At 53.7% G+C, this 123,223-nt stretch overlaps 2 protein-coding genes and 1 long non-coding RNA gene across 11 annotated transcripts; 2 read left to right on the top strand and 1 right to left on the bottom strand.

The window, feature by feature from the left end:
• Positions 1–13,087: 13,087 nt before the first annotated feature.
• On the top strand, positions 13,088–45,699 carry PSD4 (pleckstrin and Sec7 domain containing 4). Of its 4 annotated transcripts, none has more exons than XM_036028265.1 (17): positions 13,088–13,263; positions 31,361–32,373; positions 33,413–33,529; positions 33,804–33,882; positions 34,336–34,726; positions 36,749–36,925; positions 37,396–37,476; positions 37,589–37,701; positions 37,912–37,970; positions 38,167–38,256; positions 39,255–39,298; positions 39,625–39,785; positions 40,801–40,871; positions 40,985–41,148; positions 41,622–41,766; positions 42,023–42,166; positions 43,576–43,833. In XM_036028265.1, exons 2-17 carry the CDS (start codon positions 31,468–31,470, stop codon positions 43,831–43,833), a joined length of 3,000 nt encoding a protein of 999 aa, XP_035884158.1. In that variant the 5' UTR covers positions 13,088–13,263; positions 31,361–31,467. The 4 variants fall into 4 exon arrangements, with proteins under 4 accessions (XP_035884158.1, XP_035884160.1, XP_035884157.1 ...); XM_036028267.1 differs by lacking the exon at positions 13,088–13,263 and adding an exon at positions 25,028–25,161 and having other exon boundaries at positions 34,357–34,726; XM_036028264.1 differs by lacking the exon at positions 13,088–13,263 and adding an exon at positions 25,028–25,161.
• Positions 45,700–55,788: 10,089 nt separating this feature from the next.
• Positions 55,789–108,675, bottom strand: PAX8 (paired box 8). Of its 6 annotated transcripts, none has more exons than XM_036028259.1 (12): positions 108,589–108,675; positions 108,172–108,275; positions 81,351–81,516; positions 78,825–79,025; positions 77,443–77,531; positions 77,024–77,149; positions 76,570–76,745; positions 72,375–72,495; positions 71,743–71,949; positions 64,791–64,892; positions 58,263–58,349; positions 55,789–56,871 (listed from the first exon to the last, which is right to left on the bottom strand). In XM_036028259.1, the coding sequence occupies exons 2-12, from the start codon at positions 108,194–108,196 to the stop codon at positions 56,795–56,797; spliced, it is 1,377 nt and encodes a 458-aa protein (XP_035884152.1). In that variant the 5' UTR covers positions 108,197–108,275; positions 108,589–108,675; the 3' UTR covers positions 55,789–56,794. The 6 variants fall into 6 exon arrangements, with proteins under 6 accessions (XP_035884152.1, XP_035884153.1, XP_035884154.1 ...); XM_036028260.1 differs by having other exon boundaries at positions 71,743–71,870; XM_036028261.1 differs by having other exon boundaries at positions 71,743–71,870; positions 78,825–79,022.
• LOC118501153 lies at positions 72,265–86,546 on the top strand. Its single transcript, XR_004903756.1, has 3 exons — positions 72,265–72,387; positions 83,914–84,005; positions 86,398–86,546. It is a non-coding gene; the product is annotated as an uncharacterized LOC118501153 (long non-coding RNA).
• Positions 108,676–123,223: the final 14,548 nt, after the last annotated feature.

Genomic DNA, 123,223 nt, shown 5'->3' with positions numbered 1-123,223 from the left:
ATGAAAAGGGAGATCTCTGGAGGCATCAGATCCCACTGGGGCAAATTCTGCTCTGGAGGTCAGCCCCCACATAGCAGTTCATACACTGTGGTTGAGGTCAGTCCCACCCCCAGACAGGCCAACAGCAATCAAGACTCAACTACAACAGGAAGGTTCACATAATCTGGAGCAGCTAGCTCAGGTGGTCAAGGAGGTTGTGCCACCAAGTCCCACAAGACACATACTACATAAGGCCACCATAAAAAGACCAGGAGACATAGAAGATCTACCTAATCAACAGAAACAAATACAGAGAGGCAGCCAAACATGGAAAATAAAGAAACATGCCGCAAATGAAAGAACAGGAGAAATCCACAGGAAAAGAACAAAATGAAATGGAGGCAAGCAAGTTACGAGACCCAGAGTTCAAAACAATGGGTATAAGGATGCTCAAGGAACTTAGGGGAAAAGTACCTGAACTAAATGAGAACTTAAAAAGACAGTAAGAAATAAAAAGGTGATAGAAGCCATAAAAAATAACCAGTCAGAAATGAAGAATACAATAACAGAAATGAAAAGTACACTAGAACAAATCAACATCAGGTTAGACAAAGCAGAGAATCAAATTAGCAATTTGGAGGCCAAGGTAGCAGAAAACACTCAAGAAGGGCAGCAAAGAGAAAAAGGAATTTTTAAAAATGAAAATACTCTAAGGACCCTCTCAGACAACATCAAGCATAACAACATCTGCATCATAGGTGAAGGAGAAGAGAGGCTGCAAAGGATCAAGAACCTATCTGAAGAAACAATGACAGAAAACTTCCCTAACCTGGTGAAGGGAAAATATACACAGATCTAGGAAATGCAGAGGGTCCCAAACAAGATGAACTCAAGAGGACCACGTCAAGACACATCATAATTAAAATGGCAAAGATTAAAAACAAAGAGAATTTTTAAAACAGCAAGAGAAAGAGAGTTAGTTATCTACAAGGGAGCTCCCATAAGACTGTTAGCTGATTTTTCAACAGAAACTTTTCAGGCCAGAAGGGATTTAATAACAAAATTTGATTATGAAAATCAGATTTGAATGAAATATTCAAACTGATGAACAGCAAGGACCTACCCAGCAAGGCTACCATTTAAAATTGAAGGAGAAATAAAGAGCTTTCAAGACAAGAAAACCTAAAGGAGTTCATCACCAACAAACTAGTATTACAAGAAATGTTAAAGGGACTTATATAAGAGAAAAAACACAATTATAAAGAATAAAATAGCAACAAATACATACCTATTATCAATCACTTGAAAAGTAAATGGTTTAAATGCTCTAATGAAAAGACATAGGGGCAGCTGAATAGATAAGAAAACAAGATCTGTATATATGCTGTCTCCAGGAGACCCACCTCAGAATGAAGGATACACACAGACTGAAAGTGAAGGGCTAGAAAAAGATATTTTATGCAAATAGAAATGAAAAAAGCTGGGGTGGTAATACTTATATCAGTCAAAATAGACAATTAAAAAAGGCTATAATGAGAGACAAAGAAGGTCATTACATAATGATACAGGGATAAGTACAGCAAGAGGATATCACCCTGCTAAACATCTATGCACCCAACATAGGACACCAAAATATTGTATATAAAGCAAATATTGATGTACACGAAGGGAGAGATATGGTAATACAGTCACAGTAAGGGACTCTAACACCCACTGGCATCAATGGATAGACCTTCCAGACAAAAAAAATCAACAAGGAAACAGGGGCCATAAGTGACATAGTAGACCAGATGGATTTAACTAATATTTTCAGAGAACTGACCCCCAAGATTGCAGGAAATACATTTTTTAAGTGTACATGGAACATTCTTCAGGATAGATCACGTTAGGCCATAAAACGAGCATCAATAAATTAAAGAAAATTTAAATCATTTCATGCATCTTCTCCAACCACAATGGTATAAAACTATAAATCAATTACAAAAAAACTCTGAAAAACACACAAACACATGCAAGCTAAATAACATATTACTAAAAAATGAAGGGATTAACAATACAGTCAAGGAAGAAATCAAAACACACCTTGAGACAAATGAAAATGAACACACCACAACTCCAGATATTTGGGACACAGTGAAAGCAGACCTAAGAGAGAGATTCACAGCAATACAGGCCCACCTCAAGGAAATAAAAAAATGTTAAATTAAAAATCTAATCTTACACTTAAAAAAACTAGAAAAAGAAAAACAAAGCCCAAAATGAATAGAAGGGAAATAAGATCAGAGCAGAAACAAATAAAATGTAGTCTAAAAATATTAAAAATTCAGTGAAACTAAGAGCTGGTTCTTTGAAAAGATAAAAAAATTATCAATAAACTTTTAACCAGACTAATCAAGAAAAGGAGAAAGAATACCCAAGTAAATAAAATCAGAAATGAAAGAGAAGTAACAACTGACATCACAGAAATACAAAGCATTATAAGAAAATACTATGAACAATTATATGCCAACAAACTGAGCAACCTGGAAAAAAAAAGATAACATCCTAGAAACTACAAGTTCCCAAGCCTGAATCAAGAGGAAACAGAAAATCTGAACAAATCAATTACAACTAATGAAATTGAAGCAATAATAATAATATAGTAATAATAATAATAACTCCTAACAAACAAAAGTCCTAGAGAGGATTACCTCACAGGTGAATTTTACCAAACTTTCAAAGAACTAACACCTATCATTCTCAAACTATTCCAAAAAATACAAGAGTAGGGAAGACTCCCAAGCCCATTTTATGAGGCCAGCATTACCTTGATTCCAAAACCAGATAAAGACACAACAAAAAAATTATAGGCTAATGTCCTTGATGAACCATAGATGCAAAAATCCTCAACAAAATACTAGCAAAATGAATCCAGCAATACACTGATAATTTCATACACCATGAGCAAGTAAAATTTATTCCTGAGATGAAAGGAGGGTTCAACGTCTGCAAATCAATTAAGTGATATGCCATATAAACAAAATGAAAGACAAAAATCACATGATTATATCAATACATTAAAAAATTTACAAAATCCAGCACCCATTTATGACTAAAAACTCTCCTCAAAGTGGCAATAGAGGGAATATATCTCAATATAATAAAGGCCTATATGACAAAACCACAGCTAACATCATACTTAACAGGGAAAAGTTAACAGCATTTCCCATAAGATCAAGAACAAGACAGGGAAGCCCACAGTCACCGCTCTTATTCAACATAGTACTGGAAGTCCTAGCCACAGCAGTCAGACAAGAAAAAGAAATGAAAGCTGTCCAAATTGGAAAGGAAGAGGTAAAATTGTCATTATTTGCAGAGTACATACACTGTATATAAAGAACCCTACAGATTCCACCAAAAATTCTACTAGAACTGATAAATGAATTCAGTAAAGTATGGCAGGATACAAAATAAATATTCAAAAATCAGTTGCATTTTTAGGTGCTAATAATGAATTATTGGAAAGAGAAACTAAGAAAACAATCCCATTTACAATTTCACTTAAAAATACCTAGGAATAAATTTAACTAAGGATGTAAAAGATCTATACTCAAAAAATTATAACACATTGAAGAAAGAAGTAGCAGAAGATGCAAATAATTGTAAGCATATACCATACTTATGGATAAGAAGAATCAACATTATTAAAATGTCCATACTACCCAAAGCAATCTGTAGATCCAATGCAATTCCTATCAAAATGCCAATGGCATTTTTCACAGAAATTGAACAAATAGTCCAAAAATGTGAATGGAAACACAGAAGACCCTGAATAGCAACATCAGTTTTGAAAAAGAGGAACCAGGTGGTAGGTGCCACACTGCATGATAACAAACTACACTGCAAGGCCACAGTAATAAGAAATGCTGCTGGTATAAAAACAGACACATAGATCAGTGGAACAGAATAGAGAGCCCAGTAGTAAACCAACACCTATATGTTAATTAATCTGTGACAAAGGAGGCAAGAATATATAATGGGGTGAAGACAGTCTCTTCAGTAAATGGTGTTGGGAAAATTGGACAGATACAAGCAAAAAAAAAAAAAAAGAAACTAGATCACCTTCTTACACCACAGACAAGAATAAACTCAAAATGGATTAATTAAAGACTTCAATGTAAAACCTGAAACCATAAAACTTCCAGAAGAAAACATAGGCAGTAAAATCTCAGACATTTCTTATAGCAGTATTTTTTTACATATCTCCTCAGCTAAGGGGAACAAAAGAAAAATAAACAAATGGACTACATCTAACTAAAAAGTTTTTGTACAAGTGGGGAAACCATCAACAAAACAAAAAGACAGCCCATTGAATGGGAGAGTATATTCACTGATGATACATCCAACAAGGGGTTAATCTCTGAAATTAAAGAACTCCAACAACTTGACACCAGAAAAACAAACAACCCAATTAAAAAATGGGCAAAGGACCTGAATAGACACTTCCCCAAAGAGGACATACAAAGGGCCAACAGACATATGAAAAGATGCTCAACATCACTAATCATCAGAGAAATGCAAATTAAACCACAATGAGATGTCACCTCACACCTGTCAGAACAGCTATCATCAATAAATCAACAAACAACAAATGTTGGTGAGAATGTGGAGAAAAGGGAACCCTTATGCACTGTTGGTGAGAATGCAGACTGGTGCAGCCACTGTGGAATGGAATTCAGTGTGGAAGTTACTCAAAAAAATTTAAAATAGAACTACCATAGAAAGTCCCACTTCTGGGTGGATATCTGAAGAAATCTGAAACCAATTCAAAAGAATACACACCCCCATATTCACTGCAGCAGTATTTACAATACCAAGATATGGAAGCAGCCCATGTTCATCAACAGATGAGTGCATACACAAGCTATGGTACATATATACAATGGAATATTACTTGGCCATAAAAAGGGAAAGATTTGCAGCAGGAGGTATGGACCTTTGGGGTATTATGCTAAGTGAAATAAACCAGGCAAAGAAATACAAATACCATATGATTTCACCTGTATGTAGAATCTAAAGAACAAAATAAATGAACAAAAAAAATAGAAATAGACTTATAAATACAGAGAACACACTGATGGAGGTCAGAAAGAAGGGATTTGGGGGAACAAGGTAAAAAAGGTGATGATGTTAAGTACTAACTGCTAGTTACAAATCAGGCAGGGATTGTAAGATAAAGCACAGGGAATGTAGTTAACAGTATTGTAATAACTGTGTATGGTGCCAGGTGGGCCTCTGAATTGTCTGAGGTAACACTTTGTAACAGATATGAGTGTCCATCTGCTGTGTGGAACACCTGAAACTAACACAAGGAAGTGCTGAATGCAAACTGCAGTTGAAAAATAAAATTTAAAAAATGTCCACCAGGGGTCAGCGTTTTCCCAATGACAATCCATATGCAGACCTTTCTTGGCTCCTCTGCGTGGGTGGTTGACAGGGAATTACCCCCTCATCCCCACCCCACACACACACCTCACCTTTCCCCAACTCAGCACAGGAACGTGGGGCCATGCCCGCAGGGGAGACATGTGCTTTGCCCTGTTGGTGGGTGGTGGATGGAGCTCACGAAACAGAAACAGCAAGGCAGAGACAGTGCAGTGAGGACTGGACCCGGAGGGAACAGCCAGGCCCCGCCTCTCCCATGGAGTCAGATGATTGGGATATGACTGGAGTCAGAGCAGAGGGTGACGTGGGTGGCAGTGGCTTCACACTCCAGCCCCTTGTGACGTCACCTTCCCTCTGAGAGTCTTCCTGACAGCGGATGGGCTGTCCATGCCCAGTGCGAAGGCTCCCTTCCCTGGGCCACGATGGGGCACTCTGGCACCTTCTTCTTTCTCCTTGGCAGTGTTCCTGGTCAGTCAAGAAAGTTTCCTTTCTTCACTGGCTTGTGGAGGGTGCACAGGAACAGGGGCAAAGTCAGCAGGGGTAAATCCCACCGGGCCGGGCTGGTGACGGTCAGGGTTACAGCTTGTGCATAAAGCATGGACCGGCCTCAGACAGCCTGGGGCCAAAACCACCACCACCCCTCCCCACTGCGGATGGAGTGCATGCTCTCCTACACGCCACCATTTTCCTACCCAGCCTTCAAACCCGGGCACATGGGAAACTTTCCTGGGAAGACACTGAGAATGTCTGGTGCCAGCCATTAATAACCTAGTCTCGAAACTCCACCGGTACTGTGGCCCAGACCCTGATCTGCTTCATACAGGTGAGGCCTTTCCAGGGGTGCATGTTTGAACCCTTAAGGTATAGACTAAGCATTTTGCATTTTGCATTTTGCAACCTCCAGAACACCTGGATACTTACTGGAAACTGATTCATGCTCATTCTGAAGTATGTTAACTTCCTGTACATGACCCATCCTCTTCCCTCTGCTCAGAATTCTCCACCTCAGGAGACCCACTGGACTCGTTTCCTCTCCTTTGCTGAGGCCACTGCACAAATGGTGCCTCATCAGAGAGGTATTTTTTGGCCACTCCATCTAACAGCATCTACCCCTGAAGCCACCTGCATCTCCTTTACCTAGTCTCTGTATCTTGCTTTATTTTTCCTCCTAGCAATGTTACCTCTGATCTGTTACATATTTGCTTATTTGCCTACTGACATCTAGTTAGTTGCCCACTGCATCATGGCAGGAAGGCCCCCCTACATCAGTGTCCTCTCACTAATTCAGCGAACACCTGCTCTGTGCCAGGTCCAGCCGTGGAGACAGCGTATAGAGAGAGGGCCCCCCGACCAGCCTAACCAGGAGCAGAACTAATTCAAATATGCAGCATACTTTGCAGTATTTTTGCACAGTTAATTTTTGTTTCTGGTTTTGTCTTTTTTCTTGTGTGTTGTCGGTTGAATTGGAGAAACAATGATTCCTTCTATTGAGGTGGATATGGGGGCCCGGGGGCACTAACTGGGTGTCTCTCTGTCCTTGTCGTGAAAGCCACAAAAATCTCAGTTGAGAGTCTTGGGAGGAATAAATGAAAGGAAAAGAAAGGTTGGATAGTGAATGGGGGTCATGGCAAAAACACCATAAGCTACGATCAGAACTGAGTAGGAGACACCACTGCCCTAAACATTGGTGGCCTTGCCTCCCACAGGCCAGGGTCCCAAGGCCTGGCCCAGGGTCTTGTTCCCGGCCCCTCATTCTGCTTTCCTAAAGACTATCGCCACCGCTCTCCAGCTGCCAGCCCCCAAAGCCCATATTTCTGTGGTGTCTCCTGTGAAGAAGCTCCCACCTCCGACTTCCCCCACCCAGGTAGGTTCAGGTTCACCTCTGCACATCCAAAGGAACAAAGGGGCTGCGGACTCCAGGAAGGCAGAGCCCTGAAGTTCCTGGGCTCTGTAACATCACATTCTTGGGAGAACTTCCACAGCTTGCAAACCAGAGCAAACACCCTGGAGGAAGTACACTTTTATCCCGGCTGAGACACTGGGCGGGAAAATGTGTGCCACCCCAGCAGGGTGAGGGGAGCCAGCAGTGGAGACAGCTGGCGTCCCCACAGGCCACTTTCAGGTGGAGGCATAAAAAATAAGTCTCTGATCCAAAGTCAGAAGGCCCAGACATATGGTCCAGCTCCACCATTAACAATTGGACAATTTTAAATGAGCTGCTCAAGCTTCCTGAAGATCATTTAGGAAACCAAGATCATAATACTTCTGGGTTGATTTGACAGTTCACATGTGAAAGTACTTTGTACAAAAGCACTCTATAAAAATCGTTTTAATAACGTTATAATCTACCGTTTCCAGAAGGCGCAGCCTGTGGAAGCAAAGCGGGTCTCATCACCCAGGTCCTGGTCCTGATGTGATGCCACCCCATTCGGTATTTCTGGGTGGCCCAGTGAGAGGCCTCCCTTGTGTCTGTGAGAACCTTCACCCCAAACCTTCCCCACTTCTCTCCTCTCCTTGTAGGTCGGGTTTGCACCAAGGGTGATCTCTCCAGATAATCCCAGAGCCTCCAGTTCTCACTTGTGGCCACGTGGGTTCCAAGAGATGGAGAGAATCTTTCCCCAGCTCTGCACCACCAGGTGGCGCTTGAATCCCCCCCAAATCACTCCGTGCTGCCTTCAGCCCCAGGAAAAAACTTGGCCTGGGATCATTGGTTTCAATAGGACACACATTCCCAAGGAGAAGCAGCGCTGTACAGACACAGTAAAGTCAGACCCCAGTTTGGAGAGGAGGCACAAGGAAGCTGTGTGGGCAGATTCGGCCCCTCGCCGCATATCCTCTCTGTCCACACCATCCAAAGACCCCTTTGGGGATGATGGTTTTGTTTTGCAAATGCATAGTCAAATGCCCCATTCTGTGCCCAGAACAGAGGATCCACTCACCCCAATTGCCTTTCCACACGCTCATCTTTCTGAAGACGATATTGCTTGCTGCTCTGAATTTCCCTCCAGCCCCCCACACCGAGTTTACAGTGAGGTCAGGACCAGGGTCAGTCCCTAGCAGTACAGGCAGGACAGCTGTTGTCCCTGCTGCATCCCCATCACCCTCCTCCACCCTCTTTCCCCAGCTAACTCAGGAGCAAGAGAATAAAATTTTGTTTATGACCTGCCCACTGGCCGGTTTCAGATGGAGCCTGTGGCGTTAACATCAGGTGACACTTCTTTTTCTTTCTTTTAATATAAATTTATTTAGTTATCATCAATAAGCCCACATAAGAGTGTGAATCACTCGTGGCCTCTAAGTATGCCAGGGAGTTAGATTCTGAGCCATCATAAGCCATTCAAGGATTTTTAAGTTAAAAGATGAAAGGATTTGGCTAGCACTTTCGATTGAGGTATAATTTACAAACAATATTGTTGCAAATTATACCTCATGACTTTTAAATATTTGGCCTGTGAGTTTTGGCAAATGCAGATATTTCTGTAACTACTACCAGTCCAAAAAATACAGAATGTTTCCATAACTCCTGAAAATTTTGTCTCTTTCTAACCACTCCTCCCCAGAAGTTAGTAACCACCACTCTCACCTCTACCCCTATAGCTTGGCTGTGCCCACTTTGTGACTTCCTCCTGTAAGCCGGAGGACGTGCTCTTTCTGTGTGGCTTCGTTCTTTCACTTAGCATAATGTTTGTGAAGTTAATCCACATTGTAGTATCACCTCAGTATGGCCAAATAACATTCTATTGTATGGATGCACCACATGCTGTTTATCAATTTATCAGTTAATGAGCTTTTGGGTTGTATCCATATGGGGCTATTATTAATAATGCTGCTACCAAAATTTATGTATAAATTTTTTTATCTGGACATGTACTTTCATTTTTCTTGGGTACATACCAAAAAGTGCAACTGCTGGGTCATATGATATCTTTTTTATCCTCACCTGAAGACACACTTATTGATTCTAGCGAGAGGCGAAGGGAGGAAGAGAGGGAGAAAAGCATCTATGTGAGGGAGAAAATTTGATCAGTTGCCTCTTGCTCTGATTGGGACTGAACCCACAACCCAGGCACGTGCCCTGACCAGGCCTCAAACCTGAGACCCTGTGGTGTACAGGAGGGACAACACACTAAGTGAGCCACACTGACCAGTGATAGGATACTTTCATGTTTACCTTTGGGAAACTGACAAACTGTTTTCCAAAACTGCTGGAAAACCCCACCGACAATGCATAAGGGTTTCCATTTCTCCATACCCTCCCCAAAACTTGCTGTTTTCTCTTTTATTATGGCCAGTCTAAGACATTTCTCTGATAGCTAACGATGTTGAGCATCTTTTCCTGTGTTTATCGCTCATTTGTGTCTCTCATTTGGATAAATACCTATTCAGATCCTTGACCTCCTTTTTTCAGTTAGGTTATCTGTTTTTTGTGATTGAGCTGTAACATTTCTTTATACATCTAGATATAAGTTGCAGGTTCTTTTTTTAACCACACAGGTTTCTAGATGTTCCAGAACCACTCATGTAAAAACTTTCTTTTCTCTGTTGAATTATCTTGACACCTTCATCAAAAGACACCAGATGACCGTAGATGTGTAGATCTGCATTGGGACTCTAATTCCGTTACATTGGCCTGTTTATCTATATTTATGCCATTTTGGATTGAAATATTTCCTAATTTTCCTTGTGATTTCTTCTTTGACTTGTGGGTTCTTTCGAAGTGTATTACTTAGTTTCCAAATATTTGGGCATTTCTATATAAAATACTCTTGTTGATTTTTAATTTTATTTTATGGTGTCAAGAATATACAATCTGTGTGATTTCAACCCACGAACACTTACTTACAGATCATTTTCAGTCAGTCCGCACAGCTGGTCTGGTTTAGTGTTCCGTGTGCACTTGAAAAGAATATGTAGTCTGCTATTGCTGATGTGGTTTTACAATGTAGTTTCTGGTAAAGATGAATGGCAATGTTTAAATCTCCTACATCATTCTTACTCATTTTGTGTGTACTTGTCATTAATTACTGAGAGAATGGTGTTAAAATATTCAGCTAAGCTTGTGGATTTTATATCTCTCCCTTTGGTTCTGTCAATTTCTGCGTGATGTATTTGGAAGTTCTGCTGTTAAATTCATACATATTTAGGATTATTGAGTCTTCTTGAATTACTGATCCTTTTATTTTTTAAAATGAAGCTTTTTATTTTGGGGACCACTCATTGTATTGAAGTCTACTTTGTTCAAAATCAATATAGCCACACCAAACTTTCTCAGGCTTAGTGTTTTACATAGTATATTTTTTCCATCCTTTTAAACCTGTGTTTTTATATTTAAAGTGTGTCTCTTCTAAACATATGGCTGGGTGTTCTTTTCTTAACAATTTTGATAAGCTCTGCCTTTTAATTGGAATGTTTAATATAATTACTGATAAATTTTTCAATTTTGCTATTTGTTTTAAATGTCCTCTCTGATTTTTGTTTATTTTTTCCTCACTTTCCTGGACTTCTTTCCCAGTAATTATTGGTATGTCCCACACCATACACTGCTCTGACCCTCACAACACGGTCCTTGTGTGTTCTTTTCCCTCCTGTGCTTGGTGCTTTCCTGTGCACACACCTGGCTTTCACGTGTGGTCAAACCCCAGGTGGTGGTGTTTTCTAATGGTCAGTTGACTTTTAAATCATTTAACACAAGGAAGAAAATCGTCTTTCATATTCACTCCTGTGTTTATCACTTTTATTCCTCTTTGTTCCTTTCTGAAGACTCTAATTCCCATCTTGTTTCATTCCCTCCACCATGAAGCATTTCTTTACTTTTCTTACAGTCTGGGTGTGTTGGGGTTTTGTTTATTTGAAAATGTCCTTATTTGGCTTTCTATTTAAAATATGTTTATAACTGGATACAGAACTATGAATTGACAGCTTTTTTTTTCCTGTTGGCACTTTAAATAGATGTTCCATTGTCTTCTGGCCGATGTCATGTCTGATGAGAAGTTAGCCATCATCCCTGTCACTGGGTCCCTGTGAGCAGTGTGCATTTCCTCCCGTTTTCTCTTCATCTCTGTGAAGTCAGGAACTGTGAAAGAGCCTGAGATTTGATTTTTCTCTGCTAGCAAGCCAGCAAGTTGGCATGCCAAGGTTTTTATTGTTACTGGTGGAAGATGAGACAGCTGGTGACTCACAGTAACAGCAGAATCATCTCCTCGCATTGGTTCCTGACTGCAGCCCCACAGGGTAACAGGACTGGGGCCAGAGGCTGCTTGCACAGGCAGTAGGCCATGTGACAGCAGAGGAACCCCAGTATTGGGAGGCCCTGGTCTCACGTAAGGAAAGCTGAGAAACTAATCCATCTCCTGTCTGGCAGGAAAAGGTTGAGGTACGTCTTCATTCCAGGGTAATAAAGACAGATATTTTCCTCCCGGAAGCAGATTTATCCATACTCCACTTGGCTGTTTAATTTTAAAATAATGGCATTCATATCTTGGCTAACATGTCCTATCTCTTTGCCCTTTATATTCACCTTTTGTTATAGGTTCTTTAACATCTTTGTGATAATTTCCATTTTTAATTTTTATTCTCTGATTCTGACATCTTGTCTACAGTACTGATACTGTGATATACGAAATGTAGATTTGGTTCCTGATGCAGAGCTCCTAAACAAAAACACTTGTAATTTTCTGAGTGACAGAGTGATGGGAGCATCTTTCGTTTAGTCGGTTTTTGTTATAGAGTGGATGCAATGAATGATACATTGTAGATACTCTGGGTTCTGTTATTTTCCTCTGAAGAGTGTCAAATATGTTCCAGCAGGAAGTGAAATTACTGGAACCTCACCTTGGCTTTGTAGAGGCCAAGTTTTAGATTTTGGATAGATTTCTTTTGGTTTTGTCTCTAATTCTAAAGTATGTCTTTTAATCCTGGGACATAGTCTTTACTCTTTTAATGTGGCAATTCTGGGTTTTCAGTGGACAATCCAAAGTATTTACCAAGCCCCTCTAAAATGGCAGGACTTGAACCCCAAATTCCCTAGCAGCAGGCAACTTACTGCTCAAATGTGTGCTCAGCTACTGTTTTCCTTTGGGTTGTTCAGATTCTCACCCCACATGTGTTCACTCAGGTGTTAGCCAAGGATCTGAGGTCAGTGTGGGAGGGCCTCTTCCCATTGTGGCTCCCTCCCTCCTAGGGTTTTCCCTCAGGGAGCCTGCTCCCCACCCTTTTCATCAAACTACTGTTCACCTCTGCGCCAGGATGCAATCTTTAGGAATATTTGGTTCATCCTAACCCACAGTGCTCGGTCAGTTCCTGACACACATACACTAAGTGCACAATGAATGCTTGTAGCGTGAACAGATGAATTATGAATAGGAATGCTGACCTAGCACCAGGGACCCATCTAACAAAGACAAAGCAACAGTGCCTCGTGGTGAATAAACGCAGCCTCTGGGTCCCGGTCTGTCCGACTGCTCAGCCTTGGGTGAGGGCAAGCACGGTGGGGCACGGGGTTGCAGAAGACGCCAGGGAGCGCCCAGAGCAAGAGCGAGGGCCAAGCCAGCCAGGACTAGTCCTGCCCTACACCGCAGCCGTCAAACCAGTCCGACTGCTACGCACTGGGCTGCCCGCCCCGCCCCACGCCCCGCCCCGTCTCACGCCCAGCCCTCCCCTCGCTTTCCCTCACCGCCCCCACCGCTGAGCAGGGGAACCAGTTTATCCCGCGAGTGCACGGCGGAGCTGGACAGCCCAGCCCACGCAGCTGCCGCTGGCAGCCCTCGCTGCCCCGGTACCTGGGCACCTAGGCGCCCGGGCAACTGGCCATGGGGCGCCTGGGCCGGCGAGAGGCTGGAGCAGGAACCTGACGGGAGATGGGTAAGGGCCTGGGGGAGGCCAGGCTGGCGGTCCTGCTGCCCCCCACAGGGACTGTGTGCGCTGCTCATAGCGCCAGGCGGGGAGCATCTGCTGGGGGGCAGGGCGGGGGCGCTGAGGGAGGGCATGGGGGCCAGAGCCAGGGAGAGTTGGAAGAGGCTGCAGGGGTGTCGAGTGAGTGGGGTCTTTCAGAGTCTAACTTGGTCGGGTGACAGGGATGGGGACAGCAAAGGGATACTCTGCTGTGCCCCATTGGGAAAGTCGACGGGACCTGGGTGCGGTGCCTCCACTGGCTCCTCCAGCTGGGCCGGTGGAGCTGGGCTGAGCAGGAGCAGGCGTTGGGGCCACCCAGTGATCCAGAGTCAGATAAAACTGGGTGACCCTGAGGGCTTTCCTTCATGTCCCATCACCCCTGTTGCCTCCGTTGTCCTGTCTGGTGTCTCTGTGGCCCCTGGGGGGCGTGACCAGGCAGCCCTCCCCTCTGAGGGCCTCTGCCTGGTGGGGGCCTGTGGCTACAGGCAGCCAGTCCCCCAGGAAAGCTCTGGACGGAGAAGAACCTAGCTTTCCTTAACCCTTCTCAGTGTGTCTGGCCAGAGGCATTGGAGAGATTCCTGGAAATGTAAACAGTATCTGCTCAGCTGACAAACTCACATGCCCTTCAGGGTTCCTTTCTGGCCCTAGAACTGAGTCTGGCTTGACCTTTCAGGAGGGCCATGGGGCAGCAGTTTGAGTTCCCTGCAGTTTTTCCAGACTGCAAGATGGATTCCGCTGCTCTGGTCAGTGAACTCACCTAGGCCCCTGTGCCCGTGACCTGCATGTTTAGGTCAGGAGGCCAGCATCAAAGTGAAGGCCTGAGCTGCCCTTGAACCTCATTAGCCTGGCCCTTCTCTGGGCCCAGAGCTGATTGAATATAATTAGCAACTAATTGGGTGTCTGTTAGCCTCTCTACATAAGAAACAGCAAGATCAAGTGTAAACAGTGGATAGTGTAGATGCTCTCTTCCAGACATGGCATTTCTTCTGGGCAGAGGGTATGGAGAAGAGTCATTCCTTCATCCAACAAATATCAACTGCAAATATGCAGGTGACCCATTCTTTCAGAGTGATAAGTGCTGTAAAAACGAAACGGGGTGGTGGTGGGCACAACAGTGGAGCAGGTGGGAACTAGGCCCTCCACTGGAAAAGGCAGCCGGCAGGCCTGCTGAATGAGGGGGGAGCACAGCGCTGTTTCAGGCCGGAAGCGCTGGGCACAAGTGTGGGATATTACTGTGAGCAGGACTTAGGGGCTTCCTGTAAAGCAGGGGTGTCCAACCTGTGCCCCATGGGCCGCATGCATCCCAGGATGGCTGTGAATGCGGCCCAACACAAAACCGTAAATTTACTTAAAACTGTATGATATTTTTTTGTGATTACATGTTGCAGTGTATTTAATGCGTGGCCCAAGACAGTTCTCCCAGTGTGGCCCAGAGACTCCAAAAGGTTGGATAGCCCTGCTGGAAAGGATCAGTGAGCAGGGGAGGGTGGATGAGTGGTAAGCTGTCCCTCTCTGAGTCCTGAGAGCACATTTCCTGCTGGGAAGCTTCGTCTAAGGAAGAAACGTAAGCTTCCCCAGAAAACATACTCTGTGTCTCCTCACTCGTTTGTTCATTCATGCAGGCATTACTGAAGGCCCCTACGTTCTAGGCACTACTCCACGTGTTAAGGACACAGCAGTGAGCTGGACAGTCCTTGCCCTCACAGAGCTTATTTTCTGGTTGGGGAGAAATGACAAATAAGAACAGCAATTTTAATGTCAACTCAGATGAATGCTATGAAGAAAGGCAGAGCAGCTTAAGGGTGATGGGGGCTACTGCGTTTAGCAGAGACGTCAGGACAGGCAGTGTGGAGGGGATGGAATTTGAATGGAGACCTGAATGTACACAAGGCACAGTCATGGGACTCTCTGGGGAAAGAATATTCCAGGCAGAGGGACTAGCACATGCAGAGGCCCCTGAGGTGTGAAGGAGGCCTGAGCCTGCTGGGCATGCTGACCATGCTGCAGGAACTGGACAGAGGCCAGGAGGCCTCTCAGAGCCTTTCCCTAGAGGGCAGGGTATGGGGCGGGGTCAGCCTGGTGGCCAGAGGCACCCCAGAAAGCAGATGTTGTTCCCAGACAAACTCAGGGTCAGGCTCAGTTGTTTAACCCAAGCGGGGGACAGCAGATCTCCAGAGAGGGAGAGTGTGTGTCTGGGCAGGAGACGAGTCACTTGCTTCTCCCACACGCAGCCTTTACCCAAACATCATGGTCCACATGGAGGGAGCTGAACTGGGAGCAGACTGGGTTTTTCAAATCAGTAAAGACTCTGAACACTGGAAATGGGGGGAAGAACTGTTGCCTTCTAGGAAAATTCCAATAACCTTTCATTGTTAAAGTGGTTAGGTGATCTCATTAGTTGGCTTAAAAGCAGAACAGGGGAGTCTGTGCTAATGGGTGTGTACTGAGCACGCAGTGTGTCCCAGGCTCTCCTTCGGTCGCCCTCACAGCTCTCCTTCGGTCGCCCTCACAGCGCGCTCTGTCACTGCCCCGTTTCACAGAGGGGAAAACTGAGGCCAGCCAGTGTGACAGCCGCCCGTCTGCACCCAGCTGGCGAGTGTGCAGGTCGGGGTTGCAGTCAGGCGGTGCAGTTTCCTACTCGAGTGCTCTGAGAGAGGTGTGGCCGACCACATGGCTGTCGCGGGGGAGGTGTCAGTGGTCCCAGCCAGGGGGCTGGAGGGGGCTGGTGGGGGCTGTGAGCCCCCTCTCCTTCTGTTCTTCTTCATAAGGTAATATTTGCATGGGTAAATTTTCTCAAAAATATTTTTAAAGTTAATACTTTATTTTTATAAATGTTAATTCAGACAGCCCTGCAGGGATGCAGTGAAACAGCTCCCTCTCTGCTGCCCTCGGATGCCCAGTTCTCCTCGGCTTCGTGAGGCTGCCCCTAAAGAGACAGCTCTACTTGTAAACACGCGTGTGTCTGTGTGTGCCTCCCCTTTCTCTCTTTCCCTCTTTCTCTTTTTTTATACAAATTGTAATAATGCTCAGATCTATACTTCTTAAACTTGCACATGAATATACTTCCCATTCTGAGTCAGGACATACAGACGGCCTCCGTCCTTGTTGAGTGAATGTGCAATATCTCACAGAGTGAGGAGGTAAATGTGGGAGGTCTCACGTTGACCTGCTGGTTCTCTCTGGCTTTCTGGGTTGTTTTCTCTGTGACTGTCTGTCTGTTTCTTTGTTTGTAGTGACAGACAGGAATGCATGAAGCATGCGGGTACCTACATATTTGCTCACTTCTGCGTCTGTTTTAGAAGAAATTCATAGCACGTGGACTCACTGATTTAAAAAGCATGTGTATTTTAGATATCAGACAATGCCGCCAGCTTGCGAGACTCAGTTCTGAGACTGTTTCCTTGCGGCTCCATCAGTTGGTGTGTTATCAACTTCCTGTTCTTGCCAGCTTGACAGAAAAAATGGCATCACATTGTGGTTTAATAGGTGTTTTTTGTGAGTGTGTTCTGAGTCTCACATATGTTTTAAGCTGTTTGCCTTTCTCTTTCTGTGAACTGTTCATGTCCTTGGCCTATGGTTTAAATTGGATTGTTCCTTATTTTTTGTTATTGAATTATAGTTGGTCCCTCATCTCTAGTCCCGCTGACTGCCCCCACCACCTTCCCCTACACTTGAGAGCAGCGGCCACTGTGACATGTTTATGATACGTTTATCCACAGATCTGGGTGTATTTTAGAGAAATATACAATGTTGATTTGTAGATACATGTATTTTAAACTACGTATATTGCCTTGTGCTACAAATCATGATCTTTTTACTTTGTTTAGATATTTTATTTTATTTAGGTTTAGACAGAAGGGAAGGGAGGGAGAGTAACATCAAAATGTGGTTGCCTCTCATGCGCCCCCAACTGGGGACCTGGCCTGCAACCCAGGCATGTGCCCTGACTAGGAATTGAACCAGTGACCCTTTGGTTCACTGACTGGCTCTCAATCCACTGAGCCACACCAGCCAGGACAATCTTTTTACTTTTTAAACCTGATACTGTTTTGAGAAATGTCTCTGGCTGCTGTGTGAAAGCTGCACAGTGTTCCATGGTTAGAATTTATTACGTTATCATCATAACAGTTGATTCTTATTGACTTGGTCCTGGAAGGTTGTTTGGAGAAATGGCATTTTGGGTGTGTGCCTTGGAGGGTGAACAGGAGTTGACAGATGAAAAGGAGGATGGGGAAGAGGACAGAGCTGAGCAAGAGGCAGCATAAGGACATGCTGACATGTGAAAGTACTGGGAACCTCCAAGCAAGCCCCATAGGCTGCTGGGGTCCCATGTCGGGGGGTGGCCCGAGGAGAGGTTCAGGGTCAAATGCCAGGACTGGGCTTTCCCTAAAGGCTCAGGGTGAGGCAGGGGACTGGGGGTCAGTTGGTAAAGGTTTACAAGGGCAGGAGTGATGTCTAGGAGGAGAACTGGAGTGGACTGTGGATGGGGGTGTGAGGGGCAGGAGGCACGAGTGGTCTAGGCTGGTGTCAAGGCTGCTGACTTGGGAAACTGGGCGGATGTGGTGCCACACACAGGACACAGGACCAGACGCAGGAGGGGCAGGCTGGGCCAGGGATGGGGAGCACACTCACGGACACATGGCCATGCTATCGCCAAATCCCAAGTCCTACTCACCCTGCCAGGAGGATGGTGAAGAGACCCCTGTCGCAGTTAGAGTCCTCCAGGCTTGGGAGGGTTTCGTGAATAGTTCCGTGAGCAGGTAGGAGGTGAAGGCGTGTGAGTGAGGAGGAGGTTGCCCAGGGAGAGAGTGTGGAAAGGCAGGAAAGGCTCTGCAGGATAGAGCCCTGGGCAGGTATGCAGGGTTAAGTGGATGGACAGGCCCAACCAGCCGGGGAGGCTGGGTGCACTTTCGAACTCTGTCCTTTCCTGGCCAGACAGCCAGGAAAACATCCTGGGCAGAGGTCCGGGACAGTTATAAGCAAGGACATCCAAGAAGGGGTCCCTGCCTTCCTGCCACCTCTCAGTGGGGCCTTGGAGGATGCACAGCAGAGCCGAGACAGGTCGGAGAGAAAAGGGCTCCAGAAGCACAGGCAGCTTCGAGGGGCTTTCTTCTTTGGGATTCGCTTCCAGGCCGCTGTGTTAGGCCTCCCCGCGCCCCGCCTCCCCCGCCCCTTGCTGTCATCCTGCTGACTCCTGGTGACTGTTCATAGGGTCTGGAGTATGATGGCTCCTGGTGGCACAGAGAGGGCACTGGGCCCAGGGCTTTGCTGCTACAGGAAGGGGAATCGTGGGCACCCCCTAGGGGAATAGCAACCCTTCAGGCGACCCAGGAGGTGCCCTGCTCTGAGCTCTGTCTTCCTCTGCATCGCTGTGGCAGCCAGCAAACCTGTTCTCTGTTTTATGCGGTGCCGGAGCCTTGCTTCCCTGCTAAGTGGGAGCCTGGCGTCCTGTTCCACACTTAATGGCAGATTACAGCCAATGAGTATTACTATTAGGAAAACTCAGTTTTTCCTCCAAAGGAACAAGTGCTTGTCACAGTTTTTGACATAGTTTTCCACCTGTACTATTATATTTCATATTTTCCCTTGAATATACATAACTTGAGAAAACAATATAAAGTAGGTACGATATAATTACTTTAGCGGAGTCCTAGTGTAACACCTTATGAAGTCATACATTTGCTGTATCAATTATTTTTCATGAAATTCACATAAATCCTTGATTGTTTAAAAATTCTCATTCTGTGTCCCACACACACATGTAGGCAAATCCAGCCTGAGGCCATGGAGCTGGTCATCTCTACTGTGCAGGGGAGGGCAAGTCTTTGCCTTTGCGCTCTTTGATTTAGTGACGGGGGCCTGACAAAAGACAGCTTATCAGTGGAGAGGGGTTTACTGGCATGCACACGGGACCAGTCAAAGAAATAGCTGGCTTGGTATGCTGTGAAAGTTAAAGGCTCATATCCCTAGTAGAGCAATGAAGGGGAGAGAAAAGACTTCTACGGCAAGACAAATCGGTTCTGGTAGGGCACTGTGTTTTTAGAGCAAATGGAGATGAGAAAATCTGTGGTAATGCTTGAGTTCACAGGTCTGGGTGGTGTTTCAGCCTTCGGGGCCATCACTGCCCCAGAGAAGGGATTCAGTGGCTTCGGTGAGTTCTCCTTGGAGGCAGAGCTGCTCGAAGAAGGGGTTCATGGCGGCCTGTTTCTCAGAAGTCGCTGTTTTTATCCCTTGAAGGAAGCTCTGAGAAGGTTGGGTTTTTTTACATCTGTCAAATCTCAAATGTCTTTACCCTAAAATAATATTCAGACCAACCATGGAGTTCCAAGTGGGTCCCCACGCCAGCGTGAAAGAGGCCACACTGGCAGCCATTTGAGAGGTGGTCACGGTGAGGGGTTGCAGCAGTAGCCTCCATGCACACCGGGTCACACACGGTCACACCCACGGGGGCCCTGCCTGCTCAGGCCCAGGACAGAGGCTGCAGAGAGCCTCTGGCCTGTAGAGTGAATGGAAACATTCAATCATTACTTAATTCAACAAATTTAATTTTCTAATGCCTTTATTATTTTTGATGATGATTAACATGATACATACTTATTTTAAAAAGCTAGACGCATACCGAAGAGCATCAAGAACTTAACCATGTGCACTGTTACCACACACACAGACAGCCACCATCAACCTATGTTTCGGGGTTCTATTGTCTAAATACACAAACACGTTTTCAAAAATTGAGATTGTACTGAATATATAAATAGTTTTTAAGTTTTTTAAATTAATTTTAGAGTGAGAGAGGAAGGAAGAGAGAAAACACTGGCTTGTTGTCCCACTTACCTATGCACGTGTTGGTTGATTTCTTGCATGTGTCATGGCCCGGGGGTCAAACACACAGCCTTGGCATAGCAGGACAACGCTCTAACCAACCATGAGCTATCCAGCCATGGCAAACAGTTTTCTTACTTAATGATATACTCTGAGCATCTTTCTCCTTCATAAAATACTCTGCAGCTATGAGGTAGTCGCAGGCTGCGGAGACGCACCACGTGGTCCTATGGTTTGCCACCACCTGCTCATCCAGTCCCTGATGGTGATATTGACAGGTCAGTGTTCTTGCTGTGTTGGTACCTGCATGCACATCTGTTTCAGCAGATGTTTTGCAAGTGTCTTCTGGGTGCCAGGGGGGCTTGGGGACAGAGGTGAACGACTGTCGAGACCTAGTCACGGCTGCATGAGGACAGACCCATGACAAGGGCCTGCAGGCAAGGTGCTGACCTGGGGCACACTGAGTCGGGAGGGAGCTGAGAAGGGAGAGAGGCCGGGATGGGGACCTGTGGCCTGAGTGTCCTCAGCAGAGAAGGGTTAGCTTCAGAAGGCTATTGTGCCCACCAGGGATTGGGCAACTGGGCCCAAGAAATAGAAGTGTGTCATTCACTTCCACAGTCACTTTCTGCCTGCTCCAGAAAACCCAGGACCACACTAGTACCGACCAGGTACTGGGAGGCTGGTGACAGTGTTCCCGCTGGGATGATGCCCTTTCTTGCCCTGCCCCTGGGACATGCTTCCCTCCCATTCTAAGACCATAGGCATTAGGGGCACCTTTGACCAAGGCCATGGGCTCAGTCACTGGACACCTCACTTGGCTCTACCTCCAGCTCTGCTCCATCCCCAGGGATTCCACAGTCAAGCGGGACAGTGGGACTGCAGCCTCTGACCTGGCAGAGGAATGTTGGGAGGCAAGTATCCTCCTATCTGACCTCCCCGAGGCTGGAGAGCTGGAAGGGAGGGGCCTTTTCTGGAGGAAGCAGCATGTGGCTGCCCTGCTCCAAGGTCTCCAGTATATTCAGGGATACAGAAGCCCACTGAGGTGCTCCTGCCCTGGAGCTGGTGCCCCTGGAAGGACTATAGTAAGCTCCATCCACTCTGTTGTTTTGAGCTTTGTGTTGGGACAGAAGAGTTCAGGCTGCGCTGTCAGTAGCTCGTGCAGGAAAGAGGCCCACTTCTCCATCCCTGCAGGCTGCAGAGTCAACGGGTGTAGCAGAACACACGAGTGCACATGCTGTGGTTCGGCAGTGCCAGGTTCAAGTCCAGCCTCAGTAACTGCTCTGGCCCTCACCCGTTCTGTAAATGGTGATAATGACACCCACACCCACCCAGACTCACGGGACTGGAGGTGCCGCCTGTAAAGGGTGTGGTGCACAGCAGTCAGCACATGGGCTGCCCCAGTAAAGGCAGCTGTAAGCCACGTGCCTGTGCCTGTCCTTTGCTGCCTCTTGGAAGGCAGACCTTGTGCTGAAATCCCCAGAACTGTTCTTCTAGGGGTGGGCTCCGCTCTCCTGTGCTTTCAGTTCTGAGATGCCACCTCCCCACCTGTGCTGGGCGGCTTCCTCTGTGGGCAAACAGGAAGTCGCTCATCTTGGGGGAGGCAGGAAGGGCTGCCTGGCAGGGCTGCCTGCCCACAGCTGTGGTCAGGTCCAGAGACTTCACGTCCTCTGGGCCCTGGGGAGGGTGACAGTGGCCAAGTAAGGAGCCCCAGGAATGAGGGGGAGAATGCAGGGGATCAAAGGTCAATGCTGGCAGGGGCTCTGGGGCACCAGCCAGCTTCCCCTCTGTGCCCTCACCATCTGTCCTCGCTGGCACCCTGGGGTCGTCCAGCCAGGGCTCTGCTCCTTGCAGACTTGGGAAGGAGATGAACATTCTAGGAAGAGGAACAGAACTGGTGGTTGCAGGAGTCTGGGAATCTCTTCTTAAAGTTTGCTGTATGTAGGAACCACCCCCCAGCCAGGCCCCATAAGCCCCAAACACACACTCCCTCACATCCCAGACCCAGCACTTGGAGGAGAGGGAGAGGCAGGTTCCCCTTCCCAAGGGCTTGTCTGGGAGTGGTCAGGGAGGAGGTGATGAGAGCCTGTTCTCACTCACCACGTGCTTGTGGAACGCCGTGAGCCAGGCACCACTCAACCTGGGCATGGACAGCGAGCCAGTCAGCCTGGCCTTTGAGGTGTTCTCAGTAAAGGGAAGGAGGTGGATCCCTGGGCCTCTCCTGCCCAGCCCCATTGCAGCCGTGGGGACCTGAGGACCCCTGGGCTAGTGGAGAGGCTGGAGCGGAGGGGGCAAGAGGCTGACCCCATCCTCACTTCATGGCCACCTGGCTCCTGCTCCCCCTGCCCCCTACCCTTCACCCTGCTTGTCTGTAATCTCCCTGTGGCCGCATTTCGTGGTCACTTTTACTGTGTATGTCTCTAACTTTGCAGTAGCATATGCTAGAGCCAACCACTTCCTTTTCTAAAGTTATCTCCTCTCTTGTCCTCTGTGACAACCCGTTTGAGTTTCTTTCACCTCCTTGACAGTGAAGCCCTCTCCTGCCCGCCCCCCACCGCCTCCAGCACGGACCCCCTTTCTGCTGGTCACACACACGCCGGTTTCTCCAGCCCAGCCCCTCCCGTCCACTCCATGTGTGTTTTTCAGTTGTCTGCTTGAGTATCTCACAGATTTCACAAACCTAATACTTAAAAAATCATTGATTTTCTCCCCTAAGCCTCAGCTCCCTGGTTCTGTCTCATTCCAGCAGGTGCCATTACCTCTCACTGAGTTGCTCCAGCCAGAAGTCTAGAAGTTACCTGACTCCCCTGTCCTCTCCACCTCTCATTTGCTTCAGTGGCAGATCCCAGTCATCCAGTAGACACCCCAAGTCCTCTGTGTCCCTTTCTCTCCATATCCTTGCCCTTAAAGCTACCGTCCCACCTGCCCTGGCCATCCTCAGAGCCCCTCCCGGTGTGCCTGCTCTCACTGAGCCTCTGACGGTCTCCTCCATCCAGCCGCCAGAGATCTCAGCCACTGTGCAGAAACACTCTCTGCCCTGTCACTTCCCTGCCGACCTCGTACCCTGCCAGTCTAGCCCCATCTTCCCTCCACCCCCCAGGCGCCCAGCCCCCCAGGCCAGGAGCTCTGGCCAAACTGGCCTGCTTCTGTCCCCTTAACTTAGGGAGACCCTCGGGGCCTCAGGTGAGGAAGCAGCTGTGCAGTTCCCTCGGCCCCATGCTCTTTGCCCGGGCTGCTCCCGGGTGTTTCTGACCTCCCTGCTGTCTCATTTCTCCCTACTCCTTCCCTCCCCAGCATGCTGCAGTTTACAGTCAGGCACTGATGTATCCACCCGCTTGCTTACTTTGTCTCTGCCACAGAACTGGAAGCACGCTGAGAGCAGGGTTTGTGTTTTCTTCCTGGTAATTCAGCAGCGTTTCACATAGGTGACCGTGTGGAGGAGGTGCAGGCTGAGCCGGTGGCCATATTCCAGAGGCCGGCGAGGCTGCAGGCCAGAAGGGAGGGCCTGCATTCTGGCTTAGGTCACTGGGTTTCTGGTGCATACCAGGCAAAGCCCAGATACAGAAGGAGGGGCAGCTGGGGGATGGGGACGCCAATGAACCAGGTTTGTTCCACTGAGTTTGAGGTGCCCTTGGAGTTTCCATCCCAAAAAGAACAGTGGAGGCTCCATCTGACATGGGGCATATGTCTAGGTCATAACCACAGATGCCGAACTGTCACTTACAGTGTTCTCCCACCTCCCACTTTAACCATGAATTAGGATCCTCAGCCTCCTGGGAATGCGGCCGCTGCAAGAGAGCTGACCCCCAGCCTTCGGCCCCTGCCACAGTCTGCTTTTCTTCCTGTTTCCCTCCTTGCCCAGAGGTCTAGGTCCTATCTGCCCCGACCCCAGGGCTGGGGCTGCATGGATCATCGAAGCAATGCCCCCACAGCAGGAAGAGGCCATGGGGGGGCAGAAAAGTCCAGGCTTCTGGTGCCTGGAGCGTGGTGGAGAAAGGTCGAGTAGGCATGTCCCTGTGGATGCTCACCCTGGGGGATTCAGCTGGTGGAGGGCTGCAGCTCCGCCCTGCCCTCTGGACGGCGGGCTGTGCGGCCAGGCCTGAAGGCAATACGAGCAGAGGAGTCTCCTGAGCAATTAGACTTGGGAGGACTGGAGCTGGGCTGGTGCAGGCACCTCGGGATCCTCAGCAGACTGGCTGGCGGTCATTGGAGCTGGAGAGGCAGGCTCTGCGGAGAAACAAGGAGGGTACAATGGCCTGCCCTCCCCACGCCCTGCCTGTCTCACACTTGTGGACACCTGTGGCCTGTGTTCCACAGAAAAACATCTGGAAGTCAGTGTGGGGGATGGACACTATGTGGCTCCTGTGGTCAGAGACGGAGCTCTAACCCCAGCTGCACAGCCCTGGGCGGTCGCTTGTCACCCTGAGCCTGCCTCCCATATAATGAATGGGTACAGTCATGCTTCTTAAATAGGTGCAAGAAGTGACTGAGGCACTACTGGGGAGCACTGTGACTATTGGACAGTTGTACCAGGTGACAGAGATTGAAATGTCTACTATTAAAAACAAAAAATTACAGTTGCCCGTAGGGCCTCCTCTGCCCCACCATGTGCCCTGCAGGGAACTGCGAGCTGCGCAAAGATGAGAACCTGGTGACAGAACCACAGGCAGGAAGGGGAGGGGCCTGTTCATAGTCCAGGGCCTGCACCTTCCCCTTTCTCTCTCCCAGGCCCTGGGGGGAGAAAGGCGTGATTCTCTCTGGACCATTGCTGGGGCAGGGGGGTGGGGGGCGGGGTAAGGGCCCATGAAGCACTGGGCCTGGGAGTGGAGGCTCCTGTCTTGTGGGCAGGAAGTGTGAGGTGCACAGCAGCTGGGGAGCCCTGGGGAGGCCAGGGGAGTGGAGCGGGAGGGGTGAGAGTGTCTGGGGGTGTGGGGAGCGGAAGTCGGAAGCTCCAGCCACTACATTCACCACTCACGGGGCGGACACACTGTGCAGCAGGAACTGCTCCCTGGGGCCCGGCTCACTGGTCCTTTCCTGGGGCCTTTGAAGGTGAGCGAGGTGGGCCTGCTTGGGGTGGGCCTGGGACGGAGCTGGGACGGTAGGGCATGGAAAGTCCTGTGTGCCCTGGGGCAGTGGCTCGGGCGGATGGGCAGAAAGGAAGGCGCTGCGAGCCCTGCCGTGCACCTGCTGGGTTGAGCCTGGCCTGAGTTGTACCCAACCTGCCCCCTTTCCTCTCTTCATCCCCCTCCTCTCTCACTCCTCCCACCTCATGTGGTCCTTTCTCTGCTTTTTGCTGCAGCCCCACCAGGGCCCTTGGGGTCTGCAATAGTGAATGTGGGGGGCCGAGCAAGTTTCTGGGGTGCATGGCGATTGCTGTGGCTGGGTGCTCAATGGGCACTCTTGGGGGTTAGGGTTCAAGCAAGCCTTGACCCTCGGCCTTTGAGGGAAAGAGGCCAGACAGACTGGGGTTAGGGCAGATGGGGTGGGGAGGTGCGGGGGGAGCTTTGGGTGTCGTCACTGCGGGAGCTCAGACTCGGCTCTTAGGGGCTCCCAGAGAGGCTGGTGAGAGGCAGGGACCTGACTGACTTGCCAGTTTGCCAGGTCAGCTCTGTTTGTCCCGGTTGACCTGATGGGCAGCAGAAGCCGTGTCACTCTTGGTGTCCCTGTGAGGTGCTCTGAGGCCTTCCTGTTGCAGCTGTGCCCTGAAGGTGAAGCCAGCCTCCCGGAGGAACACCTCTCACACTGGCCCCAGTTCTTGGGCCTGAGGTGCTGCAGTCAGAGTCTCCTCTGCCAGCAGGCTGGGGTGGGCAACCTGTCATCAGCCAGTATTATCCCCGCAGGGCTGGGGGTCTTTGCGGGGGTGTTTGAAGGATGGGCCTCAAATGGGCTTGTCTCCCCAGCCTCCTGGGACATCTACAAATAATGAACCAGCTCAGGGCTCAGAGCCTGGCTGCTGAGCTGTTTATGGAGTGGGGGGGCGTCCAAGAAGGGGTACGGAAACCAGCCAGGCCTGAGCCCCCCCCATGCCCCTTGCCCCTCCCAGGCAGCAGCTGCTCTGAGACCTGCCTGTGCTCTGCCTCATCCTCTCTGCCCTTTTCATTCTTCCTCCTGCCCCAGTCCTAGCCCACCCACCACTGGGCCCTCAGCACCCCTGAAGCCTCCCCCTCCCTCGACACATTTGCATGAGTGCTCCGTGTGTGGGCAGGAAGTGGGGCAGCCCTACGCTTGTCTCACAGTGCTCAGTCTCCAGGTTCAGGCCGGGCCTCAGTCCTGCAGCTCCAGACAGAGGACTCCCCGCTTGGCTCCTGAGGGACAGCACTTCGGGCCCGCTCCTGCCCGGGCTGCACAGGGACAGCACTGGTCACTTCCTCCATCCCTGGACAGGCCAGCAGCCTTAACTTTTTCCATAGGAAGGAAAAAAATTCCAGAGCAAAAAGAAGGAGCATTTGCTGAGTGGCAGCTTAAAGGGAAAGACACACACACACAGTCCTGAAGGAGATTCTGGGCTGGCTCTGGAGGCCGCTGAGTGAGCGTGCCCACTGAACTGCCTGTGCTCAGGGAGGCTGCTGTTGCTTCTCTGAGTGGACTTTCAAAGTAGCAGAGTTAAACCGGCAGGACATGGTACTTCTGAGCGCTGACCAAGGCCCAGGCCCAGCATGGCACTCAGACCCATTCTCGCTTTATAACACACCAGTGAAGTAGCTTACTTCACCTTATTTCCGTATTTTACAGATAAGGAACCAGATGGAGTTTCTGACCGAGTCAATGGCTGATCAGTTGTAGTTAGGATTTGAGTGCAGTCTGTGAGCCTCGGGTGTGAGGCTTGCAGAATGCCCAGGCTGTTGCCTCTCCCTCAGGGCAGGCTGTGCTCAGCCTCTGGCAGGCAGAGCGCAGGCTGTGTGACCACATTGGGGGGTGGGGAAGAGAGCAAACCCACTCCTCAAAACCATGGTCCCAGAGCCAACTGGGTTCCCTCCCTTCCCAACATCAAAATGAAACTACCTTGAAGCCCAGCGTGGCATGGAGCCAGCAGTGAATGGTGGGCACTGCGTCCTCTCATTCCTCCAGCTCAGTTTGTGTGTCCTTCACGCCAGCAGCTGGGCACAGGCGTAACCCCTGCAGAGTTCTCCTAGAGAGACCCCTCGAGATGGGAATTCGGTGAAATGGATTCAGCCACCTGTGCTCAGAGGGGTGTGGGGGGGCTGGGGCCACAGCAGACAGTGATCTCCACTTTCCACCTCTGTGCCCTCCCCTCACTGTCTCCGGAGCTTAAGCATTTTCTTGTATTCCAAACAACCATTCCACTTCTCCCAGAACTTATCCTCAAACTTGAGAAGGAAAGGACGAGGCAGAGAGAGGATGGTGGGGTGCGGGGGAGGGAGATAAAGATAGATAGATAGATAGATGGATAGATAGATAGATAGATAGACAGACAGACAAACAGATAGATAACAGGTAATAGATAGGTAGGTAGATGATAGATGTTTCTTAAACCCTCAGTTGCAGGGTCCCTTCCACGGCCAGAGGGCACAGACAAGGACACTGTGGGTTCTCCGGTCTCCTCTCTGTCCAGCTGCTCCTGGGAGCCAGGAGCACACGTGAGCGTGTCGCCTGCTGGCCCAGCAGGAGCGCCCAGGGGCAGGGCCCCCTTCCCCGACCCTGAGCACTGGGCTTCCAGGGAGGATGGCTCGTGGGCAGCCTGGCCCTCAGGTCATAAGGTCACATGATGCCAACTCGTCTCCCAGCTCCGGCTCACTGGGCCTCCAGTGAGTTAGTTGAGGATCTGTCCCTCTGCCTGATTCTCACAAACGCCTCTGGAGTGCCCCCTGAGTCCAGCGGGCCTCGCTCTGGACAGCGGGAACGGGTGAATGAGTGACAGGTCCCAGGGGTTTGTGAGTGCCCTGGGAGCTGGTTGGTGGCAGGAAGACAGTGATGTTAAGAGGGCCCCACCCCACTTCCCTGCTGAGTCACCACATGTTTCTCAAACTTGGAGCCTCGGCTTCTCCACTAGTGGGAAGAGAAGATGGTACAGCTTGTCCTGCCCATGGCATGGCTGGTAGGAGTGCACAGTGGAGCTTGGGCGGTGGCAGGGGTGTGCGGGGCCCCACGCCCCCCTGTGCCACGCCCGTGGGGCAGGGCTGCCAGCTGAGACACAGGATGCCCACTTGTGTTTGCGTTTCAGATAAATGATGAACAGATTTTAAGCACAAGTGTGTCCCCAGTATTGGGAATGGGGGGATGGGCATCCTATATATTTATTTGTAGAACGTGGCAGCCCGGCTCTGGCCTCCACTGGAACAGCCATCTGGAGCCAGGACCCCACTACCGAGCTCTGTAAGCCCGTGTCTCACAGGCGGTCCTGAGCTTCTTAGTCAACACCAAACGTTACTTTTCCAATCTGAACTGACACACAACAAAATACCCCACCCTGAACTGTGTGGGTGGCAGTGAGCACAGCATCAGCAGTCGCTGAAGTCATTCGGCCACTGGCCTGTCTCTAGTGAGACGCCCAGAGCAAGAACCTGCCTCCGTGGTGGCCCGTGTGTGTTCTGGGAAGGGGGAAACGAGGCTCGGTGAGGGCTCTGGGAGGGCTGGAGTGTAGCAGGCTGAATTTCACTGGTTCAGAGGCATGACCCCATCAACCTGCGTGCTTGTCCCCCACCAACTGTTGTCAGTCTGTCAGTCTGTCTCTGTCCTCTCATGGCCTTGGACTCCCATCCTCAGACTCCCCGCCCTCTTCCAAGCGCTGCAGACCTTGGGCCCCTGCACTGACCCTTCTCTTTATTCTTGGGACCTTTGCACTTGGAATCCCTTGAGGAACACCTGGTTTCTTCTGGGGTTGCAAATCCAGCATCTAGCGTAGAATTACCATTGACCTGTGTGGCTGCTTTGTGTACATATACACATTTATTTGTAAGTACCTGTTCGCAAAGATGAACGTATGAAAAGACACAGGACACCCTTTCGCTCACCCTGCCCACATCTCTGTTCCGTTACTGGCTTTTGAACTTCTCCTGTCAAGCGAATTCACTAGTAACAGCAGAGGTGTGGTGTCACTCAGGCAAGCCGGTGCCCACAGGAACTCCTAAAGCTGCATGCACTCAGACGCAGGGGTGGTGTGTGGAGGAACGAGGGCGACCTGGACAAGGGTCCCGGAGGGGGTAGCTCACACAAATAGGTCTCAGAAGGGAGGGAGGGGCCCCGGGGTCTGGGAAAGGTACTGGGAGTGCCCGTGTTCAGGTCCCTGTAAACCAGGTGCTTTTCTCTCTTCCCTTCCCCTCTGCCCACCCCCTCCCCAGATTATATGTATCTTCTTAGAGTGAGGGTGTTCCACCTCCTGCTCCGTGTTAGTCACTCCCCGCCAGGTGGGCCCGGGCAGGGAGTCCAGGGGGGCTGCCCAAGTACAGACCGTGGGTCCTGAGGCTCACTCCTCCTGCCCCCTTGGAAACGGGATCACAGCAGGTCTCTCAGCAGGAGAGGGTGAGAGCAGAAAACAGACCACTGTTTGGGGGGCAGGGGAGCCAGGGCCTAAGGAGCACCCCAAGGACTGCCCAGCCAGTAGCTTGGGAGAGGCGTGTGAGGTGGAAAGAAAGGCATGAAATGACCACTGAAGGTTGGGTGAAGAGATTGGGAGACCCCCAGGAGACAAGGGAAAGGCAAAGACAGTTCCAATGAGTTTGAATCAGAGCATCAAATACACAACTGAGAATGCAAAATGGGAGGTCCCAGTTGTTGGGGGTCGGGGGTGACTGAGGACCCAGCAATAAGTGGGCCCTGAGCTGGATGAGGGCCTTGCCTGGGGCCAAAACTTCAGATCCCTGAGGCCGTCACCCTGCAACGACCTGTTCTTGCTAAAAGTGAGGGGGGTGGGGTTGGGACTGAGGGAGAGGCAGAAACCCAGAAATGAACTCTGTTTCTGAGGGTGGTTGGATTTTGAGGGAGGACATTTTCAAGAGGAATAAGAAGCTGCAATTCGTGGTGGTCCTGTTTCATCTCCCGCAGGCGTCCTCCTGCAAGAGGCACTGCCCAGGCTGCGGCTGCCCGGGGCCTTCGGCAGCAGGGCCCGTCTGGCCTTGGTTTGCGGCTCTGGGCTCCTGTTTACGGGGTGTGTAAGGTGGGACGTCGGGTGGGTGAGTCACACACAGTCGCAGGCTGTCGGCATGTATGTGAGTGTATTTATACGTTTGTTCCCCAAATATTTCGTACAGATGACAGGCACACACAGTCTTCAAGATAGAACTGTATGAGTGAGGGGTTTGAGGGAAAGGAAAAATAAGAGAAGATGAGATGAGGCGAGGGGTGCATTCCAGACTGGAACAGCGTGTCCTACAGGCCTGTCTGCTTAATCTCACACTTCCTGAGAGCTGGTACAAGGCAGAGACCGTCCAGTTACGAGTTCCACAATGGCCAGGAGAGCAAAACTAATCAGTTGTTCTGAAGAAGCAGCCCTTCCCCCCACTGCCCTACAAGACAGGCCGCAGCAGATAAGGCCTTGCCCCGAGCTCTGGCACTGGTGCAGCTGCTGTGGCAGATGCACAAGGCAGCTCCGAGCAGGTGTGGTGCATCCTGGGCCACATGTCCCCAGCCTCCCCGTCCTCTGCAGGAAACATCCACTCTCCATGAGACCAGGCCCAGCTTAGAGCTTAGTGGGTGCCTGGACCTGCTTCCACCTGGCTGAGCTATGCAGCTGTAAGTGCGGACCAGCTGGCCAGTGGACAGCTGGCCAGTTTCACAAAGGAAGCAGGCCCTGAAGATACGAGTCTCAGGGAGTGGACACAAGGCAGGTTGTGGCCTCCTTTCTTAGGTGCCTGTTTCTTCCATGAGAGATTCTGTTCCATCCTTTTTGACTCTAGTCTGTGTCTCTGGCTGCCACCTGCTTTGGTTTACATGTTTTTTTGGCTTGCTACTGATTTCACGCTATTTTGAGACACTTCCATCTTCTGCTGCCAACCCCCTCTCCATTCTCCAGTCTAGATCCCCGAGAGGAGGGTCTCATTTGGCCAGTCCACCTTTTTTCATTGAGGCCACTTGGGCCACCTTCAGCCCACAGGTGGGTGTCTTTGGAGCAAGCAGTTGAGATGTCAGGGTCAGGGGCACGCGCACATGCTGTGCTCCTGCAGCACATCGCCGTGGAGGGCAGTGTACCCCAGCTGGGCCCAGGGACCTGACAGGGACTCCCACACAGCCGGCTCACTAGACAGAAGCTGGAAGCCCTTTGCTGACCTGCATTTGCTTTGGGCACTTCCAGGGCAGAGCGGATTCCTGATGCCCCTGTGGCCAGTGCTCCCCCAATCCACAAAATGAGACTGTGAAGGTGGACACTTCTGGGGGTTCCTGCACACTTGCTCTCTGTGGATGATGGGTGACGAAAGGCTCTCTGAACACCCCAAACCTGTGGAAGTTCTCAATGTCTATTTGGGAGACAATCTGCAGCCCCACCAAGAAGTGCACCCAATGGAAACATGCAGCCATCTGGACCCGCCCAAACCTTTCCCGGAACAGACCTGGGCATCCGACCTTTCTGATCCCACGAGGCAAGATGCTCCTCCTGGGGGCTGCAGCGCAGAGCCCGAGGGCCAGGGGAGCAGGTCTCCCCAGGGGGGCCCACGGCAGAGCCAGAGTTCATCGACCCAAGTGGTGTTCTGGGCGGGCATCCTGCAGGCCCAGATGTGCGTCCTGGACCTGGAGGAGGAGCTGGAGAAGACTGAGGAGCTCAGGGCAGGGCTGAGGTCCTGCATCCCCAGGGCCCCTGCGGACTGCCCCCCTTTCTCCTCTAACCTGGCCAGCCCCCTGGACTCAGGCCTCCACCCCAGCCCACCCGCGGAGGCGGCCTCTGGGGAAGACAGCCGCAGAGCTGAGGGTGAGAACCCGGCCTTGGGAAGCCCAGGGGAGGAGACTCCAGGCTCCTCCCCAGAGTGGGATGCTGAGGAGGAGAGTGCGTTCTATGATAACCCCCTCTTCCTGGGGAGCCCTCGCTCAGACACCAGTGCTCCCGGAGAGCACTTTCCCTGGCAGTTCCCGGACTCCTGCGCTGATGTGAAGCCTGAGAGCCCACAGACCCTGGAGGCTCCTCTGCTGGGAGGCAGCGTGCCAGGGGGACTGGGAGATGAGCCAGACTCAGGGGATCACATGGCCGATTCCAGCGGGCACACCACCCCTCCATTCCCCGTGCCCATCTACAAACCACACTCCTCCTCCCAGGCAGCCCTGGGCACCACCCACCAGGCTCCAGCAGCACCGCCTGGCCTGGGCGAGAGTGAGGTAAGCCGGGCCCGGGAACTGAACCGACCCAGAGCGGTGCGTGGGGACACAGCAGGACGGGCCTTACTCTGCCGTCACAGGGCCCAGGACACTCTTCAGATGCCAGGGCCCTTGGGAACCTGCGGTAACATAACAGGAAGGCAGGGTCAGCGTAGCCTTCAGAATTATGGGAAATGTTACTGGTGCCATGATGTCACCTGAATGTGATGCCGTTGCCTCCAGTGTCTCCAGCCCCCCAGTTCGGAGGGTGGTGTCTGGCAGCTGCTGCAGGTGCAGCCTGTTCCGGCCCTTCTCAGACTCTGCCCCTCCCACCTGCAGCACATTCCCAACTGTAGCTGCGGGGGTCAGCTGCCGAGGGGACCTCTGCGCCTGGCAGGAGAGTTCCGCTAGAGTCCTGTCCTCTCTTTTCTTAGAGATTTCTGCATTTTGTTACTTTTAGCTCACCATCTTTCATTCCTCCTCCCTGCCCAGTGTCAGTAGATCAAGCTCATATGACAATGGCAGAGGTCCTTGATAGCAGCTCAGACAAGTTATGAGGACAAGTGTGTGGGACAATAGAGAATACAGTTTTCCCAGGGAGGCCTCTGCTGAGGAGATAAGGACACTTCAGATGGCAGCACGGGGCTGTGACTCTCTAATCTCTCGATCCCAGAGCGCAGGGGGGACCTGTTACCAGGAGAGCAGAGGGACTGCTGAGTGTCACCCCTCCCCCACAGGCTGGGGTCCCAGTATGGGCGGGCCTTCCTGCTCTAGGCCCTTGGGGTCATCAGAGGAAAGGCTGAGAGCCCTGTCCTCGTCCTCCTTGGAGCTTGCAGTGTGTTCCCACCTGGGATGGCAGACCCTGCCCGGTGCCTGGCGACTGTTGTCCTTCCTACAACACAGCCCCTCCTTGAGCTGGTGCTACGGAGGGCCAGGGAGGGAAGGTGACGGGCAGGGAAGACTAGAGATCAGTGGGCATGGATCTGGGGCCCTGGAGGCCTTATGGGGTGTGGGAAGGCCTTGGGAACTGTTTCCCCAGGTCAAACTGTTCTCCTCTCAGGCTTCTCTGGTGGGCAGTCTTGATCCTGCCGTATCCTGCGTGGACAGAGCATTGACCTGGGAAACAAGAGATATCAGATTTGACCCTGGCCCCGCTACCCATCCTGTGCAACCTTCGGCAAGTAGCTTCCCCTCTCTGTGCCTCACCTTCTCCATCTGCAAAGGCGGAGTGTGAACCCTCTGTTTCCAGGGCTCGGTACCAGCACCCCTGGGATGCAGGTCTTCTCCTGTCCAAGGTTCCTCCTCTGAGCGCAGGGCCCGGGTTGGGTGGGAGGGCGGCGGGGAGGCCGGGCCCTGTAACTCAGTCATTCTGCCCCGCCGCTCCCTGCCGGTACTCCCCCTTCACCTCTCCGGGCTTCTAGGGCTCACGACTGCCCTGTGCCTCTCAACAGGCCCTATCCAGTCCCGAGGGCTGGCAGACCGAGCAGGGTCCTCCCTGGCCCCAGGTGCCTCTTATCTCCCAGGACAGAGGTGAGACCCAGTGTGGGGTCTGGGACATTGGGTGACGGGAGGCTTTGGATCCGGAGTGGGACAAAGGTCATTCTTGGGTCCACGGGTGTCATTAAGGGTCCTATTGCACCCTGTTGGAGCCAGGCAGACTGGGGGCTAAATCCTGCCGCTGCCTCTGTGACGTCATAGGGACCGTGGGTTTTAAATAGTCCTCTCATAGAGTCCATGAGGAAATGTACAAGGGACCCAGCATTTCTGATGCCTGGATCTTAGTGGTTAATCACTGCTGAGCCCTGGGGCTGGAGTCCTGGGAGCCCCATGCCCTCTGTCTGTGCACGTGGGAGGTCACTGCCCACAGGAGGGGCAGGGCGTGTGGCGTAGCCGCAGGGAGGGAGCCTGGGGAGGAGGCAGAGGGCTGTTCTGGCACTGCCAGGCCCCAGGTCCTCATCCTGCTGCTCCGCTCGCCCCTGCCAGCTCACTCCTGCTCTTCCTCAGACGATAGAGATGCTGAGTGTCCCCAGGAGCCTGCTCCCAGCACCTCGCCCCCTGGCCCCTGGTGGGGCCCAGACTCCTCGCCGGAGCCCAGCAGCCCTGAGTCTGAGAGCAGAGGCCCCGGCCCTGTGTCCTCCCAGGAGGGCAGACCTCAGCCCCAGAGCTGCCACCCCAGCAGCATCTTCCCCACGTGGACCCTGGAGCCTTCCTGCCCTTCACTCCTGGAGACGGATGGGGCAAAGCCGGGGTCCTTGGAGAAAGAAGAGGTTGGAGAAGCCCCAGCCCCAGGGGAGGAAGTGAAGAGTGAGGGCCCCGCTGGCACCACAGACTCCAGCACTGTCCAGCCTGCTGCTCACCTGACTTCTTCAGGAGGGTGAGTGCGGGACTGGTGAGCCAGAAGGCCCTGGTCTGGGAGCGGGAGGAGTGCATCCTGGGATTTAACACACTAGTGTCGGCTAAGCCAGGGCTGCATGCCCAGGCACTAGCAGGGTTTTGAGGAGGGTTTGAATGCACCGGAAACTGAAGAGCAGAGTCACCCACATGGGGAGGATTTCAGTGTGTTGAATCAGCGCCCCAAGAGACCTGCTCCAAGGGTGGACAGCAGGAGAGGCAGGGTGGTGTCCAGGAAACCTGACCAGGGCCAAGTGCCCAGAGAAATGGGAGTCGTACTAGGGGGGTTCGGGTCGCAGGAGGTCAGAACACATGATGTGGTTTCCACAGGCTGTGAATCTGAGGAGGCATCTGGGGGAAACTGGTCTAAGAGCCTGCGCCCGGGGAGCTGGCTCAGATCTCAGGGAAAGCCAAAGCAGCCGGGCGAGGTTTGAGTGGGACCAAGGGAATGGGCTGGGCCCGGGGCAGGACGGAGCACCCCCAGAACTGTGGCCAGAGGTGCGAACGGGCCAGGTGGGAAACCAGCCTAGTTCTGCCCCTCTGGCTGGTGCGTGAAGACACCGGCCCCCGGGGTCTCCACTCAGGAAAGGGCCCTGCTTTCCGGTTAGCTACCGAGGGTCCTGTTGAAGAGACCAGCGACGGCTCGGGTCATGCACCTGAAGTTGTACTGACTGCAGAGTCAACCCCACTCCCATCTCCATGTCCCCGGGTGACAGCCGTGGAGCCCATCAGTCAGTGTCAGGGTTGAAGAGCCAGCCCCTCATGCATCTGAAGATTCTGCTGTCCCTGGACATGCTCAGATGCTGGGTGATCGGAGGGGCCTCTCGGCAGCCAAGGGAGAGTCCACTGTGCCGAATCTCAGGTCACTTCAGCCCGAAATAAGATAAACAAATCCATTAAAACAGAAGCCACACTTTCATAGTGAATAATGAGAGATTTAATTGGGGCTTTCCTTGACAAGCAATAGTAAATATTCCATAAATAAGTTTATTTAATCTTATATTTAACACAATCTAAGAGGTTTAATTTTCCTGCCACAAGCTTGCTGGCCCAATAGATGTCTTTTATTCACACCTGCCTTTCACAGTAGGATTGAAGAGGTTTGTTTTACTTATTTATTTTTATTGCATTAACAGCTCTATTAAGATACAATTCAGTCATCCACAGCATCCAATCCCATGACAATTTATATTTGTAAAGTGTCTCTCTGTCTAGGTATCATTTTAGGAATGACACTAATCGATGAGGTCATTGTGTGAAGTATTTTCGGGCTTCGCCAGCTGATTCTCCAAACAGTTCCCTTCAGATGGGACGAGAGTGTTGTTGTTCTCCCTGCTCTTCAGCTGTTCACTGACCTGACTGTCCTGGCCCCTCTCAGTGTGGTTCCTGTCACTGCCTTCATGAAACCCTAGGTTTTTTTGTTTTTTTATGAAAGATTTGTAATTTTACTTTTCCATTGGTTTCCACTGTGTTTGGCCCGCCCTGTCGGGCCTGTGTGAACCTCAGGGTACCGTGAGAAGCTCACCACAAAGAGGCTGACCCAGTCGGGCCAGAGGGGCATTTTATCAGGAAATTTTCACACAAGGGTGAGCGCCAATTCCCTGCGCGGTCCCTCCCCGTGGGAACCTGGATAAGAGCAGAGCGTTCACATAGGGAGGGCGCCCTGCTCCAGGCTGTGGCGGAGGAGCCGGGCAGGGGGGGATGTGCGGACTCCTGGTTCCGAGTGCCACTCTGAGGCTGTGGGGGCTGCCGGCCCGAGCTCACTCATGACAGGTCACCGTCCGTCTCCCATGGCAACGCACTCTTGGTCACAGTGCCAGGGAGGGACAAGGCCGCCTGACTCCCCAGCCTTCACCATTCCTGAAGTTGGTGTAGCTTCCTGTTCTTGACTCATCCTCGCACCTTTTTCGGTTCTGGGGGCTCAAGCAGTGAAGCTGGAGCTGGGGTCAGGGCAAGCTCCCTGAGGGCCCCTCCAGAGTCTGAGGACATGGATGGACTTTTCTAGGCTTCCTGAGGACCCCATGCCCCAAGTGAAGTCCCCAGAGGAGGGCCAGAGGCCGCAGACTGCAGACAAGCTGGCTAACGGCGTCAGGACCGAGAAGCTGGCCTGGGACCTGGCCTCCCGCCTCTACCGCCTGGAGGGCTTCCGGAAGTCCGAGGTCGCTGCGCACCTGCGCAAGAAGTAAGGGGCTCTGAGCCTGAGCGAGGAGGCTCTAGGGCTAGACAGAACAGGTGCACTCCCCTGCCGCCCCTATCCATCCCTGGGTCCCTCCAGCCCACTGCTGACCTCTGACCCTATTGTTCCTGGTTGCGCCCCCTCCCCGTACCCTCTCCACGCCTACCTCTGCCTCTGTCACACTGGTGTCATTGCTTCTCCACACCTTTGACCTGGTTTAGAGCCACTGGACCGGCCCTTTGCCTCCCTGCGCTCACTGCACGGTCCCTCCCACCCAGCATGAGGGCGGGTGCCAGTACAGACCAGACCCTGGCTGTCCCTTGCCCTCTCTGGACCCCAGGTCCAGCTGGCTGGGCCTTTGCCTTGCCCAGCCCCACTTCTCAGATCCCAGGATGTGTGCAGGCCCTGGGTTCCCTCTGTGCCTGTGGCCCCTACCCAGACCCTCAGCCCAGACTTACCTCTGCTTCCCTCCACAGTGATGACTTCAGCAGGGCTGTGGCTCAGGAGTACCTGTCCTTCTTCCAGTTTGGTGGCCAGAGCCTGGACCGTGCCCTCCGGTAACGCCTTGGGCCCGCTCTGGGGAGGAGGGATGGTGGGGGCCTGAATCAGCCGAGCCCTGGGGCGTGTGGGCCGTCCTGGGTGCTGTCCTGATTCTGGCCCTCCTCCCAGGGGCTTCCTCCAGGCCCTGGTGCTCAGCGGGGAGACCCAGGAGCGGGAGCGAGTCCTCTACCAGTTCTCCAGACGCTTCCATCAGTGCAACCCTGGGCTCTTCTCCTCAGTGGGTAGGAGGGCAGGGGCCTCTGGGGTGCCGGGGAGGGCAGGGCATGTCCCCAGGCCTACTTGGGAGTTCCCTACCTCCCAGTGGGTGGTAGCTGGGGGGAAAGGGGGGCTGTGGAGAAGCATGCACTTGGGGGTCACCCACCCAGTGTGGGCAGAGGAAAACCAGAGTTCGGTTCCAGTACTTTCTCTCCACTCACCCCTCTCTGAGGAAGATTCCATACACACCTTGACCTGTGCCGTCATGCTACTGAACACGGACCTGCATGGACAGGTGAGTGGCTGGGGAGCATACCTGTGGGACCCAAGGCAGGGGCCAGGACAGGGGTAGAAAAGGGCCGTTGAGTCCAGAGGTCTGGGATGGGGTCAAGAAAGCCCCTGAGCAAGTGGAGAAGGGTCCAGTGTGGCTGGCTGGGCGTCCTCCTTTTGCGGGGAGGTGCCAGCTGTCCCTCCTCTCTTCATGGCCACAGAACATTGGGAAGAGCATGAGCTGCCAGGAATTCATTACCAACCTGAATGGCCTGAAAGACGGTGGAAACTTCCCCAAGGAGCTGCTGAAGGTGCGGTACAAGGGGCTACTCACGGGACAGTTCCCTGCTTGGGGCCTGGAGCCTGGCTCCTCATCCAAGGGGGAAGCTCCAGCTCTGGCCTGGCTCTGCCCACGTGCCCTCCAGAGGACAGGGCCTGAAGGGTCATCCTGGGATTTGTTAGTTTATGCAAATCCCAGCCCCCAGCCCGGACTTACTGAACCAGACCTCTGGGGCCGCCCCAAAAGCATCATTAAGCTCACAGGGGATTCCTAGGCCTAGGAAATCTGAGAAGCACTGGGTTTTGGCTCTGCAAGTGAACAGAGGCAAAACAGCAAGAAGAAAAAGTCTAGAGCCAGGAGCGCAGTGCTCCAGGGTTTGAATTCTTGTCTTGGACAACCTAACCAGCCTACTCGGGATCCCCCTTAGGTAGAAGAACCATTTCCAGTGTTGTCACCACGAGGGCAAGAAGGGTGTCAGGTGCTCAGTGCAGGGCTGGGCACACAGCGCCCTCTTCGTCAGCAAGCACAGCAGTTGTTCCTTTGTCTAGTCAGTGAATGACACTTGAACACTTACTATGTGTCAGGCACCTGTGGCTGTGCCCAGGGCTACACAAAGCTGATGGGCTGTGTCTGCATGAGTACTCTTCATTGCATCATTTCCAAGTTTGGCATCTCACTCATTCATTCACCGCAGTTCTTGGCCCTGTCAGTCAGCCAGTCCTGCTCTGCCAGCTCCCTCTGGGCAGGATGGCATGTGGATGATTTGTTTCCCTTGGAGAGAATAAGTTCAGACCTCAGTGAGCTCAGGCAGGGACCAGGACAGCTGTGGTCACCTTGTGTCGGTTTCTAGTGGTTGTGTGTGTGTTCATGCTAGATGCGTGGATGAGCTCCTTCCCATTCAAGGGAGGAGGGCAGCTGTGCTGGGGGTGGAAGAGGCAGGCTGCAGCATGCCCCCACCCTACCTCTGCCAGGTGGAGTTTGGGCCTTGCAGCCCCAGGCTACCCTGCCACCTGTGTGCCTCTGTTCCAGGCCCTGTACTGGTCAATCCGAAGTGAGAAGCTTGAGTGGGCAGTGTAAGTGAAAGCACCCTCCCTTCCCCGCACCCCTGCCTCACCTCTGGGCCTGTCCTTCCTCTCCCCCCACCCCACCTGAAAGAGGGACAAGTTCAGGGCCCAGGGCCGGTCTGAGAGGGTGGACGTGCCCAGATAATACCTGGAGGAGCCAGAGACAGGGGATTTGAGGATGACAGGAACTAGTGGGTTGGCTTTGAAGGATTCCCTCTGGGGTGTCCTGAGGAGTGGCTCCCCAGTGAGAGAGAAAGGGTAGGGGTGTTGAGGCGGTGGGTGCTTCCTGGTGGCCTCTGCCCAGACAGCACCTCCGCCTGATTCTCTCTGTTCAGGGATGAGGAAGACACAGCCAGACCTGAGAAGGCCCGGCCGTCACCCACAGTTGGCAAGATGAACAACCCCTTCCTCCAGCTGCTCCAGGACCCCACAGTGCCCACCTACAAGCAGGGCATCCTGGCTCGAAAGATGCATCATGATGTGGACGGCAAGAAGAGTGGGTGTCTGCTGCTGTGTGGGGCCTGTCTGTGGGGGGTGCCCAGCAGCCCTGCTCGGGGACACGTGCCGACATGTGCGCAGGTTGAGGACAGGTGGCCCATGTTCCTTCCTTGGTGGTGACTGTGTGTGGGGTGCTGGGACCAAACACTCCTGCCCCCCCAGCCCCTGTGCTAAGGCAGACATCAGACAAGCCCTTCAGTGTCAGAGAGGTGCAGGGAGGGCTGGATCCAGTACAGGGTGTGGCAGAGAGTGAGGTCTGGAGTTTTGTTTTGTGGGTGGGATGCGGGAGACCGAAGGGGTACAGCTCCTGGGAAATGATGACGTCCGAGCTGAACCCTGGAGGGTCTGGGTATTTGAGGTTGGGCAGAGGGTGCCCTTCCCCCGAGAAAGGGGCAAGCGTAGTTTGTTCCAAACATGGGGTGTGTGAAAGAGATTGGTGGGAGATACATTTGGGCAAAATTGCCCAGTTCTGCAGTTGGGGAGCTTCTGCAGGTGGTCGGAGCTTTTGAGCAGGGCAGCAACATAACCAGAGCAGGAATCCCAGGTCGGATGGGCACCAACAAGGGAACTAGCACTCCACAGGCCCTGTGCGGGGCCAGGGGGACCGCAGGGGAGCAGCCCCTCCCCCGCCCCGCCCAAGGGCTTGAACCCTGTGCCTCTCTGGAAGGGTTCCTGAAGTCGAGATCACCTTGCAGGGAGCAGAAAGATGTCTGGGTTGGGGCTGTGCTTGTGGATGGGTGTGTCTGGAGAGGTGATGTTCTGTCTGAATATCAAATTTGTTGTTTGTCAATAGTTCCAATCTGTTTTGGTTTCCATGTGTGACTGCCCATGTATGACATGGGTATGTGCCTGTTTGTGACTGCGTGGTTTGTGTGTGTATGCTTCTGCATGCTTACGTGCACCTGGGGGTTGGGGCGGGGGGACTGGAGCTGGTGTGAGGGCTGAGGAGAGGGGGCCTGGGTGTGTCTGGGTGGGGTGCCCCCACCTACCTGTGTGTTCTGTCCCTGGAGCAGCGCCATGGGGCAAGCGTGGCTGGAAGATGTTCCACACTTTGCTTCGAGGGATGGTCCTCTACTTCCTGAAGGTAGGAAGGGTTCCCACACTCTGAGGGCAGAGAGGGTTGGAAGGGCCCAGAATGACCGCAATGCTGGGCAACTTATGAAAACCTCTTTTCTGAGCCTCTGTGCCCTGTGGCAGGAAGAGGACCATGGCCCCGAGGGGGAAAATTTGATGGGGCAGATGGTAGACGAGCCTGTGGGGGTGCACCACTCGCTGGCCACGCCGGCCACCCACTACACCAAGAAGCCATACGTCTTCCAGCTGCGGACTGCTGACTGGCGCCTCTACCTCTTCCAGGCACCGTGAGTCTGGGGTGGATGACCAGCAGAAGGGCCCCAGCTTCCTGTCCCCTGAGCCTGGCCACCTCTGGTGGCTGCTGGCCCTGCCCTGATGAGAGCTGCCATCTTGACCAGCAAACCTTAGCACAGTTGGAAGGGGTCTAGGGCTCCTGCTTCCCTGCCCTGTGCCTGTGGCCCACATTGCCAATGTACTTGCGCCTCTATTCCTTGTAAGTCCAGAGCCGCCTGCTGGTTCTGAACAGAGGAATTCAGGAAATCATTAACATGGCATTTTTGGCATTTGATATAAAATCTGTTGCCTTCCTTTCCTCTGATGAACAAGAAACAGCCAGCAAGAGGTCAACCATTCTGCTAGCTGCATGGCTTCTGGCTTTGTGAGGCTCTCAGTCCTGCCTTCGCTGCTGGACTGCTGTGATCGCACGGGAGGTGAGGGCGGGACAGGCCACAGGACCCACTCTCCGCCTTGCTGCCCTCAGCACCGCCAAGGAGATGAGTTCCTGGATCGCACGGATTAACCTGGCCGCAGCGGTGCACTCTGCGCCGCCCTTCCCGGTGGCTGTCGGCTCCCAGCGCCGGTTCGTGCGGCCCATCCTGCCTGTGGGCCCAGCCCAGAGCTCGCTGGTACGTCTGCCGGGGAGGGATTGGGATAGCGAGGGAAGGGGGTATACGGACTGGAGGACTAGATCGGAGATGATGGGAGTGCGAGGCTGCGCACCTGGCCTGGGGAGGAAGAGGGGCTGCTGAACACCTGGACCCGGGAAGGGGATGAAGCTGCACATCAAGCTCTGGGATGTGCAACGGAGTGGGTGGGGTGAGCTGTGCACCAGGAAGGAAGGGGGAGTTCGGGATTGCTTCCCCCGCTGGCTCCTATTACTAGGAAGAGCAGCATCGATCCCACGAAAACTGCCTGGACGCGGCCTCCGACGACCTGCTGGATTTGCAAAGGAAATTACCTGAGCGGCGGGGTCGCAGCCGGGAGCTGGAGGAATACCGCCTGCGGAAGGAGTACCTGGAGCACGAGGTGAGACATCGGCTCACGCCCTCCTCCTCGTGGCCGCATCCGGCACTGCAGCCTCGGCCCCCCTGTCTCAGGGCTCGCCAGGTGCTCCTGTGCAAGGTCTTCACATAGGTGCTTGCCCAGGATGTGTGTCCTTGAGTTCTGGGACCACAGACCAGCTGCTTGTCTGACACACTGTTAGGGAACATTATTTATATAACTTTTTCTCCTAAGAGTGTATTTGACCTTTCCTAAGTTGAAGGAAAAATGTACTTGGATGAATTGTTTCTTCTAATACCTACCTGATTATAGACTGTATTTGTGGAGCTTGTATTACTTGCATAGATTATCTTCTTAAATTACTAAAAAGTCTGTGGTAGGGATTGTGACCCTCATTTTATAAATGAGGGAACTGAGACATGGAGACATCAAAGAACTTGTCCAGACCTGATAAATTTACATGCTACCCTAGTCATTTACGGTATTAACTAAGGAATGACCTTTATTAGTTCTATGATCAATTGGAAATGTTTTAACCCCCAACCTCCTGCCCAATTTCTGCTTTGGCCTGACATCAGTGCACATTCTAGGACCTAAGCAGCAAGGACAGGCAAGGGGCAGTGTGACAGCGGAGGGGTCCGAGGTGATCCAAAGGCAGAAACCAGAGAAGCTAGCATCAGTGTCTCCTGCTGGCTGTACCACTGGGCCCCTATGCCACTCGGCCTGGCTGTCCCTCTGGCTTGTTGCATCCATGGCTGTGAGCACATCACCTCTCAGAAGCCCCAGGGGTGGTTCTCTGACAGGACCCAGGTCTGCCTGCAGAATTCCAGCCCCTCCTCACCACCGACCAGCAGGATCTGTAGCAGTTGAGGCCTCCTGTCCTTTATAAGCAGGAGTCGGTGGTGTGTGCCCCACCCAACCTCCCAGGCTGGGATGACGACCTCGTGGGATGGAGGGTGGGAGAGCACTGAGCAAACAGGGAACCATATCTGGAGGTTCTAGTTACAGAGGCCCTAGGAGTGTTGAGCAGATGAGAGCCATTGGCATCACACTCCCCAAATGCCAATGTTAAAATGCTGTTGAGACTCAACAAAGGTTCGGTGCAGATATGGGCTGTGTGCATGTGGTGCTGTGCGGATCTCAGGTCTGCCTGGTGGGCCACAGATCTTTCCGTATCTGGGAGATGTCAGTTACAGCACCGCGTGGTATGGGCTGTTAGTAAAGGCTTGGCTCATCAGCGTTACTATGATGCTGTCCAGATAACACTAGTTGCAGGTACAACACAGATGCTAGCTGTTGATCCAGTCCTCTTTCTGCAGAAGTTTTTGTCACCATATCATTATACACATGTGAACTGTTTGCGCCTCATGGCTCCAGCCTCCGACCCACCTGGAGCCACATGGTGCTAAGGTAGGGGTACCTGTGTGTTGCAGAAAACCCGCTATGAGATGTACACACAGCTGCTGGTGACCCGTCTGCACTGCCCCTCAGATGACCTGGACCTGTGGGAGGAGCAGTTGGGGAAGGAAGCTGGAGACGCCCAGGAGCCCAAGCCCAGCCTGAAGAAGTCCCATTCAAGCCCCTCTCTGCACCAGGACGAGGCCCCCACCACGGCCAAGGTGAAGCGCAACATCTCAGAGCGAAGAACCTACCGGAAGATTATTCCCAAGCGGAACCGCCATCAGCTGTGAAGCAGTGTCATCTCACAGACTTTGGCCCCTGCTCTGAGGTGGACCTGGGGTGAAACTCTCTGGGGAGCCCCTGTTAGTGGCCCCCTGGCCGGGAGCCCCCTGCCCTCCCTTCACTGCTGGAGGACAACCCGTCTCCCTCTCTGAGCTTTGCCAGTACTGCTCTGCCTGCCCCCCTGTGGCAGGTCCTTTGCTGCCCCAGTCCCTGGCCCTCCCGAGGGAGGGGGGAAGCCAAAGATTTGGCTTCACCCCCAGAGTTTGTCCCTTGTCACTCTCCACTACTCCAAAATCCAGAGTGGCTGTGTTTCCTGAGCCTGGGGGCATCTCAGCACTTGCTGGAAAAGCAGAGCATGATGGGCCCTGAGCTTCCTGGAGAGCTCTGGGCAGCAGAGGCCTCTGGGCAGTTATGTCCTGGGGGTGGTCTTGCTCTAGGAATCAGGTGACCTACTGGTAGAGGCCCTGGAAGACCCCAGCCAGTCTCCTGTGACTGAGGGAGCAGGGTCCCTCTGGCCCTGCCCTGGGAGGGGACAGCGTTTAAGCAGGCAGGCAGGCCTCAGGGCCCAGGGAGGCTGACTGACGCTGGGGCTGTGCCTTTGTCTTCCCTTCCCTACGGTGGGCCCTGCACCAGGGCAGCTGAGAGCTCCCCACCTCCCGTGCCCAATTGCCAATCAACAGAACAGGACCAATGGCTCAAAAGTGGTGGGGGCTCCAGGGGAGCACTGGACGAGGGGCTGTTGGGTCCCCAAGGCCAGGAAAGAGGTTCAGCCCCCTGGGAAGGCTGAGAGTAAGAGGTGGTGACCCACCCCCTCGGGGCTGTCTTGGAAGGAGCTGCAGCTGAGAAGAGTTTGAAGACCAGACCCCCTCCCACACACTCCATCCCTTAAAGCTTCATTCCCCAGGGCCACCATGCCCCCCTGTACCCCTGCGCTCCCTGAGAAGTGCCCTTGAGCTGCCCTCTGGCTGCTCCCAGCTGAGCCTGTTCTTGGGGACAGGGGGCAGGTGGGGGTTCCGGACACTCAGGGAGCGGAGGCTGTGCCTGTGGGAAGGAGGCTGGGCTGGAGGAGCAGCCACCATTGTCTCTGTTCAGCCAAGTGTGCCCACAGGCTGCCGCCAAGAGGGGCCTCTCTGCTGCCCGCCTGCTGCCTGCTGGCTGGCGTGCTGCCTCCCCAGCCTCCCTGCCGGGCCTTCTCCTCCCCTCCATGTCCATGCTTGTAACCAGCCCTGGGGCCTGCAACTCTCCCAAGTGGGGTTGGCCCTTGGGGATCAGAGGTGTCTGACCAGGGCCTGGGGCTGAGCCATGCACCCAATGGGTGTGCAATAAATATAGGTCAGTGAAGAGAGGTGTGCATAAGTGTGTGAGGATGGGAGGGCTGGGCAGTTGCGGCCACCTGGAGTTTGTCAGGCTGGATCCCCTGGATCATGTGCAGACACATGAATGTCTGTGAGTGTATATGTGTCTCTGTGTGTGTCTCTGTGTGTATATGCCTGCCTGTGCCCGTGCGTAGAGCGTTGTGTGTTTGTGTGCAGCAGTCTCACATCTGCTGTCACACTGGAGGGGACCTCACCTACTCATTTGTTCATTCACTTCCCAAGTAACACTGACCAATTCATGGGCCAGTGCTACGGAACTCAACAATGATTGAACGTGTCCCTGACTTCCCCGGAAGTGACAATCTGCCCTCTGGTCCCCAGCTGGTGGCAGAGGAGCAATCATCTTGCTGTGAAGGGGAGCTGAAGACACCTTCCTGCCTGTGCCCAGGGGCTCGGGTTCAGTAGGGTTAGTTCCGGGTGTGGACGTGCAATCGGGCCCCTGGGTAACTGATGTGCGGTGCAGGTAACCGCACAGGGGGGCTCAATTGTTTCGTGTTACTGAGGTGGAGGCCGGGTGTCGGGTGGACATGACTTGACCCAGGACTGACACTTAAGCTAGATGGCCTCGGATGAGTTATCTGACCTCCCTGGGCATGCATCCTTATTTCTAAAACCAGCATAAAAGGCAGAGGTTCGTCTGCGTGTGTGCACATGTGTAACACTTCATGCTTCTTTGCTCATACAGAACTGGCACTTCCCTTTCACCTGGGTGTGTGAGGCCCACAGAGCCAGGGGATGGTGTCCAGGCCCTGGGCCAGGGCTGCAGGTAGTGAGTGGAGACTGGGGCATTGGGCTGCAGTTATGACAGGTGGCCACTAGGAGGCGGGCTTGCATCTTCCTGGCTCCTGGGCCCAGGTGTCTGCTGTGGCACTTGGCTCACTGACAGCAGGAAGTCAGTCTGTCTTGCCATACCAGAACCAGGAGTGGCCCAGGCCAGGCCTCCAGCACCCAGACATGTCTCTACCACACAAAGGGCAAGGACTTCAACATCATCCTGCAGATGAGAGGGAAAAAATGTCTGGGGCCTTAGGGGGACAGCCTAGAGCTCCCCACAGAACTGTTCCAGGTGACCTACAGAAATGGAGAGAACCCCAGTCCTGGGTGTGGGGCAGGTCAGGCCCACAGGCCTACGTCTGACCTTCTTGCCTCCCCACTGTCCCACAGGCTGTGGGTTGGTTCACCTCTGCAGGAGGGTGGGGGGCACAGGTTCCTAGAGATGAGCTTGGCCTCCGCAGGCTGGTGGCAATGTGTCTTCAGTTCGTCCTTCCCACCCAGGGGAGTGCAGGCTCCGGAGCCCTGAGCTGTCGTGATCTGGGTGGGACCCCTGACATAAGCTCTTCCCTGACTCCGCATCTCTGCTACGTCTGGCTTTCTGTTGATGACCTCCTTAGTCTGTTGTTCACCAGGCACCAGGGAAGAACAAAATGTCACTAAGGCCTCGGCCTGGGTCCTTTCTCTGGGGGCCCAGAGTCAGATGGAGACAAGTGGGTGTGTTGAGTTGGAAGGAGCTGGGCTGGGGGTGTGGGGAGGTGGGTTGAGGGATGCACAGGGTAAGGGGGCTGAGGCCAGATCCTAAGGGACCTCACCTGAAGCCCAGGAGCATAGTTCTCCGATAATGGAGGACACGCTCAGTGCTTGGAGGAGCCTTGCTTTCAGGAGGCGAGATGACCTGAGTGCGTCAGGCCAGCTGGCAGAGTCCGAAAACGGCTGGAGGTGCTCTGTGCTATTAGTGCAACTCTTCCAAAAGTAGAAGGTCAGAAATAAAAGTGGGAAAGGAAGACGGCAGCCTGGAACCCTGGGATAACGTGCCAGCCCCACACCTGCTCCTCCTCCCCAACCCCATGTGCTCCCACATGCCTCCGGGTTTCCTGAACGTCCTGCTCTCCCTGCTGCGCCTCTGCCAACACCTCCGCCTCCAGCTCTTCTCGGTGCCGGTGCCGGTGCCCCTCACCATTACCTGTGGCTCACACCTTTACCTGTCCCTTCCTCTTCCCTCTCTGGAGGCAGGAGTGCTCTCCGCTCTCCTAGGACTGACCCCTCCCCTGAGCCCTCACACAGCCCACCCGCTTCTCTGCCCACACTCTGAGCCCATCTCCCTCAGGGATCCTGGCTGGGTCCTTGGGCCTAATCTTTACCCCTTCACTATCTCGCCTTGCAAACACCTTAAGTATCACCATCATGAAAGAAAAGATGGTCTTTCTAGCTGTTTCTCTCCCTCATCTGGCTCCTGGCTCCCATTCACACCTTGCAAACTGGCTTCCACCCCACCCCTCCCTAAAATGCCACCTCTTGGGTCGCCAAGAAGGGTCACTGATGACCCTCCATCATCAAATCCAGTGTCTTCTCAACATTCGTCCTCCTCCCCTCTCGGCGACCTTTGGCCTGTCGGCCACATGGCCTGTGGGACCTACAGGCCCTGGAGTCAACAGCCCAGGAGCAAGTCCAGCTGTCCCTCGTGTCAGCCCAGGGGCCAGTGCCTTAGCCTCCTCTGCTCCTGTTTGCTTCCCTATAAAAGGGGATAATAACACTGCTTACCTCACACAGCCCTTGCAGGACTAAGTGAAATTTTGCATGTAAACACCTGAGAACAATGCCTGGCCAGGAGAGTTACCTATTAGTTCACAGCCTTGTGGGCCTCACTGCACGCACCCTCCACTCCGCTGGGCTCGGCTGGGGCTGCACCCTCAGACATGTGAGTCCTGATCGAGGCTGGGCCTCTGCGCACCGCTCTGCCTGCCCGGGTGCTGCAAGTCACAAGACTCCGTTGGGCTTCAGTGGGAAAGGGCAGGGATTGGCTCTGATAACTAGACGATCTGCATCCAGGTCAGGTGAGCCTACTCCGGGGCTCCTTGGGCTCCATCTCCCAGGCTTAGGAGGCAAGAATGGTCCCCTGGTGGTACCAAGATGGCTCAGACCCAGGACCCCCTCTTCTGGGTGCAAGTCCAGCCCACAGGGAATGTCTGCTCCTTGGAGGGTGCAAACTGAAGTCCAGGAGCAGAGTTTCTTTGAACAGCCTCCCCTTGGCCATGGCCCATTTCTGAGCCAATCACTGGGGTAAGGAACTTCAGGTAATCAGAACCCATTTTCTGAGATGGGAGTGGGGTGGGGTGGAGGCAACCCCCCCAAAGGGCAGGGGCCAGGACTTGCTGTGGAGAAATTCCAGGTCCTCCCAGGAGTGGGAAGAGGAGGAGCCCACTGACAGCCCGATGCCAGCTCCTGCAGGAAGCCTTGCTGGAGCCCTGCTCCCTGGTAGCTCGGCATCACACCGAGTCTGTAGCTCTCTACCCTCCTCCCCGCCCCTCCCAACCTTCCCCCTCTCTGCTGCCAGGAGAACACAGCTTCCCGAGGGTGGGAACTCAGCAGTCTGGCACCCGCTGCATCCCTAAGCGCCCCCCGCCCCCGACAGGGTGTGCCACCTCCCACCTCGGGTGGAAAACCCTGGGCCTCGGGCTCCGACCTCCCTTGGGCCCAGCACTCCGTGTGCCCCTGGCTCTTCTATCATACTCGCATGTTTGTTCTCTGCCTTCCTTCCTCGCTCCTCCCACCCCGAACTCAGCCTTTCCATGGGCGCTGCTGTCCTTAGGGCCTCGGGGAACTTCTGTGAACTGTCCTTGTCTAAGCCTTCTGCCCCATCTCTGCTCTGAACTTCGCAGTTCTAACTGCCTGCAGGACGTGGAAGTGGTCACTTTCTGTGCAGGTGTTACTTGTTATACCTGAGTCTGAACTAAGCGTCGTCTCCTCCTGACTCCCTGTTCATGGTCGTGGTTCTGTGACCACCATTTGCCCACTGCTTTGAAAGACAGCCCTCCAGGATGGTAGGAGGCTGGAGCCAGAGAGGCCTCCACCTCACCTCTGGTGTCGGGTAGAAGCTTCTGCTCTCTGATCTCTTTGTTCCTATCCGGTGTGACAGGGAGGGGGACAAGGTTGGAAGGAACATGCACAAAGAAGCAATGACTCCTTTGTCCAGCAAACGAATCAGGTAAGTGACTGGGCAGCCCTTCGACCTGGCCACTGAGAGAGAGACTCGGGCCCAGGTGCAGCACCCCTGAGGCCACTCAGGCGCAGCAGACCCCTCCCTGCGTGTGGCCTGTGGTTCTGGTGCTTCGTTTCTCAGCAGTGTTTTACTGGTTTACTGCGTGCACTTCCTGTGAGCTGTCTCAGGCCCTCTCTGGAACAAGTGGAGAATACATGAATATTTAAAATAAGATAAACAAAATGTCAGTGTGTGTGTGTGTCTTAGGCTAGAAATTCCTTAAGGGCAAGGACCATGTCTGTTTATATAGCACCTGGCACAGTGTCAAATTGGGGCTTAACAAATGAATTTTGACGAATATGAGAAAGAAGCTGCCTGCACGAAGACACAGAGGTCTAGGCATCTCCGTCCAGCTAAGCCTCCTCCAAACCCCCTTAGCAAGGGGGACCCCTCGTCCTGGCAGCCCAGATCCTCACCCTGTTCCTGATCACTGGGCTTCCTTCTGTCATCCCTGCCCTGTCCACACCCCCCATAACCACCCTTGTCCTGGCCAGCACTCTGCTGTCAGAGACGCGCCCCTTCCTCACTCAGACGCAGCCACAGCCCCCTCTGGGGGCTTCACCCCGCCCACCTTCCCCCACCGCCCGGCCCCATGGGCACATCCAGGGCCGGGTGCGCTCTCTCGTGGTACGAAGAGATGCCAGCAGCTGAGCCATTGCAGGTGCTGTCCCCAAGCGTGCCTTGGCCCTGTGGGGGCCTCCAGCCAGGCGGGGACCTGGCAGAGGGAGGGCGAGGATAAGCGGCTTCAAAACTCCAGATGCAGCAGTTAAAAAGAGGACAGAGGCAATGATCCTTCAAATTGCCACATCTGTATAATCTGCCTTTTATTTTCTGCTTCATGAAGTTTTATTTCCTATTATTTATTCACCTCCCCGCCCTCCCCTCCCCCACCTCAGCCCCTCCTTAGCAGGAGACATGCCCAGATGGGTCCTAAGCCGGGTCCGGGCCACGCCCAGCTCCCACCCTGGGCCGGCTGCCGCCAGAGGGGCACCTGCTCCCCCCACAGTGTCAAAGTCCCCAGGCCCTCCCTCCAGCCTCCAAGTAGAGTTGGAGGAAATGGAGGTAGAGGAAGGGACCAGGGAGGTGAGGCCTGTCCCCAAGGCCTGTACCACTGTCACCACCCCTGAGCTGGAGCTTATGGGGAGAAAGAGCCAGCTGAGTTTCCACCTCCATGTACCGGTCTCCCCTCCTGTGCCTCTTTCCCCCTGTCCGTCCAGGACCCCTGTCCTCTTCCCTTCAGCATCTGGACCTGTGGTCACATGGCTGAGCTGGTCCCAGCCTCACGAGGAGGGTCTTGTGGTGGGGAGGAGGGGACCGGCCAAGATCACTTAGGGAGGGGCAGCTTCTGCTCTGTTTTAAGGCCCTGGGAAGCCCCCCACCCTTTCCCTGCGCACCATCTGAGAAAGGCCCAAGCCCTCCAGTGCAGCCCCCGTCTGGGTGCCCAGGCTGGGGCCAGGCCGAGCCAGCGGCTGCCATAGGGGCGGAAGGTATTCGGGAAAGGACATGTACTTCTTGCCTGCCGCCCTCCCTGAGACACAGAAACACGAGGGGAAGCCCTTTCCCAGGAAGCCTTTAGGCCCGAGGTTTAGAGTCTGGAATCGGTTGCTAGTGGCTGCTCCTTGGAGAAGCTGAGAATGGCAGAAGAAGGCCTGGGGCCTGAGGGACTTTGCAAATACCACCTGGCCCCCCACAGCACTTCCTATCACACCTCTTATGCCTGTCATCACTGTCCCACCTTGCTCTGTAAGTGACTTTCACGAAAGTCTCATTTCTAAGCTCCAAGGGTTTTTTGTTTTGTCTTTGGTTTATTGTTTTCATGGGGGATATAACAATCCAACTGGATTCATCTTGTTTTCTTCTAACCGCCTGCCACAGGGTCTGGCACACAGTAGGTGGTTTATGAGAGACTTCCGAATGAATGAGTGTGACTTCTCGAGCCCAGCCTGTACCAACTGCAGTCAGTGGGCTCTGTTGTCTGCCCCAGGCTGGAAGGCTCTCGACGCCTGGCTGTAACTCAGCCAGCTGAGGCAGCACCCTAGGGCCCTCACCCCCACCCCAAACAGAGATGGGATTCCAAATGTGAGAACATGGCTTTGGCCTGTGGTTTAGCGGAAAAGTACCTGGGGAATTTGGGGGAAGGAGGGCCTCATACCTGAACCAGTCAGACGAGGCTGCGTTGCCTTCCACTGACCCAGGTGACTGTGGAGTCACAGTGCTGGGCTGCACGTCACCCTGGCCCCAGCCTCACATTCCACAGATAGCTGAGGAAACTCAGGGCCCCAGGAGGCTCCAGTGCGGAGGGTGCCAGGTCCAGGCTCAGGCTCTTTAGCAGAAGGGATGGGGAATGGAGGTGAAGACCTTATGACAGGGGCTGGGTACTATGATTGTAACTAACAAGCCCCGAGGACCCCCATGGCTCAGTCCCTGAAATGGCTGGTGGAGCAGCCCCTCCCCCACCCTGGTTTTGCCAGGAGTTGTCCCTTCTTTCTGCCCCGTCTCTTTCCCTTTGGTGGGAGCTGAGTTTCCATTCAAACCGAGCTCATCCCTTGCAGACACTTTCTGTTCTGCTGCAGCGAGGTCCCTGGGGATCAGGTGGGTAGATTGGGCCTCTTATCTCTCCAGCAGGTAGTTGTGGGGGGATCCGTGTGGGCCACAGCTAGGGCCTCCCCGCTGGTGCCCAAGAGGCAGGGGCAGGTATGAAAAGACAGCTGGAGGGTGGTGGAAAGATGAGGTGGTGGAAAGGTGAGCTCCCAGTCCAGGCTCCTAGGAAGGTCTTTGTTGTCAGTTAAGCTTACTACCTATGACACCACCCTCCAAAAGAAAACAAACATGGAGCAAACAAACATTTATTTGCAAATACATACATCTCTCCCCCAGGCTGGCTCCTGGGTTTAGGGTGGCTTGTATCTGACTGGTACGTGGGCCTGGGCTCTCTGACACGGGAAGTATGTTGCCTGGAGAGGAGCTCAGGGCAGTGGGGGTCTTGGGCATGGAGGGGGTGCGATGTTGGCTCCATGCTGCTGCTGGTTTGATTTATCCCTAATGAGTTCTCAGCACATGGCTGCTCCCAGAGCACTCCAGGGGCCAGCGCGGCTTCCCGCGGCCCAGCCCACAGACTCCGCAGCAGCCGCTGCTCACTCAGAAAAGAGCCAATTTCCACGCTGCACAGTCCGCTTCACTCGCGGGAAATCACATTTCCCTGGGAGAGCCGCAGGCAGCGCCTCACTCCCCAGCCTGGCCGGCTGCCACGGGCACAGATGGAGGAGCTGGGCCACCTCCCTCCCCCACCCAGCCCCCCACTTCCCACCCCCAGGAGACCTGAGCCCCTGCCCCAAATCTCCAGGAAGCCTCTCCTCAGCTGGGACCTGGCCTCCACTGCCTGGAAAGGGGAGGAGAAAGGCTGCTGTGCACAGAGGATGCTGACCGGAGGCCTGGCCTTGCCTGCCTCCTCCAGCTTCTTCTTCTAAGGAGCAGGGCACCAGCTCTGTTTGAGGGGCTTAGAGACTGGAGGGGGCTGATGGTAGTATGTGCATGTGTGAGGGAAGAGGAGGGGGCAGGTCTCTGCCACCAGGAGGTCAAGGCCCCCAGTGCAGTGCCCCCAGCCCCCCAAGGACCCAGAGGAAGAGAAGAAGGCAGTGAGAAGAACAGGAAGCCAGAGAGAAGGGGATGGACAGGGCATCTCCTGATCCTGTGCGGGGCCTCAGAGCCCTTCCCACACCCTGGAGATGCAAAGGTCTCTTCAGCGGTGGTGGGAAAGGAGTGGTTGCTTCGGAAATGGCAGAAAAGGGGCTGGAATGGGAAGCTAAAAGAGGAAAAAGGAAAGAGAAGGAGGGGAGGGAGAGGCAGTCAGCCTCCTTTGTGGGATGGGGGACCCTTGCTTTCACCAGAATGACAGCCGAGACCAGCTTAGCTGGTCACTGCTGTCGGAAGGTGACACACAGCCTGGGGCACAGGCACACTGGAGCTCCTTCGGGTGGAGGACGTGCCCTGTGGCCCTGGGGGCTGGAGAACGGGGGCTTGGGGCTGAGGATGGAGTGGAAATGCGCTCAGCCTGGCTCTCTCCCTCCACCTGAGGGCTGGCCTCTGGGCCTTCCACCCAGGACTACTCTGCCTGCTGGGAGCCAGAAACTCTGCCCAGCCCCGCCCCAGCCCCACCCGCTCCCCAAAGCAAAAGGGTCTGAGGCCTCTGCAGAAACCTGGCCACCACCAGACAAGGCCTTAGAGGCAGATTCAGCTATGGTCCCAACTCTTTCAAATGGCCTTGAAAAGGTCATCTCTTGTTCTCAGTTTCCCCAAGTGCACGATGGGGCTAGTGTCCTGAATTAGAGAGGAAAATGGGTGGATGTGGACAAGTTTTACAGACAGAAAGACACTACGGCTAAGGGAAGGGCTGTTGTCACTTCTGAGGGTGAGGGAAGACAGAGAACAGGAGGAGTTAACTGAGCGAAGGGGGGGTGCGGGGAAAGAGGGCCAGGAGGGAGCCCCCAGGCCACTGGGGGTCAGCCCCCTCTTCCTGCACCCACTCCAGGACAAGGACACCAGGAGAGTGTGAGGAAGACTCAGGTGGATGTGTGGGAAAGGCGTGTGTGAGGGGAGGAAGTAGGAGAGGGGAGCCCTCAGCAGGCCCCCCACCTGTGGGCTGCCGAACTAACTCCCCTGCCTGAGGTTGTGCAACCACTGAGTGTGTCCCTGGCAAGGAGGGGCAGGAAATTCATGTTCTTTAGTAACAACGTACAGCAGGAATATTGGAGAAGCTAAGGGAAGGTTGGACTCAGCCCAGGGCTGGCCGGCCTTGGAGGCAGGGCTCCCAGCAGCCCCATCCCCAGCCTGAAGCACAGAGGGTCTCAGCAGCTCCAGCCCACCTTAGAAAGATGGGCTCTGCCCCAGCTGGTGGGCCCAGGTTGGGTTCGAGCTGCTCTGGCTCCCCCCATACAGGCGTTGCCTGGCCCACACAGGGTCTCTGTGGGCTCCAGGGCAACCTGCCCCCTTCCCATGAAGCTGCCTTGAGGCTTCCTACCTTCCCACACAGCCCCAAGACAGAGGCCTCCAGCTGAAGCTCTGCAGCCTCCTCTGTCCCTCCACACCTTCTCCCCACACCCTTCTCTGCTGTGCCCGCACGTGCCACCTCAGCTTGTCCCATCAGTGCCTCGAATCATCTTTCTCCCCCAACACACAGATGACGCATTTCCTGAGTCCCGAAAAGGACCCGCGGTTTGACTGTGGACACTGCCCTTGGCCCCACCACACTCACCAGCACTGTCTGAGCAGTGTCCCCGGTGCATGAGCCACCTCAGGGAACCAGTCACCTGCAGCACAAGCATAGCCCAAGTCCCTTTGTCACTCAAGGGCGGGACAGGTCCAGCCAGGTGCACCAGTGTCTGATGCTCGGCAGGCTCCCTGGGTGCCATGCGTCTCAAAGTGATTTTGGACAGGGACCCAGGAACCAGGTGGGGGCTGCCTTGGGACCTTAGGAACCCAGAGCTCAGGATCATGAGGAGTCTCAAGTATATAGAGTTCGGTCCCACGGCCAGGCTGATAGCCAAAGGGAAGCTGTTATTGAAGGACAAATGTCATCTCAGGTCCCCTGGGAAGAGACGGGGACCGGTTTCCTCCGTGGGAGCATCCCCCCACCTGCGGATCCTCGCTGCCCTCGGGGAGCATCCCCGGCCTCTCCTGTTTCTCAGGCTCTGCCCTCCCAGCCTCCGGGTCCCCGGATGCTGGCTATTGGGGTGAGGACTCCTCTTCTGTCTGACACAACCCCAATGGCTGTGTGCCCAGACGTCGAATGCGCCACAGAGTCCTGCTTGTTGCACAGTCCCCCACGGAAAGGGTCCACGTGGGCAGCAGGGTGCTCCTGGGGCCAAGCTCTGTGTTGCAGACGGGACTGCTGTAGCCATCGAAGTATGTGCCCCCTTGTTCTCCAACACTTGTTAGAAAGGGGGTGTCCCTACAGGCTCCCTGCTTCTTGGCGTTGCCACCCCATGCCTCTCCATGGCTGCCCTGCATCTAGGACCCTCTGGCAGCCGTACAGGCCTGAACCTACTGCCTCCCCTCTTGGATTTTTTTTTCTGAGCATCAGCTTTTCCACAGGTAACCTGAGGCTAACCCCACCTTCACTGATTCGAGGCCTCCACCCTGTGTCTGGCACAGCAGCCCAGTAAATGTCTTCCCACTTCCCTCCTTCACACCCTGGGGCTGCTGGGCTGCTTCTGTGAATGGCCACTCCCAGCACGGTCACCAGCCTCCCCACCGACTGTCTGGTTTCTGTGATCAACAGCAACCACTTACGGGGCATCTGTGACTGGCCCGGGACTGCGCCATGTGCTTCCTTCATGCCTCCCTTTACCCAGAGCTGGAGAAGTCAAAGTGTGGGTTAGGTGGTGTGCCTGGTGTTAAACACGGTAAGGCAGAGGGAGAATACTAAGTCAGGCTCCTGGGCTTTAGATGGCCCTTTGCACCCTGGCCCCAAAGTGTGCTCACTGTCCACTGGATCTGAGGTTCTCTGGACAAAGCCTAGTCCCAGTGCCTCCTCCCCAGTCAACCTTGGAGCCTGAAATGGAGTAATGCTTTATTGAGTTGAGTGGCAATGGTGGTGGTTGTTAAAAAAGAAAGAAGCATTGGGGAGACAAGCCCAACATGGCAGGGAGACAATTCACTGAGAGGCCACAGTCTGGGTGGACAGAAAGAAGCTGGACCACGCAGAGCTGCATTTACAGTATTTACAGTCAGGCCGTGGGGCAGGAGCTGCAGGTGCAGAGGGAACCTGCATCGCTGGCTCAGGAGGCAGCACACCTCCTCCGGTGCGAGGGGCTTGGCCCAGGTCCCCAGCAGCTCTGCCTGCTCTGAGCAGGGCCCTTTGGAAAGTCTGTGTCCAGCTGTAAGAGGCTGTTCTCTGGGATGAGCTGCAGGAGGAGAAGCCGGGTGCGCTGGTGCATCACAGCAGCAGGCAGAGGGAAGGCCCCTTGACCACTGGGTGGAGCTTCTGGGTGACTGGACCCAGCCCTCAGCTGGTGGCCAAGAGAGAGCTGCAGGAGGAGCAGAGCAGGCTGGGTTGGGGAGGTGGACGGCAGGAGCCTCAACTCTGAGGTGGCTTGGTGGGAGTGACCCTGAGGGTGACTGTGGGGACAGCCTTTGCACTGGCTGTGACTTGTGGGCTGGACGGAAGTGCTAACAACCCAGGAACACTAGAGCGTGTTGATGGTAGAGCCACAGCACCGCCCTGGGCCGCCAAACCCACTGTGGCCGGCCTGCCCTCCCTCCCAGGCGCTCTGCCGCTCCCTCTTCTCTCCACATTTCTCCAGTTCTGTGTCTTTCAGGATGGGAGGTCTCTCCCTGGGAATCCTGCACTCACTGAGGAATCTTGGAGGATAGTCTGGCATTCTCCAAAGTCATCCTGTCTTTCATGGTTCATTAAGTCAACCACACAGGGAGTATGACCCGCGAGGCTGGACTTGTAGTTATTTTCATGTAATAAATAAAGATTCCTTTCTGTGACTCTCTGGGGCCTGTCCCAGACCTGGTCCTCCTGCTGCTCCGTCGCTCCCACTGTCCCCATGGCGACTACAGGTGGTCAAAGGCCGTGGCGGTGCTGGGTGGTGCGCTCGGCCTTGATGTGGAACTGTAATAATATGGGGAACCTGGGCACGCCAAAAAAATAATAACACCGCTGGTCAGAAAGGGAAATTGTACCATAGCCTCCTTGCATCTGCTAACCTTTAAGACAGCACAGGTTAATCATTTATCCCCCTGGCCTATCTGATCATCAAAGATTAACTCCTCTCAGCCTGTTTCCTCCTTCTCTGACCTCACCTTTGAGTTTCTGGCCAGAATGAGGAGGTGGCTTCTTGTCCCTCCCCCTATGATTACTGTGACCTTCAACGCCCTTGTTTCAGAGAGAGGGCAACAGGGAGCAGTCACACCTGGAAGCCCAAGAACACGCACACGGGGAGACCCTAGGGGTTTCCCTGCTTTGCCCAAACTGCGAGGTCCCAGAAACTTCCTCCTCCAAACCAGAGGGATCCAAGTCCCGACTGGTCAGTGGGGGCTGTGCACTGACAGCCCCCATGTGGGACGCTCTGCAGGGAGGTGACTGACACCCCCCCACCCCCACACATCTCTGCCTCTTCAATCTTTCTGGCTAAATGGAGCAGAAGGTGGCTGGAGGTGAAGTCATCCAGCAAACAGAGAGAGCCCTGGTCGGCCACCCTCCCAGCCATTTCTGGAATGCCAGCAGAGGGGCGTCTCAGGTAGCGGACCATCCGGCCAGGCCCGCGATGGTGTCGCAGGGACTGCCACGCTTGTGCCACTGCCTCTCTCTGGCCCAGATGGTTCAAACTCATCCCTTGGGGAGACTGAGTAGGATTCTTCAAGTTCCGCATTTGTGGGGCTTGGTTTTCTGAAAAGCTTCTCTACGCAGCCCAGGCCCCAAGGCAACAGGGGTGCAGAGCAGCCTGCGGGTCACTCTCCAGACCCAGATTCTGAGGGCCACCCACATCTCAAGCCAACTTCCAGGAGTGTGGTGGAACAGAGGACTTCTGTGCAGGGTTGTGCTGCTGCCACACGAGCACTTGCGCGCCACTTAGATGGGCGATGTGGGCAGCAGGACAGCCCTCGGTGCCATCAGCACGCTCCCAGGCAGGGGGCAGCAGGCACTCTGCATGGCACCCACCAGGGTCTGCCGTGGCCGGACTGGGAGCCCTTGGAGGTGGGGCATTTACTCTGAGGCTCCTTAATCCACCCTGGTCCTTCCGAGGCCTAAGCCCTGGATTCTATTCAAAAGAAGGATCTCATAGACGTGGCTTTGGGCACTAAGAGAAAGAATGGTGCACGGAAGTCTTCCTTCTGCCCTCTTCCCCAAACCACCTGGCCACAACCTGGCACACTGCCTTCCTGCTGGAATTAAGAGTAACACCTGTCTCCCCAGGCCCTACTCTAACCTGGGCCTCCCAGATTTGAGATGACTCTGGCCCAGCTTTGCACCCCACTGGCCCTGCACAACAGAGGACCTGAGAGGCCCTGAGGGACTTACTCAGCAAGCTGGAGTTCGGGAAGCGCCAGGCCTCGCTGTAGGACGAGTAGGGGGTGTGGCCATAGGCATTGCCAGAGTATTCACTTCCTGTTGGAGGCACACAGGTGAGACATGAGGTGGAGCACGGATGTGGGGCTGGGGTTGGGGAGAAGGGTGTGTAGGGCTGGCACTGGGTGAGCCCTGGGGAACAGGTGGAGCCGGGGTAGGACAGTGGGAGCTCAGAAGGCCCTTCCCTTGAGGGGCCCTCAGCCAGCATCGTTTTGAGCAGGGTCCTTTCCACCAGATACCGGACCCCTGCCCTAACAAGCTTGTCCCTCTCAGGAACCACAGAAGGCAGATGTTCTTATTATGCCCATTTTCCAGGTAAAGAACTAAAGCCTAGGGATTTGCATATGCTCACACAGCAGGGGGGTTTGGTGGAGTTTGGGAGCTGTGACTCCAGGGCCCAGGTTTGAACCCCTTCCACCGCTGCCGGGACCTTCCATGCAGGAGCTCCAGGAGGGGTCAATGGGGTCAGGGGGCAGAGGGGGTCCCACTGACAAGTCAGTCCGTGTGCAGAAACGGCTCACGCTCCCGGGCATGTTCGTCAGGGAGGTGTGTGTGTGTGTGTGTGTGTGTGTGTGTGTGTTGGGGGAGAGATGTTGGAAATTGGGGAAGGAGAGGCAGGAGAGGCCCTGGAGGCACCAGTCTCTGGGGAAATCTGTCCTGGGAGCTGCTCTGCGGGTCTTGTCATCCCATCCCAACGCTGCCACTTTAAGCAAACTCGGTGCATAAATTTACAGAAAATAATCAGATCGCTTCTTTCTGTGAGTGCATTCTTGGCTTTACAAAAGGATTATTTACCAAAGAAATTACTTAGGAATGCCCTTGAATAACCACCAAGTCAAGCGGGAACACGAGTTGGTCCTTCCGCACATGCCACACCCCTCACGCCCACAGCCCTCCTGCGCAGCACTCATGGAGCTGCTGCCGGTTCACAGGGTGAGGTTGGGGGCGCGGTGAAGTGGCTGCTCAGATCACACCTCCGTAAGGGGCAGAGCAGAACTTGACCGCAGGGCTCTGTGCTCTGCACTTCAGGCAATCCCTTTCTGCAGTTAGAATTCCCACGATAAAGCCGGGTTCCGGCCAACCCCGAGATCCCGTCCGTGTCCACCTGTCTTTCTGAAACTCGTTGCTGAGTGCCTCTGTGGCTCCCGGTATCCTTCCCAGACTTTGAAAGGGAGGCTTGAAACTTATGAGCCTCGGGTCAAATCCTTGCCCTGCCCCCTACTTCCTGGCTCTGTCTCTTTGGGCAAGTCACTTAAATTCTGTGAGCCTTGCTTTCCTCATCTGTAAAATGGGGCGTGTTGTCGTCCCTATCTCTTGGGGTTTTTGTGAGGATTGAGTTAGATAATGTACTACATTAAATGCTCAGTACCATCTTTGGTGTGTAAGAAACACTCAAGGAATGCTAGCTTTTATTATTTCCCCATTAATTAAGAACATGCTAAAATAAAGCTCTAAAGCCCTGGTTGGGGTCTGGCCCTGGGGCTGCCCTGCCAGAGAAGGAGGAAGCACTAGTACAGGAGGGATGGAAGAGAGGAGGATGGGCAGGGGGAGGAAGCAGAGGGAGTTGGCAGGCTGGCTGGCCTTGGGCAGTAACACAGCAAGTTTCTTAGCCGGGAGACTAGGTCCAACTCAAATCAGGCTCAGAAAAATACATGTAAAGCAGGAGAGGCAGGGAGGGAGGGAGAGAAGCAGGAAAAAAGCACAGAAAAAAAGAAAGGAAGAAACTGAAAAATAATCTACTCTGACTGTTCATTTCCCACATGAAGAAAGTGCTACCCAGAGAGGGAAAGACTTTACATAGCTCAGTGCCACCTGTGCAATGGAGCTTGCACCAGGACAGGCCCCAGCTCCTACTCCAGCTCTTTTTCGCACCCTGCCATGCAACAACAGCCTGCCCCCGTTTACTGCTGGTGTAGGCAGACCCCTGGTTTCACGGCACCCAGGGAGGAAGCCAAGTCAACGCTGGCTGCACAACAAGGGCCCCCGTGCCTCCACCCCCCCCAACCCAGTGCCAATACGCTGGCTCTACAGGACAGGAAGACGGATGGAAAATGCAGTGTGTCTGCCCTCTCATTTTGTCACTTACTCATGCATTCACTCACTCACACACATAGTCACCTACCGAACTCACGTCTGCTAGCCTCTGTCTGCTTCAGTCACAAGGAAGCTGCGGCAGGGACAGGACTAGGGAGGTGACGCAGCATCCTCCCGCCACCAGACCTGTCCATGTCCCTGCACCCACAAAGGGCCAGGTATCCTCTTTGCTCTGCATCCCACCCCACTCATTGTTGGAAGGCCTTGGCCCCTACAATGGATGCCTTCTCCTTTCTGCTTCATTGGTTCTCCCTTTCTCATTCATCACTTCCTTTAGCCAGCAAACATGCTTTGTTATCTTCTCTTTTAAAATGCTCTTCCTATCCCACATCCCTCTTCAGATCCCAGCCCTTCTCTCTGCTCCACTGTCTCTGGCTTCACCTCTGCACTCCCCTCCAATCAGGCTGACCCCTTGTCTCCCCCAGCCTCTACCCAGTCATTCCAGTGGTCACTCGGTGTCCACCACCCCTTAAACTCTCAGCTGACTGTGACTCAGCCACCAATCCCTCTCTCGGGGTGTGAGTCCTGACCCACTGGTCTTTCCACCTTACTCTCTTGTTTCCTTCTCTGCAAGAACTCTGAATGTTGAAGAGCCCCAGGGCTTAATGTGGGAGCACTTTGTGAATTTCCACCCACATCCTCTCTCCCAAGATCCTGTCAAACCTTCGGCATTAAACAGCAGCTCTGAACAATGGCTGAAATGCAGGCCCTCATTGGGATGGTTTGCTGACTTCAGACATATGTCATGCCTACTGATTTACTAAATTGTGTGCCTAGGAGGTGTCTCAATCCTAACCCGGCCCAACAGAACTCTAGATTTCCAACTGCCACACCCTCTGTCTCTTCCTCTGCTGGTCTCCCCCGTGGGTTCTCACCACCACCATCCACACAGTTTCCCAGGCTGAAAACCTAGGGGTCATCCTTGTTTCGTCAATGTTCGAACCCCTACAAGCAATTCACCAGCAGGTGTTGTTGGCTCCACCACCAGCATTTGTCCTGAGCATCTCTATTCTCCTCCTTCGCTGTGGTCCCTAGGCCAAGGCCACTGCACGAACAACTGCAATTGCCCCTCCTGTAACTGGTCTCTGTGCTGTTTCTATCCACTGCCTACCATCAGTTTTCAAAGGAGCCCGAGTACTCTTAAATTGGACCCTGCCAACCTCTCATCGTAGTCCTTTCTCTGTTCACTCACACCCTCTGTCTGTGTGCAACTGCACTAAACTAGTTCCTGCCTTGGGGCCTTGGCCCTTGTCCTTCAGGGTGGGGGATGGTCTGCCCCAGTTGGTCACTTGGCTGACCACTTCGAACACCTCAGAGAGGCCTCCTTGGTCACCCAGTCTAAAGTAGTATATCCTCTCCCTGTGGCTTTGTATCACATCATCACATTTTGTCTCTTTACAGCATTTGCTGCTATCTAAAATTATCTTGCCTATTCATTCATTGACTTGTTTACTGTGCTTTTTTCTCTAGTACTAGGTTGTAAGCTCCATACATGGACAGGCTTGTCTTGTTCATTGCTATATCCCCAACATCCTATGCCACAGATCCTCCACCGTATTTGTTAAGTGAAAAAGTAGTGGGTGGATGGATGGTTGAAAAAGTGGATGATGAAAGGATAGATACTGAAAAAATGGATAGATATGGAAGGAGGGATGTATCAAAGAATGGATGGGTAAATGAAAGGATAAATGGATGGATGGATGGAGGGATGGTTGGATGGAGGGATGAAAGGATAGACAGATGGATGAATAGGTGGAACGATGGATGGATGGAGGGATGGATGGAGGGATGAAAGAATGGACGAAAAAATGCCTGTACGTATGAAAAATGTATGTAAAGATGAATGGAAGAAAAGATGGATAGATGGGCAGATGGATGGATCAAACCAACTCTGAAGCTGTTGGTTCAGCTCCAGAACTGGTGTGAGCATCATTAACTATGTTAATGGGTCAGGGACAACAACAACAACAACAACAACCACGAGAAGGCAAAACAAGAGAAATCTGTGTCCTGTCCTGTTCCTGTGTTGCTGTCCTATAGCTGGCATGTCATGGTATCTGCCGTGGTGGGAGGCAGTGTTAAAACACCTGTTTTTGAACAACTCAGTCACTTAGTATGGCTATCACCCTGAGCATGCATACCACATTGCTTTTCTAAGCTTGTTTCCTTATTCTGATAAACCTAAGCAATGCCAGCTTCCCAGGCTTATGGTAAGGATAAATGAAAAATAGTGATATCTGTGAATGGCCAGGCACATAGAAGTGCAGAATAAGTGCTCTCTTCCTTCCTTACACAACTGACTGAAGATGCCTTGCTTGAAGCATTTATTATGTACATAGCACATAGTAGGTGCTTAATGAAGGTTTATTGATTTTAATGGAAGGGATCCTCACAGTCACTGGGAGATTGTGGCCACTGGTAAGAGATGGACAAATAATTTTTCTACAAAAAATTCCCTAAGAATTTATTTGCATCATGAAGTTCCTAGGAACCAGGTGAAACAATTAAGTAGCACATTTTCTAGAAAACCGGATTAGCATGTAACTTATCAGGAGCCGATCCACCACACAAGGCCCCTCCCTTTTGCAATTCACTTAAAGTGGATGCTGTGGTTGTGCTATTTTTTTTTTTGTCCGCAACACCCACACAGAATGAGGTCTTTCTGGAAACAATCTGGAGGCCTTTGATGAGAGGCCCAATCCTTCCAGCTACCTCACAGGTCAGACTCGGCCCCAGGAACCCTTTGCCCTGGGCCTGCCCCTGGGGATGATTCATAATTAAGAGAAAAGCCCTGGGCTTTATGTTTCTTCCTCCCCTCTAAGCAGGCGGCAGGGGAAGGTGGAGAGGTTGGAAGGGGGATGGGGGAGCCGACTGGAGCCCGGGATTTTGATTGAGAGGCCCCATTATCCACACTCTTAAAAAAATAACCGAATCTTTTCCTTTTTTATCTTGACCAATCTCATTTCACGCTCCAGAAGAGGAAGGGAGGGAGGGAGGGAGTCCGGGGCCAGGAGGGAGAGAGGAGTCAGTATTCTGTATTTTCAACGCTGCATTAAGCACATCGCCACGGTAACCAGGCGGCAACAAGTGCCAGCTCAGCAGGTTCCCAGGGAGCATAGAGCCTCCTTTCCTCCCTCGATTCTCCCTCCCTTCCCTCTGCCCAGGAGAGCCCGGTCCCCTGCCTCACACAGGGCACCAGAGTGGGTGGCTGGCAAAGGCAACCCCTACCAGGGACAGGGAAGCAGGCCTGGGTGAAAGGAGCTTCACCCAGGGGTCAGGCCAGGGCACCTGGACCAGGGCTGGCATGGGGGTCACAGAGGCCCTGATTCAGCCCCTTCCAAAAGCTCCAGGTCCTCAGGCCCCTGGGCAATGGATATGGTTTGATCTTATCCTCCCATCCTTCCTATGTGGTTCCTAAGAGAGACACTTGCCCAAAGAGACTCTCCTTGTTCTCCTCACTTGTCCAGACCTCGACACCCTGGGTCACTGTTGGGTGGTGACCATGCCAGTGGACAAAGAAGCCTAAAGGACTGGCAGGCAGGACTCCGGGACAGTCCATTGGTGATGGGGAAATGTTCCCAGCTTGTCTCGCACTCTGCAGTACCATCAGAGTATCTAGAACGAGGGTCCCTCCCGTGCAGGGCTGAGTGAATGTGGGGTGTGAAGGGGGCTATATTTCAACCATCATCATCATCATCATCGTCATCATCATCTATACCATTCATATTTAAGTGTCCCAGAAAGTAAACTGAGATTCACCAGTTAAGTAACTAGGAGACCGTGGGTTACCTAAAGGCTGGGTTTGTTTAGCTGCCAATATTTTCAGCCCCAAGAGCCCTCCCTCCGGCCCCCCTGAATGGATGGAAGAAGCGGCTGGGCTCGGATCTGAGCACCGGTCTGCCTCATCTGCTCCCTGTTCATCACTGAGGGTGACGTGGGAGCGTCTGGGAAGAAGGAAGCCAAGCTGGGGAGATTCGGGAGCCAGGACTGCACTGAAGTCTGTCCTCCAGACATTCACAAAGAGATGCACTTGCCCTGACCAGTGTGGCTCAATTGGTTGGGTGTCAGCCCTCAAAGCGAAAGGTCACTGGTTCAATTCCTGGTCAGGGAATATGCCTGGGTTGCAGGTTCAGTCCATGGTCAGTGCAACCAAGTGATGTTTCTCTCTCACATCAATGTTCCTCTCCCTCTTTCTCCCTCCCTCCCACTCCCTCTAAAAATAAATAAATAAAATATTGACAAAAATGAGAGATGCACCCTTCAGTCCACCCTTCAGTGCCCTTTAGGAAGTCTGTGCGTGGGACACACCCTTCCTCTTGCTCCACCTTTGGCCAACACTTCCTCTTCGCAATGTGCCCCCAGCCCCTGCACGGCCTGTCTCCTTACCTGCCACCATGCCTGCGATGGCAGAAGAGGCATAGCTGCCCTGTCCGCTGGTGGGGATGTGGGGTGGGTATCCGGGCAGTGTGGGCCCCACCATCTCTCGCCCTGGAAAAACACAGCAAGGAGTCGTCAGTGGGGCCAGAGGAAGCCCCTGGACTTACTGTCTTGCTTCCTGGAGGGCGAGCGGACCTTCCCTCCGGTGACGCTACAGGGTCCCAAGCCTACTTCACCGCCACCCCTCACTGTGCAGCACACCGCCTCCACCAAGAGGGGGCGCAGCTGTCGCAGTCCTACATTGTTCCCTGCTCTCTGGTGATTTTTTCACGTGAATCTTCTTCATCCATAAAATGTCATGGTATTGGAGGGAGGTTGGGGCTATGTCTTCTGGGTCCTCATTATCCCCAACAGCGTCGAGCACAGCAGTGGGCCCAGCTGGCCTAAACAAGTACATTAGAGGTCCCTGGACTCAGAGCTCACACCCCTCCAGCCCCGGCTCTGAGCAGAACCGAGAACCAGGCCCTATGTGGGGTGGCATAGGTGTGACCTGCTGGCCCCTGCTGGCCTGTTTTGGACCCGTGGAAGACACTGCTAATCAGTCACTGCACTTTTCCCCCTCTGAGCCAGGGGGGTTCCTCCTGGCCTGACAGGTGGATACCACCTATCAGAGTTACAAAGGGCCGGCTGGCTGTCCCAACCTGGAAAGAAGATATGGGCCGACATGCACGTTTACACGGGCCCACAACTCCCACATCTGTCTATTCCATTCCTGAAAAAAAAAATTTCAGCAAAGCAGATGCCCATCTCTTTGTTAACCTACATTTGTGGGTGACGTTCTTGCCCTGGTGACACTGAGACAGCTCCGTGAGGTCCCCAGGCCCCTGGTTCCACCTGTCCTCCACATCAGGAAGTCAGGCCTTCCCATTCTGGAGACCCCCGTGAGCTGGTGAGTTCCTGCCCACCCGCACCCTGTGCTGACAGCCACAGGTCCCTCTACCCACTGCTCCTTCTGAGAACCTGCAGGCCCAGAGCAGGTTCCCTCGTCAAGGGTTCTTAGCAAGGCGATGACACATGGTGGCCTGCCCACGTTATGACCACTGTCCCAGCACACTTCTTAATAACGCCCATTTCACTCTCAAAAGGCCCCAGTTTGAAGGATGAATTATTTGGTCGTCTGAGCTCTTGGTGATGTTCCGGGGTTTCTCAAGCTCCATACTACTGAAATAATGGGGTTGGATCAGTCTCTGTGTGGGGCGTCCTCTGCAGTGCAGGGTATTCAGGGCCATCCCTGGCCTCTGCTCACTGGATGTCAGTAGCAGTTCCCACCCAGTGTGACAACCAGATGTCTCCAAATATTGCCATGTGTCCCCTGGTTACAAAATTGTCCCTGGTCGAGAACCACTGTGTTAGATTGTGATCCTTTCACCCAGGACCTTCCACCTCTCCCACATTGGGGGCTGCTATTTCTCCTAGGGCTCATATGGGCCCCTCTGAGTCCCTGCCAACCAGCTTACCAAGTCCATCCCCTCTATGGCACTGCCTGTCCACTCCCCTCCCGTCAGTCCCTGTAGGTCCTTCACGCCCCAGCCTTTCCGGGGGTGCCTGGTAATGACAGAAGAGAAGGTATGTCCATGGAAAGCTATACACTGTCTAAACCACAGTGACTAACTCCTCTTTACCTCTCTTTCTGGAGACTCCCTGAAGGCAAGTTCTTCATTCAACAGATACTTATAAATGAGTACAATATACTGGGCACTTCTCTGACCACTTGGGGACACAGCAGGAAACAAGAATGCTACATCAGCAAGGCCAGGCACTAAGTGAAGATGGGGCGTAGACTGAGATGAGCACTGGGAGCCAAGCCTAGGGGATCAATAGATAGTACCAGGCCCGCTGGACTTCTGCCCTTCCTTTGGAGGGAAGCATCTAGGAATCTGAGGGCCTTGGTTCTTATCCAGCTCACATCCCAAGTGCCATTAGACCAGCTGCCTACTTGCGCCAAGCCTCAGTCCCTTCACATGCGAAGTGGGAAAAAAAGAAGGGAACCTTATGCGCCGTATCACTGTTACTATCGTATCATTATTGCTGTGATGTTATCAGTGCCAGGTTTTGTATAACGAGTGAACACTCATCAGTGCAATGAACGTATTCTATGAATTGTTAGATGTCAGAGGAGCCTTTTAGAACAAATCGTATTTGAAGTGAGTTATTAGTGAAACTGCGGGAAGGTGTTGATACAAATAAACACCACCCTAATTTGTTTCACCTTCAGTGTGATGTCTAACCAGCTACAAATGTTGCTGGACCAAGCAGAATAGAACCCACTGGAATTCTGCAGGTGGGCATAGTGCACTGGCGCAGGGTCCAAGCAAGCAAGGGGCTGGAAATGTTGGTGAGGAAAAAGGAATTTTAGTGTGTTTAGAAGTAGCAGGAAAAGGGTGCAGAAGGTATACTGGGTACAATCCTATCTTTCTTCAAAGATGACTGCAGTGTGGTCAGTTCTCAGACAAGGCCCTCAGCCCTTGGACCAAGTGCCTGGCCAGGAGCCCACGACAGACAAGGAGTGAGTGACATGGTGACTATAAGGGCAGGGGGAGCACAGAAGGTGGGCAGGTGGTTCAAGCAGGAGAGTGATGGGAGAGGTGGTGTTTGACTGAGACCTGCAGACCTCTCTCTTGCTTTCTCCCTACTTCCTTTTCTCGAGAGGGGAGGGTGGAGCCTAGGTCCAGGCCAGGCTGAGGAACACATTACTTAATTGCTCTGAACCGCATCTTCCTGCCCGTCTGTCTCATGAGAAGCTAGGTCGGATGAGAGATGGTGAAGTGGATTCACCTTACTTCTTGATCGACTGCCGGGGCCCCCTGGTGCACCTAGTGGAGGATTCTGAGGCTGTCTGTGTCCACCATGAGAGGGCTGGGGTGTGGAGGTTGGGCTCAGCCCTCAAGCAGCCTCTTTGCTGGGCTGGCCTAGGTACTGTCCAGGGCTGCCCTGCCTCCTGCCCTCTTCCTGTCCCTTCTGTCTCCTGACCCTGCTGCTGCTTGAGCAGCTCGGTGGGCAGAGCTCCAGGGCACATACTCCCCTTAAGCCACAACTTACTTCAGTCACAGTTGCCCTCTGGGAATTCACACAGTTACCCCCATGAGAATTAGCCTCCAAATTGCTCCTGGACATTGACTTCATCAGTCTCATTCCCCTGTATTCTGAGACTTTAATCCTTGTCTCTCCTTAGTCACCTAATTTCCTCCCAGCAGAGCAGAGGTTTCTGAACCAAATGCTGGAGAGGACCCTGATGGCCTCCTCCCGTGACCTTGGCCTCTGGACAGGCCGTTGTGGCTCCTTTCAGGGCAGCCCTCTCCCAGACTGCAGTTCCACAAACTTTCCTTGCAGTCCCACAAAACTCTTTGCTTCAATTCCTTAAATACATGGTTTCTTCCTCAAAAGCCAAGAACCTTGAGACCTTCCTGGAAATGAAACCACGGAAGCCGTGAGGCAGAGGCCCTCCATCACAGCCTAACCATGCCCTTTTATCCACTTACTTATTTTTAAGGCTCTTCACCATAAATTTATCTTTGCCTTGGAGTTCTGTCTCCTCTGCACTCAAACATACTTCCAACACGGTCTTATTTTTAAGAGCTGGCATAGACATAGATCCACACTGAGTTGTCATAAAAGCAGTTTCTGTACGAAAACACGAGTACCTGGATATATTGGCAATACTGTAATACTGGTAGAAAGGAGGATCAGAACCATGGCGTGGAGGAATTCAGAGGGCAGAGGGGGTGTCAGACAACTTTATTTGCCCCCTTTGATGTCCGCCCTCTACATGACCCTTTTCAATTCCTTATCTTGTTCTGATAGCAAAGAAAATTTATGGCAATCCAGAAATCTCTCTGGCAGGACTAAATATAATTTTGCACAAAAGGATGGAGGCAGGTAATAGACTCTTTGATGATAACACCAAACTCAGAGGCTCCTGACCAGCTGAGCTGGAGTGAGCCCCGGAGCAGCCAGGACCAGGCGCCTCCAGACCGCTCCTGGCAAGTGGGTCGGGACCTCAGACTGGGCATCTGAAGGGAACTGGGAGGAGTGGCTGGCTATCCTGCATTCCCCAAACCCTGATGCCGTCTCACTCTTGGCTGGTTTGGTTTAGGGAGAAGCTGCAAGTCAGAAGGATAGCTAGAGCCTCTGGGTTGGAAAGGGAGTGACCCGGGGAGACTGTGAAGCAGGCAGAGGTTGCAGGAGGCAGCAGGAGGGCCCCCAGGGAGCCCCAGAGGAGGAGGGTCCATGGAGGTGGGGGCTGAGCTGGTCATGGAATGCACAGTCACCACCTCCCTCCTCTCCCCTTGGTCCTGGCCTCCTTTCTTTTAAATTCACCTCTTCCTCCATCGAATAGGTTTTTAGTCCCCACACCCTTGAGATCCCTCTCCTTCAAACCTCCTACCCTTCCTTCTGCTTATGTGGCTTCCTAGTCTGCTCACCATGATTCAGCCTCATGGTCGGTGTTTAGGTCCAGTCTCGACCAGGCGCCACATGTGGACACTCTTTAAGGAGCTCCAGGCCAACGCCCTGGGTTCAACATGGACACCAGCCATCACAGGCCTCATGCCTGGGCCACAGGGCTGGCCCAGCTTTGTAACTGCGGCCCTGACTTGCTTCCCACTCTTGGCAACCTGCCTGGACCCAGTCCCTGAGCCTGGGCTGCTCACTCTCCTCGGACCCCTGACTCCGTGCTGGTTGGGCCCTCGGCTGGCCATCAGCCTTCCCAGGGGTCACACCCTGTGCCTCAGCATCACCTCGGCCTGAGTTGGGCCACTGGCCTGAAGGACACACCCAAGGTGTGCATTTGCTGCATGGATGACTCCCGGGCATCTGCCGCTAGCTACTCTGCCCTGTGGTGCATGTCCTGCAGCTGGTCTGGAGAGAGGGCATATCACTAAACTAAGAGCTGACAGAAGTTGGAATTGTCCCCTGATTTGACTGCATGCTGCTGGGGGTGCTCGAAGCCTGGACAGGATGACAGGGTGGGGGGAAGCTGTGGGGGCTGCAGGACACTGAGTTTGCCCCGGGCTGTTCCAGCTACACTTTGTACCAATACCCAGGCTGTGCTCTGGGACATCTGTCCTTTCCCCTCGCTTGGATGGCCCTGGTCCCCACACTCACATGCCTCGTCCACACCCTTATCCTCTCTCTACCTGCCTCACTTCGGTCCACCTGACCTTGGCCTGCCATTCACAAGAGGCAGGCAGCCTGCCCAGTGGTGGCCAGTCCACCCACAGGGGACAGAGACTCTTCTGCTCCCCCTTTCTCCTCCCCGCCCCATCCCATTTTCTCTGGCTGACATCATTCCACCCAGCTCACAGATTTTCCTCCTTTCATCACTTTGGTCAAAACAAATGACCCATCTCCACTGACTTCATCCTCTTTTGAAATTCTGAACTCTGAGTCAACATTTTTTTTCTTGCTGCCTGCACACTGGGCTTCCTTCATTAACCCTTTGCCTCTGTGCCCTCCATTCTAAGATGGCCTTCCACATCGGATGCGGGGATGCCCAGAGGAAAAGTTCCAGGTGCCTGACAGAGGTGTAGAGTCATTATAACAGAGGGTGGATGAACTTAGGTCAGATGACTCAGGGTCCCCTGGGCAGGTGGAGGTGTTGCTCTTCTGAGGCAGTGGTTTTCAAATCCCAGGACTCTCGGGGGGCAAAGCCTGGCTTCCAGCAGAATCTGTCATCACTTGTCTGGCTGGGGACCTGACTTCCATAAAAGCATTCATTTCAAGAGAGAGCTGCAAGGTCTCCAACATGTTTGAAAATCACTGGTCAGAAAGGCTGTCTACCCTGGCTGGTGTGGCTCCATGGATTGAGTGCTGGCTCGTGAACCAAAAGGCCACAGGTTCGATTCCCAGGAGGGTCACATGCCTCAGTTGCGGGCCAGGCCCCCTTGGGACACATTGATGTTTTTTTCCCTCTCTTTCTCCCTCCCTTCCTCTCTCTCTGAATAAATAAAATCTTTAAAAAAATTATTTTTAAAAAAAGAAGAGCTATCCCCCTTCTGCCTCCCCCATGGGTCCTGGTTCAATGCCCAGGCACACACCTAAAATAGCCCCATCGCTGTGGGGGTCCTTCCGATATCTGAGGACAGTTATGGAACTCTGCCCTCCACATGTACTCCCCTGAAAGCCTTCTCTGCCCAAGCCACATACCTCACTCTCTCAGCCACTGCTCAGGCCCTGGCTGGACGGCCGATGGCCTTCTGCCAGGGAGACCAGCCTTGCCAGGGTCGGACGCACAGGGCACACTGGGCCGAGCCCTCACCTGACCTCACTCAGGCCCCAGTCGGCCCCTTCTCCCTGGGCCTGCCTCTTCTCAGGATAAGGGCTTTGTCTAGATGCCCCTAAGGTGCTTCCAGCTTGAATGCTTTGAGGAGCAGAGACTCTCAGGTGGGTGAGTTGCTCTTCTGAGTGTCCTTCAAGGGCAGCGCTGTGACGCATGCACAGTGGGAGCTACACTGTGGAGACCCGGCTGTGACTGCCCCACTGTCCTCTTCAGGAATTTGATGTAGAAATTGCCTCCAAAATGCAATGCCCTTTTTACTCTGAAGTTTTGTCAACATTTTCCTTCTTTTTAAATGTTTTTATGCAGACCAAGTGTTCACCACTTCACAGCACCTGGCTCCTGGCCTCAGGTCCCTGCTTTTCCATGGGGTCTCGGGGTGAGGTTCTGGAAATCTACCAAGCACCCACTCCAGGCACCTTCAGAGTGCCTGCTCCCAGTGGTTTGATTTTGCTGCTTGGGCCATATTCTGGCACCTCCAACAGTTGCCAGAGGAATTAGGGAAGACACTGGTGATGGACAGAAATGAGGTCCAGAGAGGGGACTGGACCCCTTGGAACCAGGGGATTGGCCCTGATGACCCTCCCACCCCCACGTAGGCTGCAGGCCCAGACCTCCCTGTCGTACCTGAGAGGAGGGCCTGGCCCGCGAGCTGCCCATACACGGAGGCAGCGTGGGGAAAGGCATTGAAGGGCGGGACCGAGGCTCCCGCTGGGACCCCAGAGCCGACTTGCTGCAGGTCCAAAAAGGCGGAGCTAGATAAAGAGGAAGGGGTGGAGCTAGAACTGGACACCTCGGGGCTTTCCTGCTTTATGGCGAAGGGTGAGTGAGGATCTGCCAGGGAGGGAGACAAGGAGAGAGGGTGAGATGATGGTGGGAGCATGCACAACCAAGCCATGAAATGGGGGGTGCGGGGCTCAGGGCAGCGGGCAACCTCTCTGAGCGGGGCTGGGCTGGGTGCTCCTCATGCCGGGTGAGGTGGGGAGCAGCTCTACCTCTGCTGTGCCTCTGCCAGTGTATGCAGAGTGCTGCTGCACCCACCTCTCTGGCAGTGGGGTCACAGGCAGAGGAGGTGCCAAGCTGAGAGGGTCAGACCCTCGTGACCCACCAGGAGGCCCAGCCAGCACAGCCCTCTCTTCTCTCCAGGTCCAGGGTCCTAATACTTTCCTCCTCACACCAGCCATGCCCTGCCTTCACCTGCCCTCCAGTTCATCTTGGCAGCCCGGGCTGCATGGCCCAGGAGATTCTGGGCATCCTACCTGTCACCACGGGGTAAGTCTGGTGAGTTGAGAGGCTGCGCCCCAAGGGTGTGTTGGAAGTAGTCAGGGTGGCCTTCCCATCGTCCAGGGCACTGTTGAGCAGAGGCAGTGGGTAAAGGCCCTGAGAAAAAAAGAGAAGTCAACATAGAGGCCCCTGGAGCAAGCCTTACCTGCAGCCAACATCAGAAAATACTCCCAGATTGTCCCCTTCTTCTGCTCATTCTTGACTCCATTCAGTGTGTTTAATTTATTCTTATTCTCTGACTCGCAGCCCCACTATACTTCTCTTAATCCCAGACTCAAAGTTCCCCCTCTGCAGCCAGCTGGTGACTGTTGAGCAGACACAGGATGGGTCGTCTCCCTCCGAGCACCTTGCCCCAGCTGGACAGCAGGTCCCCCTCCTTGTCTGCTCCCACAGTGTGAACCCACCAAGAACAAGATACAAGGTCGAGCCTTCGGCCCAAAGGACTGTGTATGGTGTTTCACTCAGTCCTGTATTTTCCTCCACATAGGGAACGTGGGTGCAGAAAGGTCAACAAATGTGTTAATCCTGGCAGAGCCAGGATTAAACACCAGGTGCCTGGCTCCTGGGCCGTGCTCCCAGCTGCTGCCCTAAACTGGTTAACATCAGCTGCACTTACACCTGTGGAGAGGTCTGCCTTCATTCTCCTGATCTGCCCCTGCCAGCCCTGTGATGTGGGCAGGCACTGTTGTCTGTTGTCTCTGCGGAGACCTAAAGCCTCTGTGAAACAGGGGCTGCAGTGTGGGCCCAGGCCCTGGCCCGGGTGCTCTCTCCTGCAGACGTGGTTCATCCCTAGAACAGGCAAATTTCCTCTCTCTCTCTCTCTCTCTCTCTCTCTCTCTCTCTCTCTCTCTCTCTCTCTCTCTCTCTCTCTCTCTCCGTGTCCAAGCAAATAGAAATATTCGGGTTCAGCTTAAAGATGCTATTTGGGTTAATTTTGTTTGAAAAATTATTTATCAAGTAGCTGGGGTTTTCTTTATTAAGACCTCATATTAGGCTCTCCTGGTCTCCACTGCACAAGGGGCCCACCTCCGAAGGTGCCCCCTCCAGAAAGGAGTTGTTCAGTTCCAGGGGCACACGTCACTCCTCCCAGTGGCCCTCCCGCCAGAGGGCGAGGCAGCGACAACACAAACTCGCTATGTGAAACTGTGCAACACTGAACTCAAGGAATGCTTCCTGGGCACAATTGCTTCCAGTAACTTCTATTGAACTGGCTCTCCAAGGAGATACAGCGCTTTCTGGTTCAGAGTCAGGCACTTCTGGCAGCCTCAATCAATTCTGGGGGCCACCGGGGCACCATTATCGCGCAGAGTGATTACCAACTCAGTGGCACTGCAGTTCCACGCCTGCAAGGGGCAGCGTCAAGGCAGGGCAGAGATGCTCACAGCACAGCTTAGCAATTGGACAAAATACCTAATTTCTAGAGTGGGTAAGGCAAGTTTGAAATGCCTTGTGAATGTGTGGTTTCCATACCAAAATACCTACTGAAATCCTACAGCTGCTCCAAAATCCAGGAAATTCTGTGAAAAAAAAAAAAACCCTCCAACCTATACAGCCAGATATTTTGGTGACATTGCACAGAATGGCTCACACATCTCAGTGGTGACTGGATTTCTCACAGGGACTGGACTTGAATTGGGGTGCAGGGTGGCACGATGCTTCAGAACTAGAGTGAGCTCTGGCTCTGCACTCCCAGCCAAGAAGCTGTCATGTTCTGATCTCTCGGATCCTGACTCTCTCACCTGTGTAACAGGGGCAATGGGATCTGCTCCGTGAGGCTGCGGGAAGGACTGAGGTGTCACACACACACAGAGCAGCCAGCACAGAGTGCCCGGAGCAGCGTGTGCTCTATAAAGAGTTACCACGGGCATCACTGTTGCGGTTATTGAGAGAGGCAGGAGCTGCCAAGTTCTCAGTCTCTGTCACTCTGCCATTCACTTCTGTTGATCTGCTTCTCAGCGCACTTGGAAAACAGGAACGGGAGCTGCAGAGACTCCCAAGTCTGGCAGTGAAACGGGGACAGAGACAAGGCCATGTGACACTTCTGTTGCACCCTCTCCCTCTTTTTGATTTTACAGAAAAGACAGCATGTCTTTGCCCCACTCCAAGGCCAGGCGTGAGGACCTGTGCTTCTCTCAGCTGCCCAGACCAGAGGGTCTTGCCGTGCCAGGTGAGAGGACACGGGTGTTCCTTCGGCAGCACCGTAGGTCAGCAAGGGTGGGAAAGTCACCACATGGGCTGAGCTCTCCCTGCCCCTCCAGGTGCTGGGCCAACAATGACCAGCAGGTGACTCACTGGGGGAGAGAAGCATCGCGGATGGACATGCTGGGCCTGGTCTCCTTGCCTGGAGGAGAGGGGGTGGAGCAGTGCCATGGCCTTCAAACTCTCTTTTCCAGTCCTCAGCGAAGAACCCACCTAGAAGCACCACCTCTACCACAGTCGGCCAGTCTCAGCAACTCCGGCACCTCAGGCCTGAGCCCCACCACTGCTTGCTCGGGCCCTCCCTGCCCTCTCTGGCCCTGGCTCGTCTCCACACAAATGAAGACCCTGGGCTTTGTGGTCCCAAGGTCCCTCTAGCTCTGACTCCCTCACCCCACAATCCCCTGTGCTGGTGTGCCCGTGCGTGGTGCAGAGTCTCAGTTTCAAGGTTGAGCAGGGTCCCTCGAGGGGCTCGGGAATGGAGCCAGGGGATGGCTCTGCAGCCCAGCAGGTGCCCAGGGCCTCAGCGACAGGGCTCTTCCACTCTGCCAGGACGGCCGGTGCTCGCGCGCTGGGTTGTGCAGGTTCCTTGAACGGGGTGGGCTCCCAAGGCTGCACCCCACTCCCTCCAGAGCCATGAGCTGACTCTCGATGAGCACCCAGCCCTGTCCCCAGGTCTGCTGACAGACAGCTTTCTCTGCACCCCTTGTGGCTGCCACCACCCAGGCTGATAAAATCGCTGACGCAGATCGCCTGCCCAGCTGCAGGCACTGGCACGGGCCCAGCTGCCCAGATGGCCATGGGCGATGGTTCAGCTGATTGGTAGCTTCATCGCCATCATCCCACTCAGTTCTTAAAGGTATAAGTGTTTGCCTCACTCCTGGACAATGACAGTGTGAGCAAAGAGGGGAAGCAGACATGGCCCTAAAACTCCTCAGCCGGCCGACTGGCTGGGTAGGGCCAGTGTGGGGGTGGGGAAGACATGAGACTATTGACAGATAGTATTGACCAGAGGCAGCCTCCTGGAAGTTCTGTCAGAGCAGCAGCACTCACTGGGCCCAGGGGAGGTGTCTGCTGTCTCTGCCACCTTCCTAGAAGCCAGCCCAATACACACTCTCACCTGTCTTGAGCACTGGAAATGAGAATGCCCTTGGAGTTTGCAATCTATTGCCTGGATTTCTCAACCGGTTCACTCAGCCCACTTTCACTGAGCATCTATTATAACAGGGCACTCGAAGGTAGAGATTTGATAAAGGTGCTCCAAGATGCTGCCCACTGTGTCGTCACACCTGTGTCCACTGGACAGCTGCGACCCAGCATGAGGAGTGGCGAGGAGTGGCAGGCTGACGTGCAGAAGCACAGGAGGGAGAGGGGACACACACCTTTGGGGAGGGGTGGGGTGGGGAGGACTCATGGGCAAAGGGATGCTTGAGCTGAGTCATGATGGCTGGGTGGTACTTTTCCAGGCAGAGAAGTGGGAGGAAAGGCATTCTGCATGGAGGCACACAGTGTGCCAGAGCAGAGGGGTGTGAACGAGAGTGCGTGCTCGGGATGTGAGTAATGCGGGGTCATGGGGTGAGCAGGTGTGTGTGGCCGAGGTGGGACTGGAAGCGCTGCTTGCAGCCGTGGCATAAAGGCTTTGGGCTGCAGCTTGAAGCTGTGGGACCTGCCCCCATGGTCTGGGGAGGCGCTGGGGCAGGGGGACGCCTGACCTGGCTGTGTGGCTCCCCGTGAAAGTGCTGAGCTCAGTATGGGTGAGGGAAGGCAAGAGGGCTAGGAAGAGAAGGAGGAGGTGCCAGTGTCTGGGACAACAGCAGATGTTCTGAGCTTGGAGCTGCATGAAACTGGTACCCCCAGCCACTGAAGCAACTTCTGGCTGCTTTGGTGGCAGGACTGCAGGCAGATCAGGGGTCCTCAGAGTCTGCCTTGCCCAGCCCCAGTGTGCCACAGCCCACCTCCACCCCTGCTTCTCACCTGCTCGCCTTTGGTGTGGCTGGGGGAGGCGTAGGCCTCGGAGTAGTGCTGCCGCTCAAAGGGGCACTCGAGGGGCTCCAGGTGGTGCTGGCTGAAGGCATCCGTGCGGAGGTGCTTGCGGGGCCCACTGCTGCTGCTCTGGGAGTCGATGCTCAGCCGGCAGCTGTCCTGGTCACCTGGCACCCCCGCGAGGGGAGAAAGCATTCAGGAGCCCTGTTCACCCATCCCCAGGCCAGGGTGGAGAGGCAGACTGAACTGCAGAGGGAGGGAAAGGGCCATGTCCCAGGCCTCGGAGCCTCAGGGCTGTGGCCGCCTCAGAGAAAGGCCACGTGCTGCAGGCCGGGAGTTGCCAAGACTACAAAGTCCGGGGCCAAAGTGCGGCTTCTGCCCCATCAGAGCCTGAGCGAACCACCCTCCTGCACCCCATCCTGCCCTCCGTGCCCCCCACACTCACTGTCATCCATCTTCCTCTTGCTGTCGCTGCCGGGCTGGGCAATCCCCAGCAGCCCATTGATGGAGTATGTGGAGCCCAGGGAGTCGGACTGGGGTGATTCTGGGGGTGTCACAGCCGAGCTGGGGACTGCAGGGCACAAAAGGGACAGGGTCAGGTTGTGGGAGGGCCAGCCTGAGCATAGGGGCCACCAGCATGGAGGAGTCGGGGTGCCAGTGGGAGGGGTTCTGCAGTCAAGGCAGCAGGATGTGTCTCCTAAAGATCTCTGTGGCTCATCCCTGGAGCGCGCCAGGGCTTGGTCCCCACGGAAGAGCTCGGCCCACATGGAGAGTGGGCTGTGCAGGCGTGTGGGTGACCCCACGTGTGCACAGATGGGCACACGTGTGTGCTGGGGAGTGTGCCTGCAGGCCCTCAACACTTACTCAGTGTGTGTCCTGGGCTCAGGGACTTGGTGGCCACGCAGTTGTCCATGGGGAGATTGAATGGCTGCTGCACTTTGGTCCGGATGATTCTGAAGGGAGGAAGAAAGGCCAGTAGAGAGGAGAGGGCAAAACAGAACCCATGGCTGCCCCAGATCCAGCGGCTTTTTTGAAATCCCACTTGTGGGTCTTAAAAGCACCTCACACTCAACCTGTCCATATCACACCTATGACCTTACTCCCCACACCTGGCCTCCCAGCATTCCCATTTCATGGGTTGTACCACCAGTCACTCAAGGAGTAAATACAGGCGGGGCTTAACCCTGCCTGCCCCCAGGTCTGCTCTCAAACTGCCCTCAGGTGCTGCGCTCTGACCCTGGAGCCTCCCCAGCCTTGTCCTCTCTCTGCCTCTCATTGCGGTGCTTCAGCGTGCCCCGCCACCCTCACACTCCCTCCAGGTCGTTCGCTGGCCACCCTGCCCTCAGCTGAGCTTCTAGTCTCTTCTCCCTTTTGCAGGCTGACTGGACTTTCTGAAATGTAAGTCAGCCTATGCTTAATACTGCCAAGGGCAGAGGCAGGAACACCAGCTGGGCCCCTATCCCCGAAAGGGCAGCCTTTGCTGACGGCTCCACCTCAGCCTGATTCCTGTTCCCCTCCTCTTTATCTACTGGCTTTCTTTCAGCGTCTTGTATAAGATCCTGTTGGCCACAGGGCCTTTGCATGGGCTGTCTCAGAGCTCACTCTCCTTTTCAGCTAGTGGACTCTTACTCATTACTTCTCACTCAAGGACACATTTTCAGAACTTTCATAAACCAGGTAACTCCATGCAAGCTCACACCCCCTCATGTTCCTCTCCTTAGCAGGGCTGGACCTACATTTTTATAACTGTTCATGTGGGCACTTGTGTAGCAGGTGTCTTCCCACTAACTGTACGAGTAAGCTCTGCCAGGGCCAAGACTTTGTCCCCAGGGCCTGGCGTATAACAATGAATTGTGTGTTTATGAATGAATAAGTGAGTAAGCAAATGACTGATTAAGGTAGTGAGTGAATAACTGAATGGCTAAACAACTGAGTGACTATCTCTCTGAGTGAGTGAGGGGTTTTGTGACCAAAGAAAGGATTAATTCAAGGGAAAGATTCAGTTATTGAATGAAAAATGATGTGGTGTATAAAGAAGGAAACTGCAGAGAGTACAGCCAGGTAGGCAACGGGCTGCCCGTGGCCCTGAGGAGGCCAGGGGGTGAGATTCCTGCCCTGTGCCGGTGGGGGGCTTCCTGCCCGACTCCGGGGTGGGGGGGCCCTTCCCAGCTCGGCTCCACAAGCCAGGGCCTTCTTCGGGTCTCTCTCATAAGCCCTAAGGGCCCTGGCTGCTGTCCGTCTCTCACCTGTTGATGGAGCTGACACTGGGCACAGTGTCATTGTCACAGACGCCCTCGGCCAGGAGCCGATCTCGGATCTCCCAGGCAAACATGGTGGGGTTCTGTCGCTTGTAGTCCCCAATCTTCTCCACCACCTTGGGGGTGGCCACCTTGGGCTTGGAGCCGCCTATCACCCCAGGCCGGATGCTGCCAGTCTCGTAGTACCTACTCCAATAGACAACCCATAGATTACCCAGTAGGCAGGCGGGGCTCTGGGCATGGACAAGGGGGGACCCCCCCAAAACTGGAATTTACTTATAAAAAGTTGTATGCTTATTCTTACATGTTTAAACTCCGTCACCTTCAGAGTACTCTCCATTTGATACAACACACCTATCAAGACTTTCTTCTACTGCTAAAAGCAATTTTTTGAGCTTGTCAATTTTGATGCCTTTTAGTGCTCCTGCTGTTTTTTGTTTTACCTCTTCCACATGGGCAAAAGGTGTCCCTTTGAGGATTTTCATCCAGGAAACAAAAAATAGTCACTCCGGGTGAGAGCGGGTGAAGAGGGAAGGTGTAGCGGAACGGGAAGGGGGTCCTGCTGTTTTGGTCAAAAACTACTGAACACTCAGCCCAGTGTGGCAGGTGCACTCATAAATCACCCACCATGAAATGAGCAAAAGCATTGAAAGAGTTTTCAAAACAATTCACCAAAGCCAAGCGCAGCCTCTCACAGCAACACCAGCTGGTACACTGATACAGATGGGTTCCTAGAACACTCAATTATGGTGTTTTGGGGGTCACCCCTCATAGCCAGACCCTTATCCCCTCTGAGCTCCTGGGGAGGAGCGCAGGGTAGAATGTGCCCCCTGGGCTGGCCTCAGATACTTGGCCTTCCAGTGCTGTTTCCCTGCACAGGCAGGTTTGTGCTGCTGCCTGGCCGGAGCCTCTGCTGAGGCACTCAGCCCAGACCCCTGGCTTCTCCCTTTCCTCTCCCTCTGGCTAGCATCAGCACCTACAGGGCCCACTTTAGGGGGTGTAAAAGATTCCCCTTTAAGAAAGAGAGTGTTCACACAGGTGCCCTGTGAATCATGGGTTCACAGTGGCGGTTTCCTCCGTCCGGCTTCTCTTGGCTACAGCATGACTCACTCTTCTCCTTGGCCATCCTGGGTTTTTTCACCCCTCCCCAGGAGACCAGCTGGGGTCACTGGGCCCTCTGCCCTGTCTGCTGGTTTACCTTTGCTCCCTATTCTCCACCCCCTCCCTCGACGGGCACTGGTTTTCTACCAGGTTACCTGGTTCAAGTTGAAGCCACTCCTCATGAAGTCTGGAATCCCTGCCCAGCCTGTATCTCTGGCCTTGTCCAGCTCCTTAAGCTGAGACTTTGCTCCCAGGGTCTCCTAGTTTCCCCTCCCTTCATCTCCAGCTGGCTCCTTGTTCTGGAAACTCTCTGATCTCCTCTGCCATGAAATGGCACCCACTCTTTAAATTCTGTCTGTTGCCACCACCTAGGGACCACCTCCTCTCTGGTCCACTCAGCCCATCCTGGGGCCCCATCTCCTGACCCTAGAAGGTGCCACACTTCCCTGACAACTTTTGTGGGGAACCCACAGGTTCCCGTGGTTTAGTGATAGGCCCTTTGCCTCCTTAAACTGGAGCTCCTCCTGAATCTGCCCACTTACCTATTCAAACACACATTTACTGGGGAAGGGAGGCAGGTACCCTGAGCTGACTTGGAGCTCCCAACCGTGTGCCTCGGGGACACTCCTGATGGGAGTGGGTTTCCAGACCAGGTTATGTGGCTACAACAGCCTGGATGCAGGGCTCCGCTGCCCCTGGTTTCTCCTGAACCTGAGCTTGGCGGTTCTCGGCTCTGGCTTTAGGACATGAGAATCATTTGAGGGCCTGGATAATATCAAACTGGGGTATAGAACTTCCCCTAAAGCTCTGCTTTAACGGCCATGAGCTGGGGCCTAGGCCTCAATTTTTTTAAAATTGAAGTTTCCAGGTGACTCGAACGTGCAGGGTCACCTGGCCATCACATAAAGCTCAGAGCATCCAGGCTGCCAGAGAGGGCAGAGGCCTGTGGACCTGTGTGCCATCAAGCAGCCCTGCGCCTCTGGGGCAGGTGCTCGGGGAGTTACAGTTTGAGAAGCACAGACTCAGACGTCCCTTGTGCAGGGGTTCCACCTTGGAAGCCGCGCCTGATAGGGAGTCCCTTCCCTAGGGGCCCCCCTCCCTCAGTCTCAGCAGGGCGGGAGCTTTGGGGAAGAGTCTCCTGCTGCAGGGTGGAGAAGCCTTTAGAAAATGAGACATGAGGCGAGGAGAAAAGGAGGAGGGAGGAACGAAGGAAAGAAGAAAAGGCTAACTAAAGAAGGAAGAAAGGAAGGGCAGGAACATAGCAGAAGAGCATCAGCTGGGGGCCCAGAGGCACTACCACACCCTGTCCAGGTCCTGGGACCTTGGGCCCCTGGCAGGGAGGGTGGCTGCGAAGTTGTCAGGTGCAGAGATCAGCCCTTTGGGAAGGTGGTGTGTGGTAAAGTTCGTGCTTACCTGCCAAGGATCTTGCTGACACAGCCATGGCTGACGCGGAGCTGGCGGGAGATGTCACAAGGCCTCACGCCCTGGTGGGCCAGGTCCACGATGCGCTGCCGCACCACTTCCGGCAGGGGTCTGCCATTCACAAAGGCCCCTCCCAGCTGGTTCAGCCCTCCGTGGCCTGAGAAGACAGTAGTCCCAACACAGTTGTCAGGGCCAAGTAGGGCAGCACGGTTCACTCTGAGTGCGCCCGCCAATTCAAGCACACACATATTGCGTGCCTCCTATGTGGCAGGCACTGTACCGGGCCCCGAGGATGCCCAAGTGAATAAGGCAGATGTGACCTCTGTTCTTGCCTCACAAGGTTTATGAAAGTGGGGCCCAGACTGCCAACAGCCCATTAACAGACCGCATGACCACTGCTGGGGGCATGGAACCACAGGAGGGGACCAACCTCAGGCTCAGGAGACCACAGAAGGGCTCCTGGAGAGGTCTAAGCTGAGACTGAAGATAAGAGTGTTAGCTGCACGAAGGGAGAAAGGAGGAAGCCAGTCCAGGCGGGTAGAACTCCAGGGGGAGGCGGAGAAGTGAAAGGGGGGTTTTCTGTTAGACTGATCAGCTCCCCAGAGCGAGCCGGGCTAACGTCACTGCTGTGGGCTCCCGTGTCCTGGTGAGGACCCTAGGCTGAGAGAGTTTCTGTGGCTTGATTCCTGTGACCTGAGTGACTCCGCTTGTATGAAGAGGAGCCAACATACAACCAAGGGCTAAGGTTCCCGCCACGTTTCCTGGTGTGGGCCCCATGGCCTGGACTGACCCTGGAAGCCGGGCACTGGCCCTGCAGCCCTGTGCTGAGGGGGCACAGCCTGGGCACACGCAGTCTTTTCCCTCCAGGGCAGGATGTGGCGACCGGCAGTGAGGGTGGAGCCCTGCGGGCGGCCGTGGGCCGTCAGGGGAGCAGGCAGGTGAGGAGAAGAGCAGAGCCAGGCCTGCTGGGTGACCCCGTTAAGGACTGCTCACGGCCGAGGTGGGAAGTGCCTCTGCTGGGCACATCGTGCCCATACCGCCCACTGACTTAGCACATTCAAAACTGCTGTGCAATGTCTCCTCAGGGGCCCAAGCTGTCTTTGGTACAACAGTCAATGTTCAAAAAAAAAAAAAGGCCAAAAGCTTCTGTCCTGGGCACGAAGTCAGGGGGAAAAGCCCGCTGGCCAAACACCCGGCAGAAGGGACACGATGACCCATCTTCCCGGTGAGCCTGGGTACAACTTCCAACCTTGCCATTCCAGGCAACATGACCCTCAGATGTTTTTCTACCGGGGCTGGAAGAAATCTGCAGGGCATCGGGGCTCCCAGAAGGTGGAGGAATGGCCTGGGCCCACTCCTGAGCCCATCCCACTAGCTTCTCACTGGCCACAGCCTGTCCCTGGAGAATGGCTGCAGCCTATTGACCTGCATTCCCTCTTGGCTGCCTTCAGCTCTTTGGGGTGCAGACACTGAACACAAGGGGGCGCCAGATGGCCACTCAAACCTAGATAAGCCTTTTGAGTGTCCAGCTCTGCTCCCATTTCCCAGAACATGGCTTCTGGTCACCTACCCAGGCTTAGGTGTTTGCACTCGGGCTTCTGGACCTGGGCGTGAGGCTTCCTACAGGTGGGGTTCCTCACCTGTAAACCAGCAACAGGTTTAAAAAAGCCAAACACCACTTTGGGGTGGCATGAATTGGGTATTTTGACTTAAAAAATGTACCCCATTTCTCCACTGAAGCTGTGTGGGTTGTTGTCCTTGATCTTCTTGAAGGGCTGACCAGGATCCTTGGAAGCCCACAGCCCCCAGGACCCCCCCTGAAAGGTGACTTACTGGGTCAGCCAGCATGGGTATGAAGGGAAAGAGAAGTTCGTGCCTCCAAATTCTGAATTCTCTGGTGCTTTATTTTATTTTACTGGTTTCTGAGTGACTCTGGGTTACTGTTCAGAGAGGTGAGCCGATTCCTGCCTTGACTTTGCCTGTTTTTATTTTATCATTTGAGAAAGTTGGGTTTTGTCTCAAGCTCAGTGTTTTCATCCAATGAATGGAGCTAAATAGAACCAGTCACTGCATCTGCTGCTAACCTGTAACAATTGTAAAAAGATGGGGAGAGGTGAGAATGGAGAAGTGTGTGTTTAGCTGAAAATCTTGATATAAGTGTCAAGGTTTTCTAATGTTTAATGTTGATATGGTTGCAGGTTACCACCCAAGCTCAGCCCCAAGACGGGGCCAGTGGTGCTCAAACCTGAGCGTGTGTCAGAATCAGTGAGGGGGCTTGGTACAACACGGAACGTGCAGCCCTCTGGCTTGAGGTTCTGACTCAGCAGGTCTGGGATGGAACCACGAACCTGTGTTTCTGAGATGTTTCAGGTGGGGTTGTGCTGCTGGTCTGGAGCTGTGTGTTGCGAACTGGGCAATGGCTGGTAAAGAAAGTTTAAGAGAATAACTACTTGTATACCTCCGACCCCAGCCCCACCTTCTTCTAGAATAATAACTGCTATCATTTTTATATTGCAGTTTCCATTTCTTTTTTTCTCAAGACATATGTGCCCAGTGCCCACCATGAATTGGGTACCACCTTGGACAAGATGAGAAACCAGGCTGTTGAGGAATGATGCAGCCTAAGGAAGATGTGTTTTGAGAGAGGTAAGTCCAGGTACTATGGGGCCCGTGGGTGGTTGGAAGGAAGCTGTGGGGAGGGATGGCCAGGAGGTAGCCAGGTGAAGAAGTTTCCACAGGACAAAAGTCCACGCACAAGGTCTCAGTGCTCTCGAGACGTGAGAGGCTCACTGCAGCTGTGGGCCGGGCCGGAAGGGATGCTCGGAAGGGGCCCGCTGGCCACAGATGGAGAAGGCCCCTCCAGTCTGAGGTTTGGAGCAGAGTCCCTGTAATGGAAGGTCGTTTGTCCTTCCTGTGTCCGGTGTGGGGGAGTGGACTCCTTTGGGTGAGTCACACCAAATGCCCAGAGGTGGGTGCAGCCTTCCTGCACTGAAGGGCTGGGACACCCACTGAGCTGACCACCTTTCTGTGTGGCTGTGGACAGGCGGACTTTGAGTCTGGAAGCTAAAACTGAGTGGGAGTCCCTGGTTGGGCCAGGAGGAAGCTGTGGACCAGGAAGGGGCTTGCAGCTTCCTAAACAAAGGCCCTTTGCATGGTCTGGAGAGTCGTGGGCGCGGAATGGCGAGTGTGGAGGAGGAAGACAAGGTGCCTGGCCAGACCCAGCAGGCTCTGGGTGTGAAGGCCCTCAGACAGGGGAGTGCTAACTCTCCGGGGCCGGAGGGGGTTTATCCTGCAGCGAGGCTGTTTGGAGGTTGGAAAGCTCTGGCTGGAGCCTGCTGTCCAAACAGGTATTCTTTGGAAAGGTGACCATTTGGGGAAGTCTTAGAACTTTCTTTTTAAAAACAAAATAATTTCAGTTACAGTTTACAATGTTCAGTATCATTCTGTATCAGTTTCAGGTATGCAGCGCAGTGGCTAGACGGTCACCTGCTTTCAGAGCGGTCCCCCGATACTTCAAGCACTCACTTGGCCCCGTGCATGGCTATTACAATGCTACCGGCTACGTTCCCTGTGCTGTAGTTCGCATCCCTGTGACTATTCTGTAGTTACCAATCTGAAGATTAAGAAGTACAAATTAGGAGACTTTCTTTGGTAATTTCTTCACCCCTTCCAGGCGCTGAGGAGTAGGGATGGTAGAAGGAAAGAGGCTCATTGCCCGAAATTCTTGTCACAGTCACCCACAGCGAGCCCTATACACGCGGGTGGTTTCCATGGCCCTGACTGCACTGCAGTGACCGGACCTGCTTACACGGCTTCAGGCGCCCTGCACGTGTACAACCAGCACCCGCCACAAAGGTTTGATGAATGCCTTGGTAAAACACACGTGATAGACGAATGCTCCACAAATACGAGGGGTGCGGCGATGGTTGTCGAGTGCATTCCCCGCCCTGGGCCTCTGAGCCCTGAACTCAGTTACTTTCCTCTGGAACCTGCTATCTGGTTTCTCACACCTCTGCCCCATCCTAAAGCAGCAATGGTACAATGTCTTGTTCGGTGAACATTTCCACTGAACTACCTTGGGGTTTTTACTTTAGCCCCAAAGAGCGTCTAGTGAGGGTTTGAGCCTTGGCAAGACTAGGGGGGTGGGGCAGGTGTTCTTTAAATCATGCTGTGCACACACACCTCCACCATGGCGTGGCGGTGCCGATGCTAGCCCGGCCGGGCTTCTCAGCCCGATGGTGCTGTCTCTCCAGCAGGCTCACTTGCAGGCTGTGGCCTCCACTGTGGCCTGCCACCTGTTCCACCTGGCTTGATGCCTTTCTGGAATAAGCCCAGTGCTCCAACCTTCCACCCTGTGTCCGCACCGGGAATTACTCCCACATCCACGAGGTGGTGGCACACAGGCCCTCCCATGAGGACAAAGGGGCTGGAATGCTGCAGGCAGCACCTGCATCTGGCTGTGCCCCAACCAGCTGTGTGGCCCTTGGCCTTGTCTCTGTGCTTGCCCTCTGGCTCCGAAGGGAACTGAGTGGAGACACAGCCACTTCTTATTGATCCCTTGCCCTCTGCCTCTTCTGGGTCCAAACTCCATAAACTCTCCTCCCTTCCTTTTATACCATTTACCCCTCCCTGTTGACTGGGGTCTTCCCCTGAACTTACGAACACAATCGAATCCATCCATTTGCTGCCTCCCCAGCCCCTGCCACAACATACAAACACACAAAAAGGAGACCCTTCCCTCGACTCTCCAATGTTTGCTTCCTGTCGTCTTCAACCAGATTTCTCAAAAAGTCTTCACACTTGCTGTTCCCACCTCCTTCGTCCACTCCCCGCTGCCCAGCGGCCCTCAGGCTGAGCCCCACCAAGCTCGGCCGCCCCACAAAGTGGAGGTGGGGGTGGCGGTGCTGTGTTCTCCCTCTCGAGGAGGTCCCCAGGGCAGTGCTGTCTCCTGGCTCTTTACACCTCCAGACATGCTTGCAGTTTCTTTGTAATGGGGTTCTCTGACCTCGTCTGCCCCACTATATCTATTTTTTTTCAGGTTTCTCTCAAATCCCGGTGCTGCACTCACTCGGCGAAGTGGCTCTCAGGGACCCCACCCGATCTCGTTGTTTGACCTGCTACCCACATACAGGCGCACGGTGGGCATCCAGCACCTCTAGCCCGGCTCTCTCCCCCACTTTACATTCAACTTCCTGCTGGAAATCGCCTCTGGCGCTGCCCTGTGCTTCTCTCCACCTGCAGTCTTCTCGTCCCTCGTATCTAGTCAGCCCCCACCCGCCCTGAACAGTTCCCCCCAGCTCTGCTTCGCCCCCCAGGGCCAGTTAAGGCTTCTGCTTCGATGTTCTCATAACACCACTTACCTTTCTTGAATGGCTTCATCACTCACATTTTAGTTTTACATTTATTTGCATGATTCTATGCGTGAGCAGTAACTATCCTCCACCACCACCAAAAACTTCATGAGGGCAGGGCCGTGTCTGTTTGGTTCATCATTAACTGATAGCAGGCGTTCAGTGAATATATGCCATGTGAACTGATGGACCGCCTTTAGCTTCCATCCCCCCACGCAGAGTGCTCATCAAATTGTGACGTTTTTCCCTCCTAAATATTTACTTAACCAGTCCTGTCCAGGCATCCCCAACACAAACACATCCATGGGTTCCTTTATCCACTTGACACATGCTTACTGAGCCTCTGTCTCTCAGTCGCCAGGCATTTTGCTAGAACTGATGACGTGGGACTCATGAAGTTTGCATGTGGGAATAGTGAAATGCACAAATTATTATACAACGTACAGTATTGTAAGTGTACAACTATTGCCTGGATGGGTGCTAAGGAGGACACAGCAGGGTGCAATATTGAAAAACAATGTGGGAAGGGTGATAGATGGAGTTCTTTCCAGGTGACCAAAGAAAACCTAAGTGACATGGACTTCGGGACAAAGGTGAGTAGGGGTTAACCGGTCACCTGGGCTCACTGGTCTCTGTGCCCAGCCTTGTGCATGTGACCCTCAGCTGGGAGAAGGACTTTTAAAACCCAAGCCTGACAATGTCACTCCCACATTTAAGAAAGCCAAGCATGCCCCCATGACCTGCATGGTGAAGTCTAAGCCACTAAATCTGGAGGAAGGTGCCCACAGGAGCTGACCGTGGCTTACGTCCTTTCCTACCTGTCTGAGGCTGGAATCTGATGCCCTAGCCATACAGCACTGCTGGTCCTCCTCTGTAGCGTCCGAGTCCTCCTGTGTCCTTGTTTATGCTGTCCTCCGTGTTGGAGTGCCCTTTCCGTACCTTCTCCTGATCAGGTCACACCCGTACCTGATTTAGTTCAGGAAGCTACTGCCTACAGAAAGGCCTCCTCCTTCCCCGCTTTTTGTCTCTGGCTCTTTCTTTCAAACAGGCCAGCAGAGTAGGGTGTACTTATGCTGGCTGTGTCCTGCTGCACCCACTGTGTGCCCCTTGATGGGGGGCATGGCTGCTTTATCTGGGAAGCCTTAATATCTAGTGTAATGCAGAATGGGTACCCAGTAAGTGCTAAATGAGTTAATTATTGGAGTGAAGGACAGAGGGAAGGAAGAACAGAGGAAGGACAGCAGGCCTCAACAACCTCAGTAGGGCCTGCACATTATGTGTCCTGAGCGGAACTCTGTCTTCACAGGCATGCAGCCTTAGACATGAGCTGTTTGAAGACGGGGGTGCAGATATCACCACTAGGAACAGAGACGTTTGCCCTCCGGCAGGAGCCCAGGGGATGACTGCAGAGGGTTCAATGACATCCAGGGGATGACTCTTGGCCCTTCCATCACGCCTTCGACATCCACTTCAAATGTGTCAGGCTCAGGCCGTGGGGAGGAGCCTTAGGTCTCCTCAGGCTGACCCTTCGCTGCAGTCCAAGAGACCCCGGGTGGTGGGGTGGCCATGAGGACCAGCTCAGCTCCCAGCCACCCACACTCTGAAGTCCTGGCCAGTCGGAGGGCCTGCTGACCCCTGGGGACAATCAGGCAAGAAGTCTAGTTCCTTGGATGCTCTTCCTTAGATCAGCCCAGAGGGTGGGAGGTCAGCACTGTTCTTCCTTCCCCAATAGGGAGAGTGAGCCAGTGGGGGGCAGAGGCAGGAAGACAAAGGTGGACAAAGAGGTCTCCTCTGAATTAACCCCTGGTTGGGAAAGAACCCACCTTGGCTGGTATTTTAGCCGTTCTGGACTTAAAAGAAAGGGAAAGAGGGGAAGGAGGAGGGAAACAAGGCTATTGTCATTATTCGACCCCTTCCTCCATGAGTCATGCTTAGGAATAACACCTGTAGCCAGGTGGTAGGAGGTGCTTGCTCTGGAGCCAGGTAAGCAAGACAAACATACCTTGTCCCTGAATTCTCCGAATAGGCATTAAGGAGGCAGTGCATTATCCCCACCGTGCAGATGAAGAGATGAGAGGAGGAGGCTGCTCCATCACCAAGGGGCAGATGGAGACTGCGGCTGCCCCTCCCACAGCCTCGCCCTGGCCGGGTGGCTGCTCCAGGACAGTCAGCCCTTCTCTACAAGCGAATGTGACTTCACGTTACCGCCAAGTGTGGGCGTTTTCCAAAACCCACTTCAGAATTCTCGCCAGGTTTTCATTTTGTTGGGGCCTAATTTTATGATTTTATGATTTTCTTTAGTCAGAGAACAAACCTAATTCCTTTATATTTCCCCCCTTCCATGTCGGTTTATGCCCCTTTACTCTTATTCTCACCTCTGCCCCCTTGCCTTGGCTCTGGGTTTTATTCTTCAGTCCTCAGTCTCTTCCAGGTGCCTCGCTTTTATTTCCATCCCTGCTGCTCGCCCTGCTCCCCCTTCTCATCTCCCCCCAGCCCCTTCCCCGCCCCAGTCCCTGCCTCTGGTGGAACGCGGCACCCCTCCCACCACATCTCCCACCCATCCACCCTCAGAGCCCCCTTCTCTCTGCCACTGCTCCTTTGGCCTGTCCCCTCCCTGCATCGTCTTTATCGCCTGCATGACTGCTCAGGTTCCTTATCCCATCTTCCCCTCAAAGGCATTCACAGCTCGCTGTTATTCTTGTATTAGCATTGAACCCATTAAAGCTAATTTGTTTGCCCTAATCTCCATTTATTTTTCCCTAGTTGATATTAGATTTCCCTTTCTATTGCTCCAGCATGATTTTCTCTTTGTCTTCCTAATGGTCTACCCCCCTCTCTTCCTCTATTAATCTGGTTGGCTTCACTGCTTGGTTTCAAGGCCTTTCTCTGCCTCCCCCAGCCCTTAGATTAACCCTGTCCCCTCCCTCTCTGGACGTCCCATGCCCAGTGGATTGCCGAGGACGGGGCTGCTGCATGTGTCAGTAGGCCTGCAGGCTCCCTAAGAGTAACCCTCCCTGCTTGGGGAGAGGCCCTGCCTTGTGCGGATGCCTCAGGGCCCCGGGTGGGGAAAGCTGGAGGCAAGTGGGACACAGATGGCTGCCCGATCCCTGAAGGGTCACCAAGGCCGAGGGTTCCTTGCGTAGGTTCCCGTTTGGGGCTCTCTCAAAGATTTCTGGAGGCCCCTGAAAGCTTTTCCAGGTTCTATAAATTAAAGATGGGCCACTTATTCCCTACGACTAAGATTAGACACTATCTCTCCTCTATCCCCATTTCTCAAACTGGAGACACACCCCTCCCCTTCCTGAAGAGGCGGATGTGTCTGTGGGGGTGGCTGCTCCTTACTCTACACTCTGGTCTGTGTGTTCCCCAGAACAGAAGCCTTCTGGGACCAGCTCTCAGGAACCTCCACCATTTCCACTATCTCCCTGCCAACCGCTCGCTCTGTCCAGCCCTCCATCTGAGTGTCAGTGTCCAGGCCAGTGCTCTGCCTGTCTTCTAGACACCCGGCTCCTTGAGGGCAGGGGCAGCATCCTGTCTGACTGCATGAGCATGCCTCGCAGGGAGGAGGGCCAGCCCTGTCCCACCCCGGCTGCCACCAGAACCACCAGGGTGTTCCAGCCACTTCCCACCTCTGGTTAGATCAACCAGAATCTCTAGACATAGTGTCCCCAGATATGTATTTTTAAAAAGTTACTCTGGTGATTGCTGAGTAGTGATTTACAATCACTCAGTAGATGGTCAATATACTGAAAGCACTAATTAATTGAGTAAACATGAACTTCCAGTGCTTGCTGGAGGTCCACAAGAGGTCATTCGCCTTGGCTCCCTCCCACTGAGCTCCTAGATGCCCCCAGACTCCGGGCCCCATGTACCCGGGACCATGGTGAGAGGGTCAGGGTTCCTGCATGTGGGACAGCTGGAGGTGAGTGGGCAGGTGTGCCAGCACCAGGGTGCCAGGAGTCGGCAAGTTCATACCCTCTGGAGTCAGGGGCCTATGGATATTAATGCCGTTTTCTAAAAAAAAAAAAAAATGTGTCTTTGTTAAAGCAATTTTCAGTTCATTAGATTTCAATTCAGTGAGCACCCACTCTGTGTCTAATAATATTCCAGGCTGTGTGGGGCGGGGAAAGGCAGCTTCTGAGTAGAAGACAAGGTCCTTGCCCTTGGGAAGCATGCACGTTAATAACCCCTGACGTGTGTAGAACCTGAGAGTTTCTAAATCCACTCACATGCACCCCATCCTGCAGTTCTTTCTACGACCCTGAGAAACACCTGTGTGTGTGTGTGTGCACGCGCGTGTGCGTGCGTGCCCATGTCCACGTGTGTGCGTGAGGTGCAGAGACCTCAGAGCAGGGTGGGGGCTGGCCGTCCTGAGGACTGAAGCAGCTAGGAACAAATAAAGAAGAACCGCTGTTCCAAGCCTGACATACCAAGCAAAATCTGTGACGAACCGAGTATCTAGTTTCCACACCTGTTGATGGCAGACTCCCAGAACCATAGCAAAGTGGATTATACTCTCTGAAGCCACTCGCCACTGCCTAAGGAAACTAGAGGGAACAAGGGGAACAGATACAGCCTGCAGGCTGTGGTTTCAGGGGAGGAAACGGGGGTGCTGAGAACGAGGAGGTGGGGGCTCCACCCATGCTGACCTTGACTGTCTGTGCTTCAGTTTCTGCATCTGGCTGAAGGGGAGCAGATGGCCTTTACTGTCCTCCAGTCCTAACATCTGCAGGACTGGAGGACAGTAAAGGCAGGACAGCCCTCAGGCCAGGAACAGAAGGGGTTGCACAGAGCTCTATGGGGGGACCTTGGGCAATTTCTCCACACAGACAACTGCCAGGAGTGGCCTGAGCTCACTCATGTGAGCCCATGGGCAGCCACACAACCTGCGTGATGCTCTGGCTAACACAGAGTTGAGGTAGACATGCACCAGAGTTCTGGGGCACATCTGAGAGCGTCCCCGGCCAAAAGGAGAGAGAGCCCATCTGCTGTCACAGAATCACTTCTTGGTGGAGCCAGGATGGCACTAACGCTTTCTGACCTAAGTTCCTCTTCACTCCTCATCCCTGGAGGCCCTTGGGGCCACCTTGGCAGCTAGTGAAGGAAGAAGAGGGTGGGAACTGGGCAGAATGGGTTCTAGACCACGGCATGCCCTGAGTTTTCTGGGCCTCTTACTAACTTGTTTGCTTGTCGTTTTTATTATCTCAGGTGGTAAACCCAGAGAGGAGGCTTTTCTGCTGGGTCCTGGGTTTGGGAAGCAGGTCTCCTCCTCTGTGGGAGCACTGGGGTGGGCACGACAAGGAAGGCTCTGGAGACCGTGTGTCAGCTTGTCGCCCTTTCTCTGTCAGTTCCAAACTTGGGCTTCTACAGCTGGTGTTACTCGGACCCAAACCCACTGAGAGTCTGGGTCAGGGCTGGGTGGTGAGCTCAGCTAAACCAGGAACATGCAACACTCAGACTTCTGTAGGTTGAACTGTGTCCTCAGATCTCATATATTGAAATCCTAGCCCCCAGTACATCAGAACGTGACCTTGTTTGAAAATAGGGTCCTTGTAGATGATCACGTTAATATGAGGTTATTAGGATGGGCTCTAATCTCATTAATCCCATGTGACTGTGTCTTTATAAAAAGGTAAAATTTGGAGAGAGAAAGAAACAGAGAGAGAGAGAGAATGCCAAGTGAAGATGGGAGCTTGCTGCCACAGTCAAGGATCAAGACATCAGCAAACCACCAGCAGCTACAGGAGACAGCGTGGAACAGATTCCCCCTCACAGCCTCAGATGGAACAACCCTGCCTCACCTTGTCCTCAGCCTTCCAGCCTTCAGAACTGTGAGATAATAAGTTTCTGGTGTTCAAACCCTCAATTTGTGATGTTTTGTTATTGCAGTCCTAGGGAACTGATACGCAGATAAACAAGGTTCTACCTCTGAATTGGACACAGCAGGTTTGGGGAGCCCCTGGGCTCCTCTCCTGGGGTATCTAGCTGCCTCTCCAGTGACTTTTCAGTGTAAGGCAGGCTCAGGCAGCCAGGCCAAGAGCAAATGTTTTCTAACACAAGTGTGCCTGCTTCTCTGACATCACTACCTACCTGCAGAGCCACCCTGGTGTCTGTTCCTGACCCCTCCATCATGTGGCAGACTCTTCTTTAATGCAAGGGCATCGGCATGTCCGTGCGGGAAGGACTCCCACCAGGCTGGGCTCCCCAAGGCCACCAGGACGTCCAGGCTCCTCCTCCCATCAGGAAGTTTTTGGAGACCCAGTCTAAAGCTGGTAATGAACTCACCTAATATTTGTAGAGCCCTTTCAAAGTGCTGTCAGGTAAGCATTCTTAAATTTAATTCAATTCAACACGTGAACTGGGCCTTGGCTTTCACTCTAGTCCCCTGTGTATGACACACACACCAACACACACAGGGATATGTGCTCACACACACATGCACAATACTCAGCTCTCACACATGAATACACCATGCATGCCTTCACAAAGTACGTGTGTGCAGAACACCGTTCTAGCTGTTGGTGATAAAGGCCAGAGAAGCACCTCCCTCACAGAGACCCTGAAAGACAAGGCCATGAAATTGCAGGAGCAATGGATGAGTCTGAGTGGAGTCCACAGCTACTGAGAAGGCTCCCATAAGGAGCACCATAGGGAAAGTGGGGTCCAAGATTTCGGAGAATCTGCTCTGTGCTGTGGGTCAGCTCTGGTCCACTTAGGCATGAGGTCACTGAACTGTGACCTCCCTATTCATACAACCTCTTGTTGGAAGCCTGAGCACAGGAACTCGGACGTGCAGCCACACCTCCCCACCCTACCTGACCTGGCCTCCCACTTAACTTACAGGACATGGGTGGTCCTGGGGCACCTACAGAGAGACCTTGTTTTCAGATGAGGCCCAGGGACACTCAGTCATTTGCGCAGGTCACTCATCTGGCCAGTGTCAGGTCTGCTAGCAATGCTCGGTCTCAGGAGCTCATGGTGGCTCTTCCCAAGTGGGGACAGAGTCATCGGGTAGGCAGGCAGCAGCAGCTCGTGTCTGTCCTAAAATCTGGCCTCTTGTCCCCCTAAGAATGCCAACACTGAAGGCATTCTGGGGGCTGCCACCAGCTGGCTCCTCCACTCAGACCGTGAGAGGGCACTCTGTAATATCCCGCTTCGCTCAGAATTCCTGGGAGCTCCCTGAGCCCAGTGCGAACACGCCTCTGTTCACAAGCCCTGTTGGACACGTGAGTGTTAACCTGTCTCAGGGGCTCACGTGCCACGCTAGTTGCAGCAGCACAAGGGGCTATTTATTATAAATTATATGGTGTCATCGTGAATGTTTTATACATTTGATTGACAAGTATTTATGTCAATTGCATAAAGTAGTGACTACTAGTGTTTCTTCCAGGGTGGGCAGAGATGCTTGTTGATGTAATAAAGCTGAACAATAGTGGCAGGAAAAAGGACATTTGTGGATTGAAAAACTTTGGAGATAAAGGTGTAATTCTGTGCCCTGGCCAGTTGGATCAGTTGGTTGAAATGTCATCCCATACACCAAAATGTTGTGGGTTCAATCCCTGATCAGGGCACATATGGGACAGGGGGAGTGGGGACAACTGATCGATGTTTCTCTCTCACATCGATTTTTTTCTCTCACTGATGTTTCTCTCTCCCTCTTCCTCTCTCTAAAATCCATAAGCATATCCTCAGGGGAGGATTTTTTAAAGGTGTAATTTGGTTATTTAGGGGCCGCTGCCTCATACATTCCTTAGGATCTCAGATCTGACAGAGCAGCACACTGTGGTTTCCAGTGTCGAGCTGCTGTTCTGCGGGGCTCTTTGCAGAGCACCGTGCAGCACCTCCCAGCTGCCTATCTCCCGGCCAGTGTCCGGACAGCTGGCGCTGGGTGAGGCCGGCATGGCCTGATGCCCACAGAGTGGCCGTAGTGCCCAGCTCTGTGAAATGATGGGATCCACACACCTGTGTCAGAGCAGCCTGAGCTCTTCTGTCAGGGAGCGGCCACACTGCATCATCCAAGAAAGGCACACATGGTACATGGCATGTGTGTCAGCCCCTTAAGGGACCCAGGGCTTTGTGGCATTGCAAGGACACACACAGGAAAGGTAGGCTGCTGTACCCAGGCCTCCTATTATTCAGCGTCCCTTGCCCATCACACCTCAAGCAGTCACTCCTCTCGTTGTCAGCATCCCTGGTACAAACCTGGAGCCATGACACCTGTGTTCAAGATTTCCTCTGAAGATCCTGTCACCCCGAAGCCCCCTTTCCAGCCACCTATCTTAGCTCAGCATGTCACTATAAACCACCACAGACCGATGGCTTATACAACAGACATTCATATCTCACAGTTCTGGAGGCTGGCACTCCAAGACCAGGATGCCAGTGCAGTCAGAAACTCCTCCTGCTGCGTCCTCACAGGGTCTTCCCTCAGTGAATGCTCTGCCCCCAGAGAGCTCTGCTGTCTCTTCCCTCACAGGACCCCACCCCCGCAACCTCATCCAACCCCAATCACCTCCCAAAGGCCTTGTCTCCAAACACCATCCTGTTGGGGGTTAAGGGCTTCAACATGGGAGTTTGAGGGGCACACAAACATTCAGCCCACAACACCACCCACAGAAATCATGATTTAGTTTTTTCCTTCTTGGTCCACTATCCAGAGACACTGCTACCCTCTCTCCTCACCTCCTGGCCTGTTTCTCCCTAGTGGGTGCTCAGTGTGGACCCCATGCCTGGATCACTCTGGTTTCACAGTTTCACGGCAGCTCCTAAAGAAGCACCTGGTGTCCCTCAGTCTCTGCCCCTGGTCCCAGCACTTGCCTGCAGTGGCCCCAGGGCTGTGTGCCATCGCCCGAGGCACTGGCGCCAACTCTCAGCCAACCCGTTCTCACAACATGCTCTCAGCAGGCCATGAACCCTTGGCCACACAGGCCTAGAGTTCTACCTCAAGTCACTTCAAAGAGCGTTATGACACTAAAGTTTAGTTCAGTGTGTAAATGTCTACCCAGTCCTTCAGAATGGCAGGCATGGAGTTAGGCTTTGGGTTACAGAAGTCCAAAGACCATGTCTCTGCTTTCGCTGACATTCTGGAGGAGAGGAAAGGCTTCAGCGCAGAGGACAGGACGTGCAGAGTGAGCAGGAGAGGGCGGAGCACTGAGCTGTATGGGGCGGGGGTGGGATTCTCTCTGAGTCAGAGGCAGAACTCCACCAGCTGCCTGCAGAGGGATGAGCAGGAACAGAATGCGGGGTCCTAAGAGACTGTGCTGCTCCAGGGACCAGAGTCTGCTCGGGGGCCGGGGACAGGACTGGAAAGACAGGTGGGGTTCTCACAAAATGTGGGCTTTGACAAGGAGAGTGCAGGTGTTAATTCTGACCTGCCATCAGGAAGCCTGGGTTGCGTGCATTCCGGGCATGAACTTCCATCCTCACCTGGGTCATTGATGTCCCTGCTCCTTCAGAGCCAGGCACCTAAATCCTCTGTCCTGAGGTTCATGGCCTCTTTATCAAGTGGACAGCGGTGGTAATGATCTGCGGGAGCTGGAGAGTTTGCATTATCAAATGTTCTTTCTTCTCTCCATTTCCAGCCCTGTTCCGAATAATCTTAGCCTGGTGATTTTCCAAAATAATCTTAGAGTCCTGACTGTACTTCCTTTCAAACCAATCATTAACTGGCATTTGCCGGCAAACCACTGGTGTACAATCCGAGAAGATTCCTTTCTCACTTCCGGACCCTATTTCCCACTATTTCTGTATGTAAACTCACATTCCAGCCAACTAGTCTTTGCTTCCAAACACACCACGTACATCCCCACCTCCATCCCTTGCCCATTCAATAACAGTGCCTGGAACACCAACCCCACTCCCACCCCCTGACAAAGCTCAGGCAAGTACCTTCTCCTTTACCAGAATGCTCACAGATACCCTCACCTGTAGGGGCCATCCCGTCTGACTTCCCTCTGCACTGTGTCTGTTCCCTCACTGGGCACTCAGGTCCAGTTACCCACCAGTGGGGCTTAGCTTCTCACACTGAAGTCCTGCCTCGGAGGGGGCAGAGTAGGAACAGTGGTTCTCGCTCTCTCCCCAGCACTTTACACGAATCCGAAATTCAGTGAAGGCTCCACAGATGTCTACGGTGGTAGTGTTCACATAATTCTACAATAACAGGCTTTATTGTTTTGCCAGTTGGCCTAACTTGTACAATCAAGTTTTGAAGTTTTCCTAACATGAAGCACACTGATCCTTTCACATGATGGAGCTGTGATTAGTTTTCTGTTCTTTATAAGTGGCCACTATGGGACTGAGGAAACAAAGTTCCCTTCGAGGGAATTTGCTGCCACCATAGAGGCCTGGGCTGCCCCAGAGGGACACCTCCCTGGTCCTGGGGATGGATGTCTTGCTAGCCTGGGTTCAGGTGCAGGGTGGTGAGGTTGGGCAGCAGTGCCCACTGAAGTGCCAAACATTGGCAGGCCTGGGCAAATCCGACCCAACATGGGACCTTTCTGCAAGACACCAGATGTCAGTTTGACAGGGTGGTTGGTTGGATTTAGAGCATCTGTGAGGACCAGCAGGTTGGGAATAAAACTCCCCAAACAAGATCTGGCACTGAGTAGATATGTAGCGGGTGCTGCATAGATATTTGTACAGGTGTTTCTAGTGTGGTCTCTAGGGCAGCATCAGAACCTCCTAGGGCTCTGTCAGCAAACCAAGGGCCTGCAACCAGCACCTTCACAAGGTGCTGGTGGTTCTGCTGCAGGTCAGCATCTGAGAAGAACAGGCCTAAGTCAGACACCCGAGGCCCAGCCAGAAACCTTTCCTGTGTGGAGCTCTCCTGCCAGCCCACTGGGGAGAAAAACCTTCTCCCTGCAGGGTACCCTGCTTCTCAAAGATTTGCAGCGGTGGATCAGATGCAGATGCAGATGCAGATGCAGACATCGCCTCAGGTCCGCTCATAACCGGCCATTTGACCTTCAAATTGTCATATAAAACAGGGCTCAAACTGCCAACCCCACAGGCACACAGGGTGCAAAATGTAAGGAGGCCCTAATTTGCCCTGCTCTTGCATAATCTCACAGGTGAGAGCCTCCTAAACTTTGCAGCCTGGGTTCCTTTGTGCCTACTCTAGTCCCAGTCTTGGCTGTATGCATGAGTGTGTATGTGTGTCTCTGTACAATGTGTGTATGAGAACATGTTGTGTCTGTGTGTGCATGTGTGTATGAGTGTGTCTCTCTTGTGGGCCTGTGTCTCTGTGTTGTGTGTGCATGTATGCATATGTATGCATGTGTGTGCGTGTGCGTATGTGTGTGTGTACAAACTTCACCAGTCCACATCAGCAGAGGCCCCTTTTCATCCCCCTGGTGGTGCACACTCAGAAGAGGCTGCAATCAGCACTCCCTCGGCTCGGCCAGCCCTCGCCCCACCCTGTGCCCGCTCTGAAAGGCATTCCCAGTCAGGCTGAGAAGCCCTGTCTATCACATGGAGCCCCTGCTCTGCCTGAAACCTGTGGGGTCTTGGCAAGGCATGTCTCTCTGGGTCTCTGTTTCCTGGTCTGGGAGCCCTTTTAGCCTGGGTCAAGCCTGGGTCCAGGTGGAACGTGGGTGTAACAAGTCCATGAAGCTCCTGCAAGGTGTGAGGCACTTCCTCCCAGGCACTAAGGTAGTTCAAGTATACAAGGTGAAAGCTGGAGAGATAAGTGTTCCTATACCAAGTAGAGGGTAAACAGGCCATAAAAATGAAATGCTGGGGCCTTGGGGAGTGGGGAGGAGCAACGAAGTTGCAGAAGGCCTTAGCTTTGAGGATGCCAGGATGTGGGGAGCCCGTGACTCAGAGTTTCACAAATATGAGCTCATTTGGTCCTCAGCAGCCCACAAAGGCAGAAGCCACAAGTCCACTCTACTGGTGAGGTCACGCAGGTTTAAGTGTTTGAAGGGGATGCAAAACCAAGTGTGTCCTTCTCTGAAGGCTTAGCCAATAAGAGGGCAGTTAGGCTCCCTGGCCTGAAGGCCAGCCATGTACATGGAGAAATGGTGAACACGCACAAAAGATAAGCGGCTGCACACAGCTGCGTGTACACTTCGGTACAGACAGTGACTTCCAGGAAGTGGACAAGAGCAGTGTGGGCAGAGGCACGATGTGCTCCTGGCCTCACATCTCTCAGAAAGATGGACACCTTCCAGCCAACAGGATCAGCCAGGCCCTCAGGACAGCAAATGAGTCGTTGTCAGCAAGTCTCCTGAGAGCCGGTCCCATATGCAAAAGGGTGTGCTCGAGGCCCAGTCTAGACAATTCCGTGGCTAGCAGGAGTGGGGGACATGTAATCTTCCTGGTATGGACACTGTCACAGCATCACAGAATACAAGGGCTGGAAGGGCCCAGGCCTTGCCACACTGTCAAGGAGACGGGAGGCCCCGAGGGGCATCCTACAGAGTGCAAACCTCTGAAGGCACAGGGGTTAATTAAGCACGGGCATGTTCAGCAAGCATTTGATTTGGCAGAAGTGGGCCTGCCTCCATGCCATTTGCACCTACAGCTCTGCAGTATTTCGCCAGGAGCTCACCAGCCACCCTGGATCTAGAGCCAGTGGAGACCATGTGGAGCCGCCAGCAGACCCTGCAGTCTCATGCCACCTTTCCAGAACATCTGGGGGCCCAGGCCAGATGAGGTTTATCTGGCATTCGCAAAGGCGTGGTTGGACTGGGTGACTATTCAGAGAAATGGCTTTGGTGGGCCCACCACCAGGGTGTTAGTTTCCAGTCTTGTCCCCCCGCTGACCAGTTTGGTCTGATTCTTTCCCCTCCTGCTGGTGCTCTGACTACTTGAGAGGGAATCACAGGACTACAGCTCCTGGTCCTGAGGGAGCCTCTCACCTGTCATCTACCTTGACTCCTTGGCAGCAAATCCTGCCAGGGCTGGTGTGGCACCTGCCCACAGCAGGCAGCCTGTTACACTGAATTAAACTGCAGGCCTCAGATTCCAGCCGGCTCGGAGCTTGGGTCTGGTGCCTCACTGGCTCCAGCACCAGCCCCTGCCACCCCCGGCCCTCAATAGCCTCTTTCCTCCTCCTGGTTCCCATCTCGAAGGCACAGCCAGGCACTGAGGGTGAGTCAAGGGGTCACCCCCTTCCTGCCACCTTCTTTTTGAGGGTGCTCAGAGCCCTCTCAGTGCTGAAGAGCAAAACAGAGCAGGATGCAGGGATCTGGGGCTCAGCTAGTCATAGACTTTTAAAGGTGCCAAAGCTGGGCTGTCATTATGACACAAAGTAGGAAAATGTAAGACAGTGGATGGGGAGGGGAGAGAAGAAGACAGAAGGTTAGTGAATGCTCATTAAAAATAAATGTATGGCTCCAGGTCAGTTAGGAACAAGTTTTCCTGTGGTCCTGCCTGAGCTGCACACAGAGCCCACACACCCCTGTCGGCTCATCTTTCCTCCGAGACCAGCTCCACTAAAACCCTGGGATGTTGGGGATTCCAGCAGGAAGTCCAGGAGCAGCTGTTCTACCACTGGCAGGATGCTTCCCCTACCACCGGGCGTTCTGGTGAGGGGAGGCTGGGAGCGCTTTTCCAGAGGGCGGGGCAGCTGCAGACAGGCGGGGTTCTGAAGCAGCACTTCGGCGCGGGGCCCTTTCCCTCGGCCTGATGCCTGCGCGGCCTTTCACTGCGTCTGCGTGGTGCACGAAGGGCCTGCCCTGAAACAAAGTTTCGGCCCAGGGTTCTGAGTTATTCGTGGGAAGTTTCAAAGAAAACATTATGAAAATGTGAGGTCTGGGCATCTATCTGCCCTGGAGGACTTTTGGAGACCGTCCTCCCGGTGACCACTGTATGGAGAGGGGGAATGTCTCCAGCAGCTGCTCTGCGCCGCCGGGTCAGCACCCTGGTCTAACCTTCAGTACTTCCTAGAAGCCCTGATACAGATGCGGAAATTCAAGGCCAGAGAGACAGTTTACTAGTCTCAGGTCACACGGGGAGAAAGCAGCAAGGTCAGGTCAAGGTCAAGGCTTCCCAGGTCAGCCCCTTCTGCTCCTGCAGAGATGGGGAGGCTGCCACTGGGCCTGTTTCACAGTGACCTCAAAAGTCCCCCTCTTGCGACCTCACACGCTGAGTTTACCCTGGAATAACGGCTCTGCTGACCTCCCAGAGAAGTGGAGGAATCAAAACACACAGAGGGCCCTGGGTTTGTGCAAATACACAGTTCCCGTGATGACAGCAGATTGAGCTGTTTCTCTCAGACACGACGCCCAGGCAGCTCCCTGACCTCTCCGCTGTGCTGGTGTGACAGCAGCAATATGTCCCAGGGGACTAATCAGCACTAAGTACTCAGGTCACTCCAAGGCCACTTAGGAGAACAGTGCGGAAGACAAAGCTGATGAGCTTTGTGGCTGAAGATGGGAGAAAGAAAGGAGTTAAGAGAAGGGAGCAAAACCATTTTTTTCTCAAGCTGTCTGCTTGACGGGTTTTCATCAGAGAAATGCCACCAGCCCAATCTGCACAGCAAAGAAGTGAAATATTAAATAAAAAAGTAAAATTAAATCTCTTTCCTGCCAGTGCTACACTAGGAGCACATGACTGTGTTTGAACCCAAGTGAAGGGACCCTGAGGAAGTAACAGAGGGACCGAGTCTAAACTTGGAGAACGGGGATCCAGCACCTCGAGTGCCCACTGCTCGCTGCCCGGGGATGGGGCCCGGGTGACTGCACTGACTTCAAGGACAGGTCTTCCCAGTACCTGGGAGGCTGATTCCATCTCACCCACTGGACCACTGGTTTGTGACATGGACCCAACAGGGAGACCAAGTGTGGATTGGAGATGCCCAGGAGTAAGTTTGTTTTTTGGCCTGTGATTTATTAAGGTGCCCATGGAGAGCTGTGTTTTTGTTGTTGTTTTTTTGTTGTTGTTGTTGTTGTGTTTTTTGGGGGGGTTTTTTTGGTGGCAGTGGTGGGGAAACATAGCAGCTCTGGGGGTATGTACCCAAAGAAAGCCCCCTCTCTCTGCCTTCCCTGTTGGTCGATCATCTCCTTCCTCCTCACAGGCACCTCCAGGAGTGACGTCCAGGTAGAAACCACTTCCCCCACTTCACAGATAGGAAGACTGAGAACTGCACTGGAGAGGGGGCTGTTCTCACTGAGCTGGAGAGCTGGGGACACTGACAAGGAATGCAGGCTGAGGGACCAAAGGCCTGCCTGCCACCGCTGCTGCCGTGCAGGCCCTTGTGCCCTCTCCCAGGCTCAGGCCCGAGTTCCCAGTGGAGTTGCAGGTGCAGACCGTCCGGTGCCGCAGGGAACTGTGATGAGCTGGGCTCTGGGACAATGGAAAGGGGACTTGGAGTCACATCCACTGCCGTCTGAGCAGCAATTCCCTTCTCTTCTGCAAATGTGCCAGGACAATCCCTGCCGGGAGAGTCCTGAATCCCATGCTTACCTCGGCCTCAATGGTAACAAGGAGACTTCCATTTGTTGAGGGTTCCCTGGGGCCAGGCACACTCAGCTCTTCCTTTGGGCATGAAAGGGGCTTTGGCAGAGCTGGAGCAGCTGCGGGCTGGCTGTGCTGAGCCTTCGCCATACTTGGCTTCTTATGCGGCATTCATGATGAAGGAAGGATGCACAGGAGCCAGTACAGAAACTGAACCCAAAAGTCTCTCAGGAAGGAGACTCCTAGGAGACTGTGGAGCCCAGACTCAGTGATGTGAGCTGTGCATGGGAAACAGAAACTGTCCTACGAAGCTGCTCTGCTATGTCCCATGTAAGAGATGTTTGTTTGCTCATCACATCCCCACATGGCTGGGGGAGGGCTCTGGAGGGGCTTTCAGAAACCCAAACAGGCTTGTCAGCCCAACCCAGGACTCGAGAAAATGATTATGAACTCTCAAAGTCCTACTTAAAAGTACGTGGCCACAGACACACAAGGAAGGGTGGGTGTTTCTGGCCAACCCTGACCCAGAACCTCTACCCAGGGTCTCTGACCATGGGCTGGGGAAGCTGGGATTGGCCTGGGATAGTGGTCAGGAATGGAGACCCTTAGACTGGACCTCTCTGAACCCCTCCCTGCAAAGAGAAACCCAGACCCTCAGCTGGACACGGTCCCTGCGCATCCCCAGGCAGAGTACCTGGGCTAAGGTGGTTCACTGTGGCCCCAGAAAGAATCACCTCCCCAAGGGTGCTGAGTGTGGGGCTCATTCTTCTCCCTTCAGAGGGTGTTTCACATCCTCGAGTTCTGTCTCTGAAGGGAGCGGGGCTGAGAGACTCAGCCTTTCCCCAAGTCTCAACTAAAACAAAAGCAAAGTGCAGTCTTGAATGGGGGTGTGTTCCCCTGCCCCCTCCTTTTAAAATCATCATTTTCTTCCTAAACAAAGTTCTTTTACCCTTTGGCTCCTTGTGTTCTCAGAAGCACAGAACTCAAAGCTCTCTCTGAGCAACTGGAAGCTCGGCACCTCTTGGACTGGTAACTACAGCAGCTTTAAAATGCTTAGCGCGGAAGACAGACCAACTGTGGCGAGGGAGCGCAAACACATCCCGCACAGTCACGCAGAGCAGGCTCCTCCTGAGACTACAGACTGCAGTCGCTGCCTGAGCTGGGGGCGGCTGGTGCAGGCTGGGCGAGGAGGGAGCACAGCCACGGAGCAGCCCCCCTGCCTCAGGTAGTTGGTTGTGCCCCAGAGCAGATGAGCCACCCAAGAGTCCACTCAGGACCTGGTGTGGGTGTCTCTAAGCATAGCCAGCTCTGCCAACATGTCACTGGAAATGTCCCAGGATAAGAGGAGCAGCTTTATTCTTCTCCTCTAATGGGGGCTCCTCTCCCCATCCCCACTTTGTGTGCGGGTGAAATTCACCAGCAAGACAACTGGGGCATTTTGCAAAATAGAATGGGATCACTACATAATCTCATGTGCATATTTGAGGAAGTTTTCCTATGAAAAATAGATACTTTAAACACACCTTCAACCACACACACATACATTGTTTTTATGAGAGCCGATTAACAAATGCTAATTCATTCAGGCATATCTCCACTGAATTACTGTTTCATTTAATTGCAGGGGAATTTTCCATTACTAAACTCTCCCTTGCTGATTTTTTTTGCATTATTTATATATTTTTCAGTTTCACTAATAGTGAGGTTGGTATGTGATATTATCTGCTCTTTGTGCGTCTTAAATTTCTTTTTCATCTAAAATGTTTCCTCATTCTTGCAGCTCCATGTAATCTGGGAGAAACATCATTAAAAGCAGACAAGATTTGACACATAAATGATTGAAAGGGGCACTGGCTGAATTAACCCGACAGGAGGGCACCTTGTCTGCCGGTGCTGCTCTCGGTTCAGGCGTGCACGTGTGCACGAGGGCGCCTCCACTCTGGGCCAGTGTGGGAATATCTTCCTGTGTCAGGGAGTCCCGCGTCTGTCCGTGAAAAGACTGTGGGTGCACAGCTAGGAACGAAGCCCACAGGGGCTTTAATAATAAACACGCAATCTCTTTGTAAGTCCCGAGAGCGCAGTGCGTAGCTCCGGCTCCCTTTTCATGGACGCGAATCAAGACTCGGACATCTAGACGTCAGAGATCCAGACCAGCTGGCTCCCAAAGGCCATGCCTTCTTTTGTTCCTGGAGAAGTGAGGGGTTCCGGTGGTGGTTAGGGGTGCTTAGGGGAGGTGGTGGGAGTCGTGTTCAAAGGAATGTATTCCAAAGTAGAATTTCAATTTTCTTACATTGAATGGCCAAGATTGTATGCACCTGGCTACCTTCATTTCTGAAATAAGTTTGCTCATTTTGATTCTCCAGCCACCTTTTCCCTGCCCCCACACAGCCTACTTTCAGCTTTTCTTTTCTTTCTTCCTCTTTCTTTCTTTCTTTCTTTTTTTCTTTTCCTTGTTTCTCTTTCACAGAAACAAATTCTGGAGGATGTGAATGATTAAACTGTTTACTCTGAGGTTTAGGTATGAAAAGACATGTCACTGTAAGTAAAGTTTCACCTTTATACTCAACTCTATCAATAATTACAGAACAAGGATGACTATTAGTAAATCTCTTACAATTAGCTCTTACAAAAATAATGCCATTTATTCTAAGTATATTGAGTTCCATTGATTTTACTTTACACAAAAATTAATTACAAAGTCGAGTAACCTCCAAAATAAAGTCAGCATATGAAATGATTGTGAACGTTGTGTGTCCACGGGAAACATAAACCTATGAAGCATGTTCCCATTAAAATTGGAGATATGAGGCCCTAAATGCAAAGTTTTGACATACTATTATAGTAGTAGACATTCTCCGTTGAACAAAAAAAAATCTATTAATAATTATAATTCTGTGAGATTGATTTTTGTGCTGTGTTCCCTCACTTCCTTTGTCCTCTTCAGCAGAATTAGAAGAGTTCTTTTGGGTATAGATTGATAAAATTAATTAACTTTCCTTCCACTCCAAAAAAAAGTCCCAAATAAATGCTTCCAATAGACATCAAAAAGTGTCAATTAGAAATAATTACTTCTTATCAATCAGTGGGGCAATTAAAGTGACAAAGCTTGAAAAGATACTTATCTGAAAACTAATTCACAAGGTAGCTAAATTATCTCCTAATTAACTTGCGCGGAGGAGGGTGGGAGGAAGGAGCATCTGGAAACAAAGATGAACTGAGGAGCCCTGGTACCTCTTCACGCCCTTTCAGACCGTCTCCGTCCCAGGAAGACCTTACTTTCGACCCAAGCGAGAAACCTGGGAAGAAAGCAGGCCCTCCTCAAACGCCTTTGGCCCCTTTCCGCCTTCCCAAAACCCGGAGGAGCGCTCAAGCCTTCGCGTCTCGGATCTGGGGAGCTAGAGGCATGCCCCTCCGCGGTCCGAAGTCTCGTTTTATCACTTGCACAGCCCATTTTCAGGAGCTCGGCGACAGGGCTGAGGCAAGTTGTTCCACATAACTTTTAATGACAACCCGCTTGCTTTATTAAACCCTCTTCCGCACTGACACATTGTTGTTTACATTAGTATTTATGTGATGTTTATCACTTCCTATACCTCTTTGAATATTTAAAGAGTGTTTTTACTTTAGAGGATCTTTGGTCCCCGATGCTACAAAATTCCCAGTGTTTTTACGAAATGTTCAGGCCATCGCTAACCAGCGCACACCAGAATAATTCGATATTCGCTCTCCACATCCCTTCAGAATAAAGCTGCAGAAAACATAGGTATGAGGCAAGATCAGCCGACAGGGAGCCGAGGACCGGCTGGCGGTCGGAGCGCAAAAGCGCTCAGGACACTCGGGAAAGAGCACCTCGGGTCTTTGAAAGCGGCGCGCCCGCCCTGCTCCCGGGAGCGGCCCGGCGGCCTTAGCCCCGTCCTGCCCCAGAGGAAACTTAGTTGGGGGTCTCCAGGTGAAGGCCTTTAGAAATGGAAGTGTTGGAGGAAAGAAGCCGCTAGCACCTAGGCGAGAAAAGCGCTCACAGAACCAGGAGTGAGTTTGTGAATTGAGCTCTACATACAGGGCAATAGCGTTGAGTAAACTGATGGGAAAGACAGGGTCCTCAGTCGGGTTAGCCCACACAGGGTTTAGAAACGAGCAGGGGCAGCCTTGAACCCGTTGGGCCTCATTTTAGGCAACTTCCTTTTATTTTATTAGCATTGCATTAAACTAAAGGAGAAAGTCTCATTCTCCCTCCCGCTCAGCTTCATTTCTTTGTTTGGAGGAGGGGGAGCCTCTCTGGCTCCCCTAGACTGAGAAAGACAGGCCCCTCCGGCCGCCGGGTGCGCCGCTCCCTCCCCAAACCAAGGGCCATTTGCTTCTGAGCTCTCGAAATCCTCGCAACACCTGGGCCTGTTGCCGATTTAAAATAAAAATAAATTGTGTCCTTTTTCTTTCTATCTTTTATTCCCATTTGTTCTCATGAGTGCTTCTAGAATGAAAATAAGTAGCGAAAACAAAATCAAGTCAGCCCAAGGAACTGCGACTTGCCCTTACGTCTCAAAGGATCTGGTCCAGCGCGGTAAATTCGGGGTCCGAGAGCACCTGGTACTAACACCGCCAGAAAGGTCAGGAGAAAGTCGGGGGGGCGACGGGGTGGAAGCGCTGGACCAGCCTGGCATGGGATCCCGCACCCGGGGAGCGTCGGCCTCGAAGACGGTCCTGCTCCTGAGGCGGGGCGACGCCCGGTATTGTACCCGATTTGGCTAAAGACTAACGGGCGAAAACATAGTTCTGGCCCCAGAAAGTGGTCCATGAGCGCGCGTGGCGCCCGAGCTGGGCTGAGCAAGGGGTGCTGGGGCAGCCCCGCTCCGTCCCCCTGCTCCGGGAAGGGCCGCGAGGTCTCCGACCCGCGCCCGCGGAGGGATGGCAATGGGGGGTTACTGCTGACTCGGCCTCCGCCACGCAGCAAACCCGAATAAGAAAGAGCCCGGCGCCCCGGGTCTCCCTGCGCCCCACACCGTGGAGCCTGGGCCGGGAGATCCAAGGCTGCGCGCGAAGCTGGACCGCCGCGCTCTGGCTAAATAGAGATCTCAGCCGCGCGCTGCGCGGATCCGACCCTCCTTATTATAACAAATGTCCCGTTTGCCGAGCGGACTTTATATTCGCCAAGAATTCATCTGAAATATTGATTTCCTCTCACTTCGCTGGCCCAAATCGATAGCGCTGCGCCCTGGCCCCATAAATCGCTTTCCCAGCGGCCGACCCGGCTCCATTCATCACTGCGGCCGGGCCGCGCCTCTGCCCGCTGTCCACACTTGCTGCGCGCCGAGTGGCCGTGCCCAGCGCGCCCATTAGCCTGATCCTAGAGCTCCTTCCGGACGAAGACCTGCACCCCCCAACTCTGCCCCGGCCTGGGCCAGGAGAAGGAGAGGGCAGGTGCCTCGGTCAGGGACTCAGAGCGCCTTTGAAGGCCCTGGGCCCAGGCGCCAGTGGGTAAGGGGTTCGGTACCGCGGGCAGCTCAGTCCTTGCAAGCCGAAATCCCCGCGTGGCTCCCCGCCTGGCCCGTGCTCGACCAGGAGGAGTCCGAACCCCAGGCTCACTCATGGCTCTCAGGCCCCGAACCACGGGCTACTTTCCCGTTGGGTTTAAAGGTGCGCGGGGCTCACAGTCCGGCCAGGAGAGCTGGCCCATCTCTAGAAGAGCTGCGCGCATCCGGACAAGGGCTTAGTGGTCGAGGCAAGGGAACTGCAAGTCCAGCAGGGCCCAGCCCACACTCACGGGCCATGGCAGCCAGGGGTGGGCGTGAGGGACAACTCTCTAACCCCACGAAGGGCTCATCGCCGCTCCGTGTGGTCCGCACAAACCAAGGCCTGCGGAGGCAGCTCCGCCGGACCCAGGGAACCTCAGGGCCGAGAGCCGCGCGGCGGTCGCAGCTGGGAGACAGGCCCGAGGCGACCCAGCTGCGTCCGCACGCAGGAGGGACCCGCGAGCCCGGCGCGCACGCCCCCAGCCCTGCCGACCCGAGCGCACGCACGGACGCACAGCGACGCGGGGCTCAGGGTCCGGCCACGCGCGTCCTTACCGGATCTGATGGAGTTGTGAGGCATCGCGGAGGATCGCTCGCGGCCCGCGGCGGGCTCAGGGAGTCCTCACGCAGGTCCCTGCCGCATCCGCCGCACCGCTGCCCTGCAGACCCGGGGAAAGGGGCATGAGAGCATGTCTGCTGCCTTAGACCTCCGCCCAGGCCCTGCCCGCCCCCCCGCCGGCCTTCGTAGCGCGGCTAGAGTCGAAGGGTTTAGAAGTGTGGCAATCTCAGCCTGGCCTAGCACACACTTGGGGGTCTGCCACCAAAGTCCCAACTCCAGCCCCGGTGCGCTCTTCCTCTGCTGCCCCAGCCTCACCCAGTTTAACTTGGGAGGGAAAAGGCTTCTTGGGACCCTTTCTTTCTCGAACCAACCCTCTCCCCGGGTCAGCTTTCAGCCAGCCCTGCGCAGCATACCTGGCCGGCAGCCTCAGGCCCTCAGTGCCTGGGTCCGCCGCAAGGGTGCCCTGGGCCTGCCTTTCTCCTCGATCCCAAGTTTGTTCCCATCCACCAGGCATCGCCACCGGTTTTATCCCGCCAGGGCCCTGAGACAAGGGTCTGGAGAGGCTCGCAGCCCGCCGATTGGCTGGCTGGGTGCAGGGGGGTGCGGGAAGGGGAGGATTTTGCAAGGGGGACATGGCTGAGTGGACTCAGGAGTTAGAAACATTCTCTGGAGCTTCTGTTTCCAGCGGAGAGGAGAGGGAGGCAGCCGAGTCCGAATTCAACAGGCCTGGGAGTGTTCAAGGGTTGGGAGATGGAGACCCCAGGGCCTGACGAGGAGGGTCTCTGTGCCCTCCCGGGGCCACTGGCCAGCAGAGGGGAGAGGCGCAGCTGCTTTACAACATGCTGTCCTCTTCTCGTCACAGGCAAGGGGCCTTTCTCTCACAGGAGGGAACTTTTGTTTCTATGCCTGCTTCTTAAGGCTGAAGCTGCTCACCTGCTCACCACTGGTGTGGACTTCTTCCAGGGGGAACCCTGCAGAGCCCCTGAGCCCCTTCCCTCCTTGCCACCAGGCAGGGCTCCCACACTCACACTACCAGGTTAGTGACAATGGCCACATAGCCAGCTTCACAAGGACCCCTCTCTGCCAACACACACACAGTGCCAGCACTCTTTCTTGCTCCTGGGGATTTTGAACTTGGGGGAAGAGTCCAGAGGACTGGCAGTGAGAGCCTAGATTCCACCTCGGTGTGGAAGGGTGTCAGAAGGGTCAGGACCAGGCTGACCTCTGGCCTTGTCTGCAGAAGCCAGCAGCCTTGGGGAGGTGAGGGCCTGGGTGTGGATAAGAAGGGTCTCTTGTGTGGGGCCAAGGGTCGCTTCGTGGTGGCAAAAGCTGCCCCTCCTTCCTCAAGGACAGAAGGGGGGTTTAGGCAACACTGCAGAGGGAAGCAAGGCCTGGATGCCCCTTGATCTCAGGCCAGGCTCCTGGACTCAGGGTCGCAGGTGAGAGGACAGCAGTGCTCCGGAGCCCTGAGGGGCTGTGCTGCCAGCAGAGGCTGCTCTGGATCAGAGGTGCGGGAGGCACAGGAGTGCGAGGGCAGCGAAGGGGCCTCAGAGATGGCTAGTTCAGGCATGTGTGTGTGTGTGTGTGTGTGAAGTCACACAATTTTTCTCGATTAGAAAAACGTTCTGTCTCTCAGGCGAATCCACTTGCTCCTCCCACCCAGACTTCCTCATTTCTTGATTTAGCAGGAATTAATCATTTTGTGGAAAAAGAATACGTATGACCCTAAATGTATCCTCCATATTTGTGAATGTCTCTAAACTAAACAGTAGGTGCTCATTGTTTTAAAAGTCTCTCTGACGTTGTTACTTGCCGTCGCTCTGTTTCCACATGTGCAGCGCCCACTCTCTGGTCGGACCACAGGGAGCAGCTGGAAGGACGCTGAGATGGAAGCGGGCCTCGCACAGCATCGGTCCCACCACCAAGCGGCAACTGGCCCCCTGCTTCTGCAGGGCAGCGTGGAGTGTGCATTGTCCTGACCAGCCCCTGTCCCAGGAGTTCCGCAAACCTCAGAGGGCCGCCCACTGAGGGACTGAGAGGCACCAGCAGTGCTGGAACTCAGGCCTCCTTCTTTCTTGCTCATGCTCTTCTCCCCTCAACAAAACAAGCCTCTTCCTTCCCCACCCCACCTCCCATTTTTGGCAAAAGTTCTCAAAGGACAAAAAAACAACAAGTCATCAAAACGTTCTGTTCCTGTCCCATTTGTAAGCTCATCTTTAAAAAGTCATTTTAATATGAAAACTTAGTGTACAAAACCTACCTGCACTCACCTTGAGAGCAGCCCTTCCCCAGACTGCGGGTGGCAGGAGGAGGCAGCTGAGCAGAGAAGTCCTTCCGGCCCCACAGGCAGGAGGAACTCAGGGAGCCCGCTGCTCTGCTCCCGCCCTGCTTTCTGGTCTCAGTGGGGAACAGGCCTGGGCCTTTGCCGTGTCCTAGTGCTCTTCAGCCGAGGCCCAGAAAAGGGTTATTAACAGCACCCACCTGCTTGGGGCCAGCCTCCTTGTCTCCAAAATGATGAGGTTGAGAGAGATATATAAATATTATATATATTTATATATACATACATACATACATATATCTATACATCTATACATATAGATTTATACATCTATATTTATATATAAATATATTTATATATTTATATATATACTTATATATAAATATATATAAGGTGTGTGTGTATATTCCTTTTATCATGCTTTTTTCCCTCAAACTTTAAAAAAATCCATGATTCTTGGTTAAGAATGAAAAAATCTCAAGCCTTCCTTTGATGTTACTTAACATTTTTAAATAAATTTAGCATCACGAGTAGGAGACTCTCGGATCAATGGGAAACTCAGAACACGCTTTTTAGAATCAACACCTTCTTCCTGGGCCCTTCGCCGACTCGATGCCTGTGAGCCTCTCGTGCCGAGATTGTCGACCAACAACCTGTGGTTTAAGCCTAGTTACAATTTTTTAACCCAGTGTTTTTCCCAGAAAATTTATTTACTTGTCAATATGAAAATAAATAGAGAAGAGAAAGTAACTCTGGCTTGCCTTTAAAATTTTGACAGATCTGGCCACAGATCTGAGTGTTTCTGTGTGGAAGTGAATGTTCTTTCCAGGTTAACATTCGAAGAGTTTAATATCCATCCCAGGCAACGAACGGCCTATGTCCAGTGAGTAGTCCATGGTTCTCTGATTTTAGGTTGATCTGCTGAGCTTTCTAAAGGTGGTCTTTTTTCCGAGGCTCAGCTGAAGTCCACTGAGCAGGTGGGAGGGGTTGTCAGGGGTGAGGCAGAGGGTGATTGTTCCCTGGATGTGGAAGTTGGGGTGCTAACACCGACTGTCCCAGGCAGACCAGGATGAGCTGGTCATCTAGCTGATGAAGCTGGGAAGCAGGTGGTTTGGGAAGCAGCTCGGGGTTTACACTGACTATGGGCAATGTTCAACTGTGCAGCTGGGGTCCTGCCTCCTGGCTCCGGCTGCCTGGCCCCTGAACTCCAGCGTGGACCAGGTGCCCCAGGAGAGACCAGCCTTGGGGGAGGGTTTCTGCCCCCAAGAACCCTTCTGGGTTACCTGCCCACCCCACACCACATGGTGAGGGCCTCCTGGGACTCCAGTGCACTCTCTGGGCAGGAGACGGCCACTCCTGCTTTGAGCTGAGAGGTGAGTGGCTGGGCCCTGGCTCCCTGGGTTGGGCCCTTGCCTTCCTCTGAGCCCCCTTTCCCCCTTCTTTAGGATGTGGGTGCAGGTAGGTGTGGCCAGGGCAGGCCTGTCCTAGCTTTGCTGTGAGATGAAAGGAATTATGGATGCGAAAGCTGTTTGAAAGCTGCAGCTCTGCACAAAGTTAATTATTATTAGACAACAAAGGCAGGGCAGCATTTCCAAAAGGGCAGAGTTAAAACTGCTCTCAAATTTTGCAGTAGAAGTCGGTTCCTTTAATCCTTTCCCCAAAGCACTATGAGTTTTTCAAAGAGCCACTGAGCCCCTGGGTGATGGACAGGTGATTTCCTGTGGGTAGGAAAGAGCCAGTGAGTGGGTGTAGGTGCAGGGTGGGTATGGGGGCTGCATGGGGGCAGGGGTGTCTGTGAGGGGGCCCAGAAAGAGGGAGCCCAGCCGAAGGCAGAAGGGGCCCCACAAGGACAGAGCCTCCAGGCGGCAGGGGTTTGCAGAGGGCAGAAGGGCTCAGGGCACGCTCTCCCCCCTGACCTGCCCAGTTGTGCTGCAGCCACACAGGATTTCCACCACGTCCCCACACCTCAGGAAATGTCCACAGCCTGCCCCCAGGCCGCCTGCTGGTGATGCCAGAGAATCAATCATTAATTATTCTGTGCTCCTCCCCTCCTCCCCTCAGGCTTTCAAAACCCAGAAATAGAAATACAGGTCCTGGCAGGTGAAAGGAAAGGGCCACCAGTTGTGGGAAGCACTTTGGAAAAAGCCATTGGTGGCATTTGTCCAGTTGGTGTTGGGCTGGAGAGGTGTCCTGGGCACACCTCTCTTGAGCTCCTTGACTGCCTGCAGCACCCTGGTGGCCGCCGCCTGGGCTGCAGGGTGGAGACTGCTGTTCCTAGGCTTGTGCAGGAGAGAGCCTCACTGGGGAGCAGGGAGGAAGGTGAGAGGAGAGGAAAGGGGTCATGTAGAGAGGGGATCAGTAATAGTCAGTAATAGTAACTCAGGTCAGTAATAGTTTCTATTTTTTTAAGTTACAGATGATGAGCTAGGTCCTTTTGCAACTTATTTTGCAGATGGGAAAACAGGGCCCCAGGAAAATAAGTACCGTGTCCAAGGTTCTCAGCTGGTGGGTGGGTGACTCAAAGTCCTAATGAGTACTGGTGACCCTGCCTTAAGTGTTGGGCATTCTGGTCTTCCAGCCTAATCCCTCCCTCCCCTGCACCAACGCCCCTCCCTTCAGGAAGAAGGTTCTGGAACCCAGGGAGTGGCCAGCGTGAGGTCAGACCCTGGTGGCTAGAACACTTCCATGCACCAGGAGAGTGGAGCAGCTCACTCTGCAAGAATGCCTCCCCTCAGCCCAGCCCCTGCCTCCAGCCCCCAGGGGCAGGACTCAGGGACCCTCCCCAGCCAGCTCAGGGCACCTGAGTGGGCTGCCTTCCCAACAGCTGTTCTTGGGGAGGCGCCAAGGAAAAACCCAGGCACAGGGCTCTTCACCAGACTCAGGGCCAGCTTTGTTCTTCGTGGCCTTGGAATGCCAGAGGTCTCTGCTCTTGGCACAAACCCCAGAATAGAGCCTGCCCTCCCCTGTCCCTGGGCAGTGCCCAGGGGCCTGAGGAAGGGACTGGGACCCTGGAGGCAGGGAAGTGGGACTGGCTGCCTGCCCCGGAAGGAAGGCTCCGCATCTGAGCAAGGATCCTGGGCCTAGGCTGCCTCCCAGTCAGACGTCTTGCCTTCTGCTGCAGACAAAGAGCCATACCCCCTACACCTGCAGGAGGAGCCCTGAGGATTTAGGGCCTTGTGCCCATGTTTTGTCTCTGGGCCCCATACCCAGCGACAGGGCCACCCTTGGGGCCACAGGGCCCACATCTGAGGACAGACACGCCCTTGTCCTGAGGCAATGCTGCGCATGGTGCTCATCTCCTTCCAATAACAGCAGTCATCTCTACTATTATTTACTAAGTATTATTAAATGCCAGCTACTGTTGAGTGCCTTAAGTATAACCCCATTTATTTTCCATGACACCCAGTGAGGCTGAGTTTGAGGCAAGCAGCGCATAGAGGTTGCTCTGGGCCAGTCTGGTGCCAGCAGAGTTGGGATCGAACCCAGGCTCATCTGGACCCTGAGCCAGCATTCTCTCTGAGCTCAGAGGGTGTTTTCAGGGCCCAGACGTAGTAATAGCTCCAGGAAAGCCACTGGAGAGGGGGAGAACTGAGCCTGTGGGCTCCGTGGACGCCCAGAGCACAGGGCCCCCGGCCTGGGAGCTGCGTCCTCAGGCCACTCCCCGCTCTGGGGTGCACACTCGCCCGGCCTCCTCAGAGAGCCCAAGACTGCGCGTGTGGCCCCGAACCTGCTCTCTGCGTGGATGTCTCTCCTCCCAGGGAGTGTCCCTGTGGCTCCAGAGGGTGGGGGCAGAGCATGACAACCTTCCTGGGAGGGCCGGTGAGCTCAGCGGCCTGGTGGGCGACTCGGACCTGTCACTTTCTGATTCACTGAGAAGCCACAGTCTTCCCCAGTCTTCTTTCTGTTTTCGTTTATTTTTAGCGAGTACACATAATACATCATAAATAATTCGCACAATGGTGATAATGTCTCCCTTCTTCCGCCCTAGCCTGAGGTAACCCTGTTGTTACTCGGTGTTCGCCCTCGCAGACCTTTCCCGTCCCTGTCTCCCGTCCGTTCCTGTGGAAACGGGGACTCCGTTTTGGGGCGTGGGTGTGACTCACACGGGAGCAGCGGCGCGCCAGTCCCGCTCTGCGAGGCGCGCTCACTCCCTTGCGATACCCGGGGCATCTCCCCGTGTCAGGACCTGTGTCCACCTGCTCTTCCAGCTCCGGCACCAGAGTCCAACACGTGGACGCAGGACGTCCCCGCAGCTGCCCCCTTTCTGTGCACATGTCCTGCCCCCCACCCCCGCCTTTTTCTTGTAAAGTTGTTCTGTGGGGAGCTCGTTGTGTGCATGTGTGAGTGCTTTCCCGGAGAACTCAGAAATGAGGAATGGAATGGTGGGAGCACGCACGGGGCGGGCGCCTCTAAATAGCAGAAGTGGACTCCCTCAAGCCTAGTCTGCCTTCTCTTTTCTTTGCTCTCGAATACACCTTGGAAGATCGAAGGTGAGCAGGTAAGAAGAGGGAGCTGGTGAGGTTCCCCAGCCCTGCAGGCAGTGACGCTGGTGCACCGAAGGTGGGGCAGCCTTCGAGGTGGGGGATGCCCTTCACCCCGAGATCATCCTTGACTGCCCAGAGCTGACCAAGGAACAAAGACGGTGTGACCTCAGTCACCCAATGCTGCCTTCACAGGTCAAATCGAGTGACCGGGTCCAGCATTATAATCCAGATGAATTTGGACCATTATGACTATGCCTTCAGGATTCCAGAGAGAGCTGGACCCATGTGCTTGGAACTCAGTCTCTCTGTTCCAGAACCTGAGAAGCTGTGAACTCAAAGTCAGAGAGACCTGGCCTGAGCTGTGTGATCTCGGGAAAGCCACTCACCCACTCTGATCCTCAGGTTCCTCAGTTTTAAAAAAGTCATATGTCATTCACATCCTATTAGCAGAGTGGTGTGGAAGCGATTTGTAAACTGTTAGGAAATGGAGAAACGTGAGGGATGATGAATTTGGACCATCATGACTATGCCGTATGCCAGGGTCTCCTCACCGGGACAGCCCTTCTCTCCTCTCCCCTTTTCCTCACTCGCTCTCCTTCCCTCCCTTACTTTCCGTGTGTGTCACGGCACAGACATTTGATGAGCATCTACTAAGCGCTGGGCACTCTGCTAGGACCTGGGAACACAGTGGTGACCAAAACAAGAGTCACGTCGTCCTGAAACAGACAAGCCCTTGCAGGCGGGTGTGCGACATGCTGTGATGGGGCTACAGTGGCCAGCGGGAGGTGTGTCCGGACGTCACAGAACAGGGTGCCTCCCAGTCTTGGCTGTTCAGATGGGACCTCAAAGCAGAGGCCAGAAGGAGGAGGTGGAACCAAGTGGGCAGACAGAAGCCTGGGAGGGAGCAAAGACAGAATACTCTGGTACGGGGTGGCGGGGGGGAACGACCACACTCGCGGGTTCAGCGGCCAGGGGACACCAAGCACATTTAGGGAACTGAGTTCATGGTAGTACAGTTACAGGGTGTGTGTGTGTCCACGCACAAACATGTGCATGTGTGCAGGTATGGTGGGGGCGGAGAGGTGGGGCTGGAGAGTGTGCAGGGTTAGATCCCAGCGTTCTTGTAGGCACATTAAGGAATCTGGACTTTACCCTGAAAACCAAAGGCGAGTGTGTGAAGGGATTTTATCAGGGGAAAGGAATGGCCAGACTTATGCTTTAGAAAGCTTTCCTGGCTGCAGTGTGGAGGATGGGTTGCAGCTGGGAGGCTGTGTTCCCATAATTCCCTGAGGGCTGATGGGAGCGCTGGGGGTGGGAGAAGCAGCAATGGCCATGGGGTGGTGGGAAGGTGGTCAGAGTCAGCCATGGACTGCAGTGTCATCATCAGTCTGGTATTGAAAGGATGCAGTGCTGTGTAAACCAGATCCAGTTTAAGCGCTGGCCCTGCTCTGCCCTCTGGAGGGCTCAGAGCTTGGGTTCCCAAAGTGGTGGCCACTGCAGGCAGGTCTGGCTCATCTCCCATCGGCCCAGGAGAAGTTCCTGTCTGATTGTGTGAGACCAGACAATGAGAGGGAGGTGCCACTGCTTAGCTGGGACGACAAGGTGGGGAGGAGGCGGGGCCTATGCTTGCCCAGGGTTTGGGTCTCAAGTCCCACCCCAGTCTAAACTCGGAATGCAGCCCTAGGCCGAGCAGCAGAGAAAGGCTGACCTGGAGGAAGGAGGGGCAGAAAGTCACACAGGACACACCTGCCTCTGTAGAGGGCCATTGAAAAGCCTTGGCCAAGAGTCAGCGGGGTGGGTCCCAGGCTCAGGACCCTGAAGAGGTCCCGCACCATACCTGGGCCTCGGAGTTCCTGTCTCTGTGAAGGTGGGAGTGGGAAGGCGGACAGCGCCCTGGCCCTCAGGTCACAATGCAGCGAAAATCATCTCCAGGCCGTGCTTTCTCATTTTCCACACAAAGTGCTGAGGGACAGCTTCCTTCTTAATCTCCGTGGGTTGGCTCCTGTGAACTCCTGGGCGTGAAAGCACTTTGAAACCCTGCAGGTTGAAACAGCACTGTAGACGGATGCACTTCTTCACAGTGAATAAAAGCCATCGTCCATTATCTCAGGTCATGCATCCGTCAGTGTGTGTGTGTATTCCCACACATTGCTGTCGCGTCTTCTGTATCATAATGCAGAATGGTGTGTGTAATACAATGTGTCATTCTATGTGTCAGAGCAGGCATGCAGCTCTAAGAGAGTCCAGTTCACTCCCAGGCTGCAGAGAGACCGCAGGGAGCACACACCGCCTCCCGAGCCCGGCTCCATCACCCACACCGCTCGCTTCCCCTGTACCTTCCCCCTCCTCCCTCTTCTCTCTCTTTTCTGCCCTAGCCACGCTGGCCTCTGCTGTCCTCACGGGCACCAGGCTGTTCCCGCTCTGGGCCTTTATGCTGCTGCTCCTTCCCTGTTAGCTTGGTGCTCGCCCCTGTTCTCCATGTGTTGGCCCAGCTCACCTTTGCAGTGAACCTCCAGCCGCACTGCTGCAGCCCTGTCCTGTTACTCGGCTCATCTCTCTCCACCATCTGACATGTCATACAAGCCACTTACTTGTTACCACTGCCCCCCCCCATGCAAGTAAAGGGGTCACTTCTGTGTCCTCTGTGCCTAGCACAGTGCCTGGCACACCGGAGGTGCTCAGGAAACCCTTGTGGAGCCTGACTGGTGTCTGATAGAAGGAATGTGAGTGACAGGGACAACTCAATGACCTCACTGTGACAGTGTGCATCTCAGCACTGGGCACACACTGGGCCAAAGTCTCAGCCGTGTGCACCCCTCATTGGTTTTTGGCAGCTGGTGGTTGAAGCAGAAACTCAGCAGCCTTTACATTTATCTGGGGATGGTGTCTGTGTGTCTCTTCTTTGTTCTGGGCAGCCGAGGAGCCACTGATAGGATCTGCAGGGAGGTGGGCTCAGATCCTTACCAGGGTCAGGAAGAGGTACAGAGGGAGTGGCTGCCCAGGTCCCTGGGCAGCGGGGGACAGCCAGACCTCCCCTCTCCCCTTTGGCACTCAGTCCTGCCACCGAAGGCTCCAGAACTCTGGGCAAAGGTCACAGCACCTGCTGCCTGGGAGCCATGTGACCATCTGAGCACTGCTGAGTTGGACAAGCCGCACAATCAGGTCATTGTGCTAAACTCGCAGGTTCCCTTGCCAAGCCACACCTCATTCCATCACTGCCAGACCTTTTTGGACACTGATTCACAGGAGCCCCAAACGGGGGAGGGTGTTGTCCCGTGGCCCTGGGGGGAGGGGCCCGCTCTGAGACCCAGGGAGAAGTGGGTGGGAGCAGGAGAGGCAGCGAGCCCATCTCGGCTCCAGGCCCGTGCAGAGGGGCCGACACTGAGAAGAGCACCGCTGTCTGACTGCTGGTGGTGCTGGGACGTTAAGCACTGTCCTCCAAAACCTGCCTTGGGCGGGGAAGACTATGGATCGCTGACTCTGATTCTTTCACAAACCCAAGGCTCTCCTCCCGCCACGACCAGGTCCAGGAACTCACACTGAGTCCACTCCGGGGGGGAGATCTTCCTTCACGGAACTGGTCCCCCACAGGCCACAGGGCAGGGATGGCCACTGAACTTCGGGTGGCCCTTCCGATCTCAGAGGGCACAGGAACGGGGGCGGAGGTCAGATGAGGGTGTCAGAGAGACTGTCCCGGCCTTTGCACCTGAAACTGAGTGGCCCTGGGCCACCTGACCTCTCTGAGCCTCGTGTCCTCATCTGTGAGATGGGGATGAAGATGTCTGTCATACCGGAGGGCAGATGGTCAGACACGGAACAGTGTCCCACACAACACGAGTGCTTTTGTCACTGTCCTTTCAGGAGTGGAGAGTCACACAGGGCTCTGCACGTGGCAGGCCCCCCGGCAAAGTGCACCGGTGGGCTTCACTCCACAGGCCACTCGGTGACTGTCAGGGACTGCCCTGCTTGGGTTGCTTATGTTGTCGTTACAGGTGACTCTAATGGAGACGACACATGAGGGGGTGCTCAGCTCGCTGGCCACAGCAACCCTGACTTCAACAGGCAGGTGGGTAAGGAACATTCCTTTGCTTGGCATACCGCAAGGTCTTGAGTGCTGGTATGTAGCGAATGCAAAAAGGAGGAGCATCTGAATCACAGACCTTGAGGTAAAGCCGGACCACCCGGGCCCCAGGGACTTGTTTCAGGTTCAGAGACCTGCCCCTGCTTTGCTGCCATCCTCACTCCACCTTTCCATCAAGGGTGAGGGAGACGGTCAACAGCACTCACCTTCTCCACCTCAGCTTTTGCAGAAAAGCTGGTCAGGAAGCCAGGATCCAGGCACCCAGATGCTCTCGCCTGTTGGCCTGGCTGTTGGGGCCCAACAGGTGATTTCTGTGCCCTGAGTTTTCTCTTTCCAGAGTCATCCTCCAGGGGAACCAGCCTCCACCACCAGCAAGCGAGGGGACGTCTGGGCCTGGGAGCACCTTTACGATTATTGAGCACCAATTACATGCGCTGTCCCAGGGCTGTGTGCATGCCATTTCCACCAGGTGCCATCCTAGGTGCCCTTATCCCTGAACGAAAGGCCCGAGACCTTGAGCTGTGGAGTTGGATGGTCTTGGAGGCTCTGCTCTGCCATTCACTCGAGTTAGCTTTGGAGGCTCAGTTGCCTCACCTGTGAGAGGGAGACAATTTCCAGGGCTGCTTGAGGATTAAATGATATAAGATAATTAAAGCATGAGACACAGGGCTTCTTATGGGTTTCAATGATAAGATAAAGTAATCTGAGTTCTAAAAGTTTCCCCTAGCTGTTACCCTGGGGGTTGGGCCCACAGGGTGGCGGGCCAATCTGCTGCATCAGAGCTATTCCAAAGCACAGAAGGGCCTTCCTTTCTCTCTGCATTAGGCTTCACCCCCAGCTCTATGGCGGGTGGGCAGGAGGAGTGGTGTTGCATTAAGGCTGTGAGTAAATGGTGGGCCCTGTGGTCCAGCGGCTTCTTCCCTCCTGGCAGCACAGCTCGACCTGCTCCAGTTCCCTCCTCACACCAGCTGGTCTCCAGGCTCCTTCCTTTAATTAAAAGCATTTAGCCTTCATCTGCATGGGATTCTTTTCTTTATGTAGCCTCATTTCAGAATGAACTGGGAGGTTCACTGAGCGTGGTCACGCAGCATCGCAGGACAGCCCTGCAGAGCTTGTGCTGTCGTCCTGGAGAGCCTCATCCCCATGCACTCCAGTTTCCTCTCCCCTCCATCCCTACCACTCCATCCCTGAGCTGTGGTCAAGCTGCCGGGTCTCTAGTCTCTCTGCCCCACCTCCTTGACCCTCCTTGAGTCCCCAGACCCCTCTAGGAAGCATGTTACAGACACAACCCTGTTGTTCCTGCAAAGCCAGTCCTCTGACAGCATCTGAATCCATGAGGAAGGTGGGCATTTTCCAATGACCTTTGTTTGCCATACCGTGGACTTAGTGTCTGTGGAATTTCAGGATGAGTCACATGTCCTGCCTGTAAGGAACTAAGGCCTGACAGGAGAAACGGTGTTGGGTGTTGGTGAGTACACAAAAAACTATGATGTCAGTAAGAATTCACCTGAAGGGGTTCATAGGAAGGCAGGATGCAAACTGCCAATCATACCAGACCCTTGTTAGTGTTAAAAAGAAGATTCTGATGCTTGAAAAATCGGGAAGATTCACAAAGGTCATAAGAATGGTCTAAACACAGGCCATCTGGTCTCAGAGGCCCACCTGGTCTTGCTCAGAAGGAGAGGAAGGGTGCACCTTGGCGACACCAGACTCCTTCCCTTCCATGTGCTCTTGGTCTAACTAGAGGATGAGACACTGGCCTGAGACTCTAGGACCTTGGCTGACTCCACAGTCACCTCAGTCTCATGGGTCTGGCCTCCTCAGCAGACCTGGAGTTTTCCCCAGGACCTCCCGCAGCCTGCTCAGTGCCCCATCCTCCCATCACCAGGCCAATACCCACCCTGCAGCTGCCCCAGTGTCTCAAGGCCAAGGAGACCAGAACAAAAGCAACAGCCTAGTTCTTACAGATGAGGAAGAGGAGGTGCAGAGAGAGCTTTATCTCTGCTTATGTTGTTGTCCCTTTTCCCAAACTGAATCTGAGGAGTCACCTCCCAATCTCTATGAACCAGTTTAACTCTTCCTTTCTATAAACTCCTTTTCATATCCTTAGACTGGGAGATTGGCTCCATGGGGTGGGATGCTAGAGTTACTGTGGTTTCATCCATGCAGTTTCTGGTGTACAGTGGACAGCCAATAAAGACAGAAAGAATGAGTGAATGATGAATATATGAATGGGCTCAGAGCTAGACTCAGCCTTCCATGTTAAAGGCAGAGGAGGAAAGAGATAAGACCCAATATGGAAGGGGTTCAGACCCCTTATTCACTGCTGTGCCCTGTATTCTTCCCAAGTGTCAGCACCAGGGTTATGTGTGATGCCAGCCCCTCCTGCAGAACTGCAGGGGAAAGCAGGCAACATGCCCTCTCACTTGATGAGTGAAGCCTCTAGACCTGGGACCCCTTGGGGCCCAGACATGTAGTTAACACTATTGTAGGCCCAGGACAAGATAAGTAAGTTCAGGACTTGTGTTGAGATGTGTGTTTTCTAAAAGATTTTATTTATTTATTTTTAGAGAGAGGGGAAAGGAGGGAGAAACAGAGGGAGAAAAACATCAATGTGCAATAGAAACACCAATCAGCTGCCTCTCTCAGGACCCCAACTGGGGACCTGGCCTACAACCCAGGCATGTGCCCTGAATGGAATCAAACCAATAAGCCCTCAGGCCAGTACTCAATCCACTGAGCCAGCACTCAACCACTGAGCCACACCAGCCAGGGAGAGAAGTGTTTTTAGTAGCTAGTGCCCTTTCCGGCCAAATGGAAGATGGACGCCTTTCATTAGCATTTTCTCAGACATAAACCCCAGAGTGGAGTGAGCCCTCCTTTCTCCATCTCCCTTGCCATGGGTGCTCTGCAGAAAGGGGGGAGTTCGGGAGACAGCCATGGACAGCAGCAGTAACTAGCACCTGCAGAACACTTTTCAATAGCATTGTCTCTATCATCCTCATGAGCAATTGATAAGGTTAGGGTTGATCTGTTTCATAGATGATCTGTTTCATCAGAGCAAAGTGAGGCTCTAATGGGCTAGATAATATACCCGAGGTCACCAAACTATTGTGTGTTGGGGCCAGGATTGGAACCCAGGACTGGAAGCCAGACCCTCCAATTCCAGAGACTAGGGGGGTTGGGGAAGACCATCTGGGAGCCAAGTGGAGCCTGGCCAAGACCCCTGCACCTCCAGGCTTTGCTTTCCTGGAGATTGACCTCCGTCAGATTGCCCAGTGTTTGCTGATGGTGATGGGCCTTTGGGTTGATGTCATCATACTCTTCCCAAGAAAAGCATTTGTTTTAATAAATCTCAGAGTTGTAGTGCCTTAATTAGAGGAGAACTTTGATGAACCACCAATCGACAGTGTTCATTGGTAATTCTAGTATTAGTTCTAGTCCATGTTCTGGAGTGACAAGTTCTATTCAGTTCACCACCTAAAGCGTGGTCAGCCTCAAAGTTGGTGCCCAAATGAGCCCTGCCTCCTGATATTCGTGCCCTTGTGTAGTCGCCTCCCACAGTACGTCGGGGTTGGTTTATGTGACCACCGGAGCACGGCAGAAGTGACATGTCACTTTTGAGGCTGTTATAAGACAAGGCTTCTGTCCTGCTGCCTCTCGGGTTCCTTGTCCTGGAGGGAGCCAGCTGCCATGTCATGAGGACACTCAAGCCTCCCCATGGAGAAGCCCATGTGACAAAGATCTGGGAGGCTTCTAGTCACCTTACGCACAAGGGAGACATTTCGGGAGTGGATCGTCCAGCCGCAGTCAAGCCCTCGGATGACCGCAGGCCTGGCTGACAGCTGCCTGCGAGCTCGTGAGAAACCCTGAGCCAGAGCTGCCAGCGAAGGAGCTCCTGGATTCCTGACCTTCAGCAACTGTGTTGGACATCACGTGTCTGTTGTTCTCAGGGCTGAGTCTGTGGTCATTTGTCCCATGGCAATTGGTAACTGGTATTAGACTCAGTCTCCTATCTGCCCTGAGAAATTCTACTCTTGGCCATAAAAGTGTTATGTCAGCAGACTGCTCGAAGAATGTTTTCATCATTAGAGCAGAGAGTAGAATTTCTTCTTCTTTCTTTTTTGTCCTAGACTGACTTCTTCAAGCTTTAAACTTGCCTCTAACACTGACACTGAGGCTTGGTGAGTGCACATCAATTCATT

This window comes from Phyllostomus discolor, chromosome 6, assembly GCF_004126475.2.
Source record: "Phyllostomus discolor isolate MPI-MPIP mPhyDis1 chromosome 6, mPhyDis1.pri.v3, whole genome shotgun sequence".
NCBI lineage: Eukaryota > Metazoa > Chordata > Mammalia > Chiroptera > Phyllostomidae > Phyllostomus > Phyllostomus discolor.
This window is presented reverse-complemented; position numbering and strand designations above follow the sequence as displayed.

Excerpts from the sequence above, each read along its gene's own strand:
- PAX8 (XM_036028259.1), bottom strand. The coding sequence starts at position 108,196 with ATGCCTCACAACTCCATCAGATCCG. Across the intron at positions 81,517-108,171 it reads TCACAACTCCATCAGATCCG|GCCACGGAGGGCTGAACCAG; the intron begins GTAAGGACGCGC and ends CTGTCTTCTCAG. Across the intron at positions 77,150-77,442 it reads GAGCCCAGGACACACACTGA|TCCCCAGCTCGGCTGTGACA; the intron begins GTAAGTGTTGAG and ends TGTGCCCTGCAG.
- PSD4 (XM_036028266.1), top strand. The coding sequence starts at position 31,468 with ATGATGGGTGACGAAAGGCTCTCTGAACACCCCAAACCTGTGGAAGTT. Across the intron at positions 36,926-37,395 it reads GCTGCGCACCTGCGCAAGAA|TGATGACTTCAGCAGGGCTG; the intron begins GTAAGGGGCTCT and ends TTCCCTCCACAG. Across the intron at positions 39,786-40,800 it reads TGATGTGGACGGCAAGAAGA|CGCCATGGGGCAAGCGTGGC; the intron begins GTGGGTGTCTGC and ends TCCCTGGAGCAG.